Here is a 144,179-nt window from a genome sequence, read left to right as displayed (position 1 = left end):
TTTTTCCAAGTGGCAGGCAGTGACTAGTGGGGTACCGCAGGGATCGGTCCTTGGACCCCAGCTATTCACAATATATATTAATGATCTAGACAAGGAACTCGATGCAATATCTCCAAATTTGCAGACGACACAAAGCTGGGTGGGCGTGTGTGCTGTGAGGAGGATGCCGAGAAACTCCAGTATGATTTGGACAGGTTGGGTGATTGGGCAGAAGCATGGCAGATGCAATAATAACGTGGATAAATGTGAGGTTATCCACTTTGGTGTCAAAAACAGGAAGGCAGATTATTATCTGAATGGCAATAGATTGGGAGAAGGGGAAGTGCAACAAGACCTAGGTGTCCTTGTGCACCAGTCGCTGAAGGTAAGCATGCAGGTGCAGCAGGCGGTGATGAAGGCAAATGGTATGTTGGCCTTCGTAGCGAGAGGGTTTGAGTACAGGAACAAGGATGTCTTTCTGCAGTTGTACAGGGCCTTGGTGAGTCCACATCTTGAGTATTGTGTGCAGTTTTGGTCGCCTTATCTGAGGAAGGATTTTCTTGCCATGGAAGGAGCGCAGTGAAGATTCACCAGGCTAATACCTGGGATGGCAGGAATGATGTATGAGGAGAGATTGGGTCGACTGGGCTTGTACTCGCTGGAGTTTAGAAGAATGAGAGGGGATCTCATTGAAACTTATAAAATTCTAACAGGACTACACAGACTAGATGCAGGAAGGATGTTCCTGATGGTCACGGAGTCCAGAACCAGGGGTCACAGTCTAAGGATAAGGGGTAAGCCATTTAGGACAGAGATGAGGAGGAATTTCTTCACCCAGAGAGTGGTGAACCTGTGGAATTCTCTACCACAGAAGGCAGTTGAGGCCAATTCATTAAATATATTCAAGAAGTAGTTAGATATATTTCTTAAGGCTAAAGGGATCAAGGGATATGGGGAGAAGGCAGGGACAGGGTACTGAATTTGGATGATCAGCCATGATCTCGTTGAATGGCGGAGCAGGCTCGAGGGGCCGAATGGCCGACTCCTGCCCCTATCTTCTATGTTTCTATGTGTCCCCAGGTATTTAAAGGGGCAGTGCCTCTCTCTTTTTGTATCATGTAAGTGCAGGGAGGTTCTGCTTGAACTGTACAGAAACACCAGTTAGGCCACCGCGTGCAGTTCTGGTCGTCCCCATTGCAGGAAAGATGTGACTGCTCGAGACGGGAGATTTACGAGGATGTTGCCAGGACTAGAGAATTTCAGCTGCAAGGAAAGATTGAATACATAGAAACATAGAAGATAGGAGCAGGAGTCGGCCATTCGGCCCCTCGAGCCTGCTCCGCCATTCAATGTGATCATGGCTGATCATCCAAATTCAGTACCCTGTCCCTGCCTTCTCCCCATATCCCTTGATCCCTTTAGCCTTAAGAAGTATATCCAACTCCTTCTTGAATACATTTAATGAACTGGCCTCCACCGCCTTCTGTGGTAGAGAATTCCACAGGTTCACCACTCTCTGGGTGAAGAAATTCCTCCTCATCTCTGTCCTAAATGGCTTACCCCTTATCTTTAGGCTGTGACCCCTGGTTCTGGACTCCCCCACCATCGGGAACATCCTTCCTGCATCTAGTCTGTCTAGTCCTGTTAGAATTTTATACGTTTGAATGAGATCCCCTCTCATTCTTCTGAACTCCAGCGAGTATAAGCCCAATCGACCCAATCTCTCCTCATATGTCAGTGCCTCTCTATTTCTGTATCGTGTAAGAGCAGGGAGGTTCTGCTTGAACTGTACAAAACACCAGTTAGGCCACCGGCTAGAGTGCTGCGTGCAGTTCTGGTCGCCCCATTGCAGGAAAAATGTGACTGCTCGAGACGGGAGATTTACGAGGATGTTGCCAGGACTAGAGAATTTCAGCTACCAGGAAAGATTGGAGAGGCTGGGGTTGTTTTCTTTGGAACAGAGGAGGCTGAGGGGAGACCTGATTGAGGTGTATAACATTATGAGGGGCCGAGAGTGTGGATAGGAAGGACCTATTTCCCTTAGCAGACAGATCAATAACCAGGGGGCACAGATTTAAAGTAATTGGTCGGAAGTTTTGAGGAGAACTTTCTTCACCCAGAGGGTGGTGGGGGTCTGGAACTCACTGCCTGAAAGGGTGGTCGAGGCAGAGACCCTCATCACATTTAAAAAGTACTTGGATATGCACTTGAAGTGCTGTAACCTACAGGGCTACGGACCAAGAGCTGGAAAGTGGGATTAGGGTGAATAGCTCTTTGTCGGCCAGCACGGACACGATGGGCTGAATGGCCTCCTTCTGTGCTGTAAGTATCTGTGATTCTATGAATTGTAGTTAAAGGGACAGACACCCCACAAACTCCGTTCCCGAGCCACTGACTCCATCCCTCTCCCTAACATCTGTCTGAGGCTGAACCACACTGTTCACAACCTTGGTGTCATATTTGACCCTGAAATGAGCTTCTGACCGCACATCCGCAGCATAACAAAGACTGCCTACTTCCACCTCCGTAACATGGACCTCCCTCACCTCATCCGCTGCTGGAACCCTCACCCGGCCTTTGTTACCTCTAGACTCGACTATTCCAACGCACTCCTGGCTGGCCTCCCACATTCCAGCCCACGTCAACTTGAGGTCATCCAAAACTCGGCTGCCCGTGTCCTAACTCGCACCAAGTCCCGTTCACCCATCACCCCTGTGCTCGCTGACCTACATTGGCTCCCGGTTAAGCAACGCCTCGATTTCAAAATTCTCATCCTTGTTTTTAAATCCCTCAATGGCCTCGCCCCTCCCTATCTCTGTAATCTCCTCCAGCCCCACAACCCCCCTGAGATATCTGCACTCCTCAAATTCTGCCCTCTTGAGCATCCCTGATTATAATCGCTCAACCTTTGGTGGCCGTGCCTTCAGCCGCCTGGGCCCTAAGCTCTGGAATTCCCTCCCTAACCCTCTCCACCTCTCTATCTTTCCTCCTTTAAGATGCTCCTTAAAACCTGCCTCTTTCATCTCCCCTAATTTCTCCTTATGTGGCTCGGTGTCAAATCTTTTGTCTTCTCGTACTCCTGTGAAGCACCTTGTGACGTTTTACTATTTTAAAGGCGCTATATAAATACTTCTTGTTGGTGTAGATTTCTGTACTGTGAACCTGTCCATTTTTAGAGACTTCAGGCTTTCTTGAACAGTCTCTCTGTTTTCTGAAGATGAAGTTTAATTCCATTTTTTCCCCACAGTTTCCACATGTGCCTATATTTCCCAAGGAGGCTGAAGAGATGTAATCTGTCACCCCTGATCCCCTCTAACTTTTACCGCTGCACAATAGAGAGCATCCTGACGAACTGTATCACAGTATGGTATGGCAGCTGTAGCTATGACCGGAAAGCCCTGCAGCGGGTAGTCAAAACTGCCCAACGCATTACCGGCACCCGGCTACCGACCATAGAGCACATATATCAGAAACGCTGTTTACGGAGGTCACGGTCCATCATCAAATACCCTACCCACCCCAGCCACAGTCTGTTCGCCCTCCTGCCATCTGGGAGACGCTACAGATGCATTCGCACCCGTACGACCAGATTTTGGAACAGCTTCTTTCCCAGGGCTGTCATCCTACTGAACTCCACAAATAAACTCTAAAGCCTGCACATCTGCCAATGCACTTTATTATGGTTATGTTTATGTTAATGTATTACAAGCCAAATGTATGTTGAATGTTTAAATGTCTTAATCTAAATGTACACTCTCGGGAGCCGCAAGCCTACATTTCGTTGTACTGCACCTGTGCACTAACAATGACAATAAAAGTTGATTTGATTTGATTTGATGTACGCTGACGACACCCAGCTCTACCTCACTACCACTTCTCTCAACCCCTCCACTGTCTCTAAATGGTCAGACTGCTTGTCCGACATCCAGTTCTGGATTAGCAGAAATGTTCTCCAATTAAATATCGAAGACCGAAGCCATTGTTTTCGGTCCCTGCCACAAACTCCGTTCCCTAGCCACTGACCCCATCCCTCTCCCTAACATCTGTCTGAGGCTGAACCACACTATTCACAACCTTGGTGTCAAAATGAGCTTCCGACCACATATCCACAGTACAACAAAGACTGCCTACTACCACCTCGGTAACATCGCCCGTCTCCGCCCCTGCCTCAGCTCATCCGCTGCTGAAACCCTCATCCGGGCCTTTGTTACCTCTAGACTTGACTATTCCAATGCACTCCTGGCTGGTCTCCCACATTCCAGCCCACGTCAACTTGAGGTCATCCAAAACTCTGCTGCCCGTGTCTTAGCCCTCACCAAGTCCCGTTCACCCATCACCTCTGCGCTCACTGACCAACATTGACTCCCAGTTAAGCAACGCCTCGATTTCAAAATTCTCAACCTTGTTTTTAAATCCCTCCATGGCCTCGCCCCTCCCTATCTCTGTAATCTCCTCCAGCCCCACAACCATCCGAGATATCTCCACTCCTCAAATTCTGCCCTCTCGAATATCCCTGATTATAATCGCTCCACCATTGGTGGCCGTCCCTTCTGTTGCCTGGGCCCTAAGCTCTGGAATTCCCTCCCTAAACCTCGCCGCCTCGCTACCTCTCTATCCTCCTTTAAGATGCTCTTTAAAACCTCCCTCTTTGACCAGGCTTTTGGTCACCTGCCCTAATTTCTTGTTATGTGGCTCGGTGTCATTTTTTTTGTCTTATAATATTCCTGTGAAACGCCTTGGGATGTTTTACTACATTAAAGGCGCTATATAAATACAAGTTGTTGTTGTTGTTTCATTTTTAAACATTTAACCGTTCTTGCAGTGACCGATGGTGGCTTTGCCTGGCTGAAGTTCTGGAGTGTCCAGAACCAGGGGTCACAGTCTCAGGATAAGGGGTGGGCCATTTAAGACTGAGGTGAGGAGGAATTTCTTCACTCAGAGGGTGGTGAATCTTTGGAATTCTCGGCCCCAGAGGGCTGTGGAGGCTCAATCGATGAGTAGATTCAAGGCGGAGATCGAAAGGTGTTTGGGCTCTCGGGGAATCGAGGGATATGGGGATCGGGCGGGAAAGTGGAGTTGGGGTCGATGATCTTATTCAATGGCGGAGCAGGCTCGAGGGGCCGAATGGCCGACTCCTGCTCCTATAGAATCAGAATGGTTACAGCACAGAAGGAGACCATTTGGCCCGTCGAGCCCATGCTGACTCTCAGCTAGTCCCACTCCCCCGCCCTTTCCCCGTAACCCTGCACATTTCTTTACTTCAGGTACTTATCCAATTCCCTTTTGAAAGCGGTGATTGAATCTGCCTCCACCACCCTTTCAGGCAGTGCATTCCAGATCCTAACCACTCACTGCGTAAAAAAGTTTTTCCTCATGTCGCCTTTGGACCTTCTGCCAATCACCTTAAATCTGTGTCCTCTGGTTCTCGACCCTTCCGCCAATGGGAACAGTTTCTCTCTATCTGCTCTGTCCAGACCCCTCGTGATTTTGAACACCTCCATCAAATCTCCTCTCAACCTTCTCTGCTCTAAGGAGAACAACCCCAGCTTCTCCAGTCTCTCCACATCACTGAAGTCCCTCATCCCTGGAACCATTCTGGTCAATCTCCCCTTAACCTTCTCTGCTCCAAGGAGAACAAACCCAGCTTCTCCAGTCTATCCACGTCACTGAAGTCCCTCATCCCTGGAAACATTCTGGTAAATCTCCCCTTAACCTTCTCTGTTCTAAGGAGAACAATCCCAGCTTCTCCAGTCTATCCACGTAACTGAAGTCCCTCATCCCTGGAACCATTCTGGTCAATCTCCCCTTAACCTTCTCTGTTCTAAGGAGAACAACCCCAGCTTCTCCAGTCTATCCACGTCACCGAAGTCCCTCATCCCTGGTACCATTCTGCTCAATCTCCCCTTAACCTTCTCTGTTCTAAGGAGAACAACCCCAGCTTCTCCAGTCTCTCCACGTCACTGAAGTCCCTCATCCCTGGAACCATTCTGGTCAATCTCCCCTTAACCTTCTCTGCTCTAAGGAGAACAATCCCAGCTTCTCCAGTCTATCCACGTAACTGAAGTCCCTCATCCCTGGAACCATTCTGGTCAATCTCCTCTCAATCTTCTCTGCTCCAAGGAGAACAACACCAGCTTCTCCAGTCTCTCCACATCACTGAAGTCCTTCATCCCTGGAACCATTCTGGTCAATCTCCCCTTAACCTTCTCTGCTCCAAGGAGAACAATCCCAGCTTCTCCAGTCTCTCCACGTCACTGAAGTCCCTCATCCCCGGTACCATTCTGGTCAATCTCCCCTTAACCTTCTCTGCTCTAAGGAGAACAACCCCAGCTTCTCCAGTCTCTCCACATCACTGAAGTCCCTCATCCCTGGAACCATTCTGCTCAATCTCCCCTTAACCTTCTCTGTTCCAAGGAGAACAACCCCAGCTTCTCCAGTCTATCCACGTCACTGAAGTCCCTCATCCCTGGAACCATTCTGGTAAATCTCCCCTTAACCTTCTCTGCTCCAAGGAGAACAACCCCAGCTTCTCCAGTCTCTCCACATCACTGAAGTCCTTCATCCCTGGAACCATTCTGCTCAATCTCCCCTTAACCTTCTCTGTTCTAAGGAGAACAATCCCAGCTTCTCCAGTCTATCCACGTCACCGAAGTCCCTCATCCCGGGAACCATTCTGGTCAATCTCCCCTTAACCTTCTCTGTTCTAAGGAGAACAATCCCAGCTTCTCCAGTCTATCCACGTCACCGAAGTCCCTCATCCCTGGAACCATTCTGGTCAATCTCCCCTTAACCTTCTCTGCTCTAAGGAGAACAACCCCAGCTTCTCCAGTCTCTCCACATCACTGAAGTCCCTCATCCCTGGAACTATTCTTGTAAATCTTTTCTGCACCCTCTCTCAGGTCTTCACATCCTTCCTAAAGTGCGGTGCCCAGAATTGGACACAATACTCCAGTTGAGGCCGAACCAGTGTTTTATAAAGGTTCATCATCACCTCCTTGCTTTTGGACTCTATACCTCTATTCATGAAGCCCAGGACCCCATATACTTTTTTAACTGCTTTCTCAACCTGCCCTGCCACCTTCAACGATTTGTGCACATATACCCCCAGGTCTCTCTGTTCATGCACCCCCTTTAGGATTGTACCCTTTAGTTTATATTGCCTCTCCTTCCTACCAAAATGAATCACTTTGCACTTTTCTGCGTTAAATTTCATCTGTCACATGTCCACCCATTCCATTAAACATAGAAGATAGGAGCAGGAGTAGCCCATTCGGCCCCTCGAGCCTGCTCCGCCATTCAATGAGACCATGGCTGATCATCCAAATTCAGTACCCTGTCCCTGCCTTCTCCCCATATCCCTTGATCCCTTTAGCCTTAAGAAATATATGCAACTCCTTTTTGAATGTATTTAAAGAAGCTTGTATTGTGAAGCTTGTGCCCCTTTGCCAGGCCCGCTGCCTGCGGCCCCTCTCCCAGATTCCAGCCCCAGCTCTGTGCTGCCTGTGGCCCCTCTCCCAGATTCCAGCCCCAGCTCTGTGCTGCCTGCGGCCCCTCTCCCAGATTCCAGCCCCAGCTCTGTGCTGCCTGCGGCCCCTCTCCCAGATTCCAGCCCCAGCTCTGTGCTGCCTGCGGCCCCTCTCCCAGATTCCAGCCCCAGCTCTGTGCTGCCTGCGGCCCCTCTCCCAGATTCCAGCCCCGGCTCTGTGCTGCCTGCGGCCCCTCTCCCAGATTCCAGCCCCGGCTCTGTGCTGCCTGCGGCCCCTCTCCCAGATTCCAGCCCCAGCTCTGTGCTGACTGTGGCCCCTCTCCCAGATTCCAGCCCCAGCTCTGTGCTGCCTGCGGCCCCTCTCCCAGATTCCAGCCCCAGCTCTGTGCTGCCTGCGGCCCCTCTCCCAGATTCCAGCCCCAGCTCTGTGCTGCCTGCGGCCCCTCTCCCAGATTCCAGCTCCAGCTCTGTGCTGACTGAGCTGCTCTCACCTCGGGACAGCGCTTCACAATCGGCCCCAGCGCACCTGAGCTGGAGAGGCCCCGCCCCCTAGCCGTGCCGCCATTGATTGGAGGACCAGGCCGCGCAGTTTAGTCCTCCCACCTTAGCCCTCGTCCTATTGGTCAGAGCTCCCGTCAATCACAGGCCGGGTCGGGCCTCCATCCACCTGAATGGCCTCGTCCTCTGATGACGTCACAATCGGGCCCCAGCCCACCAGCGCCGGGGAGGAAGGTCCCGCCCCCTAGTCGCGCCGCCATTGGTTGGAGGACCAGGCCGCCCAGTTCAGTCCTCCCAGCTCAGCTCTCTTCCTATTGGTCCGCGCTCCCGTCAGTCAGAATCACATTGCTCCGGCTCACTCCGCCCCCCCCGCGCGGCTCAATCCGCTCCGTTCGGTGTCACACACAGAAATCACACAGAAACCCCACAGTGCAGATAGAGGCCATTTCAGCCCGTCGGGCCTGCACCGACACATATCCCACCCGATCCCCGTAACCCCTACACCAACACATATCCCACCCGATCCCCGTAACCCCTACACCAACACATATCCCACCCTATCCCCGTAACCCCACGTATTTAATCCCCCTAACACGAAGTGTCAATTTATCATAGCCAATCACCCTAACTCGCACATCTTTGGACTGTGGGAGGAAACCGGAGCACCCGGAGAAAACCCACGCAAACACGGGGAGAATGTGCAAACTCCACACAGACAGTCACCCGAGACCGGATTCGAACCCGGGTCTCTGGTGCTGTGAGGCAACAGTGCTAACCACTATGCCACCGTCTGCGGAGGTCCCGTCCGCCCGACTCTCAGGTTTGGTTTTTCTCGTCTTTTACTTTATAATCTCGCTCTCCGCTCCCCATTCACCTCGATTTAAATCGATTCCCCAACACTTTACCCCGGCCGCTGATTCCGCCTCTTCCCCGTGCCCGGCCTTCCGTCTGCTCCTCGGAGGCCTCGCACTGGCAGCCTCGTGTTGTGGTGGGGCCGAATGAGCATGCCTCTCCACATTTAAAGGGACACCCACCCCCTCCACATTTAAAGGGACACCCACCCCTCCACATTTAAAGGGACACCCACCCCCTCCACATTTAAAGGGACACCCACCCCTCCACATTAAAAGGGACACCCACACCCTCCCCATTTAAAGGGACACCCGCCCCTACACATATAAAGGGACACCCTCCCCCCCTCCACATTTAAAGGGACACCCACCCCCTCCACATTTAAAGGAACACCCACCCCCTCCACATTTAAAGGGACCCACACCCCCTCCATATTTAAAGGGTCACCCATCCACATTTAAAGGGACACCCACACCCTGCACATTTAAAGGAACACCCACCCCCTCCACATTTAAAGGGACACCCACCCCCTCCACATTTAAAGGGACACCCACCCCCTCCACGTTTAAAGGGACTCCCTCCCCCCTCTCATGTCCTCTACTGTGGAGGAGGAATTCCTGGAGCGGCAGAGCGGGGCTATAAAAGGCCCCAGAGACCAGGTAAGGCCTCACAGCGTCGGCGGGAATTTCAGCGGCAGCAGCGGGGCTATAAAAGTCCCCAGAGACCAGGTAAGGCCTACCAGCGTCGGCGGGAATCTCGAGCGGTAGAGCGGGGCTATAAAAGGCCCCAGAGACCAGGTATGGCCTCACAGCGTCGGCGGGAATCTCGAGCGGCAGAGCGGGGCTATAAAAGGCCCCAGAGACCAGGTAAGGCCTCAGAGCGTCGGTGGGAAATTCGAGCAGCAGAGCGGGGCTATAAAAGGCACCAGGGACCAGGTAAGGCCTCACAGTGTCGGCGGGAATCTCGAGCGGCAGAGCGGGGCTATAAAAGTCTCCAGAGACCAGGTAAGGCCTCACAGCATCGGCGGGAATCTCGAGCAGCAGAGCGGGGCTATAAAAGGCCCCAGAGACCAGGTAAGGCCTCACAGCATCGGCGGGAATCTCGAGCGGCAGAGCGGGGCTATAAAAGGACCCAGAGACCAGGTAAGGCCTCACAGCATCGGCGGGAATCTCGAGCGGCAGAGCGGGGCTATAAAAGGCCCCAGAGACCAGGTAAGGCCTCACAGCGTTGGCGGGAAACTCGAGCGGTAGAGCGGGGCTATAAAAGGCCCCAGAGACCAGGTAAGGCCTCACAGCGTTGGCGGGAAACTCGAGTGGCAGAGCGGGGCTATAAAAGGCCCCAGAGACCAGGTAAGGTTTACCAGTCTCCGAACTCGGAACTCGGAGAGAAGGAAAGAGGTAAAAAGTAATCCAAGTGTGACGTCACCAGAAAGCGGGTAAGTGATTGGTTGGTAAGTATTTCTCTCTTTTTTAAGCTTAAACTCTGTGGTTTATAGTTTCTAAGGTGCGATATTCATCATCTAGAATCGGGGCAGAGGGTATTTAAAAATAATATTAATAAATTTAATTAATTACATAGAATGGGAGATCAGGTGATGTGTTGCTGCTGCAATATGTGGGAGCTGGTGAACACCATTGATGCTCACGGTGATCACATTTGCAGTAAGTGTTGGCTGCTCGAGGAATTCTGGCTCCGTGTTGAAGAGCTGGAGTCCGAGCTTCAAACACTGAGACAAATCAGGGAGGGGGAGAGTTACCTGGACTCTGTGTATCAGGAGGTAGTCACACCAATTAGATTAATTAATTCAGATGTAGTCCGTGGCCAGGGTCAGGATGGTGTGACTAGAAGTGAGGCAGGTACGGGGATCCAGGAGGTAGTGTTGGAGGAGCCGCAGCCCTTGCTCTTGCCCAACAGGTTTGAGGCTCTTACTCCCTGTGGGGATGGGAACAGGGACTGCGGGGAGGATGAGCAACCTGGCCACAGCACCATGGAGCAGGGGGCCATTCAAGTGGGGGGAGTTAAAAGAAATGTTGTAGTGGTAGGGGATAGTATCGTTAGGGGGATAGATAGAGTTCTTTGCAGCTGAGAGCGAGAGTCCCGAAGGCTGTGTTGCCTGCCCGGTGCCAGGGTTAAGGACATCTCCTCTGGGCTGGAGAGAAACTTGGAGTGGGAGGGGGAGGATCCAGTTGTCGTCGTCCATGTTGGTACCAACGACATAGATAGGACAAGGAAGGAGGTTCTGCTGAGGGAGTTTGAGCAGCTTGGGGCCAAATTAAAAGGCAGAACCACAAGGGTAATAATCTCTGGATTACTACCTGAGCCACGTGCAAATTTGGCTAGGGTAAATAAAATTAGAGAGTTAAATGCGTGGCTCAAAGACTGGTGTGGGAGAAATGGGTTTTGCTTCTTGGGACACTGGCATCAGCACTGGGACAGGAGAGAGCTGTTCCGTTGGGACGGACTTCACTTGGCCAGTGCTGGGACTAGAATCCTGGCGAATCGAATAACTAGGGCTGTAGAGAGGGCTTTAAACTAATTAGTGGGGGGGAGGTTTTAAGAGAGCGAAAAATAAAAATGACAGTGGAGAAGGCAATAGGGCAAGGTAGCAGTGGAGGAATTAAAAACCAGAGCGTGTCAGGAAGGGACAGAATGAATAATGATAAAGGTAAAGTAGTAAAAGGGGTAAAAGCAGGAATAAATTGTCAGAAACATATTTGAAAGTTCTTTATCTGAATGCACGCAGCATTTGTAACAAAATTGACGAGTTGACGGTGCAAATAACTACACATGGGTATGATCTGGTGGGCATTACGGAAACATGGCTGCAAGATAATCATGACTGGGAACTAAACATACAAGGGTATTTGACAATTAGGAAGGACAGACAGGAAGGAAAGGGAGGTGGGGTTGCTATGTTAATCAAGGATGGAATCACTGCAATAGTCAGAAATGATATTGGGTCAAAGGATCAGGATAGTGAAACAGTTTGGGTGGAGATAAGGAATAATAAGGGGAAAAAGTCACTTGTGGGCGTAGTCTATAGGCCTCCTAACAGTTGCAACTCTGTTGGTCGGAGGATAAATCAGGAAATAGTTGGGGCTTGTAATAAGGGAACAGCTATAATCATGGGGGATTTTAACTTTCATATTGACTGGACTAATCAAATTGGGCAGGGCAGCATTGAGGAAGAGTTCCTAGAGTGTATTAGGGACGGGTTCCCTGAGCAGTATGTAACTGAACCAACCAGGGGGCAGGCAATCTTAGATCGGGTCCTGTGTAATGAGACAGGATTAATAAAAAATGTCCTAGTAAAGGATCCCCTTGGAATGAGTGACCATAATATGGTTGAATTCCAAATTCTGTTTGAGGGTGAGAGAGTTGGATCTCAAACCAGCGTACTAAGCTTAAATAAAGGAGACTATGAAGGTATGAGAGTAGAATTGACTAAAGTGGACTGGGAAAACAGATTCAACTGTAAGACGGTACAAGAGCAGTGGTCTACATTTAAGGAGACATTTCACATCTTTCAAGATAAATATATTCCACTGAGGAAAAAGGGGAGTAAAAGAAAAGACAGCCATCCGTGGCTTAGTAAAGTAATAAAGGATAGTATCCGACTGAAAACAAGGGCATATAAATTAGCCAAATCTAGTGGGAGGATAGAAGATTGGGAAACATTTAAAAGCCAGCAAACAATAACTAAAAGATTAATTAAGAAAGGGAAGATAGATTATGAAAGTAAACTAGCAAAAAATATAAAAACAGATAGCAAGAGTTTCTACAGCTATATAAAAAGAAAAAGGGTGGCTAAAGTGAACGTTGGTCCCTTCGAGGATGGGACCGGGAAAGTAGTGGTGGGGAACATGGAGATGGCAAAGATGCTGAACAAATATTTTGTATCAGTCTTTACAGTAGAGGACACTAAAAATATCCCAACACTGGACAAACAGGGGACAATGGGGGGGGGGGGCGGAGGAGCTAAACACGATTAAAATCACTAAGGAGATGGTACTCAGTAAAATAATGGGACTTAAGGCGGATAAATCCCCCGGACCTGATGGCCTACATCCTAGGGTCTTGAGATAAGTGGCGGTAGGGATTGTGGATGCATTGGTGATTATTTTCCAGAACTCCCTGGACTCAGGAAAGGTCCCAGCAGATTGGAAAACTTCTAATGTAACACCCTTATTTAAGAAGGGAAGTAGACAAAAAGCTGGAAACTATAGACCAGTTAGCCTAACATCTGTGGTTGGCAAAATGTTGGAGTCCACTATTAAGGAAACAGTATCAGAGCATTTGAATAAACATAATTTAATAGGACAGAGTGAGCATGGTTTTATGAAGGGGAAGTCATGTTTGACAAATTTGCTCGAATTCTTTGAGGATGTAGTATACAGGGTGGATAAAGGGGAACCAGTGGATGTAGTGTATTTGGACTTCCAAAAAGGCATTTGACAAGGTTCCACACAAAAAATTACTGATCAAGATAAAAAATCACGGGATTGGGGGTAATATACTGGCATGGGTGGAAGATTGGCTATCTAACAGAAAACAGAGAGTTGGGATAAATGGTTCGTTCTCGGGCTGGCAATCAGTAACTAGTGGTGTTCCGCAGGGGTCAGTGCTAGGACCCCAACTCTTTACAATCTATAATAACGATTTGGAGGAAGGGACCGAGTGCAACATATCCACGTTTGCCAACGATACAAAGATGGGAGGGAAAGCAGTGAGTGAGGAGGACATAAAAAACCTGCAAAAGGACATAGACAGGCTAAGTGAGTGGGCAGAGATTTGGCAGATGGAATATAATGTTGGAAAGTGTGAGGTTATGCACTTTGGCGGGAAAAATCAAAGAGCAAGTTATTATCTAAATGGAGAGAAACTGCAAAGTGCTACAGTACAAAGGGATCTGGGGGTCCTGGTACATGAAACACAAAAAGTTAGTATGCCGATGCAGCAGGTGATCAGGAAGGCCAAATGGAATCTTGGCTTTTATTGCAAGGGGGATGGAGTATAAAAACAGGGAAGTCTTGCTGCAGTTATACAGGGTATTGGTGAGGCCACACCTGGAATACTGCATGCAGTTTTGGTTTCCATATTTAAGAAAAGATATACTTGCTCTCGAGGTGGTTCAGAGAAGGTTCACTCGGTTGATTCCAGAGATGAGGGGGTTGACGTATGAGGAAAGGTTGAGTAGGTTGGGACTCTGCTCATTGGAGTTCAGAAGAATGAGAGGCGATCTTATCGAAACATATAAGATTGTGAGGGGGCTTGATCGGGTGGATACGGTGAGGATGTTTCCACTGATGGGTGAGACTAGAACTAGGGGGCATAATCTTAGAATAAGGGGCTGCCCTTTCAAAACTGAGATGAGGAGAAACTTCTTCACTCAGAGGGTAGTAAATCTATGGAATTTGCTACCCCAGAGAGCTGTGGAAGCTGCAACATTAAATAAATTTAAAATGGAGATAGACATTTTCCTAGCAGATAAGGGAATTAGGGGTTACGGGGAGAGGGCAGGGAAGTGGACGTGAGTCTAGATTCAGATCAGCCATGATCCTATTGAATGGCGGAGCAGGCCCGAGGGGCCGTATGGCCTACTCCTGCTCCTATTTCTTATGTCCTTATGTTCTTATGTTTACGGGATGGTTTCCTGGACCAATATGTCGAGGAACCAACCAGAGATCAGGCCATCTTAGACTGGGTATTATGTAACGAGAAAGGATTAATTAGCAATCTTGTTGTACGAGGCCCCTTGGGTCGGAGTGATCATAATATGATCGAATTCTTAATTAAGATGGAGAATGAAATTGTTGACTCACAGACTAGGGTCCTAAATTTAAATAAAGGAAACTACAATGGTCTGAGGAACGAGTTGGGTAGCATTGATTGGGGAATGTCACTCAAAGGGTTGACGGTGGATAGGCAATGGCAAACATTCAAAGACCGCATGGATGAACTACAGAATTTGTTCATCCCAGTTTGGCATAAAAATAAAACAAAAAAGGTGACTCAACCGTGGCTAACAAGGGAAATTAGGGATAGCATAAGATCCAAGGAGAGGACATATAAATTGGCCAGAAAAAGCAGTAAACCTGAGGATTGGGAGCAGCTTAGGATTCAACAAAGGAGTACAAAGGGATTAATTAAGAAGGGGAAAATAGAATATGAGAGTAAGCTTGCAAGGAACATAAAAACTGACTGTAAAAGCTTTTATAGATATGTGAAGAGAAAAAGAACATAAGAACATAAGAAGTAGGAGCAGAAGTAGACCATACGGCCCCTCGGGCCTGCTCCGCCATTCAATAGGATTGTGGCTGATCCGAACCTTAGCCCTGCCGAGGACGCCTGGCCGGCGAACTGGCAAGATTTGGAGGCCAAAGTCACCACTCGCTTAGGACGCTGGACAGGACTGCTCCGAGTGTTGTCCTACAGGGGTCGAGCGCTGGTCATAAACCAGCTGGTGGCCGCCATGTTGTGGTACCGGTTGGTCACTTTGATCCCTCCCCCTGCGTTTGTCACCAAGATGCAGAAGAAGCTCATCGACTTCTTCTGGGACAAAAGGAAGCACTGGGTCTCTGCCGCGGTTCTGAGTCTCCCGCTTAGGGAGGGCGGACAGGCACTGGTGTGCCTTCGCACCCAGGCTGCGACTTTCCATCTTCAGACGCTGCAGAGATACCTGTACGTCGAGAATCCTCCGAGATGGTGTGCGCTGGCGACGTCTTTTTTCCGCCAGCTGCACGGCCTCAATTACGACATGCAGCTCCTGTTTGTGAAAGTGGGCGGCACGCGTGCCAGCCTGCAGGAGCTGCCTGTCTTTTACCAGGAACTGCTATGGGTTTGGAACTATGTCGCTTCCAGGCGGAGCTCTCCCCTGTCAGGAATGGCGGCTGTCCTTCGGGAGCCGCTGCTCAGGAATCCGCACCTCCACGACCGCGGGTTCAGGCGGCTGGCGGAGGGCAGGGCTGTGCCTGGCAAGGTGACCAGAGTCGGGGACCTGCTCGATGGTGGAGGAGCGGGCTGGATGGCGCCGGAGGAGTTGGCGCGGCGCATGTCTTGGGCCAACGTCCAGCTCGCGGTCAAAGCCATCGAGTCGATGAAAGCGACATTGCGCCCCGGCGCCACAAGGTGTATCGAGGCGGCTCAAACACGTGGGGCAATCCCGTCCGAGCTTTCCCCCGTTCGGACGGAATTCCTCATCGGCGCCCGGCCCCGAAACTCCCCTCGGGAACCGGCGCCTCACAACTTGAGCCGTCTCGAGGAAATACCCTCCGTGCCTTTTCATTCCACACGGAGGTGTTTCCTGTACGGGCTGCTCCTGCACACTCTCCACTTTGCCATCTTCGCCTGCCATCCGGCGTGCCATCTTGCCTTCCGGCGGAGGCGGAGGTCCCCAATGGAGGGCTCTCTATGCGGGAGTCCTCCCTTGTTCTATTGGGGACTTGGCCTGGAGGGTGTTGCACGGAGCAGTCCCGTGCAATATATTTTTTAATAGGTTCACGGACTCCCAGGCCGCCTGTTTTTTCTGCGGCCTGGAGGAGTCCGTTTTTCATATATATACGGAGTGTGAGAGGTTGCAGCCCCTCTTCCATTACTTGAAGGGGCTGCTCCACGATTTTTGGTTGCACTTCAGTCCCACGCTCTTGATCTACGGTCACCCGGTGCGGAGGGGAGCGGGCAGGTTGGAGGACCTCCTCGTGGGTCTGCTCCTGGGCCTGGTTAAAAAAGCCATCAATTGGTCCAGGCAGCGGGCGGTCGAGGGGTTCGTCCAGCCGGATTGCCTGCCTCTCTTCCGCGGCCATGTTCGTGCCCGGGTGGCCCTGGAGATGGAGCACGCGGTGTCCGCCGGCACGCTCGAGTATTTCCGCGACCGGTGGGCGCCGCGGGGACTGGAGTGCATAATTGATTTGGCCAACCAAATTTTAATTTGATTTGTTAAGGTTTATTTAAAGTTTTATTAGTTACAGTCTATTTGTTTATGTTTGGTTCAACCAAAAGAGTGCCCCTCTGGATCCTTTGGATTGGTGGGAGTCTTACTTATAAGAGCTGGGTTTTACTCATAAGGGCTGGGTCGGTGATGAATGATGGTTGCCCTGTGTTAATATTATGTTCTGTTCTTACTTAATAAAAGTCTTGAGTTTTAAGCCTTAACCTCTTGGATTCAGACCATTGTTCGGCACTTCAATTTTATTAAGTAACAACTTTTGGAAGATGGATCGATTATTGAAACCAAAGCGTTTGGATATCGATCCCCATTCGGCAGATGCGTCGAAGAAATTTACGCATTGGCTTTGATGTTTTGAACACTTCATCGCATCATTCACTGATCCGACGGTTAACAAGTTGAGTCTTTTAACCAACTTGGTAAGTCATCAAACTTACTTCATAATTGAAGATATTACTACTTATGAAGAGGCCCTGGCAGCCCTTAAAGCCCAGTACCTTAAGTCGGTCAACGAAGTATACGCCAGGTATCTTTTGTCTACTCGCAGGCAATTACCCAAGGAATCTCTGGACGATTTCCTGCAGGACCTTAAGGCTTTGGCAAAGGATTGCAACTACAAGGCTGTCTCTGCCATAGTGTATCAGGAAGAAGCCATCCGTGATTTTTTCATATCTGGTCTCCGATCTAATTATATTAGACAGAGACTTCTCGAGAATGACTCGTTAGTTTTAAAAACGGTCATCGCTACTGCTCGATCATTCGAGGTAGCCCAGAAGAATTTAGAAGTGTATGCATCAGCCCATGCGTCTCTTTCAGCCTCGTGTGCTCCGAGTATGGAGGCATCCATAACACCAAAGGAGCCTCCACTTAATCCTATTGTTGCGGCTGTACCCCATGGGTCTAAGTGTTATTTTTGTGGCCAATCTAAACATCCCAGGCAAAGATGCCCAGCCAGAGAGGCTACCTGTTTTAAATGTAAGAAACAGGGACATTTCAGTAAAGTGTGTAAGGGTAATCCTGTACCCGATGTTTTCTCTGCTGTTGCCTCGGTTACGGTTGACCAGCCCATACCGAGTTCCTTGTTGAAATCTATGATGGACATCAAGATTAATGGTCGTCCTACTGGGTGTTTGATAGACTGTGGCAGTACTGAAAGTTTTATACACCCCAACCTTGTTAACTCCTGTTCATTGAAGGTGTATCCTACGCGAAGTGAAATCGTGATGGCGTCTAAGTCCCTTACTTCGGAGGTAACTGGATATTGTAAAGTCACATTGACCGTTAAGGATACGGAGTATAAGGACTTTAAACTCCTCATATTACCTCAGTTGTGTGTGAACTTAATTTTAGGCTTGGACTTCCAGTGTCAGCATGAGAGCATCACCCTTAAGTATGGTGGATCCCAGCCTCCGCTCACAGTCTGCGGCCTTTCTACTTTAAAAATAAGTCCGCCTTCTTTGTTCATGAACCTTGCTCCTAATTGTAGACCTATAGCGACTAAGAGTCAACGGTATAGTTCAGAAGATAAAAAATTTATAAAAGAGGAAGTGGAAAGGCTTCAACGGGAGGGAATCATCGAACACAGTAATAGCCCGTGGCATGCCCAGGTGGTGGTGGTGGTTAAAACTAATGAAAAGAAAAGACTTGTGGTCGATTATAGCCAGACTATAAACTTGTATACCCAATTAGACGCCTATCCTTTGCCTCGTATTTCTGAGATGGTGAACCAGATAGCTCAGTACCGCGTGTTCTCCACCATTGATTTAAAGTCTGCCTACCATCAACTCCCCATTAAAATAGAAGACTGACCTTATACGGCCTTTGAAGCTAATGGGCACCTGTACCAATTCCTTAGGGTGCCCTTTGGAGTGACGAATGGGGTATCCGTCTTCCAACGGGAAATGGATCATATGGTGGATGAATACGCATTGGAAGCAACATTCCCGTACCTGGACAATGTTACTATCTGTGGCCGCGACCAACGGGAGCATGATCAAAATCTCACGAAGTTCCTAGAGACTGCAAAGAGGTTAAACCTGACCTACAACGAAAACAAGTGTACCTTCAATACTACACGTTTGTGTATTCTTGGTTGCGTTGTGGAGAATGGGGTAATTGGGCCGGATCCTGAAAGATTACACTGTAGGAGTCTACGTACTCCTAGCAAAAAACACTGAACTCGGAGAGGTTCAACAGAAAAGGTTTAATTGTTGAGGTTGCATGTTGAACACAAAAATGGCGTCAGAGACTACACCAAGTCCGACTGTCTTTCATCAGTCCACAGCTTCGACTGCTCCTCCCCCGCTCTGGGCTTAACTATGTTGCAGATCGAGTTTCTTAAAGGTGTGATCCTTCTTAAAGGCATGACGCCTGATTTATAGTCTACGGACCAAAAAGCAGATTGTGTCCTTTCTGTGATCGGTACGCCACACAGCTCCCCCCAGAATCCGCTAGTAGGGAGTGTACGAACCGGCGTGGCGGCTTGATGGCACGGCTGGAACGGCTCTTGGCGGTTGGTGTCGGGAGCGGGGCGGTCGGACGCGTCGGGCTCTTAGGCAGTCTGCCCCGCGGTGGGGGTTGGCCCACTTGAACGGGTTCGTCGGGTTCTAGGTGCGCCAGCTTGAGCCGGTCGACCGACACCTTGTCAGTTCTGCCGCCCACTTCGAGGAGGAAGAACTTGTTCCCCGTCTGGAGTACCTTGTAGGGTCCGTCGTATGGGGGCCGTAGAGGTCCTCGGTGGGCGTCATGGCGCATGAAAACAAATTTGGCCATGTGCAGGCTAGGTGGTACGTGGGTTGCTGGTTCGTCGTGCCGGCCGGTGGGTACTGGAGCAAACTGTTGTGGTCGGTTGGCGAAAGCGCGGCGTTGCTGGTCAGCCGACCAGGGGGTCGTGGCGGTGGGCAGGAACTCTCCGGGTACGCGCAGCGGCTGGCCGTACACGAGTTCCGCCGCCGAGGCTTGCAGGTCTTCCTTGACCGCGGAGCATAGGCCAAGTAGCACCCACGGGAGGCGGTCGATCCAAGCCTCGTCCTCGAGGCTGGCGCGGAGGGACGCCTTCATGGACCTGTGGAATCGCTCACACAGTCCGTTGGCTTGGGGGTGGTAAGCCGTGGTGCGGTGAACGGCCACCCCGAGGTTTCGGGTGATGGCGGCCCACAGATCAGAGGTGAACTGCGGGCCTCTATCCGACGTCATGTCGGAGGGGACGCCGAACCGAGCGACCCAGGTACCGATGAACGCCCTCGCGATGTCGGCGGTGGTGGTGGACATCAGTGGAATGGCCTCGGGCCAGCGGGTGGTACGGTCCACGATTGTCAGCCGGTGCGTGTGACCTTGTGATGGCGGCAGGGGGCCGACGAGGTCGATGTGGACGTGGTCAAACCTTCTTTCTGGCACGGTGAACTCCTCGAGTGGGGCTTTGACGTGCTGGTGGATTTTGGCACGCTGGCAAGCTATGCAGGATCTGGACCAGACGCGCACATCTTTGCGCAGGCCGCGCCAGACAAATCAGTTGGCCACCAGCCTAATGGAAGCGCGGGTGCCGGGGTGTGAGAGGCCGTGGACGATGTCGAACACCCGTTTTCGCCAGGACGCCGGGGCTATGGGGCGGGGTTGCGCCAAGGAGGTGTCGCATTTGACTGTGACGGCGGACGGGCCGCAGGCGACGTCGGTCAGTCGCAGCCCTCGTCGGTCAGTCGCAGCCCTGGGAGGGTTGTGGGCGCGGAGAGCAGATCGGGGTCGGTGCGTTGCTCCACTGCCAGTTGAGCATAGTCCACTGCCAGGTGGGTGCCGTGGACGGCGGGGCAGGATAGGCTGTCGGCCACCATGTTGTCTCGACCGGAGACGTGCCGGATGTCCGTGGTGAATTCGGACACCGCGGCGAGCTGGCGTTGTTGCCTGGCTGACCACGGGTCCGCAGATTTTGCCATCGCGAATGTCAGGGGTTTGTGGGCAACAAACGCGGTGAAGGGGCGGCCCTCCAGAAGAAATCTAAAATGGCGGACTGCCAGGTACAGTGCGAGGAGCTCGCGGTCAAAGGCGCTGTATTTGGCCTCCGGGGGGCGCAGTTGGCGGCTGAAAAAGGCCAGCGGTTGCCAGGCCCCGTCGACCCACTGTTCGTACACGGCACCGACTGCGTGGTCGGAGGCGTCCGTGGTGAGGGCCACCCTGGCATTGGGCTGTGGGTGAGCAAGCATGGTGGCGTCGGCGAGCGCCTTTTTGGTCGAGTCGAAAGCAGTCAACATGTCCGCCGACCACTCGATCGCTATTCTGTCTTTCTTACCCCGGAGGGCTTCGTATAGGGGCCGCATGAGGGAGGCCGCTCCGGGAATGAAGCGGTTGTAAAAGTTGATCATCCCCAAGAACTCCTGTAGGCCTTTGATGGTGGTGGGCCGGGGGAACTGCTGGACGGCTTGCACCTTGGCGGGCAGGGGAATGGCTCTGTCCTGCGTGATGTGGTGGCCGAGGAATTCGATCCTGCTGAGGCCGAATTGGCACTTGGCTGGGCTGATGATGAGCCCGTGCTCACTGACCGCTGGAACAGGGTGCGGAGGTGCTCGATGTGTTCCTGCTTGGAGGAACTAGCTACCAGGATGTCATCCAGGTAGACAAAGAGGAACTTCAGGTCCCGGAGGACCGAGTCCATGAGCCGCTGGAAGGCCTGGGCCGCGTTTTTGAGGCCGAAGGGCATTTGGAGGAACTCTAATAACCCAAAGGGGTGATTATGGCTGTCTTGGGAACGTCCGTGGGGTGGACTTGCACCTGATGGTAACCGCGCACCAGGTCGACTTTGGAGAAGACTGAGCGGCCGGCCAGTCTAGCCAAGAAGTCTTGAATGTGCGGTATGGGGTACCGATCCGGCGTGGTGGCGTAGTTTAGGCGCTGGTAGTCCCCGCAGGGGCGCCATCCCCCATCGGGTTTGGTGACTATGTGGAGTGGGGAGGCCCAGGGGCTGTTGGAGCGGCGGATGATGCCGAGCGGTTCCATTGTGGCGAACTCGGCCCGCGCGATCTCCAGCTTGGCCGGGTCCAGCCTGCGGGCGTGGGCATACACCGGTGGGCCTGTGGTGGGGATGAAGTGTTCTACCCCGTGCTTAGCAACTTTCGCGGAGAAGGTCGGGTTGGTGAGGGCTGGGAACTCAGCCAGGAGTGCTGAGTAGTCGTCCGTTGAGCGGGCGCGGCACTGCCACGCCATTTCGGCGGGTTGGGAGGGGGCCATGGCGCCCGGTATAGGTGACATGGTGTTCATGTCCACGAAGCGGCGCCGAGGCATGTCGACCAACAGGCCGTGGGCGCACAGGAAATCCGCACCGAGGAGCGGGGAGAGCACCTTGGCGGTGATAAACTCCCAGTGGTAGCGGCGGCCTGCGAGGTCGATGGTGACAGTGCGGGTGCCGTACGTCCGGATGTCGGTGCCGTTGGCGGCAGCCAGCGCAGGGCCGTGGCCGCCTCGCTGGATCTCGAGGGCGGACGCGGGGATGATGCTGCGCTGCGTTCCCGTGTTGCATAGGAAACGGCGTCCGGAGGCGCTGTCCGTAACGTACAGCAGCACGCCTGCTTGCCCCACGGCCATCGTGTAGGCTGGTGTGGGGGTGGTTGGAAACGTGCAGGGATGGCTGCAGCGGCGTGCCCGTGCGCCGAACCGGGTATGGAAGTAGCAGTAGCCCTGGGTCGGAGGACGTGGGGGCCTCGTGGCCGAGCTGTGTGGCCGCGCGATAGAGAGTGGAGCGCGCGCCGACACTGCGGAGGCCAGGTCGGGGGTGACGGCGTGGTTGGAACCGGCGGACAGGAGCTTATCGACTTCGTCGGCCAGGGCCTCGAGGTCCGTGAGGCTGGACGCCACAATCGCCGGGCGGATGCTGGGAGGTAGTTGGCGGATAAAGAGCGTGTGGAAGAGGGAGCCGGGCGGTTTCTCGTCGGTCAGAGCAAGCATGTGTGAGAGCAAGTCTGACGGCGTGGAGTCACCGAGGCCCGGGAGGTCGAGGAGGTGGCAGTTGCGCAAAAATTGGGAGGCTGTGAATTTTTTAAGGAGCGCGGCCTTGAGATGTGCGTACTTGCCTTCCTCCGAAAGGTTTTGTAGTGTTGTCCAGACTTTCGTGATTGTGGAGCTGCCCAGGGAGGTGAGGAGGTAGTCGTACATCATTGCGTCGGCGGTGATGCTGCGGAGTCGGAATTGCGATTCGGCTTGAAGGAACCAGGTGGTGGCTAGGTTCTCCCAGAACTCCGGCAGCTTCACAGAAACTGCGTTTGTGTCAGCCATGGTTACGCTTAGGAGTCGTCCTGAGCATCGGGGTCACCAATGTAGGAGTCTACGTACTCCTAGCAAAAAATACTGAACTCGGAGAGGTTCAACAGAAAAGGTTTAATTGTTGAGATTGCATGTTGAACACAAAAATGGCGTCAGAGACTACACCAAGTCCGACTGCCTTTCATCAGTCCACAGCTTCGACTGCTCCTCCCCCGCTCTGGGCTTAACTATGTTGCAGATCGAGTTTCTTAAAGGTGTGATCCTTCTTGAAGGCATGACGCCTGATTTATAGTCTACGGACCGAAAAGCGGATTGTGTCCTTTCTGTGATCGGTACGCCACAACGCCCACTTAAGGAATTACCTTTACCTCACACTGTAAAAGCTTTAAGAAGGTGTCTGGGATTCTTCTCGTACTATGCCCAGTGGGTGGCTAACTACTCAGATAAAGTCCGACCTCTTATTAAGTCGACGTCTTTTCCGCTGTCGGTGGAAGCTCAGGAGGCTTTTTTTAATATCAAACGGGACATTGAGAAGGCAGTGGTATGTGCCGTGGATGAGAAGATCCCTTTTCAAGTGGAAAGTGATGCATCTGATTTTGCGTTGGCAGCAACTCTTAACCAAGCTGGTAGACCAGTAACTTTCTTCTCTCGTACATTGCAAGGACCAGAAGTTCGACATTCTTCAGTGGAAAAGGAGGCACAGGCAATTATTGAAGCAGTCAGGTATTGGAGGCATTATCTCGCTGGCTGACGTTTTACTCTCATTACTGACCAGCGATCTGTGGCCTTTATGTTCAATACTAAGCAGAGAGGCAAGATCAAAAATGATAAGATTTTAAGATGGCGAATAGAACTGTCAACATATGACTATGATATTCAGTACAGGCCTGGAGTATTTAATGAGCCATCGGATGCTTTGTCACGAGGAGTATGTGCTAGTCTGGGTATAGATAAGCTTCAAAGCCTCCACGACGCACTCTGCCACCCTGGGGTTACCAGAATGAACCACTTCATTAAGTCTCACAATCTACACTACTCTGTTGAGGAGGTCCGGACAATGACCAGAACCTGTCTTGTTTGTGCTGAATGCAAACCCCACTTCTATAAGCCGTCCGAGCCAGCCCATCTTATTAAAGCAACTCGACCATTTGAGCGTTTGAGTCTCGATTTTAAAGGTCCCCTTCCATCGAGTGACCGTAATGTCTATTTTCTTAATATTATAGACGAGTACTCTCGGTTCCCTTTTGTTATCCCCTGTCCGGATGTGACCAGTGCTGTTGTAATTAAATGCCTCTGCCAACTGTTTTCCTTGTTTGGCATGCCTAACTATATACATAGTGATAGGGGTTCTGCCTTTATGAGCAAAGAATTGCGACAGTTTTTGCTATCGAAAGGGATTGCAACGAGTAGAACTACCAGCTATAACCCTCGTGGTAATGGGTAGGTCGAGAAAGAAAATGCAACAGTGTGGAAGGCTATCGTACTGTCTCTGAAGTCGCGAGGCCTGCCGACCTCTCGCTGGCAGGATGTCCTGCCAGACATGCTGCATTCCATAAGGTCTCTTTTGTGCACAGCGACGAATGCCACTCCTCATGAAAGGATGTTTAGCTTTCCAAGAAAAGCTACTAATGGAGTATCGTTACCCACATGGTTGACGACCACGGGCCCTGTGCTGTTGCGCAGACATGTGAGAGGCCACAAGACTGATCCACTGGTGGAGGAAGTACAACTCCTCCATGCTAATCCCCAGTATGCGTACATTCAATATCTGGATGGGCGAGAGGATACGGTCTCTATTAAAGATCTTGCACCCGCTGGAGCTCAAAAAGAGTTTGACTCTGAGAGTAGAGTTTTTAATCATGGTATTGGACCTTTAGAGACACAAACTCTCAGTGTGGAAAACACTGATCATTCTGGGACTTTGAATGAACCGGAGTTAGTACCCTGGGAGGAGCCTCAGCAAGAGTTACGTCATTCCCAGAGGACTATTAGACCTCCTGACAGACTGAATCTATAGCAGGGGGTGAATGTGATGAAATAACTGTGTTCTGGCATTTGTGTTCTGGCATTTGTATTGGCTGTTGTGTTGTACTTGTTAATGTCTGGAATGTTTTACAGGTGTAATCACTAATGCTCTGCCCTAGCCCGGCCCCTCTGGATTGGTGGGAGTCTTACTTATAAGAGCTGGGTTGTACTCATAAGGGCTGGGTCGGTGATGAATGATGGTTGCCCTGTGTTAATATTATGTTATGTCCTTACTTAATAAAAGCCTTGAGTTATAAGCCTTAACCTCTTGGATTCAGACCGTTGTTCGGCACTTCAGTAAGGGTAAACCGGGAGAGCTTCTTCTCCCCTCTGATATAAAGGGTCGACGTCCGCCTTATTCCCTATCAATCACTCAGAGTCCTGCGAGGCCTCCCGCCTGATCCATTACACCAAACGCCAGACCATCTCCTCCCTGGAGATCCAGACCGCCGTCCGCCTCCTGCTGCCCGGGGGAACTGGCCAAGCACGCCGTCTCGGAGGGGACGAAAGCAGTCACCAAATACAGCAGCTGCAAATAAAGCCTCTCGTTCCTCCCACCTTAAAAACTCAACCCAAAGGCTCTTTTCAGAGCCACTCACAAGATCCAGAAGGGACTATTTATTTTCATTTGACTAATGACATTTGAAATATGGACAGCATAAAGAATGAAACTCGTTTAAAAAATGTTTTATCATCCTTTCTTTATTTGACCCTCACTTTCATTTTTTTGTCGTATGTTCAGATTTTGCTGGTGTGTTTTTGTAATACAGTATATCGTTAATTTAAAATAGATTGAAATTTAACAAATATATAACAAAATGATGCATTGTCACTGCCCTGTTTTGTACAAAGCACTCATTTATAAGCGGGTCGCTGAAAAGCTAAAATGAAATTAAATCTGTCAATTCAGGAACCAGTAATTTTAAAGGATCAATTTGCCATAATTCAAATTTAATAATGAATTATTCAGTCTCACAGATGCCATTTTAATGATTATTCAGTCCCACAGACGCTATAATTTTAATTAAAATGATTATTCAATCCCACAGATGACAATCTTTAGCAGTAATGATTATTATTTAGTCTCACAAATGCCATAGTTTTAATTATTCAGTCCCAGATACCATAATTTTAACGATTATTATTCAATCCCACAGATGCAATAATTTAAACAATAATGATTATTATTCAATCCACAGATGCAATAATTTAGACAATAATGATTATTATTCAATCCCACAGATGCAATAATTTAAACAATAATGATTATTCTTCAATCCCACAGATGCAATAATTTAAACAATAATGATTATTATTCAATCCCACAGATGCAATAATTTAAACAATAATGATTATTATTCAATCCCACAGATGCAATAATTTAAACAATAATGATTATTATTCAATCCCACAGATGCAATGATTTAAACAATAATGATTATTATTCAAATCCCACAGATGCAATAATTTAAACAATAATGATTATTATTCAATCCCACAGATGCAATAATTTAGACAATAATGATTATTATTCAATCCCACAGATGCAATAATTTAAACAATAATGATTATTCAATCCCACAGATGCAATAATTTTAACCATAATGATTATTATTCAATCCCACAGATGCAATGATTTGAACAATAATGATTATTATTCAGTCCCACAGATGCAATGATTTTAATAACTGGTTAATATTCAGTCCCACAGATGCAATGATTGTAATAACTGGTTAATATTCAGTCCCACAGATGCAATGATTTTAACAATAATGATTATTATTCAATCCCACAGATGCAATGATTTCAATAACTGGTTAATATTCAGTCCCACAGATGCAATGATTTTAATAACTGGTTAATATTCAGTCCCACAGATGCAATGATTTCAATAACTGGTTAATATTCAGTCCCACAGATGCAATGATTTCAATAACTGGTTAATATTCAGTCCCACAGATGCAATGATTTTAATAACTGGTTAATATTCAGTCCCACAGATGCAATGATTTCAATAACTGGTTAATATTCAGTCCCACAGATGCAATGATTTTAATAACTGGTTAATATTCAGTCCCACAGAGGGCCATCACTTTAACAATAACCAGTCTGATTCACAGACGAGCTCTTATTCCATAAGCCGCCTTTTCCGTTGGTGTCCGAGGTTGGAGCGGATTGAAAAACGCGCCAATCAGAGGCGGAGATTTGCCGGGTTTTCAGCCAATCAGAAGGCGCGGCTGGGCTGGGCTGGGCGGGGCCGGCGGCTGCTATAAAAGCCGCAGCCGGGAGCGGGGAGGAGCAGTTGGAGACCAGAGTTAGAGAGGAGTCCGCCCCCCCCCCCCCGGGGGAAGGACAGCCCGGAGTGGGGAGGAGTAGTTGGAGACCAGAGTTAGAGAGGAGTCCCCCCCCCGGGGGAAGGACAGCCCGGAGTGGGGAGGAGTAGTTGGAGACCAGAGTTAGAGAGGAGTCCCCCCCCCCCGGGGGAAGGACAGCCCGGAGCGGGGAGGAGTAGTTGGAGACCAGAGTTAGAGAGGAGCCCCCCCCCCGGGGGAAGGACAGCCCGGAGTGGGGAGGAGTAGTTGGAGACCAGAGTTAGAGAGGAGTCCGCCCCCCCCCGGGGGAAGGACAGCCCGGAGTGGGGAGGAGTAGTTGGAGACCAGAGTTAGAGAGGAGTCCCCCCCCCCCCCGGGGGAAGGACAGCCCGGAGTGGGGAGGAGTAGTTGGAGACCAGAGTTAGAGAGGAGTCCCCCCCCCCCCGGGGGAAGGACAGCCCGGAGTGGGGAGGAGTAGTTGGAGACCAGAGTTAGAGAGGAGTCCCCCCCCCCCGGGGGAAGGACAGCCCGGAGTGGGGAGGAGTAGTTGGAGACCAGAGTTAGAGAGGAGTCCGCCCCCCGGGGGAAGGACAGCCCGGAGTGGGGAGGAGTAGTTGGAGACCAGAGTTAGAGAGGAGTCCCCCCCCCCCCGGGGGAAGGACAGCCCGGAGCGGGGAGGAGTAGTTGGAGACCAGAGTTAGAGAGGAGTCCTCCCCCCGGGGGAAGGACAGCCCGGAGTGGGGAGGAGTAGTTGGAGACCAGAGTTAGAGAGGAGTCCCCCCCCCCCGGGGGAAGGACAGCCCGGAGTGGGGAGGAGTAGTTGGAGACCAGAGTTAGAGAGGAGTCCCCCCCCCCCCCCCGGGGGAAGGACAGCCCGGAGTGGGGAGGAGTAGTTGGAGACCAGAGTTAGAGAGGAGTCCCCCCCCCGGGGGAAGGACAGCCCGGAGTGGGGAGGAGTAGTTGGAGACCAGAGTTAGAGAGGAGTCCCCCCCCCCCCCCGGGGGAAGGACAGCCCGGAGTGGGGAGGAGTAGTTGGAGACCAGAGTTAGAGAGGAGTCCCCCCCCCCCCGGGGGAAGGACAGCCCGGAGTGGGGAGGAGTAGTTGGAGACCAGAGTTAGAGAGGAGTCCCCCCCCCCCCCCGGGGGAAGGACAGCCCGGAGTGGGGAGGAGTAGTTGGAGACCAGAGTTAGAGAGGAGTCCCCCCCCCCCGGGGGAAGGACAGCCCGGAGTGGGGAGGAGTAGTTGGAGACCAGAGTTAGAGAGGAGTCCCCCCCCCCCCCCCCCCGGGGGAAGGACAGCCCGGAGTGGGGAGGAGTAGTTGGAGACCAGAGTTAGAGAGGAGTCCGCCCCCCCCCGGGGGAAGGACAGCCCGGAGTGGGGAGGAGTAGTTGGAGACCAGAGTTAGAGAGGAGCCCCCCCCCCCGGGGGAAGGACAGCCCGGAGTGGGGAGGAGTAGTTGGAGACCAGAGTTAGAGAGGAGTCCCCCCCCCCCCGGGGGAAGGACAGCCCGGAGTGGGGAGGAGTAGTTGGAGACCAGAGTTAGAGAGGAGTCCGCCCCCCCGGGGGAAGGACAGCCCGGAGTGGGGAGGAGTAGTTGGAGACCAGAGTTAGAGAGGAGTCCCCCCCCCCGGGGGAAGGACAGCCCGGAGCGGGGAGGAGTAGTTGGAGACCAGAGTTAGAGAGGAGTCCGCCCCCCCGGGGGAAGGACAGCCCGGAGCGGGGAGGAGTAGTTGGAGACCAGAGTTAGAGAGGAGTCCCCCCCCCCCCCGGGGGAAGGACAGCCCGGAGTGGGGAGGAGTAGTTGGAGACCAGAGTTAGAGAGGAGCCCCCCCCCCCCGGGGGAAGGACAGCCCGGAGTGGGGAGGAGTAGTTGGAGACCAGAGTTAGAGAGGAGTCCCCCCCCCCCCGGGGGAAGGACAGCCCGGAGTGGGGAGGAGTAGTTGGAGACCAGAGTTAGAGAGGAGTCCCCCCCCCGGGGGAAGGACAGCCCGGAGTGGGGAGGAGTAGTTGGAGACCAGAGTTAGAGAGGAGTCCCCCCCCCGGGGGAAGGACAGCCCGGAGCGGGGAGGAGTAGTTGGAGACCAGAGTTAGAGAGGAGCCCCCCCCCCCGGGGGAAGGACAGCCCGGAGTGGGGAGGAGTAGTTGGAGACCAGAGTTAGAGAGGAGTCCGCCCCCCCCCGGGGGAAGGACAGCCCGGAGTGGGGAGGAGTAGTTGGAGACCAGAGTTAGAGAGGAGTCCCCCCCCCCCCGGGGGAAGGACAGCCCGGAGCGGGGAGGAGTAGTTGGAGACCAGAGTTAGAGAGGAGTCCCCCCCCCCGGGGGAAGGACAGCCCGGAGTGGGGAGGAGTAGTTGGAGACCAGAGTTAGAGAGGAGTCCCCCCCCCCCGGGGGAAGGACAGCCCGGAGTGGGGAGGAGTAGTTGGAGACCAGAGTTAGAGAGGAGTCCCCCCCCCGGGGGAAGGACAGCCCGGAGTGGGGAGGAGTAGTTGGAGACCAGAGTTAGAGAGGAGTCCCCCCCCCGGGGGAAGGACAGCCCGGAGTGGGGAGGAGTAGTTGGAGACCAGAGTTAGAGAGGAGTCCCCCCCCCCGGGGGAAGGACAGCCCGGAGCGGGGAGGAGTAGTTGGAGACCAGAGTTAGAGAGGAGTCCCCCCCCCCCCCGGGGGAAGGACAGCCCGGAGTGGGGAGGAGTAGTTGGAGACCAGAGTTAGAGAGGAGTCCCCCCCCCGGGGGAAGGACAGCCCGGAGTGGGGAGGAGTAGTTGGAGACCAGAGTTAGAGAGGAGTCCCCCCCCGGGGGAAGGACAGCCCGGAGTGGGGAGGAGTAGTTGGAGACCAGAGTTAGAGAGGAGTCCCCCCCCCGGGGGAAGGACAGCCCGGAGTGGGGAGGAGTAGTTGGAGACCAGAGTTAGAGAGGAGTCCGCCCCCCCCCCCCGGGGGAAGGACAGCCCGGAGTGGGGAGGAGTAGTTGGAGACCAGAGTTAGAGAGGAGTCCCCCCCCCGGGGGAAGGACAGCCCGGAGTGGGGAGGAGTAGTTGGAGACCAGAGTTAGAGAGGAGTCCCCCCCCCGGGGGAAGGACAGCCCGGAGTGGGGAGGAGTAGTTGGAGACCAGAGTTAGAGAGGAGTCCCCCCCCCCCCGGGGGAAGGACAGCCCGGAGCGGGGAGGAGTAGTTGGAGACCAGAGTTAGAGAGGAGTCCGCCCCCCGGGGGGAAGGACAGCCCGGAGTGGGGAGGAGTAGTTGGAGACCAGAGTTAGAGAGGAGTCCGTCCCCCCCCGGGGGAAGGACAGCCCGGAGTGGGGAGGAGTAGTTGGAGACCAGAGTTAGAGAGGAGTCCCCCCCCCGGGGGGAGGACAGCCCGGAGTGGGGAGGAGTAGTTGGAGACCAGAGTTAGAGAGGAGTCCCCCCCCCCGGGGGAAGGACAGCCCGGAGTGGGGAGGAGTAGTTGGAGACCAGAGTTAGAGAGGAGTCCCCCCCCCGGGGGAAGGACAGCCCGGAGCGGGGAGGAGTAGTTGGAGACCAGAGTTAGAGAGGAGTCCGCCCCCCGGGGGAAGGACAGCCCGGAGTGGGGAGGAGTAGTTGGAGACCAGAGTTAGAGAGGAGTCCCCCCCCCGGGGGAAGGACAGCCCGGAGTGGGGAGGAGTAGTTGGAGACCAGAGTTAGAGAGGAGTCCGTCCCCCCCCGGGGGAAGGACAGCCCGGAGTGGGGAGGAGTAGTTGGAGACCAGAGTTAGAGAGGAGTCCCCCCCCCGGGGGAAGGACAGCCCGGAGCGGGGAGGAGTAGTTGGAGACCAGAGTTAGAGAGGAGTCCCCCCCCCCGGGGGAAGGACAGCCCGGAGTGGGGAGGAGTAGTTGGAGACCAGAGTTAGAGAGGAGTCCCCCCCCCGGGGGAAGGACAGCCCGGAGTGGGGAGGAGTAGTTGGAGACCAGAGTTAGAGAGGAGTCCGCCCCCCGGGGGAAGGACAGCCCGGAGTGGGGAGGAGTAGTTGGAGAACAGAGTTAGAGAGGAGTCCCCCCCCCCCGGGGGAAGGACAGCCCGGAGTGGGGAGGAGTAGTTGGAGACCAGAGTTAGAGAGGAGTCCCCCCCCCGGGGGAAGGACAGCCCGGAGTGGGGAGGAGTAGTTGGAGACCAGAGTTAGAGAGGAGTCCGCCCGCCCGGGGAGAAGGGACAACCGCCGGGCGGCACCTTGGGCAACAAGGGCTCGCGGGTGGGCGGGGCTATGACCTCACCCGCGCGCTGAGGCGGTTGAACGGCCGATCAGGAGCCACGTGACCCCGGAGCTGGCGGCGGTCTTTCAACACAGTGGGCGGGGCCCCGAGGCGTTGCGGGCTGCGATTGGTGAGCGCAGCTGTCAATCTACGAGTCGCAGCCAATAGAAGAGACGGACTGAGTGAGGAACTTTAAGCGCGGGCTGCGTGCCCGCAGTGTGCATGCTCGGTGCTGCTCGCAGTCCCCGGATGAGGCTCCGGTTTGAGGCAGGAGATAAAATGGCGGCGGGACTGAGGAGTGGCGGATGGTGCGGTGAGTGTGGATCAGAGAATCTCCGGCATTTACAGCAGCGCCGGCCTCTCTCTCAGGCAATCTCTGGGAACCTGGGGGCGAAGCGGGCGCGGGGCCCGGGGGGAGGAAGCGGGCACCTGGCTGTGGGGGGCGAGTCTTTGGGTGAGGGGGTGGGGTGGAGCGGGCTGTGGGGGGAGCGGGGTGTTTGGGTTGACGTGCGCTCCTTGCACTGCCTGCGTTTGTCTTCCGATTGCTCCCGCGAGGAGACTCGGTGTTCGGCGCCTTCCCGGATGCTTCTCCTCCACTTTGTGCGGTCTTGGGCCAGGGATTCCCAGGTGTCGGTGGGGATGTTACACTTTTTCAATGAGTCTGAGGGTGTCCTTGAAGCGTTTCCTCTGCCCACCTGGGGCTCTCTTGCCGTGTCGGAGCTCCGAGTAGAGCGCTTGTTTTGGGAGTCTCGTATCGGGCATGTGGACAATGTGACCTGTCCATCGGAGCTGATCGAGCGTGGTCAAAGCTTCGATGCTGGGGATGTTGGCCTGAGCGAGAACACCGACGTTGGTGCGTCTATCCTGCCAATAGATTTGCAGGATCTTGCGGAGGCAGCGTTGGTGGTACCTCTCCAGTGCTTTGAGGTGCCTGCTGTACATGGTCCATGTCTCTGAGGCATACAGCAGGGCGGGTATCACTGCTGCTCTGTAGACCATGAGCTTAGTGCTGGGTTTGTGGTCCTGGTCTTCAAACACTCTCTTCCTCAGGCGACCGAAGGCTGTACTGGCACACTGATGGCGGTGTTGGACTTCGTCATCGACGTCTGTCCTTGTTGACAGTAGGCTCCCGAGGCTGGAAAGTGGTCCACGTTGTGAGACTATGCCCTGAGACTATGCCCCCTAGTTCTAGACACTCCAGCCTGGGGAAACAACCTCTTGGCATCTACCCTGTCAATCCCCTTCAGAATCTTGCATGTTTCAATGAGATCACCTCGCATTCTTCTAAACTCCAGAGAGTATCGTCCCATTCTACACAATCTCTCCTCATAGGACAGCCCTCTCATCCCAGGAATCAATCTAGTGAACCTTCGTTGCACCGCCTCCAAGGCAAGTATATCCTTCCTTAGATAAGGAGACTAAAACAATGCACAGAACTCCAGGTGTGGTCTCACCAAGGCCCTGTACAATTGGAGCAAGACTTCCTTACTCTTATACTCCAACCCCCTTGCAATAAACGCCAATATGTCACTTGCCTTCCTTATTGCTTGCTGTACCTGCACGCTAGCTTTCTGTGTTTCTTGCACGAGGACACCCAAATCTCTCTCAACACCAACATTTGAAAGTTTCTCACCATTTAAAAAATATTCTGTTTTTCTATTCTTCCTACCAAAGTGAATAACCTCACATTTCCCCACATTACACTCCATCTGGCACCTTACTGCCCACTCAGTCTTATCTATATCCCTTTGCAGAGTCTTTGTTCTCCTTACCGTCCCACCTAGATTTGTATCGTCAGCAAACTTGGATACATTACAGATTGTCCCTTCATCTAGGTCATTAATATAGATTGTAAATAGCTGAGGCCCCAACACTGATCCTTGTGGCACCCCAGTAGTTACAGCCTGCCAACCTGAAAAAGATCCGTTTATCCCTACTCTGTTTTCTGTCTGGTAACCAATCCTTGATCCATGCTACTGTATTACCCCAACCCCATGAGCCCTAATCTTGTGCAATAACCTTTTATGTGACACCTTATCGAATGCCTTTTGGAAATCTAAATATACTACATCCACTGGTTCCCCTTTATCTACCCTGCTAGTAACATCATCAAAAAACTCTAAATTTGTCAAACACTATTTCCCTTTCATAAAACCATGTTGACTTTGCCTAATCATGTTATGATTTTTCTAAGTGCCCTGATACCACTTCCTTAACAATGGATTCCAGTGTTTTCCGAATGACTTGTGTCGGGCTAACTGGCCTGTCGTTCCCTGTTTTTCCTCTCCCTCCTTTCTTGAATAGCGGTGTTACATTTGCGACCTTCCAATCCACTGGGACCATTCCAGAATCTTGGGAATTTTGGAAGATCAAAACCAATGCGTCCACTGTCTCTTCAGCCACCTCTTTTACAACCCTAGGATGTAGGCCGTCGGGTCCAGGGGATTTGTCGGTTTTCAGTCCTATTAGTTTCTCAAGTACTTTTTCGCTACTCATGAATTACGTTAAGTTCCTCACCCTCATTAGACCCTTGGTTCCCCACCATTTTTGATATGCTTTTTGTGTCTTCTACTGTGAAGACAGATACAAAATATTTGTTTAACGTTTCTGCCATTTCCTTATTCCCCATAATCATTTCTCCTGTCTCAGCCTCTAAGGGACCAATGTTTACTTTTGCTACTCTCTTCCTTCCTACATACTTGTAGACAATCTTACAATCTGCTTTTAGATTTCTTGCTCGTTTTCTGTCATTGCATTTTTTCCCTTTTTTATCAATTTTTGGTCACTCTTTGCTGGTTTCTGAAACTCTCTCAATCCTCAGGCTTACTATTATTCTTTGCAACATTATAAGCTTCTGTCAATCTAATGCTATCCTTACCTTTAGTTAGCCACGGTTGGATCACTTCCCGTGGAGTTTTTGTTTCTCAATGGAATGTATTTTAGTTGAGAATTATGAAATATTTCTTTAAATGCTAGCCACTGCTTATCTACCGCCATATCTTTTAATCTATTTTTCCAATCTACCTCAGCCAACTCGCCCCTCATACCTATGTAATTGGCTTTATTTAAGTTTAAGACACTAGTTTCGGACTTAGGCAAGTCACTCTCTCAAAATTAATGTGAAGTTCTAACATATTATGATCACTCTGCCCCACTGGATCCTTTACTATGAGGTTGCTAATTAACCCTGTCTTATTACACAATACAAGTTCTAACATTGTTGGTTCCATGACATTTTGTTCCAGGAAAATGTCCCGAATGGATTCCATGAACCCGTCCTGCAGACTCTTGCTCCACAGCCCTGTAGGTTACGGCTCTTCAAGTGTACACCCAAGTACTTTTTAAATGTGCTGAGGGTCTCTGCCTCTACCACCCTTTCAGGCAGTGAGTTCCAGACCCCTATCACCCTCTGGGTGAAAAAAATTACATCTGCTCTGCACCCTCTAGTGGATGGACTGGGGAGAAAGGTCTTTACTAGCCGAGGCATAGAATATAAGAGCTGGGAGGTAATGAGTGAACTGTATGGCTAGGCCGCAGTTAGAACACTGCGTGCAGTTCTGGTCACCACATTACAGGAAGGATGTGATTGCACCAGAGGGTGCAGAGGAGACTTGCGGGGATTTTGCCTGGGCTGGGGAATTTTTGCTATGTGGAAAGATTGGATAGGCTGGGGTTGTTTTCTCTGGAACAGAGAAGGCCAAGGGGAGACTCGATTGAGGTGTATCAAATTATTGGGGGCCTAGATAGAGTGGATAGGAAGGACCTATTTCCCTTAGTGGAGAGGTCAATAGCCAGGGGGCATAGATTTAAAGCAGATGGTCAAAGGATTAGAGGGGTTTTGAGGTGAGTTTTTTACACCCAGAGGGTGGTGAAGGTCTGGAACTCACTGCCTGAAAGGGTGGTCGAGGCAGAGAACCTCATCACGTTTAAAAACTGCTTGAAGTGCCGTAAGCTACACGGCTATGGACCAAGTGCTGGAAAGTGGGATTAGAGTGGATAGATCTTTGTCAGCCGGCTCGGACAAGATGGGCCGAATGTCCCCCTCCTGTGCAGTAAGTTTCTATGATTGTGTAACCCGGGGAGGATGGGCCCAGTGAGATCAGACAGTGTGTAACCCGGGGAGGATGGGTCCAGTGAGATCAGACAGTGTGTAACCCGGGGAGGATGGGCCCAGTGAGATCAGACAGTGTGTAACCCGGGGAGGATGGGCCCAGTGAGATCAGACAGTGTGTAACCCGGGGAGGATGGGCCCAGTGAGATCAGACAGTGTGTAACCCGGGGGGGATGGGTCCAGTGAGATCAGACAGTGTGTAACCCGGGGAGGATGGGCCCAGTGAGATCAGACAGTGTGTAACCCGGGGAGGATGGGCCCAGTGAGATCAGACAGTGTGTAACCCGGGGAGGATGGGCCCAGTGAGATCAGTCAGTGTGTAACCCGGGGAGGATGGGCCCAGTGAGATCAGACAGTGTGTAACCCGGGGAGGATGGGCCCAGTGAGATCAGACAGTGTGTAACCCGGGGTGGATGGGCCCAGTGAGATCAGACAGTGTGTAACCCGGGGAGGATGGGCCCAGTGAGATCAGACAGTGTGTAACCCGGGGTGGATGGGCCCAGTGAGATCAGACAGTGTGTAACCCGGGGAGGATGGGCCCAGTGAGATCAGACAGTGTGTAACCCGGGGAGGATGGGTCCAGTGAGATCAGACAGTGTGTAACCCGGGGTGGATGGACCCAGTGTGATCAGACAGTGTGTAACCCGGGGAGGATGGGCCCAGTGAGATCAGACAGCGTGTAACCCGGGGAGGATGGGCCCAGTGAGATCAGGCAGTGTGATTTGCTGGAAGCCATGGCGGGGATCTGAGAAAAGGGACAAAAATCAGACAGAAGCACTCGGACCCAAACTTTTATTTTTATTAAGCAGAAGAAAAGTCTACATTACATTACTTCATACTATTCATGTTGTTATTTTCAGTCCTGCCATAATTAGATCTCCCGGTGAAAGACTGAGTGATTGAGAAAGGTTCACAGCTGAGAGTAAACAGGGATTGTAGACTGAGGAACGACAGCAGGTGAACCAATACAGGATTGTGAGAGCACCAACCAGAGAGAACCCTTCTGATTCAAAGAGCTTCCAGAGATCGACTGGGGAAAAAGGTAAGAGGAAGTCCCATTGACTCAGATACACACTGGCCCTGGAGATGGACTGGGGAGAAAGGTCAGAGAGTCCCATTGACTCAGATACACACTGGTCCTGGAGATGGACTGGGGAGAAAGGTCAGAGAGAGTCCCATTGACTCAGATACACACTGGCCCTGGAGATGGAATGGGGAGAAAGGTCAGAGAGAGTCCCATTGACTCAGATGATGTCCCCACACTATTACTGCAGATTTGGTTTCCCCAATCTATACATAGCTTAAAATCCCCCATGATTACGAAATTACCCTTGCTACATGCACCTCTAGTTCCCTGAATTATACGCCGCCCTACATTACAACTACAGTTTGGGGGCCTATAAACACATCCAACCAATGTTTTCTGCCCCTTGCTGTTTCTTGGCTCCACCCAAACTGATTTATTTACTTTATTTTTGGAGCTAAGATCATTTCTCCCTACTGTCTTTATCCCATCCTTTATCGATGTGAGACCAGAACTGTGCACGGTACTCCGGTGTTGTTTCACCAAAGCCCTGTCCAATTGTAGCAAGACTTCCTCACTGTTGTATTCCAACCCCTTGTAATAAAGGCCAACATGCCATCCGCCTGCCCAATTGCTCGCGGTACCTGCATGCTAACTTTGTTTCCTGTACGAGAACACCTAAATCTCTCTGAACGCTAACATTTAATAATTTTCCACCATTTAAAAAAGGTTCTGTTTTTCTACTCTTCCTACTAAGGTGAATACGCACACATTTCCCCACATTATGTTCCATCTGTCGCCTTACTGCCCGCACACTTAGACTGCCCATATCCCTTTGCAGGCTCTGTGTCCCCATAGCTTACTGTCCCACCTAGCTTTGTATCAGCAGCAAACTTGGATCCATTACACTCGGTCCCTTCATCTAAGTCAGTAATATAGATTGTAAATAGCAGAGGCCCCAGCACTGATCCTTGTGGCACCCCACTAGCCTGCCAAGCTGAAAATGTCCTGTTTATCCCTACACTCTGTTTTCTGTCAGTTAACCAATCTTCCATCAATGCTAATAGTCATAACGGCACAGAAGGAGGCCATTCGGCCCATCGAGTCCGTGCCGGCTCTCTGTAGAGCAATCCAGTCAGTCCCATTCCCCCGCTCTATCCCCGTAGCCCTGCAAGTTTATTTCCATCAAGTGCCTATCCAGTCTCCCCTTGAAAACATTGAGTGTCTCCACTTCCGTCGGCAGCGAGTTCCCGGTCCTCACCACTCGCTGTGTAAAAAAGTTTTTACTCACATCCCCCCTGTATCTCTTGCCCAAAACCTTAAATCTGTGTCCCCTAGTCCTCGTACCATCCATTAGTGGGAACAGCCTTTCCCTGTCTAGCCTATCCAAACCCGTCATAATCTTGTTCGCCTCTATCAAATCACCCCTCAACCTCCTTTGCTCTAATGAAAACAAATCCAGCTTCTCCAACCTGTCCTTGTAGCTAATATATTCCCCTCAACCCCATGAGTCCTTATCTTGCACAGCAGCCTTTTATGTGGCACCTTATCAAATGCCTTTTGGCAATCCAAATATTTTACATCCACCAGTTCCCCATTATCTATCCAGCTAGTTGCATCCTCAAAGAACACTAATAGCATGATTTCTCTTTCATAAAACCATGTTGACTCCACCTGATCATATGATTTTCTAAGTGCCCTCTTACCCCTCCCTTAATAATGGATTCCAGCATTTTCCTGACGCCAGGCTCACTGGCCTGTAGTTCCCTGCTTTCTCTCTTCCCCCTTTCTAGAATAGCGGGGTTACTTTTTCTACCTTCTAATCTGCTGGGACTGTTCCAGAATCTAGGGAATTTTGGAAGATCACAACCAATGCATCCACTCTCTCTTCAGCCACCTCTTGTCGAACCCTAGGATGTCGGCCGTCAGGTCCTGGGGATTTGTCGGATTTTAGTCCCATTAGTTTCTCAAGTACTTTTTTTCTCGAAGGAACTGAAAGTAATTGATGTCAGTCCTTTCATTAGTCCCTTGGTTCCCTGCTATTTTTGGTACGCTATTTGTGTTTTCTACTGTGAAGACAGATACAAAATATTTGTTTAAAGTCTCTGCCATTTCCTCATTTCCCATTATAATTTCTCCTGTCTCAGCCTCTAAGGGACCAATGCTTACTTTTGCTACTCTCCATGTTTACTTACTTTCAGAAGCTCCTACAATTTTTAAATGTTTCTTGCTAGTATACTCATTTGATTTTCTCCCTTTTTTAATCAATTTTTGGTCATAGTTTGCTGGTTAACAGAATTAAACTTCCCAATGCAATTTCACACACTGAAGGTCTGCTTCTGTAAATAGCATTCAGGTACATTTATCGTTTATTACTCGCTCAGGAACAAAGAGTTCGAGGTTGATACCATAGAAACTTGGGACCAGACAGTACAAAATGAGGCCATTGGGCACAACGTGCCTGTACCGGCTCTTTGAAAGAGCAGACCAATGTGTCCCACTCCCCTGCTCTGTGCCCAGAGCACTGCTAATGTTCTCCCCTTCGTGTGTTTCACTAATTCAGGTTTAAAAGTTACTATTGTCTCTGCTCCCATCACTCATTCAGACATTGCATTCCAGATCATAACACGATGCCTAAAAACAATCTTATCTTACCTCCCCTCTGGCGTTTTGTCAATTACATTAAATCCGTCTCCTCTGTTTACCGACCCTTCTGTCAGTGGGTACAGTTGCTCCTTATTTACTCTATGGAAACACCTTCATGATTTTGAGCACCTCTATTAAATCTCCCAATTAACATTTTTCTGCTCTAAAGAGAACCTGCGAGGAGTCGGCAGCAGCAGCGAGGAGGCATAAATACAGCGGGAGGCCGAGGACAGCGCGGACCTGCGAGGAGGCATAAATACAGCGTGAGGCCGAGGACAGCGCGGACCTGCGAGGAGTCGGCAGCAGTGAGGAGGCATAAATACAGCGGGAGGCCGAGGACAGCGCGGACCTGCGAGGAGTCGGCAGCAGCAGCGAGGAGGCATAAATAGAGCGGGAGGCCGAGGACAGCGCGGACCTGTGAGGAGTCGGCAGCAGTGAGGAGGCAGATACAAGTCCGGCGAATTCCAAAAGTACAGCAAAATCGAGGAGAGACGTCACAGGACTGCAGGAAAGAGTCCGAGAGCGGGAGCAGTCAAACTACAACTGCAAAACCGCTAAAGTGACGTCGCAACCAGGGAAGGAGCTGATTGGGAAGTAGGACCTGGTGAGTATTTCTACAGTCCAGTCGTTAAAATAAAAGTAAGGTCTCTAGTTTAGCGTAAGTAGTGTTTTAAAGGGAAGTAAGGTCCCGAGTGTATTTAATATTCTTTAAAGGGAGTAAATTAAGGGTAGGACATGGCAGGGCAGCTCGGCAGTGTGGCGTGCTCCTCCTGTGCTATGTGGGAAGTCAGGGACACTTTCGGTGTCCAGGGCGAACATGTGTGCAGGAAGTGTCTCCAGCTGCAGCTACTCGAAATCCACGTTTCTGAGCTGGAGCTGCGGCTGGAGTCACTGTGGAGCATCCGCGAAGCTGAGATCTTCATAGATAGCTCGTCTAACGAGGTGGTCAGACAGAATGGGTGACCGCCAGACAGAGTAAAAGAACTAGGAAGGTAGTGCAGGGTCCATCTCCCTCGCCAACAGATTTTCCGTTTTGGATACTGCTGGGGAGATGGTTTCTTGGGAATGCAGCAAGAGCCAAGTCCGTGGCACTACGAGTGGCTCAGCTGCACAGGAGGGGAGGAAAAAGAGTGGGAGAGCAATAGTGATAGAGGATTCTATCGTAAGGGGAACAGATAGACGTTTCTGTGGCCGCAGACGTGACTCCAGGATGGTATGTTGCCTCCCTGGTGCCAGGGTCAGGGATGTCACTGAACGGCTGCAGGGAATTCTGAAGGGGGAGGGCGAACAGTCAGAGGTCGTGGTTCACATTGGTACCAAGGACATAGATAGAAAGCGGGATGAGGTCCTGCAACAAGAATTTAGGGAGCTAGGTAGCAGATTAAAAAGCAGGACCGCAAAGGTTGTAATCTCTGGATTACTCCTGGTGCCACGTGCTAGTGAGTATAGGAATAGGAGGATAGAGCAGATGAATGCGTGGCTAAAGAGTTGGTGCAGGAGGGAGGGCTTTAGTTTCTTTGATCACTGGCTCTGCTTCTGGGGAAGGTGGGACCTGTACAAGTCGGATGGGTTGCACATGAACCGGAACGGGACCAACATCCTTGCAGGGAGGTTTGTTAGTACTGTTGGGAGTTTAAACTAACTTGGCAGGGGGATGGGATACAGAGTGGAGCTACAGTAGAGGGTGATGCACAGCCAAATATAGAGGGAAAAAACAGGTCAGCCTGCAAGGCAGAGCAAATATGTAACCGCACAAGGGAGTATGGCAAGGCTGGATGGCATTTATTTTAATGCAAGGAGTCTTGCGAGTAAGGCAGATGAATTTAAGGTGTTGATGAACACATGGGAGTATGATATTGTTGCTATCACAGACATGGTTGCGGGAGGGGCAGGACTGGCAGCTCAGTATTCCAGGGTATAGAATCTTCAGGCAAGACAGGGGTGTAAAAGAGGAGTGGGTGTTGCAATATTAATCAAGGAGTCAATTACTGCTGTAAGGAGAGATGATATCTTAGCAGGTTCTCATTGATTTATCTCCAGAAGGTTCCTGAACACTGGCGCTAGACTGATTCGCCTGTCGTTCATTGGTTTACCACACGCCCCGTTTTTAAACAAGGGGGTAACATTTGCAAATCCCCAGTCCTGTGGCACCACTCCCCTATCCAAGGAGGATTCAAAGATTGTGGCCAGAGCCTTCCTTCTCTCAGTAACCCAGGATGCATCCCATCCAGACCATGACACTTCCACTTTGAGCGCTGTCAACTGTTTCACTACATCCTCTTGGTCTATTTATATCCTGTCCAATTTCACTACCACCCTCTCCTTCACTGTAACATTGGCAGCATCCTCTTCTTTAGTGAAGGCAGATGCAAAGTACTCATTCAGTACCTCAGCCATGCCCACTGCATCCACCAGAAGATTGCCCTTTTGCTCCTTAATCATCGCACCTTTCCATTGACTCTCCTTTTAGGCTTTACATGTTTAAGAAAGATTTTAATGTTCCCTATTCTATTCCCACTAATCTTTCCTCAGTTTTTCCGTGCCCCTCTTAGTTTGTTTTTGATTTCTCCTCTGTACTTTCTGTATTCAGCTTGATTCCCTACGGTGCTGCTGTTGTTGTCGTGTGTTTATTATACCAGAGTCTGCGTGTGTCAAACAGCAGAAAACTCCATCTTACAAGGTCTCAAATTGGGTTATAACTTAATGCCGGCGAATAACATCAACTTAAGTTTGGAGAAATTACTGATCCGGGACTGAATCGCTTTCACATTTCCACAGTGGGGAAAGGGAAGGACGCTGACTGAGTTTGTTAGACACAGCGGGACATGTGCACACGTGGAGAATTATAATTGTAAAACAGCAGTCAGATCAAACCAGTTATGTATTTAAGACGTTTGCAGATATTGTAAGACCCCTAAAGATATTGCATCACCAATCTGCTTAAAGTGACCCCACTGTTAATATTAGTGGAGCAGTGGTGAATGTCCTCGCCTCCGACAGTGCTCATTAGTCAAGTGCTGACACCATGAGCGATGTCCTCGGCTTTATTACAGGAGGAATAGCGAATAACAGCAAGGAAGTGATGTTCAACTGTAAGAACAGACTGGTTAGGCCTCAGCTGGAGTCTGGTTTTCAATTCTGAGGTGGTGAGGTAACATTGTGTTACACAGCGAGTTAGTGTGATCTGGAATGCATTGTCCGAAAGGGTGGTGAGGTAACATTGTGTTACACAGCGAGTTAGTGAGATCTGGAATGCATTGCCCGAAAGGGTGGTGAGGTAACATTGTGTTACACAGCGAGTTAGTGAGATCTGGAATGCATTGCCCGAAAGGGTGGAGGAAGCAGATTCTGTGGTAACATTGAAAAGGGAATTGGATAAATACTTGAAGGGAAAACATTTACAGGGCTATGGGGAAAGAGGGACAGTGGTAATAATGGGATCGCTCTTCCAAAGAGTCAGCACCGGTGTGACGGGCTGAATGACCTCCTGTGCTGTATCATATTATGAGTCTATGATTGAAATGAAGAATAGATTTGCCTTTCTAATCTAGGCTTTATTAACTTAAAAATCCTGTAGCACATCTTTCAACACCCAGTCCCAACTAAAGGCTGGAAAGAACTGAATTTAAGATGGCCACCACAAATCACATGACATCAACTACCAATGAGATTACAGCATATATCCCAAGGCAGGAAACAAACAACCAATCACAATACTTCTTACTAAACATGAAGAATAATCACCACATTCACCCCTCCTTTTTAAAATATACTCCAACCTAAATAACCTTTACAATTTATAATTAATTATTTACAACTAAAACTATGCACAGACAAAATAAAACTATTCAACATGACACAATACTAAGTGAGCAACAACAAATAGTAACATTGCACATAAGTATTAAGTATCTCTCAACTAAAACAATATAATATAATATTTCAACAATTTTAAAACATTACTATCAATTTAAAAGTCCATTTTCAATCGGTCGACCGGATATCTTGTTCGTGTCGACCTTCTTAACCTTGGTGAAATTCCTTGCCCTCCCACACCAGGAGACACGGAAGTATCTTCTGCAGGAAGGCTATCCATATCCCGATTTTAACGGTTTCCGGATTAGAAATCGCATCAGGAGGTAAACTGGGACGGTCATGAACATCCATCGAGGGCTGACTAATAGAAGTATAATTATCTGCAGTCGGATTGGAAATATTCGTAGTATCTGTAACGACATCCACATTATCTGAATCATGACTATTGTTAATATCCTCAGAAGAGGGCTGGCCACCACAAGGAGCCAAGTCTTTAATTGAAACGGTACTTTCTTTCCCATCTTGGAATCGAATATGAGCATATTGGGAATTTGCCTCCAACAGCTCCACCTCCTCCACTAAAGGATCATATTTTGACAATCTAACATGGCGTCGAAGCAGCACAGGTCCCTGCATAGTTAGCCATGAAGGTACCGAATATCCCGTAGTAGATCTCCGCAGATAGTTAAAGAGCCTTTCATGGGGGGTCACATTAGTAGCCGTTGAAAGCAATGATCTAATGGAATGCAGGGCATCAGGCAGTACCATTTCCCACTGTGTATTCTTAAGGTTCCGGGATGTCAAAGCCAACATAACTGCCTTCCAGATCACCCCATTGTATCGTTCGCACTGTCCATTACCCTGGGAATTATACGGGGTAGTTCTGCTAGTAGAAATTCCCCGACTCTGAAGGTATTCCTTCAACTGGGAAGACATAAAAGAACTTCCCTGATCCGAATGGATATACGCAGGCATCCCAAAGATGACAAAAAGTTGAGTCAGACATTTGATAACTGTAGCAGCTGATACATCTGCGCAAGGAAAAGCAAAAGGGAACCTTGAAAACTCATCCACAACAGTAAATATATATTGGTTTTGAGTAGTTGAAGGAAGAGGCCCCTTAAAATCGACGCTCAAACATTCAAAAGGAGAAGTAGCCTTTATAAGATGAGCTCGTTGAGGCTTAAAGAAATTCGGTTTACACCGAGCACAGATAGAACATGATGATGAAGTCATCCGCTTGACGTCTTCAACTGAAAAGGGCAAATTCTTACTGCGTACGAAGTGTATCATCCTCGTAACCCCAGGATGGCATAAGGCATTGTGAAGATTAATAAGCGTATCTCCGTGAATCACAGAACAATAAGCCCTCGACAGCGCATCAGCAGCAACATTATCCTTCCCCGGACGATAAACTATATCAAAATGGTAACATGCCAACTCAATCCTCCACCTCATTATTTTATCACTTTTAATCTTTCCAAAATGTTTGACATCAAACATGAAGGACACAGACTTTTGATCAGTTACCAACGTAAAATGTCGCCCCGATAAATAATGTCTCCATTTACGCAGTGCTTCTACTATTGCATACGCCTCTTTCTCTATTGAAGAATGCCTTTTTTCACTATTGTTCAAGGTACGTGAGAAAAAGGCCACAGGTCTTCCATTTTGGTTCAGAGTAGCCCCAATTGCAAAATCAGAAGCGTCCGTCTCAATCACAAAAGGAACCTGCTCATCAATAGAATGCACAACTGCTCCAAGGATATCCTTTTTAAAATTATCAAAACACGTCCTGGCCTCCCATGATAGAGGATATGTCGTAACCCGAATAAGAGGCCGGATCTTCTGTGAAAAATTTGCAATCCAATTAGAATAGTAAGAAAACAGTCCAACAACTCGTTGCAAAGCCTTAGAATTAGTAGGACAAGGTAAATCAATCAATGGTCGCAGACGTTCTGGGTCTGGTTTAATCTTGTTTCCCGAGATAATGTACCCCAGTAGATTTACCTCAGTGGTCGAAAAGGTACACTTCTCTTTATTGAAAGTTAAACCAACTTTTTCCGCAGCTTGAAGGAATCTTTCTAAATTAGAATCATGCTCCACCCTTGATTTGCCACACACCGTGATGTCATCTAAGTATGAAAAGGTGTCAGAGAGAGAGAGAGTTATCACTTATAAAAGCATCCATTGCCCGTTGAAAACAAGCAACACCATTAGTAACACCAAATGGTATTCGGCAAAACTGATATAGCTTTCCACCAGCCTCAAAGGCCGTATATGGTTGATCCTTCTTAACAATAGGAATCTGATGATAAGCGCTCTTTAGGTCAATAGTGCTAAAAACCTTATACTGAGATACTTTATTGATAAGCTCATCAATCTTAGGCAAAGGGTACGCATCTAATTGAGTATACCTATTAATAGTTTGGGAATAGTCTATCACCATTCGTTTCTTATGTCTCTCGTTAGTCGTGACAACTACCTGTGCCCGCCAAGGCGAACAACTAGGTTCAATGATTCCTTCCAATAAGAGACGTTGAACTTCAGAATTAATAAATTCTCTATCCTGACTGCTATACCTTCTTGACTTGGTAGCAATTGGCTTACAATCCGGCATCAAATTGGAAAAAAGTGATAATGGAGAAATGGATAAAGAGGTTAATCCACAAATAGATAAAGGTGGCTTAGTCCCTCCAACTGAAAGACTGAGACTCGTGCAACTGAAGCACATCATGACCAATCAAAATATCCGCACAGAGATTAGGCAAAACAGATAGGCGTATATCAGTATACGTATTACCTAGAAGAATCAATTTCACAAGGCAACAACCAGCTACTTGTGAAGTGAGAGTCGTCTGAGCCATACACACCTGATAGGAAACAGGCGAAATTTTCAAATGCTTCTCCTTTGCAAACTGAAGACTTAAAACTCTCGGTGCTGCCCGTATCTATAAGGGCCTTCACTTCCAACCCATTAACTTGGGCTGTAACTATAGCTTTGTTTAGGCCATGAGCAAATGCAGCAGAAATTGATGCAATAAACGCCCTATCTAAAGGCTGAATAGTCACAGAGGAGGTAATTGAACCTGATGATTTACACACACGTGCGTAATGACCTCTCTTGCCGCATTTACTACACACAGCCTCCCGAGCAGGACACTTCAGACGAGGGTGCCGGACGTTCCCACAAAAATAACACTTCTGAATCCTAGAGGCAACAGCCGCTGAAGTAGAAACTGTTTCAGAATCTAGTAAACCACTCCTATTAAGTCCACATAATTCCTTTTCATCCGGAACTGCCGAAACCACAGTCACAGGCCGATTAAAAAGAGCATAAGAATCCGAACTTCTCTGAGCCACATCCAATGTAGAAGCTTGCTCAAAAGCACTCTTAAGATCCAAAGTCTTATTTTCTAACAACCGCTGACGAATTGATCTAGACAGTAATCCACTAATAAAAGCATCCCGTACCGATTCTTCCTTATATTCTTCAGCCGTCACGGCCTTATAATTACAGTTGACACTAAGGCACCGAAGTGCTTGTAAATAAGTATCCAAAGATTCTCCCACCTGCTGCCTACGAGCAGATAGAAGGTGACGTGCAAATACCTCATTCTTTGGTTTAACAAAAATCTTTTCCAATGTAGAAATAGCCACTTCGTAAGTTTTACAGTCCAAAATATACTTATACACATCCGGAGCAATGTAGTTGATCAGCATATTCAGCTTATTTAGAGACTCTTGATACAACATGCCCAAAAAGTTTTTAAATGAACAATACCAGTGTTTCCATTTATCATCCACTCCTGCAGAATTAGGGTCAGCATTGAATCGTTCTGGTTGAAGATATCGCTCCATTCTGACAAAGTTAATAAATTGAAATGAAGAATAGATTTGCCTTTCTAATCTAGGCTTTATTAACTTAAAAATCCTGTAGCACATCTTTCAACACCCAGTCCCAACTAAAGTCTGGAAAGAACTGAATTTAAGATGGCCACCACAAATCACATGACATCAACTACCAATGAGATTACAGCATATATCCCAAGGCAGGAAACAAACAACCAATCACAATACTTCTTACTAAACATAAAGAATAATCACCACAATGATGCAGCCTCGCCCAGTCAATGGAGGTGCCTGATGGGCTGAATGACCTTCTGTGCTGTATCATATTATGGGTCTATGATGCAGCCTCGCCCAGTCAATGGAGGTGCCTGATGGGCTGAATGACCTCCTGTGCTGTATCATATTATGGGTCTATGATGCAGCCTCGCCCAGTCAATGGAGGTGCCTGATGGGCTGAATGACCTTCTGTGCTGTATCATATTATGGGTCTATGATGTAGCCTCGCCCAGTCAATGGAGGTGCCTGATGGGCTGAATGACCTCCTGTGCTGTATCATATTATGGGTCTATGATGCAGCCTCGACTAGTCAATGGAGGTGCCTGATGGGCTGAATGACCTCCTGTGCTGTATCATATTATGGGTCTATGATGCAGCCTCGCCCAGTCAATGAAGGTGCCTGATGGGCTGAATGACCTCCTGTGCTGTATCATATTATGGGTCTATGATGCAGCCTCGCCTAGTCAATGGAGGTGCCTGATGGGCTGAATGACCTCCTGTGCTGTATCATATTATGGGTCTATGATGCAGCCTCGCCCAGTCAATGGAGGTGCCTGATGGGCTGAATGACCTCCTGTGCTGTATCATATTATGGGTCTATGATGCAGCCTCGCCTAGTCAATGGAGGTGCCTGATGGGCTGAATGACCTTCTGTGCTGTATCATATTATGGGTCTATGATGTAGCCTCGCCCAGTCAATGGAGGTGCCTGATGGGCTGAATGACCTCCTGTGCTGTATCATATTATGGGTCTATGATGCAGCCTCGCCCAGTCAGTGGAGGTGCCTGACAGGCTGAATGACCTCCTGTGCTGTATCATATTATGGGTCTATGATGCAGCCTCGCCCAGTCAATGGAGGTGCCTGATGAGGCGATCTCGGCACCGCGATTTCAATCCACCAGCAAATCCCAAGAAGCAGATATTGAAACAATCCAATCTGCCTCCGGCGCTACAGTAATCAGTTACTATGCACCAGAAGCAGCATCATCGGTTCAATATTGGCCAACAATATAGGTGTGGATAGAAAGACAAAAGTTAACCCATTGCTGGAGATTTGCGATCTGCGATCAGGGAGCTAGGACAGGAAGCACACGAGGATCAGTTTTATGGGATGGACAGTGGAGGCCATGACATGGAAAAGAATGCCAGATGAGACTATATCGAATGCTGTGGGAAGGTGAATGATGGACAAGGAAGGGTTACACACCATGGTCACAGTCACAGAGATTGGAGTTTGTGACAGTTCGGGGCAGATTAGATTTACATCGAAACTGCAGCAGAGAAACAGTCCATTCGGCTCTAGTGGTCTATGCTGTGTTTATACTCCACGGGAGCCTCCTCCCACTCTCATTGCATCTTGACACCGTATCCACATAGACGTTCGAGAGCGTTAGACTCGCGACACCAATATTAAATAACATTCAGAACGCCGGAGAACCCACCCTCCTGGAGTGGATTGAGCGAGTTTGTCGCACTCCCCTCACTTCAGAAAGAAATGAGCTCATTCACGTTGGACCTAAAAAGGATCGATCAGAGAATGTTCTAAATGGTTAGAAGTTAGGAACTGTGGATGGGCAGAGAGAACGAGGGGTCCACGTAACCTTAACCGCAGAGCGAGGCCGTTCAGGGGTGATGTTAGAAGTTAGGAACTGTGGATGAGCAGAGAGAACGAGGGGTCCACGTAACCTTAACCGCAGAGCGAGGCCGTTCAGGGGTGATGTTAGAAGTTAGGAACTGTGGATGGGCAGAGAGAACGAGGGGTCCACGTAACCTTAACCGCAGAGCGAGGCCGTTCAGGGGTGATGTTAGAAGTTAGGAACTGTGGAAGGGCAGAGAGAACGAGGGGTCCACGTAACCTTAACCGCAGAGCGAGGCCGTTCAGGGGTGATGTTAGAAGTTAGGAACTGTGGATGGGCAGCGAGAACTAGGGGTCCACGTTACCTTAACCGCAGAGCGAGGCCGTTCAGGGGTGATGTTAGAAGTTAGGAACTGTGGATGGGCAGAGAGAACGAGGGGTCCACGTAACCTTAACCGCAGAGCGAGGCCATTCAGGGGTGATGTTAGAAGTTAGGAACTGTGGATGGGCAGAGAGAACGAGGGGTCCACGTAACCTTAACCGCAGAGCGAGGCCGTTCAGGGGTGATGTTAGAAGTTAGGAACTGTGGATGGGCAGAGAGAACAAGGGGTCCACGTAACCTTAACCGCAGAGCGAGGCCGTTCAGGGGTGATGTTAGAAGTTAGGAACTGTGGATGGGCAGAGAGAACGAGGGGTCCACGTAACCTTAACCGCAGAGCGAGGCCGTTCAGGGGTGATGTTAGAAGGTAGGAACTGTGGATGGGCAGAGAGAACGAGGGGTCCACGTAACCTTAACCGCAGAGCGAGGCCGTTCAGGGGTGATGTTAGAAGTTAGGAACTGTGGATGGGCAGAGAGAACTAGGGGTCCACGTAACCTTAACCGCAGAGCTCGGCCGTTCAGGGGTGATGTTACAAAGCATTTCTTCAGACACAGTGTAGTGGAAATCTAGAACACTCGCCCTCAAGAAGCTGTTGAGGTTCGGTCAATTGAAAATGACAAACTGTGATTGATAGATTTGTGTTAGGCAATGGTATTTAGGGATATGGAACCAAGGCGGGGAGATGGAGTTAAGATACAGCTCAGTCATGATCGAATTGAATGGAGGAACAAGCTGGAGTGAATGAGTGGCCTACTCCTGTTCCGATGTTCCTGTGCCTCTATTTATAAAGCCAATGCTCCCATATACGTTTCTAAAAGCCTTATCGTCCTGTCCTGCCACTGTCAAAGATTTCTGTATCTATACCCCCAAGTTTTTCTGTTCCTGCAACCCTTTTAAATTGTACCAGTTGGTTTAAATTGCATCGCCTCATTCTTCCTTCCAAAATGCAGCATTTCACACTTCTCTGCATTAAATTTCACCGGCCATGTGTCTGCCCATTTCACCAGTGTCTCTATTTCCTCCTGAAGTCTTCTGCTATCCTCCTCACGGTTTACGACTTTTCCGAGATTCGTGTCATCGACAAACTTTTAAACTATGCCCTGTATACCTAAGTCCATGTCACTGAAATAAATCAAAGAGCAGTGGTCCTAATCCCGCCCCCTGGGGACACTGTAAACTTCCCTCCAGTGTGAACAATATCGGTTCACAACTACTGTCTGTTTTCTGTCCCTTCACCAATTTAGTATCCACGCTGCCACTGCTCCTTTAATATCATTGGCTCCAATTTTGTTCACCAGTCTATTATGAGGTACTTTATCAAAGGCCTTCTGAAAGTCCAGAAACAGAACATCAACTGCACTACCTTCATCAACCCTCTCCTATTTCATCCATTGGCTCATTCAAGTCAGCCAGGTTAGATTTGCCTTTAAATAAAATCCATTTTGTCTGTCGCTAATAAACCCATGTTCTTCCAAGTGACGGTTAATTGTGTTTCGGAAATAACACCGATGTTAAGCTGAGTCGCCTGTAGTTATTTGGTTCATCGCACTCTCCTTTTTTGAACAGTGAAGCAACGTTTGCAGCCCTCCCGTCCTCTGGCACCTTTCCCATATCTAAGGATTGGAAGATTGTGGCAGAGTGGGTGACATTTCTACTTTGAGCCCTGCCAACCAATTTAGTACATCGTCCTAATCGATTTATATCCTGTCCAATTTCTCTACCACCTCCTCCTTTACTGTACGATTGGCAGCATCCTCTCCTTTAGTGAATACGGACACAAAGTGTTAATTTAGTACCTCAGCCATGTCCTCTGCTTCCACAAGATTGCCTTTTTGGTCAGTAATCGGCCCCACCTTTCCTTGGACTATTCTTTCACGCTTTATATGTTTATAAAAGGTGTTAGTGTTCCCTATTATGTCACCACTAATCATTTCTCATACATTCTCCCTGCCCCTCTGTTGCTTTTGTGTGTTTATTACACTAGTGGCAGCGTTAGTGAAACAGCAAAGTACTGAATTTTACAAAGACTCAAACTGGTACTGAATTAACAATCGCTTTTACATTTCCACAGTGGGGAAAGGAAAGGCTGCTGATTGATAGTTATAATGCACGGGCACACACACAAATGGAGAATTATGATTGTAAAACAGCAGTCAAATCCACCAGTTGTATATTCATGGTGTTTTCTGAGATCCCAGAGGTTGGGTGATTGGGCAGAAGCGTGGCAGATGCAATATAACGTGGATAAATGCGAGGTTATCCACTTTGGTGTCAAAAACAGAAAGGCAGACTGTTATCTGAATGGCAATAGATTGGGAGAAGGGGAAGTGCAACGAGATCAGGGTGTCCTTGTGCACCAGTCGCTGAAGGTAAGCATGCAGGTGCAGCAGGCGGTGAAGAAGGCAAATGGTATGTTGGCCTTCATAGCAAAAGGGTTTGAGTACAGGAGCAAGGATGTCCTGCTGCAGTTGTACAAGGCCTTGGTGAGACCACACCTTGAGTACTGTGTGCAGTTTTGGTCGCCTTATCTGAGGAAGGATGTTCTTGCCATGGAAGGAGTTCAGCGAAGATTCACAAGGCTGATCCCTGGGATGGCAGGAATGACGTATGAGGAGAGATTGGGTCGATTGGGCTTATACTTGCTGGAGTTTAGAAGAATGAGAGGGGATCTCATCGAAACTTATAAAATTCTGACAGGTCTGGACAAATTAGATGCAGGTAGAATGTTCCTGATGGTCGGAGAGTCCAGAACCAGGGGTCATAGTCTAAGGATAAGGGGTAAGCCATTTAGGACAGAGATGAGGAAGAATTTCTTCACCCAGAGAGTGGTGAACCTGTGGAATTCTCTACCACAGAAGGCGGTTGAGGCCAAGTCTTTAAATATATTCAAGAAGGAGTTAGATATATTTCTTAGAGCTAAAGGTATCAAGGGATATGGGGAGAAGGCAGGGACCGGGTACTGAATTTGGATGATCAGCCATGATCTCATTGAATGGCGGAGCAAGCTCGAGGGGCCGAATGGCCTACTCCTGCTCCTATCTTCTATGTTTCTATGTAAATGGAGCAAGTTTGGGGTTTGATGTGGTAGAAGGCGAACGAGATGAGAACGGAAATAATCTAGAGTAAGAAAAGGCCCAAAAATTAAACAGTCTGGAACAGAACATCAATTTGTCTTCTCTTATCATGGAGAAATCAAATATTTGACACTGTGTTTGAAACAAAGCTTATTTATTCACTGAAATAACAACAGAAAATGCTGGAAATGCTCAGCAGGCCAGGCAGGATCCGTGGAGAGAGAAACAGAGTTAACGTTTCAGGTCTGGGACCCTTCATCAGAACTGGAAAAAGCTGGAGATGTAACAGATATTACTAAGGTAAGAGGCAGGAAAGTTATCCTGGGTGGATCTGAAACAGGAAGGGTGGAAGTTCAGTTGGAATCCACGTGGAATAAGTTGGAACCGGAGACAGGTGCTGAGGAAAGAGATGTGGCTGTGAAACCGAGTCTTGGAAAATGTTGCAAATGGGGATGGCAAAATCATACAGCATGAAAAATGGGAGTAAGGGTTAAAGTCTGAAATTGTTGAACTCCATGTTGAGTCCAGAAGGCTGTAAAGTGCCAAATCGAAAGATGAGGTGCTGTTCCTCGAGCTTTATTTATTCACTATTTAAACAGAATATTAATCTCCAGCGCAGATACAGGGGTTATTAAGATCAGCAGAAACAAACCATGACTACTCGAATGAACATGGTTCAGTCCTCAATCTGATCACAGTAAATCATGTTCCATTCACTAATCTGGTCTTTTACCCAGCATTCCCCGCGGTGGACCACGTGCCGCACCCAGACTACAAGAGCGCAGGCGCGGGAGGGGCCGGTATATTGAGCATGCGCAGTGCGTTACTGGAGATGGAGAGGAGCTGAAGCCGGGAGGGCGATGGTGCAGCGGGTAAAACTCGCGACGGAGGGAGTAATAGACCGGTAGGTAGGTGGGGAGGCTTCATAAACAACTCGTGCAGGAGGCAAGCCCCCAATAATAAGCTGAAGATCCCGTGTTTGCAGTTGTGGGGATTCCTTCCCCTTACAGGTCCAGGTTAACGGCAGCCATCTTTGTAAAGGAGAGCGGAAAGTTTCAGTGCGACGTCGCCCTATGCCTGAGACAAAGAGCCTTGTGTCCAATGCGGGGAATAAAGGCCCACAGCCTCCCCGGGCCCCGACCAAGGGACTGGAGAAACTCTCCCTGCGGATCAGACAATCAGCCGGCGCTGGTCCCGCCCCTCGGGCTCTCCGATTGGTTGGAGGACCCGCCGCCCGCTCACTGCTCCAGCCCTGCCCCTCAGGCTCCCCGATTGGAGGACCTGCCGCCGGCTCGCTCCTCCAGCCCCGCCCCGCTCGCTCCCTATTGGTGGGAAGCTCCCGTCAATCAGGCCGCGGGCCCGGGTGACGTGTCCCCGAGGAGATCACGTGCACCATCCAAGTGCCGCTGCTTGGTCCGGGATCTCCCGATCCACCCCGCGCCATTCTCCACCCAATCGGAGCGGAGAAAACTCACTTCGCATCACCGATCGCGACTCTGGACCCGACACCAAGGCCTTTCCCCGGAATGGCCCTGCGCCGACTCCGTCCGGCAGGATCAGAGTGCGCAGGCGCAGCTCCGAGTGGGGGAGGGGGGTTGGTCTCCTCTGGGCATGCGCGGTCATTACCCTTTGTGACCGGGAGGGGTCGCTGTGCCGGACTCGGCCCAAACCGCCGCTCCGTGTGCGCATGCGCGGACTCTCGGCTGTCAATCAACCAACCACCAGAAGAGGTCGCTGGTGAGACCAGTGAAGAAAGAAAGACTTGCATTTATATAGCGCCTTTCACCACCACCGGACGTCCCAAAGTACTTTACAGCCAATGAAGTACTTTTGAAGTGTAGTCACTGTTGTAATGTAGGAAATGCGGCAGTCAGTTAGCGCACAGCAAGCACCCACAAACAGCAATGTGATAATGACCAGATAATCTATCATTTTTTATGTTGATTGAGGGATAAACATTGGCTCGGACACTGGGGATAATTCCCCTGCTCTTTCCCACATTACAACAGTGACTACTTCATTGGCTGTAAAGCACTTTAGGATATCTGGTGGCACTATATAAATGCAAGTCTTTCTTTCCTGAAATAATGCCATGGGATCTTTTACATCCACCTGAGAGAGCAAACAGGGCCTCAATTTAACATCTCATCCGAAAGACGGCACCTCTGACAGTGCCACACTCCCTCAGCACTGCACTGGAGTGTCAGCCTGGATTTTTGTGCTCAAGTCTCTGGAGTGGGACTATGAACCCACAACTTTCTGACTCAGAGGCGAGAGTGCTACCCACTGAGCCACTGGCTGACACTAAAGAGCAAGCAGTTCTGACAAATTGTCATCGACCTGAAACGTTAACTCTGTTTCTCGCTCCACAGATGCTGCCTGACCTGTTGAGTATTTCCAGCATTTTCTGTTTTTATTAAAGAAACGAGGGAGTGATTGCTGACAGGGAGAATGTTGGGTCGTCCTGCGCATGCGCACCTCCCTGGCGGCTGAGGCGAAACACCGACTCGCCCCCACCTGAGCCGCTCACGCGTACCAGATGTTGAGGCTCCGCATGCACGCCCGATGTTCCAACCGTGGGGTTTTGTGTGCTGAGCATGCGTGTTGCGGACCGATCGGGACGGGCGATTGTAGAGCAGGAGGGAGAGCGCGGGGGCCATGAGCACATGTGCGGGACTCAGAGTCAACAGAGCACTTTCTGCAGAGCCAGGGCCTTGTGGGTATTACAGCCACCATTACTGCTGATCCTTTCAACAACCTGTGCAACAGCTGGGGCCTGAAAATCAGCTTCACTGCCCCTAGGTTCAGAAAGGGGAAAATTAAACAACAGTTTGCCTCTGATCCTTTTCTGATCTCAATTTACAGGGTTATAGAAGTGGAGCAGTTACAGACGGGAAGCTCAGACCAAGCATCACGTCAAGATCTGACAGAGTCGCTGGATTCATCAGGACCTGAATATCATCGGCCTTTGCACATGGAAGGAGAGAGCAGGGATCGCAACGCAGACAAACCGCACACGTGTTCAGTGTGTGGACGCGGATTCAGCCGATCGCCTGACCTGGTGAGACACGTGCACCGTCACACCGGGGAGAAACCGGGTAAAGGTGGGGACAGGGGGAATGGATTCAGTTCCCCGTCTGCATTGGAAGTTCAGCGGCGCAGTCGCACCAGGGACAGTCTGTTCACCTGCTCCGTGTGTGGAAAGGGATTTGTTTGTTCATCCCACCTGCAAACACACCAGGGCGTTCACACTGATGGGAGACCATTTCAGTGTCCTGACTGTGGGAAAAGCCTTAAAAGCCCCGGGGAACTAAAGCAACACCAACTTGTCCACACTGATGAGAGCCCATTTCAATGTTCTGACTGTGGGAAGAGCTTTAAAAGCGCTCACTATCTGAAGGGACACCAGCTTGTTCACACTGATGAGAGACCATTTCAGTGTCCTAACTGTGGGAAGATCTTTAAAAGCCCCGGGGAACTAAAGCAACACCAACTTGTTCACACTGACGAGAGACCCTTTAAATGTTCTGACTGTGGGAAGAGCTTTAAAAGCTCTGGGGAGCTGAAGGGACACCAGCGACTTCACACTGGGGAGAGACTCATGCAATGTTCTGAGTGTGGGAATAGTTTTAAAAGCTCCGGGGCGCTCAAGAAACACCAACACCTACACACTGGGGAGAGGCTGTTCACCTGCTCCGTGTGTGGGAAGGGATTCACTGTGTCATCCAACCTGCTGGCACATCAACGAGTTCACACTGGGGAGAGACCGTTCACTTGCTCTGTGTGTGGGAAGGGATTCACTCGGTCATCCCACCTGCTGACACATCAGCAAGTTCACACTGACGCGAGGCCCTTTAAATGTTCTGACTGTGGGATGAGCTTTAAAAGCTCCAAGGAGCTGAAGAGACACCAGCGAGTTCACACTGGGGAGAGGCCGTTCACCTGCTTAGTGTGTGGGAAGGGATTCACTCGGTCATCCAACCTGCTGACACATCAGCGAGTTCACACTGACGAGAGGCCCTTTAAATGTTCTGACTGTGGGAAGAGCTTTAAAAGCTCCAGGGAGCTGAAGAGACACCGGCGAGTTCACACTGGGGAGAGGCCGTTCACCTGCTCAGTGTGTGGGAAGGGATTCACTCAGTTATCCAGCCTGCTGGTACACCGGCGAGTTCACACTGACGAGAGGCCCTTTAAATGTTCTGACTGTGGGAAGAGCTTTAAAAGCTCCGGGGATCTGAAGAGACACCAATACCTACACACTGGGGAGAGGCTGTTCACCTGCTCCGTGTGTGGGAAGGGATTCGCTCTGTCCTCGAACCTGCTGGTACACCAGCGAGTTCACACTGACGAGAGGCCCTTTAAATGTTCTGACTGTGGGAAGAGTTTTAAAAGCTCCCGGGAGCTCAAGAGTCACCAACACCTACACACTGGGGAGAGGCCGTTCACCTGCTCCGTGTGTGGTAAGGGATTCATTAATTCATCCTACCTGCTGTTACATCAGCGAGTTCACACTGGGGAGAGACCGTTCACCTGCTCCGTGTGTGGGAAGGGATTCACTCGGTCATCCAACCTGCTGACACACCAGCGACTTCACACTGATCATAGAATCTAACAGCACAGAAGGAGGTGATTCGGCCCATCGTGTCTTTGAAAGAGCTGTCCAATTTAGTCCCACACCCCAGCTTTATCCCCAGAACTCTGCAAACTAGTCCTCTTCAAGGACTCGTCCAATTACTGTTTGAAAGTTCCTGTGGAACCTGATTCCAGCATCCTTTCAGATGGTGCGTTCCAGATCTGAACAACCCTCTGTATGAAAACAATTCTCCTCATTTCACCTATAGTTCTTTTAGTAACTATCTGTGACCTTTGGTTACCGACCCACTTGCCAGAGTGAACAGTTTCTCCCTACTTGCTCGATCAAAACCCATCATTTTGAACACCTCTATTAGGTCTCCTCTTAACCTTCTCTGCTCTAAGGGGAACAATCCCAGCTTCTCCAGTCTCTCCACATAACTGAAGTCCCTCATCCCTGGTACCATCCTGGCCGACCTCCTCTGCACCCTCTCCAAGGCCTTGACATCCTTCCTAAAGTGTGGTGCCCAGAACTGTACACAAGACTCCAGCTGAGGCCAAAACCCTGCAGCTGTACAAAACCCTGGTTAGACCACAGCTGGAGCACTGTGAGCAGTTCTGGGCATCACACCTTAGGAAGGATATATTGGCCTTGGAGGGAGTGCAGCGTAGGTTTACCAGAATGATACCTGGACTTCAAGGGTTAAGTTACGAGGAGAGATTACACAAATTAGGGTTGTATTCCCTGGAATTTAGAAAGTTAAGGGGTGATCTGATCGAAGTTTTCAGGAAATTAAGGGGAACAGATAGGGTAGATAGAGAGAAACTATTTCCGCTGGTTGGGGATTCTAGGACTGGGGGCATAGTCTATAAATTAGAGCCAGACCTTTCAGGAGTGAAATTAGGAAACACTTCTACACACAAAGGGTGGTAGAAGTTTGGAACTCTTCCGCAAACAGCAATTGATGCTCGATCAATTGTTAATTTTAAATCTGAGATTGATAGGTTTTTGTTAACCAAAGGTATTAAGGGATATGGGCCAAAGGCGGGTGTATGGAGTTAGGTCGCAGATCAGCCATGATCTCATTGAATGGCGGAACAGGCTCGAGGGCCTGAATGGCCTCCTCCTGTCCTATGTTCCTAACTAGTGATTTGTAAAGGTTTAGTGTAACTTCCTTGTTTTTGTATTCAATGGTGTGGAGATGCCGGAGTTGGACTGGGGTGGACAAATGTAAGAAGTCACACAACACCAGGTTGTAGTCCAACAGTTTTATTTGAAATCACAAGCTTTCGGAGCGCTGCTCCTTCGTCAGGTGAAGTGGAGATGTGCTGCCTTCCTTTAGGAATTTATGTTAGTTTTCCAGTTAATTCAGGGGTTTGAGTAATTTGGGTCGATTTCCATTGTGTGCCGCCACCTAGTGGATATTTGGTACCTAGCAAGTGCAGTAAAGCGCAGTAAAGCACAGTAAAGTAAACTACTATATATCACAGACCTGCAGCCACACATGGTCTGGGAAGTTATAAGAACATAAGAAATAGGAGCAGGAGTAGGCCAATCGGCCCCTCGAGCCTGCTCCACCATTCAATAAGATCATGGCTGATCTGATCCTAACCTCAAATCTTCTATCACTCTCCATCCACCCGAACCCATGTGATCTCCCGGGAGAGGCGAAAAACCAGATAAAAAACCCAATGGCCAATTTGGGAGAAAAAAATCTGGGAAATTCCTCTCCGACCCATCTAGGCGATCGAAATTCGTCCAGGAGATCACTCTGTCCCTATATTTTCTACAGTACTTCCCTTCTGTAAAGGCCATCTCCACCCCAGCCAGGAACAGGAATAAAACCATCTCCTGAAATCTAACACAGAATTAGAACACAGTAGGAGCAGAACCAGGCTACACGGCCCCTGGGCCCACTCCACTACCCATAGGGCCATGACCATTCCGAACCTAGACTCATGTCCAATTTCCTGCCCGCTCCCCGTAACCCTTAATTCCCTTTACTTCTAGGAAACTATCTATTTCTGTTTTAAATTTATTTAATGATGTAGCTTCCACAGCTTTCTGGGGCAGTAAATTCCACAAACCTACCACCCTCTGAGTGAAGAAGTTTCTCCTCATCTCAGTTTTGAAAGAGCAGCCCCTTATTCTAAGATTATGCCCCCTAGTTCTAGTTTCACCCATCATTGGGAACATCCTCACCGCATCCACCCGATCAAGCCCCTTCACAATCTTATATGTTTCAATAAGATCGCCTCTCATTCTTCTGAACTGCAATGAGTAGAGTCCAAATCTACTCAACCTCTCCTCATATGACCACCCCCTCATCCCCGGGATTAACCGAGTGAACCTTCTTTGTACTGACTCGAGAGCAAGTATGTCTTTTCTTAAGTATGGACACCAAAACTGTATGCAGTATTCCAGGTGCGGTCTCACCAATACCTTGTACAACTGCAGCAATTCCTCCCTGTTTTTATATTCCATCCCCCAGCAATAAAAGCCAACATTCCATTGGCCTTCTTGACCACTTGCTGCACCTGCATACTAACTTTTTGAGTTTCGTGCACCAGGACCCCCAGATCCCTTTGTATTCTTGTCACGCTCCAGCCTTGGACACTATTTGTCTGTAAGGACTTGAGAATGTTATAGATGATTAGTGTACACTATATTTTGCAGAAAATGTTTAGTTTGTAACTTTTCTCTGTAAGCAAACTTACACAGCTAGCCGTGAAGTGCTCGCTCTCTGTCTAGCTGGTTAACTTGTAGCTGTATTTTGATGCACTATGTACAGGGCTAATTTAAAGAGAATGCCTTTCAGTTTGCTAAATGTATATTCACAGTAAGCTGTGTGTCCACGTGTTTTGGTAATTTACATGCCAAATGTACTGTGTTGCTCAGGCGTACCTAAATTTGTGTATGTATATCAGTTATGTGCTTGTATACTAATGTGTGCTTCCATTTCTGTATTGTATTTCAGTTTCACAATAAGAATCTTTCAGTAAAGTTTACAAGAAAAGTCAAGCCTTGTGATTTTTATGGGAAGATATCAAGTTGTTAGCTACCTGTCTAGCTCTGCATAGGAACACGCTGCAAGGGCAGAATAGGAGAGAGGCATAAAGACACAGCTTATATAGTCAGAGAATAATGTCAGATGATTACAGGTAATCTTTCTAACTGCCATTTATCACACCTCGGCAGAGAGATAATCACAGCGATCAAAGGTGTGAATGGTGTCCAAACAGGTTAGTCAAGAAAACATTACATCAAAGAACAATGAGGTGGGGTCACAAGGGGTCAAATGTTGCAGATGCTGGGGTCTGTATTAAAAACAAAAAAGACAAAAAAACATTTTTTTGCTGGAAATCACAGCAGGTCCGGCCACATCTGTGTAGAGAGAACAAGCCAACGACGACTCGACTCTGGGTGACCCTACGTCAGGTGGGGTTACATGTAGCGTGACATGAACCCAAGATCGCGGTCGAGGCCGTCCTCATGAGTGCGGAACTTGGCTATCAGTTTCTGCTCGACAATTTTACGTTGTGTGTCTCGAAGGCCGCCTTGGAGAATGCTTACCTGAAGATCGGAGGTTGAATGTCCTTGACTGCTGAAGTGTTCCCCGACTGGGAGGGAACACTCCTGCCTGGCGATTGTTGCGCGGTGTCCGTTCATCCGTTATCGCAGTGTCTGCATGGTCTCGCCGATGTACCATGCTCCGGGGCATCCTTTCTCCAGTCCCTTGTTCAGGGCCCGGGGCCCGGGGAGGCTGTGGGCCTTTATTCCCCGCATTGGACACAAGGCTCTTTGTCTCACAACACACTGGCTCAGGTTTTAATAGAGACTTTTTAAATTCATCAATAAAAGCAGATAAATCTCGTGGAACAAAATATTTAACATTTGGGAGTAAAAATACTGTTATTTTTCCTCTGTGGAATTTGTTAGTTTCAGACAATAACAACGATTTGTATTTATAGAACGTATTTAATGTAGTAAAATGTCCCAACATGCTTCACGGGAGCGTTACAAAACAAAATTTGACACCAGGTACAAACCAAGCATATTCCCATAAGGAGGAACGATGGGGCGTCCAAAGCTCAAGCTCCCTGGATGACAAAGGATGTAGACGTTAGAATAAAACAGAAAAAGGAGGTTTACGACAAATGTGAGGTACAGAATACAGTCAAAAACCAGGAGAATACAGAGAGTGGGGGGAAATTGAAAAAGGATATATGAAAGAAAGACTTGCATTTATATAGCGCCTTTCACAACCACCAAACATCTCAAAGCTCTTTACAGCCAATTAAATACTCTTGAAGTGGAGTCGTTGTTGTAATGTGGGAAACACGGCAGCCAATTTGTGCTCAGCAAGCTCCCACAAACAGCATTGTGATAATAACCAGGTAATCTGTTTTTGTTATGTTGGTTGAGGGATAAATATTGGCCAGGACACCGGGGATAACTCCCCTACTCTTCTTCAAAAGAGTGCCATGGGATCTTTTACATCCACCTGAGAGAGCAGACGGGGCCTCAATTTAAAGTCTCATCAGAAACAGTGCCGCACTCCCTCAGCACTGCACTGGAGTGTCAGCCTAGCTTTATGTGCTCAAGTCCCTGGAGTGCGGACTAGAACCCACAACCTTCTGACTCAGAGAGCAAGTGTGCTACCCACTGAGCCACAGCTGGCACAAGGGCGAGAATACAAGAAAAAATTAGTGGGTAATGTAAAAGGGAACCCAAAAATCTTTTATAAACGTATGAATAGTAAAAGGATAGTTAAAGGAATGGTGGGGCCGATTAGGGACCAAATAGGAGCTCATCATACGGAGGCAGAGGGCGTGGCTGAGGTACTGAATGAGTACTTAGCATCTGTCTTCACAAAAGAAGAGGATGAAGTTAATGTCACAGTAGAGGAGGGGGGGGAGTAGAGAAATTGGATAAAAATGGATAGAAAGGAGGTGCTAAATAGGTTGTCATCACTCAAAGTTAACAAGTCACCCAGTCCAGGTGGATGCATCCTAGATTGCAGAGGGAAGCTAGGGTGGAGATAGCAGAACCTCCGACCACAATTTTTCAATCTCCCTCAGATATATGGGAGTGGTGCCAGAGGACTGGAGGATTGCAAATGTTACACCCTGTTTAAAAAAAGGGAAGAGGGATAAACCTGGTAACTACAGGCCAATCAGTCTAATGTCAGTGGTGGGTGAACGACTCGAGACCATTGTCAAGGACAAAATTAATTCTCACTTGGAGAAGCATGGGTTAATAAGGGGCAGCCAGTATGGATTTGTTAAAGGTAAATCGTGTCTGACTAACCTGATTTGAGTTCTCGGATGAAGTAACAGGGTTGATGAAGGTAGTGCAGCAGATATTGTATATATGGACTTTCAAAAGGCATTTGATAAAATACCACATAAGAGACTTACTCTGACAATAGAAGCAGAGGGAATTAAAGGACTGATGGTAATTTGGGTATATAATTGGCTAAGGGAGAGGAGGCGGTGAGCAGTGCTGAGGGATGTTTTTCTGACTGGAGGGAAGTATGCAGTGGGCTCCCCCAGGGGTCGGGATTAGGACCATTGCTTTTCTTGTTATATATAACTGACCTGGACTTGGGTATAGGTGAACAATTTCAAAGTTTACGGATGATACTATTTACTAAGTTGCCAAGTTTTGTGAGTGTAGTAGTAGCAGACTTCAGAAGGACAGAGACAGACTGTGAAATGAGCAGACACAAGGCAGATGACATTAAATGAGGATAAGTGTGAAGTGATGCACTTTGGGTGAAAGATTGAAAGGCGATCTTATTGAAACATATAAGATTGTGAAGGGGTTGGATCGGGTGGATGCGGGATGTTCCCGATGATGGGTGAAACTAGAACGAGGGGGCATAGTCTTAGAATAAGGGGCTGCTCTTTCAAAACTGAGATGAGGAGGAACTACTTCACTCAGAGGGTGGTAGGTCCATGGAATATGCTGCCCCAAAAAGCTGTAGAAGCTGCATCATTACATAAATTTAAAACAGAAATAGACAGTTTCCTAGAAGTAAAGGGAATTAAGGGTTACGAGGAGCGGGCAGGAATTTGGACATGAGTCTAGGTTCGGATCGGTCATGGCCCTGTGGGTAGTGGAGCGGGCCCAGGGGCTGTGTAGCCTGATCCTGGTTCGTGTAGCCTGCTCCTGGTTCGTGTGTCTAATTCTGTTACATTCAGGAGATGGTTCTGTGATAGTAGATTGGCGGTTAGGATCAGATCAGCCATGATCTTATTGAATGGCGGAGTAGGCTCGAGGGGCCGATCGGCCTACTCCTGCTCCTATTTCTTCTGTTCTTATGACCTTCGTCTGAAGAATCGATCTCCTTGAGGTGCTGCCGAATTGCAGGTAAGTTCGTTTCTAACTCGTCGCCACTGTTGTATCCGTGTGTTAATGAAGACCCGGAAAGCAGGAGTTGATTTAACAAGTGTTTACTGAACAAAGTCTGGAGGTGAACTAAACTATACAAGACGCTATACAGCCTTATGTACCCGAGTGGTCACTACCGGTACTACAGTACACAGGGGCCTCAAAAAAACATCGTTCCTCTTAAAGGTACATACACCACAGGTACAATATTAGGAATCGACATTCTCGAACAATTGGGAGCGTTAATCGACAAACCAAAGATAAAGGGGGAATGGTAATCTTAGCTTGTTACCAGAAACAATGTAAGGAATTGAAACAGAAGGGAGAGATAAAGAAGGAAAAAGATCGAATTTGCAGGCGAACCAATCTGAAAACTCAGCAAAGGAGGGAAAAGGGATTTGGAAAGTCAGGAAAAGCTGCTGAGTCACCGATTTAAAAAGAAAAAAAGAGAAACTTAAAGCTTTACCAACATGGAAGTTATCATCTGTGCCCAGACAAATAAAACACAAGATTTGCTGAGTGAAAGGAACCTTAAAAATATGCTGGAATTTCAGTTTGTATGAGAGTGTGTGTTAAAGTGTGAAACTTTTCCTGACTATGAATGTTTAAGAATTACAGTATTTCTTTTGTCTGAAAGTCTGTCTTTAAAAGAAAGATTCTATCATGTTTGTTTTAGCTCCACTCACTTCTCTGTGTTAAAAAAACATTTAACCCTTTTGTCGTCTTGGATTTTGGAAGTTTTAAGAATGTGCGAATAAGATTGTGCCCCCAGAATTGATAAAAAATACTTTGAACTAATTTAAGTTAAGCTGGTGAGTAAAAACTGAGAAGACCAACAGAAATACTGCATACAGTTTTGGTGTCCATACTTAAGAAAAGACATACTTGCTTTCGAGGCAGTACAAAGAAGCTTCACTCGGTTAATCCCGGGGATGAGGGGGGGGGACATATGAGGAGAGGTTGAGTAGATTGGGACTCTTCTCATTGGAGTTCAGAAGAATGAGAGGCGATCTTATTGAAACATATAAGATTGTGAAGGGGCTTGATCGGGTGGATGCAGTGAGGATGTTCCCAATGATGGGTGAAACTAGAACTAGGGGGCATAATCTTAGAATAAGGGGCTGCTCTTTCAAAACTGAGATGAGGAGAAACTTCTTCACTCAGAGGGTGGTAGGTCTGTGGAATTTGCTGCCCCAGAGAGCTGTGGAAGCTACGTCATTAAATAAATTTAAAGCAGAAATAGAGAGTTTCCTAGAAGGGAATTAGGGGTTACGTGGAGTGGGCAGGAAATTGGACATGAGTCTAGGTTCGGAACGGTCATGGCCCTGTGGGTGGCGGAGCGGGCCCAGGGGCCGTGTAGCCTGGTCCTGCTCCTACTTCTTGTGTTCTAATTCTGTGTTAGATTTCAGGAGATGGTTCTATTCACAGGGATTAGTGGAGACCTCGGGAACAGGCTGCCAGCTAGGAGTCCTTCAAGAGTAAATTGGGCCTGTTCCTGGCTGGGGTGGAGATCACCTTTTACAGAAGGTAAGTACTGCAGGAAATACAGGGACAGAGTGATCTCCTGGACGAGTTTCAATCGCCTAGATGGGTCGGAGAGGAATTTCCCAGATTTTTTCTCCCAAATTGGCCATTGGGTTTTTTATCTGGTTTTTCGCCTCTCCCGGGAGATCACATGGGTTCGGGTGGGATGGAGAGCGGAAGTAGATTTGAGGTTAGGATCAGATCAGCCATGATCTTATTGAATGGCGGAGCAGGCTCGAGGGGCCGATTGGCCTACTCCTGCTCCTATTTCTTATGTTCTTAAAGTTTGTTTAACAAAAGATTAAGTTTCAGTCTAAGATTTAACCTTGGAGTCGCGGTTGCTATGGTGAAATCTTCCAAAGCAGTTTGATTTGATTTGTTTAAATGTGAAAAACTAATTTTTCTCCAGTTATATTCAATGTTTTTACAGTATTTTGGAAAGATATCTGAAGAAAGGACAATAAGAAATACGACGTAATTTACTGTTTTCTGCAAGAATGTGCTATTTTGTTTTGTTTTATCTGTTCACTGTTTTACAAAAGATAAGCTTCAGCCTTGAAGTTACAGTTGCCAATGTGCTTGGAAGAAAATTGTTTCTTTGTTAATGTGGCTTCTTGCTTTGTTTTCCAAGTTAGTTTAAAAGAAATTGATCTGGATTAAATTGGAGTTATGAGGTTAATTAATCTACTAAAACCAGACTTCCATTGTGGCCACGGTGAAATTCTGGTTGGTGTAAATTGGTGTAGTCCGAATTGAATAAGATAACTCTGCTCCGCAAGAACATCCGATAGTGACAGGTCCCTCTACAATATTTAATTGACTACGGTACTGGGAGCCCTACAGAATGCGGGACTAATGGTAAACCCTAGAAAGGTACAGGTAGGGAAGGACGAAGTAATCTACCTAGGATACATAATAACACAAGGGAAGAGACAAATGCCCGAAGACAGATGGGAGGGGCACTAGGACCAAGAGGAAAGCTAGAAGGAAGGGACCACGCCAGAGAGGGGAGGGGGTCAAGCAGGTACTAGGGCTATTTAATTATTGCCAGAACTTTATCCCAGAATATGCAGAAATGGCCCAGCCTATACAAGATCTGATCAAAGGGGGGAAACCATCCCAGGAGCTGGTGGACTGGGGCCCCGACCATGAAACAGCTATTGATCAGTGGTGATACGTGTGCATGTGTGGATATGAATGGTGTGGGACGATGGAAACACTGGTCCCAACTGAAACGAATCTAACACACCCCATTCGGGGGCCTATATCGAATTAACAGAATGAAGGAACTATGCAGAAGACTTGTGATCCTAATACTTTGCAGAGCAACCCCCATGAATAAAAAAACAGAAGCGACGCATCTCAACAGGGGGGCGAGTAAAGTTCAAACCCAGCATGGCCGTGGAAGGACACTACCGAGTCCAAAGATCTGAATACCGGGATGACATCCTCTCCCCGATACACGACCAATGGGGTCAGGAGGAGAAGACAGACATGGGGAAATGGATAATCTGTACGGGCGGACATTCTTAGAGACACAGTCAGAAAGCTGCTGCAGGGGCAGGCAGACACAAAGGAGCTGTGCGGGAAGGTGATGGGGCAGCAGGGAGCTTAGCCAAAGGGATTATAGTCCTGGAGGGCCATGCTGCCACCATTAATCACCTAATCGATCGAGAATTTGATTCTGAAAGAACGGAGGTCCAAAGGGATCTTTGCCATGCTTACGGGGGATGGATGGTTGAACCTTGACCAAATACACCGAGGCGAAGTCCCAGATTGGATAAACAGTACCCACCTGTTCCACCTAGCACAACACCCAGGGTCGCTAGACGCGTGCACCTTGAAGGGAATGACTCGGGTCTTTCCCGTGACAGGTGCGTGCACAGACTCACATTCGGCCCTGGTGAGAATGGTCCTAATGATTCCGGTGATGGCAAGGGGAGAATCGGGACCATATCTCCAGGTTGAGGTAGAGAACTTGGGACTCATCCGGGGCGAGGACTACATGCGGTACTACCCTATGGGATCAAACGGAACGGAACCATGAGAGGGGTCTCATAAACAGGGTGCCGCAGGGTAGGAAGCCTAACTATATGTCCACATCCAGTAGGCTGGGGAAGTGAGGATGGGTGCGGATTCAACCAAACAATCAGTTGTGCCCTTGAAATAAGCCCATCAGAGTGCGAACGCACACACTCAGCCTACCGCGGAAAGGGGGAATACTGCGTAATCACAAATCAGTGAACATATGGCGATGATGGTCTGGAATGTAACATTACTAATCCTAATTTCTGTTTTACCCCGAGGCTACCGGTCACGATCGGACAAGCGCGAATGACATACATATATGTGCAGCAAACCACTATCCTGACTGTAACAGATGATTTGAAATACGATTTGTACCAGTATGAGAGTGAATTGGCTGCACCAATACCCCAGCTGCCCAAGAATAAGAGATACCACGTTCTCAAGAAGGAGCTGCGCCAGCTGGGCAAGGACATTGAGACAGACCTTCGCTACATTCCGTGGTATATGAAGGCGTGGAATTGGGGACTAAATGTTAATATCCACCCGTGGATACGTATCATATCACACATATTGGTGGCAGCACAATTAGTCTTAGTTCTTGGTTATGCTTTCATGTTTTGCTCATCCTGCAGAAGACGCCACGCCCAGCAGATAGTAAAGGTACTTGAGGAAAGGAAGCATCTGATGAGTAGTGGAATTTAACCGCTGACATCACGCACATATTCCTCCCTAACCCATCGGCTGATCACCAAACAGGGGGCGGGACAAATTGGCATAACTTAGTTTAGTGTGGTCTCATGGGCTGGGGTAGCCAAGGACCAAAGGGGGGGTTCGAAGTGGATTTTTAGTGAAGGGTAACATAGGTGCCCTGCAGCTTGCACACAGGATGACAGCGGAGACAGAAGCACCAGCCACGAACTAGGGAGGTAAAACCATGTGGGGAACAACAGATAAGATCGTAAAGATCATGTGACAATCAACAATTGTGCATGCGTGCTTCAAGCCAATTAAAACAATTTAACGAATTGTGCATGTGGGCTTTAAGCCAATTAGAACAATGTGCACGAGGTATCCACAGCTTTTGTACACTTAAATAATAGAAATTGAAGTCACTCGAGACAGCGAGGAATGAGCGAAAGGAGCTCTAGCTGTACTCCCTGATCAGCCTTTAGTTACCTCCGCGGACTGTTTGTATTGTACTGTTGAATAGTTTTGTGTTTTAAATAAACTGCTTGGCTCTTTACCATTTACAGACTAGTGTGCAGACTTAATTATTTAATTTCGCCACAACAGAGTGGTTTTGATCGAGCAAGTAGGGAGAAACTGTTCACTCTGGCAAGTGGGTCGGTAACCAAAGGTCACAGATTTAAAATAGTGGCTAAAAGAACTAGAAGGGAAATGAGGAGAATTGTTTTCACACAGAGGGTTGTTAAGATCTGGAATGCACCATCTGAAAGGATGCTGGAATCAGGTTCCACAGGAACTTTCAAACGGTAATTGGACGAGTCCTTGAAGAGGACTAGTTTGCAGAGTTCTGGGGATAAAGTTGGGGTTTGGGACTAAATTGGACAGCTCTTTCAAAGAGCCGGCACAGACACGATGGGCCGAATCACCTCCTTCTGTGCTGTTAGATTCTATGATCAGTGTGAAGACGCTGGTGTCCCTTAAGGCTCTTCGAGCTTTTAAAGCTCTTCCCACAGTCAGAACATTCAAAGGGTCTCTCATCAGTGTGAGCTCGCTGGTGTCCCTTCAGATCCTGGGGGCTTTTAAAGCTCTTCTCACAGTTAGGACACTGAAATGGTCTCTCATCAGTGTGAACTCGCTGGTGTCCCTTCAGTTCCTGGGGGCTTTTAAAGCTCTTCTCACAGTTAGGACACTGAAATGGTCTCTCATCAGTGTGAACTCGCTGGTGTCCCTTCAGTTCTTCGGAGCTTTTAAAGCTCTTCTCACAGTTAGGACACTGAAATGGTCTCTCATCAGTGTGAACTCGCTGGTGTCCCTTCAGATCCTCGGAGCTTTTAAAGCTCTTCCCACACTCAGAACATTGAAATGGTCTCTCATCAGTGTGAACTCGCTGATGTACCAGCAGGTTGGAGGGCTGAGCGAATCCCTTCCCACACACGGAGCAGGTGAACGGTCTCTCCCCAGTGTGAACTCGCTGATGTACCAGCAGGTTGGAGGGCTGAGCGAATCCCTTCCCACACAATGAGCAGGTGAATGGTCTCTCCCCAGTGTGTAAGTTTTGGTGTCTCTTCAGCTCCCAAGAGCTTTTAAAGCTCTTCCCACAGTCAGAACATTGAAATGGTCTCTCATCAGTGTGAACTCGCTGGTGTCCCTTCAGCTTCCTGGAGCTTTTAAAGCTCTTCCCACAGTCAGAACATTGAAATGGTCTCTCATCAGTGTGAACTCGCTGGTGTGTTTGCAGGTGGGATGAACAAACAAATCCCTTTCCACACAATGAGCAGGTGAACGGACTGTCCCTGGTGCGACTGCGCCGTTGAACTTCCAATGCAGACGGGGAACTGCAGCCCTTCCCGCCGTCCCCACCTTTACCCGGTTTCTCCCTGGTGTGACGGTGCGCGTGTCTCGCCAGGTCAGGCGATCGGCTGAATCCGCGTCCACACACCGAACACATGTTCGGTTCGTCATCGCTGCGATCGCTGCTCTCTGCTTCCATGTGCAAAGGCCGATGATATTCAGGTCCTGATGAATCGAGTGACTCTGTCAGAGCTTGACGTGATGTTTGGTTATGAGCTTCCCGCCTATAACTGCTCCACTTCTATAACCCTGTAAATTGAGTTCAGAAAAGGATCAGAGGCAAACTGTTGTTTAATTTTCCCCTTTCCGAACCTAGGGGCAGTGAAGCTGATTTTCAGGCCCCAGCTGCTGCACAGGTTGGTTGAAAGGATCAGCAGTAATGGCGGCTGTAATACCCACAAGCCCCGACGCTCCAGAAAGCGCTCTGCTGACGCTGAGTCCCGCGCATGTGCTCATGGCCCCCGCGCTCCCCCCTCTGCTCTACAATCGCCCGTCCCGATCGGTCCGCAACACGCATGCTCAGCGCACAAAACCCCGCGGTTGGAACATCGGGCGCGCATGCGGAGCCACAACATCTGGTACGCGTGCGCGGCTCAGGTGGGGGCGAGTTGGTGTTTCGCCTCAGCCGCCAGGGAGGTGCGCATGCACAGGATGACCCAACATTCATCCTGTCAGCAAACACTCCCTCATTTCTTTAATAAAAACAGAAACTGCTGGAAATACTCAGCAGGTCAGGCAGCATCTGTGGAGACAGAAACAGAGTTAATTTTTCAGGTCGATCACCCTTCGTCATAAACATAGAAACATAGAAGATAGGAGCAGGAGTAGGCCATTCGGCCCCTCGAGCCTTCTCCGCCATTCAATGTGATCATGGCTGATCATCCAAATTAAGTACCCTGTCCCTGCTTTCTCTCCATATCCCTTGATCCCTTTAGCCTTAAGAAATATATCTAACTTCTTCTTGAATATATTTAATGAATTGGCCTCTACTGCCTTCTGTGCTAGAGAATTCCACAGGTTCACCACTCTCTGGGTGAAGAAATTCCTCCTCATCTCTGTCCTAAATGGCTTACCCCTTATCCTTAGACTGTGACCCCTGGCTCTGGACTCCCCCACCATCGGGAACATCCTTCCTGCATCTAGTCTGTCTAGTCCTGTTAGAATTTTATAAGTTTCAATGAGATCCCCTCTCATTCTTCTAAACTCCAGCAAGTATAAGCCCAATCGACCCAATCTCTCCTCATACGTCATTCCTGCCATCCCAAGTGTCAAGTTGGTGAATCTTCGCTGCACTCCCTCCATGGCAAGAACATCCTTCCTCAGATAAGGCGACCAAAACTGCACACAATGCTCAAGATGTGGTCTCACCAAGGCCCTGTACAATTGCAGCAAGATATCCTTGTTCCTATCCTCGAACCCTCTCGCTACGAAGGCCAACATACCATTTGCCTTAACCACCTGCTGCACCTGCATGCTTACCTTCAGCGACTGGTGCACAAGGACACCCAGGTCTCGTTGCACTTCCCCTTCTCCCAATCTATTGCCATTCAGATAATAATCTGCCTTCCTGTTTTTGACACCAAAGTGGATAACCTCGCATTTATCCACATTATATTGCATCTGCCATGCTTCTGTCCAATCACCCAACCTGTCCAAATCATACTGGAGTTTCTCGGCATCCTCCTCACAGCACACACGCCCACCCAGCTTTGTGTCGTCTGCAAACCTGCAGATATTACATTTAGTTCCCTCATCTAGATCATTAATATATATTGTGAATAGCTGGGGTCCTAGGACCGATCCCTGCGGTACCCCACGAGTCACTGCCTGCCACTCGGAAAAAGACCCGTTTATTCCAACTCTTTGCTTTCTATCTGCCAACCAGTTCTCTATCCAAGTCAATACCTTGCCCCCAATCCCATGTGCCTTAACTTTACGCGCTAATCTCTTATGCGGGACCTTATCGAAAGCCTTCTGAAAATCCAGATACACCACATCCACTGGTTCTCCCTTATCTATTTTACCAGTTACATCCTCAAAAAATTCCAGTAGATTAGTCAAGCACGTTTTACCTTTTGTAAATCCATGTTGACTTTGTCCGATCCTGTCACTGTTTTCCAAGTGCTTTGCTATTACATCTTTTATAATGGACTCTAGCATTTTCCCCACTACCGATGTCAGGTGCACCAGTCTATAATTCCCCGTTTCCTATCTATCACCTTTTTTGAATAGTGGGGTAACATTAGCTACCCTCCAATCCATGGGTACTGTTCCAGAGTCTATTGAATTTTGGAAGATGACCAGCAATGCATCTACTATTTCTAGGGCCACTTCCTTAAGTACCCTGTATGTAGATTATCAGGCCCTGGGGATTTATTGGCCTTCAATCCCGTCAATTTCCCTAACACCATTTCCCTACAAATACTGATTTCATTCAGTTCCTCCCTCTCATTAGACCCTATGTTCCCCGACCTCTCTGGGAAGTTGTTTGTGTCCTCCTTTGTGAAGACAGAACCAAAGTATGTATTTAATTGGTCTGCCATTTCTTTGTTCCCCATTATAAATTCCCCTGATTCTGACTGCAAGGGACCTACGCTTGACTTCACCAATCTTTTTCTCTTCATATATCTATAAAAGCTTTTACAGTCAGTTTTTATGTTCCCTGAAAGCTTACTCTCATACTCTATTTTCCCCCTCTTAATTAATCCCTTTGTCCTCCTTTGCTGAATCTTAAACTGCTCCCAATCCTCAGGTTTACTGCTTTTTCTGGCCAATTTATATGTCCTCTACTTGGATCTTATGCTTTTTAAAAATTCGTTGATGGGATTGGGTGTCACTGGCTAGGCCTGCATTTAGTGCCCATCCCTAATTGCCCTTGAGAAGATGGTGGTGAGCCACCTTCTTGAACCGCTGCAGTCCATATGGTGTAGGTACACCCACAATGCTGTTAGGAAGGGAGTTCCAGGATTTTGGCCCAGCGACAGTGAAGGAACGGCGATACAGGTCCAAGTCAGGATGGTGTGTGGCTTGGAGGGGAACTTGTAGGTGGTGATGTTCCCATGCATCTGCTGCCCTTGTCCTTCTAAGTGGTAGAGGTCGTGGGTTTGGAAGGTGCTGTTGAAGGAGCTTTGGCGAGTTGCTGCAGTGCATCTTGTAGATGGTACACACTGCAGCCACAGTGCGCCAGTGGTGGAGGGAGTGAATGTTGAATGTGGATGGAGTGCCAATCAAGCGGGCTGCTTTATCCTGAATGGTGTCGAGCTTCTTGAGTGTTGTTGGCGCTGCACTCATCCAGGCAAGTGGAGAGTATTCCATCACACTCCTGACTTGTGCCTTGTAGATGGTGGAAAGGCTTTGGGGAGTCAGGTGAGACACTCGCCGCAGAATTCCCAGCCTCTGGCCTGCTCTTGTAGCCACAGTATTTATATGGCTGGTCCAGTTCAGTTTCTGATCAATGGTAACCCCCAGGATGTTGATAGTGGGGGATTCAGCGATGGTAATGCCATTGAATGTCAAGGGGAGATGGTTAGAGTCTCGCTTGTTGGAGATGGTCATTGCCTGGCACTTGTGTGGTGCGAATGTTACTTGCCACTTGTCAGCCCAAGTCTGAATGTTGTCCAGGTCTTGCTGCATATGGACACGGACTGCGTCAGTATCTGACGAGTCTCGAATGGTGCTGAACAGTGTGCAATCATCAGCGAACATCCCCACTTCTGACATTATGATGGAGGGAAGGTCATTGATGAAACAGCTGAAGATGGTTGGGCCTAGGACACTGCCCTGAGGAACTCCTGCAGTGATGTCATGTGATTGAGATGAATGACCTCCAACAACCACAGCCAATTTCCTTTGTGCTAGGTATGATTCCAACCAATGGAGGGTTTTCCCCTTGATTCCCATTGACTTCAGTTTTGCTAGGGCTCCTTGATGCCACACTCGATCAAATGCTGCCTTGATGTCAAGGGCAGTCACTCTCACCTCACCTCTTGAGTTCAGCTCTTTTGTCCATGTTTGGACCAAGGCTGTAATGAGGTCAGGAGCTGAGTGGCCCTGGCGGAACCCAAACTGGGCATCAGTTAGCAGGTTATTGCTGAGTAAGTGCTGCTTGATAGCACTGTCGACGACACCTTCCATCACTTTGCTGATGTTTGAGAGTAGACTGATGGGACAGTAATTGGCCGGGTCGGATTTGTCCTGCTTTTTGTAGACAGGACATACTTGGGCAATTTTCCACATTGCCAGGTAGATGCCAGTGTTGTAGCTGTACTGGAACAGCTTGGCTCGGGGCGCAGCTAGTTCTGGAGCACAAGTCTTCAGTACTATTGCCGGAATGTTGTCAGGGCTATCCCTAATTTCCCTTGTTAGCCACAGTTGAGTCACCTTCTTTGTTTTATTTTTATGCCAAACAGGGATGAACAAATTCGATAGTTCATCCATGCAATCTTTGAATGTTTGCCATTGCCTATCCACCATCAACCCTTTGAGTGACATTCCCCAATCAATCCTACCCAACTCGCGCCTCATACCATCGTAGTTTCCTTTATTTAAATTCAGGACCCTAGTCTCTGAGTCAACTACTTCATTCTCCATCTTAATGAAGAATTCGATCATATTATGATCGCTCTGACCCGTCAGAACTGCTTGTTCTTTAGTGTCAGCCAGTGGCTCAGTTGGTAGCACTCTTGCCTCGGAGTCAGAAAGTTGTGGGTTCAAGTCCCACTCCAGAGACTTGAGCACAAAAATCTAGGCTGACACTCCAGTGCAGTGCTGAGGGAGTGCTGCACTGTTGGAGGTGCCGATTTTTGGAGTAGACGTTAAACCGAGGCCCCGTCTGCTCTCTCAGGTGGACATCAAAGATCCTATGGCACTATTTGAAAGAGGAAAAGCAAAGAGAGGGCATGAAAAATATTGGCAAGGAAAACAAGTGGAGCCTATTAGGGACTATAAAGGTAACCTGTGTGTGGAAGCGGAAGACATGAATATGGTTCTTAATGAAGACTTTGCGTCTGTTTTCACAAAAGAGAGGGACGATGTAGACATTGCAATCAAGGAGGAGGAGTGTTGCAGTGGGGAAAGAGTTAAACGGACATCGCTGGCAGTTTCACTGAATGGTGTAATAAAGACCATACTTTGCAGTAATAAGCTTTTTCTAAGTTGCTGAATTGGCAGTGGAGATAACATAGCCAGACATGGAACCAACAGAGGTCAGAGGTGCAACAACAGCTTGACATATACTTTTCCGATAATAAGGCGGTACTTTAATGTAACGCGGCATAGGCAACCAATCAGTGAAGATGCATGCGGGCCACGGTCCAATCGGGTGGCAGGAATGAATTGTGCATGAGATGGCCATGTGTATTGTAATGTATAAAAATGTAGTGTTTGCTGTGGCAATTTGGAAAGGTCTGGCTAAGACAGAGCAGACTGTCTCCCCACCGGGGCAATAAAGACAACTTGACTATCGATCTAAAACCGTGTGTCGAGTGTTGGTTTAAAATACTCCACAACAATTGGCATCACAAACAGGATTCGAACCTGTGTGGGCATTGCTAGCCACCCTCCAGACACTTAAGAAAGCTGGCTTTAAACTGAACCCCCCAAAAAAAGGCAAAGGTTGGACTGTCCAAAGTAAAGTATCTAGGGCACGAGATTAGCCAGGGGTATAAGGCACTCCCGCAGGAACAAAAGGCAGCCATAAAAGACATGCCAAGGCCAGTGACCGTCCGGGGAGTGAGGAAAGTGTTGGGACTGTTTAACTACTGCAGGAATTTTATATCAGACTTTGCAGGGAAAGCAGAGCCGATTTAACGGTTAGTTAAAGGGGGAGACCCGCCACTGATAAGATAGGATGGGAATCGGAGCATGACAAGGCTTATGTAAAATTAAAAGCAGCCCTGACATCCGCACCCGCACTAGGATTGCCAAATATAGTCAAACCATTCCATATATATTATAGTATAGACGGGAACTTCTATAATGCTGTAGTCACCCAAGAGTACGGGGGAGATATGAGGCCAATTGCCTATTACTCCACCCAACAAACCCCCGTGGCTAAAGGAATGGCGCGATGTGTGGCGGCCCTCGACTGCGCCGCATGGGCGGTGCGGATATGCGAGCCTGTCACTATGTCAGGACAGCTGATATTACACACACAACACAGTGTGGACCTGCTAAACACAGGCAAAATGAAGGCTGTATCAGACAGAAGGAGGGCAGCTTGGGAAGCAGTATTGATACCCAAGGACAGATTAGTCCAGATCATAAGGGAACACAGAGTCAACCCCGCAGAGGGAATGCTAACAGAGGGTGAGGCACACAAGTGTCAGTTAGTACTCGAAGAAGAGGTCAGAGGAACCGTATCAGAATCGCCCCTTGAAAATCCCCAAAACACCTTTTATGTAGACGGATCGCGCCGAGATATAAATGGGGAGCCACACACGGTTGGGCAGTAGTATCCAAGAACGGAGAAACAGTCGCTAAGGGAGGGCTTGAAGGGGGAACCTCAGCTCAAGTAGCAGAACCAGTGGCTCTCACAGAAACATTGACATTGGCAAAAGGAAAACGAGTAAATATATACACCGATAGTGGGTATGCGTTTGGGGTAGTGCATGTTTATATGATAGCGTGGAATAGGAGAGGATATGTAACCTCCGGAGGAGGACCAATACAGCATGAGGAGGTAGTGAGAGACCTAGTAGAAGTGGTAAAAGGAGAAGAGGTAGCAGTGATTAAAATAAAGGCACACCGCAAGATAGTGAGCGAGCAACAAACAGGAAATATGCTAGCTGATCAGGCAGCAAGAGCAGCAGGTAGAATAACAGCAGAGGAAGTGAACATTAAAAGAATCCAAGAGGAGACTGAAATGGAGGAGCAGGAGCAGTGGACAAAGAGAGGCGCAGCTAAAGGTAGAGATGGAATATGGAAAAAGGATCACGGGGTGACCGGACTGACACCATCTGAACTCAGGACTGGACGAGCAATGTGTCTGCCGGAAGGAGTAGCATCTGGTAGCGAGGGACTAGGACCCTTAAAAGATAAAATTAGGAAATACGTACAAACATTGGATAATCAATTGAAGGAGCTCAAACAAGAAGTTCAAGAACAACAAGACATCAGAGATAAAAATATACAAAAGCAGGGGGCCTCGGAGTCCCTACCCAAGGTGGGCGAGCAGGTATTTGTTAAAATATTGCCAGAGAGATCGGGATTCTCACCTAGCTGGACCAGACCATTTGAGGTTATCATGACCAGCAATACGTGCGCATGTATAGATATGAGGGGAAAGGGTAGATGGAAACATTGGACCCAATTAAAACGATAAAGCAATAACCCATCTGATCTTAAATCCCACAGGAACAATGGAATAAACACCGGAGATAAACTAACCTCTGGTGACGACCAGGCTTCTGCTTAATTTACAGGGAAACTTCACCATGAAGGTGGGATTACTGCTGGGACACGAAATAAGCAAAGGGACATCCCACATTACACGACAAGTACATGATGAAGAAGCACCATGTTTTAATGGAACAATCACATTCAGAGTCTCATCCACGGCTCCCAATACACAGAAAGAAGAGACAAGCGAACCGAGGATGCTACAATGTCCAGATATGAAACCTGGACCCATGAATGGACTAGTATTATTTACCGAGGGAGAACAATTGTGTCGTAACGGGAGACACAAAATTGTACCGGTACTAATGAACTTAACCATGTTACAATGGCCAGGATATTGTGAAAGGTTTACTAAAACTAGAGAATTGTAAGCATATACGATGAAGAATGTCATTAACCAAGCTGATGATCCGACAGGGGCCACTAGTTTCAGGGGACATGCTGCATTCCACCAAAGGATTAAGAGGAGCTTAGGAACCGATATACTCACGGGAATAAACACGGGGACATCATTCATTAATGCCCTAGATATACAAGGAGTCCAGAGCCATGTGGAACGACTACAAAGGGTAATACAACAGATTTTAGAGAAGGAAACTGGTTTGGTTCGACAAGGATCAGAGTTGGGAGGACATACGATAAGGAAATTACTCGAGGGAATCAAGGTTATAGAGGACCATGCTAGCATTATCAACAAACTAAACCATAGAGATGAGGAACAGGCAAAAGACGGGGTAGGGAGAGGCTTGTGTCATGCCTATGGCCAATGGATCACCGGACAGTTAAAACATAATCTGGCACAGATAGAGCGAGGCGAGGTACCAGACTGGATTAACAGCACACAGCTCTATGGCCTGAGCCATAATCCAGGCCCTCGGAGTGCTTGTACCCTCAAAGGGATGACCAGAGTATATCCAGTGATACAAAAATGTAAAGCAGAAGTGACAGCAATGATAGGCATGGTACTCCTGATACCAGTGGTGGGACTAGACATGACTCCATACCCACAGTACCAGGTAACAAACATAGGCATAGTGAGGGGCGAGACATATCTCCAATACTATCCAATTGATACCTATGCCATCAGGAAGAATGGTACTATGAGAGGAGTCTCCCTAAACGGATGCCACGGGAAAGGCACGCTTACGATATGCCCACATCCGGTAGGAGAAGGCCGTAAGGATGAGTGCGGCTATAATAAGACAGAGGGATGTGTGTTGGAATTATCACGTTGATCACCATCACACCCGCTCGAGATATAGAGGCGAAGGGGAGTATTGTATAGCCACCACAGAGACCGAGTACCAATATAGTAACCTTGTATGTGCAATCACAATGCCTAACTTTTGCTTTACGCCAAAGGTCCCTGTGACAATTGGACACACCAGATTGGTGTATGTACATTCAAGGGAGGAGATAAAACTAAATGTGCCAGATAGTCTAAAGGATGAGTTGGTTAATTATGAAGATCCAGTCAGGGCCCCAATACCCCGCCTGCAAGAGGATCTGCAAGAAATGAAAGAGGATTTAAGTAAGATGGTGAAACAGTACATAGTGCTGCAAAGGGATCTTGGGGAGTTAGAAAGGGTGGAAATGTACCTTTTAAAGCTGAATATAGTTACATGTGCCCCTTTTTGACAAACAAAATGGAGTCCCGGTTGTTGTGTATGTAATATGTGTGCTACTTTGAACCTATGGACAGGACTGCACTACTTGTTGGGCGTAGTGATACGCAGTACCACTCCTGGCCATAGGGGTATAAATAGTACTGTGGGTACTGATCTCCCCTCAGTTCCCGCCTGTGGGCATGAAGTAAAGACCTATGTATAGTCCCTACCTCCAACCAGTAAAGACCTGTTTGAGTTATACGTTTAAGTCTTTGTGTTAATTGTTCAATACAATACACATACTTAACACTGGCGACGAGTCAGGTTCTTACCCTGCGGCAGTTGAAGAGAGGTTTCAAACATCACCACCCCACTAGAAGCGACAGGCTTTAGGACTCTGAAGCCTCCATCAGCGACTGAGCACTGGAGTGCAGCAAACATCCTGACAGCTTCCAGCGACTGACAGAAGTCTTTCTGCAGTTTCCTTGTTCAACCTAGGTGGTGGGGTAAGCCGTGCAGTGTTGGCTGCAAAGACAGGGCTGGGGAAGTTGGAGAAGATAAGGGCGATCGCAATCCCTGATAAGAGCCGCGGTGAAAAGCGCGAGCGGGTAAGCCAGAGGCCGGGAGCCGCTTCAAGTGCGAGGCGCAGCGCGGGCCAGCGATCGGAACCAAAGATAAGGGCCGCACTCGGGGGCTGAAGGGAGACGGCGTCGGGGGGACGGGTGAAGACCGCCAAGCGCGGGAAAACCGCCATTTTGTGGGCGGAGGACGACGGCAAGAGCGGGAAGCCGCCATCTTTGATAACAAGTAAACAAAATAAAATCTGAGAAATTGCAAATCTACAATGCCTAAACACGGGAATATTAGCACCTTTGATAGTGACCTCGAAGATTGGGCCATATATGTTGAAAGAGTAAAAAATTATTGTAAGGCCAATAAAATTCGTGACCAAGATAAAGCTCTAACATTATTAAATTTAATGGGTGCGAAGACATACGGGCAATTGAAACACCTGTTATCACCAGATGAACCGGCGGATAAGACGTTCGATGAGATTGTTACTGTCCTGAAAGATCATCTAAACCCCACGCCGCTGATGCTAGCGGAACGATTTAAATTTTACGACAGAAGGCAGCTACAGCATGAAAGCAATGCTGATTATTTGCTGGAATTGCGTAAATTAGCGAAATATTGCCAGTTTGGAACGGGACTGACAGAGGCACTTCGAGACAAATTTGTGTGTGGTTTATTTAAACAGGATACACAAAAGCGACTGCTCGAGGAGAATGAGCTGACGCTTGAGAAGGCGGTCACTATGGCAGCAGCACACGAAGCCGCAGCGAGAGGCACGGCAGTAATGCAGCTACGGTCACCGGAGCTCAGTGCACACAAATTGGGTGTGAGTTCTGGCAAATGTTATCGTTGTGGAAAGACAACGCATGATCAGAACCAGTGTTGGTTTAAAAACCAAGAATGTAGAACTTGTGGTAGGCTTGGACATATAGCTAGAGTATGCAGGTCAGGGAAGAAGACCAGCAACAAGAAGTCACCGCAAGGAAAATACGCAAAGGTACACAAGGTGACCGAACAGGAGTCCGATTCAGACGCTAGCAGTAATGAACTGGCTAGCTTAAGCTGTAATGAACTGGCTAGCTTAAGAGTACTCAACGCTGGTAAGGGTGCAGACCTCCAGACAATTTGGGTCACTCTTCAGATAGAAGGAGTCCAAGTAAAACTGGAATTGGACACTGGATCGGCATTGACGGTCATAAATAAGAAAGATTACGGAAAGTTATTCCAACATATTCCCCTACAGGATACGGGGATTATATTGAAAACATACACGGGGCAAAGAGTGTACCCCATCGGGAAAATAGAGGTTGCAGTGGTCCACAAGGGCGAAGACAGTCAAATAATGGACTTATATGTGATATCTGAAGGAGGTTCTCCACTACTAGGACGGGAGTGGATTAGGAAAATGAATATGGACTAGCATTTCCTACAAACAATAACGAGTGAGAACTCGGTGAAGATAGTCGGCCCAGACTCTGGAACGGATGATGGTAAGCCCAACTCAGGTGCAAAAGACAAAGGGCTAGATTTTCAGTATAGACAGTTTTGGGGCGCTAACCTTAGCGCCCGCCCGAAGTTAGCGCCCGCCCCAAAGTAGCGCCCCGTTGCCGGGAATTCAGTGGCTTCGCCCTAAGAGGTTGGTGGAGCGCTAAAAGAGGCGTTCCACTACTCTCTTTAGGCGCTAAGCCGGCGGTCCAGAGGGATAGCGCCCAGGCGGGGCGCAGCACGGGTGCGGTCATTTTTGCACTGACAGCAGACCCCGTGGTGCCGACCAGCTCTTAAAGGGGGAAGGGACGAATTAGTCTGCTGCCACGCCCTGCACACTGCAGCCTTGCAAAGAGGCCTCAACACTACTGCTCAGCCCCAGGGAGTCATGGCAACGCCAGAGAAGGCCCGTCAGCGTGCCCTGCGCTTCTCAGAGGGTGATCTGGACATCATGCTCACAGCTCTGGAGGTGAGGCGCAAGATCTTGTTTCCAGACAGTGGGAGGAATCCAACCCACCACGACTACACCAAAGCCTGGAAGCAGATCGCCCAGAGGGTGACATTCACCGGCGAGGCCCCCAGGACCCACACACAATGCCGTAAGAAGTACAACGATCTGACCAGGATTGTGAGGGTGAGTAGCCTTTCCAGTCTCCTCCTCATTCTTGCATGTACACCTGACATGATGGGCAAAGGGACCTGAAAGTCCTTTTGGCCAGCCCTCAGCCAGCAGCATTGGGACAGTCATGAGCATCAAATGGCCATTCGGCACTCTACACTTTGGCCAAGCTATTCCACCATGGGAGGCAGTGCACACTACATCAGGGCTTCACTCTGTCCAAGCTATTCCACCATGGGAGGCAGTGCACACTACATCAGGGCTTCACTCTGGCCAAGCTATTCCACCATGGGAGGCAGTGCACACTACATCAGGGCTTCACTCTGTCCAAGCTATTCCACCATGGGAGGCAGTGCACACTACATCAGGGCTTCACTCTGGCCAAGCTATTCCACCATGGGAGGCAGTGCACACTACATCAGGGCTTCACTCTGTCCAAGCTATTCCACCATGGGAGGCAGTGCACACTACATCAGGGCTTCACTCTGTCCAAGCTATTCCACCATGGGAGGCAGTGCACACTACATCAGGGCTTCACTCTGGCCAAGCTATTCCACCATGGGAGGCAGTGCACACTACATCAGGGCTTCACTGCGCCCTTACAGCCCGTCCTTTCTCTTGCAGGCTAAAGTAGCGTTTAATCGCCAGGCCCGTGCCAGGGGTGGCCGCGCCAAGCTGCAGAAGCTCACTCGGCTGGAGGAGCGCGTGTGTGTGCTCATGGGAGCACGTGTGATTGTCCCCACAGCGTGCGGTGTATCCGACCCTCCACTGCCCGGCAATGGTAAGGACCTCGCCTTTTGGCCCTCTCGCGTCGCACTGGCCCATCCGAGCTACCTCCTTTGCCACTGTCCCACCAATGCGCTGAATCCCACCAGTCCTAACTCCCTCGCTGACGCCGTCTCCTCACTCTGAAGCTACTCTTGTGCATTCCTGCTTTCAGCTGGTGACGACCAGGACCCTGAGGCTGCCAGTGACAGCACCTCCAACCAGGAGGAGGAGGAGGAGCAAGCCGGACCTTCGGGGGAACAGTCACGTCCCGCAGGAGAGGAGGAAATGCTCGACACCTCCTCACTGGACGAGTGCCTGGAGGAACTGTCGCAGGGCAATGCAGCTTCTGGGACCAGTGGCGTCCAGCCACCCAGCAGCCGTGCGCGTGGCCCGCGGCCTTCCCCCCAAAGGGGGGAAGGATCAGAGGGGAGTGCTGCTGCTCGGCAAACTCGCCGTCACCAACGCGGCAAGGGTCCCCTAGTTCGGCCCCCTCCTCCCCAGCGGGAGAGTCGCGACTCCAGTCCGGACACCTTCACTTCGGAGGAGGTGCGGAAGCTCGATCAGATGGCCGACGACTCGGACCGGCGCCACACGGAGCTCATGAGCGTGGTGGGGCGCATGCCTGAGGCCATCGAGTCGCTGGCGACCAGTGTGCGCGAGTTCGGGGCAGCAACTGCCGCGACTGGCCGCATGCTAACTGATGCCGTCAAGACCCTGGCGGATGTGATGCGCGCGCACACCAGGACCAGAGGGCCACTCACTGCTGCCACACGCGCTGTCTCAGGCAGGCATCGCCAGGGCAGGCGCCGCGCTGGACCATCCCAGCAAGCCGGCCGTCGGCTGATTGCTGCGGATCCTGCAGTGCGGGCCCGGCCGAGTGCCACCGCGCCACAGCACCAGCCAGCGCATCCCAGACGCCAGCTGGCCCACATTGCACCATCCGTCGCCGCCATTCCCCCTCTGGGGCGTCAAGGGCAAGCGGCTGCAGCTGATGGTGGCCAGGCTCAGGCGCGCCACTCAGGAGACGGCCCCTCGAGGCCCAAACGCCGTGTAGGCCGCCCCCCAGTGGCATCTGGCGGAAGGGCATCTGAGCCTCAGGCGCCTTCCCCCAGCCTCGCAGCAGCCACTGGGCAGAGCTTGCGAAGGAGCAGCAGGCAGGGCAGGGGAGGCAAAATGCTGGCCAAGGTCTCGCCCTCGCGGGCCACTCAGTAGAGGGTGTGGCCAGCTTTCCTTTAATATGGCGGTGGCCATCTTTATTTTGCCCATGGTTGTGCTTTTGGAGGGCTTTTTTTTTGCGTTAGGCCGACGTTGAGGCCCGGTTTCAATAAAGGTGGAGTGGCTCCTCCCCAGTTTGTGGGAGTGAGTCGTTTGTTGGGCTTTTTGTGGGGCCCGTTTATTGTTTTTGGGGATTCATGTGGGAAGGGCTTTTCATTTTTGTTTAATAAAAAATTATCTTTATTCATGCAGTCTCCATGGTTGTTCTTCTTAGTGTTTGTTGGCTTCGCCGGCTGAGGGCTTGCGGAGCGGCTGCATTCATCTTCCCTCATGGCCCCTGGCCATTCCCTGACAGGGGGCTTAGAAGTACCGTGTAATAAGGTGGCGTCGTGCGGCCCTTGGCCCTGGTCGCTCCCTCCTGGGAACGTACTCCTGCTCCTCCTCCTCCTCCTCCTCCTCCTCCTCATGCTCCTCCTGCTCCTCCTCCTGAGGTGCTGGTCCAACGTCAGGTGGCAGTGCCTGAGTCCTGCGGATAGCCAGGTTGTGTAGCATGCAGCAAACCACCACAAATTGGGAGACCCGGTCCGGCGAATACTGGAGAGCTCCTCCGGAGCGATCAAGGCAGCGGAACCGCTGCTTGAGGACCCCAATAGTTAGCTCGATGATGTTGCGGGTGGTTTGATGGCTCTCGTTGTAGGCCTCTTCAGCAGCGGTCCTGGGCGCGCGGAGCGGGGTCATGAGCCAGGTGCACAAAGGATAGCCTTTGTCCCCGAGTAGCCATCCTCTTGGGGGAGGCTGTGCCTGGAACATGTCATGCACAGTACTCTGCCGCAGGATAAAGGCATCGTGGCTGCTGCCTGGGAAGCTGGCATTGACTGCCATGATGCGCTGCTTGTGGTCACAGACCAGCTGCACATTCAGAGAATGGTAGCCCTTCCTGTTGCGATACTGCTCGCCATGCTCCAGAGGGGCCCGCAAAGCCACATGCGTACAGTCAATGGCGCCCTGCACCAAGGGGAATTCCCCGAGTCTGGAAAATCCCAATGCGCGCTGATGCTGGCTCTCCAGGGCCATGGGGAAGGAGATGAATTGGCTTCTCCTTCTGAACAGTGCTTCGGTCACCTGGCGGATGCAGCGATGCGCGCCGTACTGGGAGATGTTTGCTATGTCCCCAGCAGCGTATTGGAAGGAGCCGGTGGCATAGAAGTTCAATGCCACTGTCACCTTCACTTCCACCGACAGAGACGTCCTGCACCTGAGCTTTGGCCGCAGATCTCGGCGAAGCAGGTGGCAGATCTCTGCAATCACCCCCTTCCGGAATCGGAGCCTTTTAACACATCGCGCGGCACTCATGTTTAGGTAGGAGCGCTGCTGGCGGTATAGCCTGACTGGGTAAGGCCTACGTGGCCGACGCCTGTAGCCCCCTCTGCCTCTAGCCAGGGCTGCCCCTCTCACAATACGTCTGCGAGCCCTACGGACATGGAGCTGCAGCTCCGCGTTGGCACCCCATGCAACCCCCATCAAATCCTGGCAAACACTCTAATTTCCAAATGGCCACTTGCAGCGCTGTTGCCTGAGTCCAAAAATACCTGGCTCTTGCTGCTTGAAACCAGTTAGCTATCCTCCTTGTTGTGTCTCCAGGAATGCGTTGCACAAGACTGTTTTCTGAAATAATGGATGGCCTTTATACTGGAGAGGACGTTCCCTTTAATTAGCGCCCCCCGGGGCCCGCGCTGGTTGTGTTGCGTTCCTTTTTCCAAACGCTCCGGCCGCCCGCCGCACAATGGGGCGGTCCGACTGAAGTTTGCAATCGGGGCGGCCAAAGGGCGTTGCACGAGGATGTGACGTCATTTTCTGCGCGCGCATCCGGGCGGGCGCTAAACTTTGCGCCGGCGCTAACGGGCAACTTAATTTGGGGCGGGGCGCAAACTGCGCTGCGCCCGGGCGCTACACGCATAGCGCCCGGAAATCACTTCTCTTAAGGCGCTAACTGCTGGCGCAAGCAACTGAAAATCTAGCCCAAAGTTTCAGCACAGAATTCCACTGAGCAACAACAACATAGTTTAACTGTGGATTCTGAGTCTGGCAAGTCTACTGATGTGCCCATTTCTGAGGGACACCGGGCTCGAACTCAACTCCATTTCAAACTACAACAGCAATTAGAACAAATGCTTCGCCGTTGTGAGCAAGAGTTGAATGCAACGAAAGAGTTCTTTGATATAGAGTTGGAGAATCTGGAAAGACAACAGAAGCAGCTGATGGAGAAAATGGAGCAGGAGCACACAAAACGTCTGATGTCAGAGGAGTTAACGGTCAGCCAACTCCTGCATATGCTGAAGGACAGGACTCTGAAATGGGAAAAACTTGAACACGAACTTCAATATTCAAACGAAAGGGGTTCGGAGCTCTCAAAGGTTATTGGAAGAGCTGAGGTGGCAACACAGACTGAGATGACTGCAACAGAGCAGCCCTTGGATGCCAAAAGTACGCTGACTCACGTCAACGTAGAACAACAGACCGCTGAAACAGCTGCTCCGGTAGAGGGATTGAATAGTCCGATCAATCAATCTCCAAAAGAAGTTGAAGTAGTAAAATCTCAAATGAGGTCATTAGTAAACGACTTGCTGAAAGCCCAGAAAAAGCTGGATGAAGAGGTACGCATGAAGAAGTCTCTTCAGGAAAGATGTCTGGACTTGGAACAAAAGCTGGCTAACGCCCAGCTGGGTATGGAGGAAATAGAAGACCCTCTCGCTGGCCTAGATCAGGACGACACCGAATATTACTATGTCCTGTCCTGCCCAACTTGTAACTTCGACTCCCACCATACAGAAATCATGGAGGAGCACCGAAAGTCTACGGAACATCGGGAGAAGGTGGCTCTACTACGGAAAAAGGAGAGAAGGAGGAACTGCGCATGCAGCTGGCAGCTGACAGTGGAGCCCAGAGAGTCTCCAAGAAGCAGAAAAGGAAAAGTCGAAACAGAAGATGACCCATCTGAACCATTATTACCTCTACCAGATCACACACGTGGTCCCTCCGAACGGAGCCAATTCAGTTCGGAAGTTCAAACTGTTAAATCCATGGAAGGACTATTGAATGAGTCACTCCAGCAACGTGAACCGACTCCACCACAGAGATTGAATCTGTGAACTGTTTTCCGCAGAGACTGAATCTGTGATCTGTTTTGACATGAAGTTATCTATGTATCTATGTTATTCTGTTATGTAAACCTGAAGTTATATATGTATATATGTTATTACGTTATGTTAAATGGGGAGATGACTGTAAAGCTAGGAAGGGAGGAATGTTGTGTATGTAATATGTGTGCTACTTTGAACCTATGGACAGGACTGCACTACTTGTTGGGCGTAGTGATACGCAGTACCACTCCTGGCCATAGGGGTATAAATAGTACTGTGGGTACTGATCTCCCCTCAGTTCCCGCCTGTGGGCATGAAGTAAAGACCTATGTATAGTCCCTACCTCCAACCAGTAAAGACCTGTTTGAGTTATACGTTTAAGTCTTTGTGTTAATTGTTCAATACAATACACATACTTAACACCGGTCCTCCCAGAAGCCTCTGCAGAAATGTCCTCTATTCCTTCCTTAAACATATTAACCTTGACTAAGCACTGTAAACTGTTGCTTATCTGCATTGCAAACAAAGACCATTTACATGAGTAAAGGGAACCTTACGCAAGCCACCTGGCCAGAGGCTTGGCCACCAGATAACAGAAGAAACATACTGTATGAAGTATCTACATTCCATTCAATACTGATGGGCTTAATTAAATAGTCTAGAATAAATAACTACCCATTGTATTATCAATAGTCTTTCGCTACGCCAGACTTTAGAAATATGTAGAAACTTAGTTAAAGATTGAAGAATTCTTTGTCCCTTTGTCTGACTTGAAAGACACATGAAGAAACCATAACCTGTTTACTTTACTGTATAAATGTGTTGTTAATCTGTAATTCTGGAGAGTCTCTGCTAGCCTTTGACTGAGCGGGACGCTCTCCTTGCGACAAGTAAAAATTTATTAAAAAAGAACATCTACCGGAGCTGATCGTTTCAGAGTCCCATTGAGAGTCGAGATTTCGACAAAAGGGACATTGAGGTAGAGCTACAGGACGTCCCGTGGTATGAGAAGCTGTGGGATTGGGGAGTGAATGTCAACATACACCCATGGATCCGCATCATTTCTCATACATTAGTGATAGTACAGTTAGTCATGGCTATAGGATGGGAAATAGCAGCATGCACCGCTTGTAAAAAGAAACGGACCAAACAAAGAGCTAAAGCGAGTCGGAAAACACAAGATTGCTCTAAACATGATGGGTATGCAGGGCCTCCCGAACCAGCGCCCGATCACCGCATGGGGCAGGAGGCACAGCGATGCTTCTACATGTGGCTTAACTTGGGCAAGGGCCAAGTACCAAAAGGGGGGCTTGCAGTGGGGAAAGAGTTAAACTGACATCGCTGGCAGTTTCACTGAATGGTGTAATAAAGACAATAATCTAATGGGCCTTTTGCAGTAGTAAGCTTTTTCTAAGTTGATAACATAGTCGGATGTGGAAACCATAAGAGACCTAAGAGGATGTAAGTTCTGTTCTGACAGGGAAGTAAACCAATGAAAGAGGCCGAGAGAGGCAGGAAAGGAGGACAATGAGTCAGAAGTACAATGTTGATGAGACCCATCTGGCATAAACAAAGGTCATGGGTGCAACAACAGCTTGTGGGATAACGGCCGATAATAAAGGTGGTGCTTTAATGTAACGCAGCATAGGCAACCAATCAGTGAAGGTGCATGTGGGCCAAGGTCCAATCGGGTGGCAGGAATGAATTTTGACATGTGTATTGTAATGTATAAAAATGCAGTGTTTGCTGTACCAATTTGGAAAGGTCTGGCTAAGACAGAGCAGACTGTTTCCCCACCATTGCAATAAAGACAACTTGACTATCGATCTAAAACCTCGTGTCGAGTGTTGGTTTAAAATACTCCACAACAGTGTCGTCACGGACAAATTATTCTAAAGAGCTTTTAAAATCTACAAGATACGGGACTGAAGACGTTCCTCAAACGGAGGGGGGACAAATCCCAGGGACATGATGGTTTCCATCCGAGGATTCTGAGGGAAGCCAGGGGAAGGAATAACGGAGGGTCCCCGAGTATTAATTGGCTGGCACCTTTCCCCACATTACAACAGCGACAGCAATTCAAAATCAATGAATTGGCCCTGAAGTGTTATGGGCATCCTGGGGTCGTGAAGGGCGGCGAGTAAATGCACCCTCGCCTCTGAGTCAGAGGTTGTGGGTTCAAGTCCCACTCCAGAGACTTGAGCCCAAAAATCCAGGCTGACACTCCAGTGCAGTGCTGAGGGAGTGCGGCACTGTCGGAGGTGCTGCCGTCTTTCAGATCAGACGTTAAACCGAGGCCTCGGCTGCTCTCTCGGGTGGACGTAAATGATCCCAGGGCACTATTTCGAAGAAGATTAGGGGAATTATCCCCCGTGTCCTGGCCAATATCAACATCACTAAAAAAAACACAGATTATCTAGTCATTATTACGTTGCATAGAAACATAGAAAAATAGGAGCAGGAGTAGGCCATTCGGCCCTTCGAGCCTGCTCCACCATTCAATATGATCATGGCTGATCCTCTATCTCAATACCATATTCCCGCTCTCTCCCCATACCCCTTGATGCCTTTTGTGTCTAGAAATCTATCTATCTACCTTCTTAAATATATTCAGTGACTTGGCCTCCACAGCCTGCTGTGGTAGAGAATTCCACAGGTTCACCACCCTCTGAGTGAAGAAATTTCTCCTCATCTCAGTCCTAAATAGCCGACCCCATATCCTGAGACTGTGACCCCTCGTTCTAAACCCCCAGCCAGGGGAAACATCCTCCCTGCACCCAGACTAGCCCTGTCAGAATTTTATACGTTTCAATGAGATCCCCTCTCATTCTTCTAAACTCCAGTGAATACAGGCCTAGTCGACCCAATCTCTCCTCATACGACAGTCCTGCCATCCCAGGAATCAGGCTGGTGAACCTTCGCTGCACTCCCTCTATGGCAAGTATATCCTTTCTTAGGTAAGGAGACCAAAACTGCACCCAGTACTCCAGGTGTGGTCTCACCAAGGCCCTGTATAACTGCAGTAAGACATCCTTGCTCCTGTACTCAAATCCTCTTGCAATGAAGGCCAGCATACCATTTGCCTTCCTAACTGCTTGCTGCACCTGCATGTGTGCTTTCAGTGACTGGTGCACAAGGACACCTAGGTCCCTTTGTACATCAACATTTCCCAATCTATCACCATTTAAATAATACTCTGCCTTTCTGTTTTTTCTACCGAAGTGGATAACTTCACATTTATCCACGTTATACTGCATCTGCCATGTATTTGCCCGCTCACTCAACTTGTCTAAATCGCCTTGAAGCCTCTTTGCATCCTCCTCACAACTCACAATCCCACCTAGTTTCGTGTCGTCAGCAAACTTGGAAATATTACATTTGGTTCTCTCATCCAAATCATTGATCTATATTGTGAATAGCTGGGGCCCAAGCACTGATCCCTGCGGTACCCCACTAGTCCCCACCTGCCACCCAGAAAAAGACCCATTTATTCCTGTTCTCTGTTTCCTGTCTGTTAACCAATTTTTAATCCATGCCAGTATATTACCCCCAATCCCATGAGCTTTAATTTTGCACACTAACCTCTGATGTGGGACTTTAATCAAAGGCCTTCTGAAAATCCAAATACACCACATCCACTGGTTCTCCCTTATCTATTCTACCAGTTACATCCTCAAAAAACTCCAGTCGGTTTGTCAAACTCGATTTCCCTTTCATCAATCCATGTTGACTCGGTCTAATCCCGTTGATATTTTCTAAGTGTCGTGTTATCACATCCTTTATACTCGAGTCTAGCACTTTCCCTACTACTGATGTTAGGCTAATAGTGGGGTTACATTTGCCACCCTCCAATCTGCAGGAACTGTTCCATAATCTATAGAATTTTGGAATTGCTGTTTGTGGGATATTGCTGTGCGCTAATTGGCTGCCACTTTTGCGACATTACAACAGTGACTCCACTTCATTGGCTGTAAAGCGCTTTGGGACGTGCGATGGACGTGAAAGGCGCTATATAAATGCAAGTCTTTCTTTTCTTTCTTTAAGTTCTTTGTTTTTCTTTTTCACTCCATTTTGACCCAGACTGTCGAGCAATGGAGGGGTTATCATAGAATCACAGAAATTTAGGACACAGAAGGAGGCCATTCGGCCCATTGTGCCTGAGCCGGCCAAAAAACAGCTTTCCAGCCTAATCTCACTTTCCAGCTCTTGGCCCGTAGCCCTGCAGGTGACAGCACTTCATGTGCATATCCAAGTACTTTTTAACTGAGATGAGGGTTTCTGCCTCTACCACCCTTTCAGGCAGAAAGTTCCAGACCCCGACCACGCTCTGAGTGAAAAAAGTTCTCCTCAACCCCCCTGTAATCCTTCTACCAATTACTTTAAATCTATGGCCCCTGGTTATTGACCTCGCTGCTAAGGAAAATAGGTCCTTCCTACCCACTCTATCCAGGCCCCTCATAACTTTATACACCTCAATCAAGTCTCCCTCAGTCTCCTCAGTTCCAAAGAGCAGTTAGTAACAGAGATTGGAGAAGTTTGCGGCTTTTCTTTGCACTGAAGCAGCGAAGGATGAGGGCCAGCCTGATGGAGGTCCTCAAGAATATGAGAGTTATTGATCAAAGGCAAATGACAGATTCCTCTCTGGGCACCTCAATGTCAGCATGCTTGTTGGGGTTTAGAACGCACATGCTCAGGGGCAGCGGAGTCCCAGGACCAGCTGCTAGTGCACATGCTCAGGGGCCCAGAGTCCCAGGACCGGCTGCTAGTGGGCATGCTCAGGGGCAGAGTCCCAGGACCAGCTGCTAGTGGGCATGCTCAGGGGCAGAGTCCCAGGACCAGCTGCTAGTGCGCATGCTCAGGGGCAGCGGAGTCCCAGGACCAGCTGCTAGTGGGCATGCTCAGGGGCCCAGAGTCCCAGGACCAGCTGCTAGTGGGCATGCTCAGGGGCAGAGTCCCAGGACCAGCTGCTAGTGCGCATGCTCAGGGGCCCAGAGTCCCAGAACCAGCTGCTAGTGGGCATGCTCAGGGGCAGAGTCCCAGGACCAGCTGCTAGTGGGCATGCTCAGGGGCAGAGTCCCAGGACCAGCTGCTAGTGGGCATGCTCAGGGGCAGTGTCCCAGGACCAGCTGCTAGTGGGCAAGCTCAGGGGCAGCGGAGTCCCAGGACCAGCTGCGAGTGCGCATGCTCAGGGGCCTAGTCCCAGGACCAGCTGCTAGTGGGCATGCTCAGGGGCAGAGTCCCAGGACCAGCTGCTAGTGGGCATGCTCAGGGGCAGTGTCCCAGGACCAGCTGCTAATGGGCATGCTCAGGGGCAGCGGAGCCCCAGGACCAGCTGCGAGTGCGCATGCTCAGGGGCCTAGTCCCAGGACCAGCTGCTAGTGGGCATGCTCAGGGGCAGAGTCCCAGAACCAGCTGCTAGTGGGCATGCACAGGGACAGCAGAGTCCCAGGACCAGCTGCTAGTGCGCATGCTCAGGGGCAGCGGAGTCCCAGGACCAGCTGCAAGTGCACATGCTCAGGAGCCCAGAGTCCCAGGACCAGCTGCTAGTGGGCATGCTCAGGGGCCCAGAGTCCCAGGACCAGCTGCTAGTGCACATGCTCAGGGGCCCAGAGTCCCAGGACCAGCTGCTAGTGGGCATGCTCAGGGGCAGAGTCCCAGGACCAGCTGCTAGTGCGCATGCTCAGGGGCCCAGAGTCCCAGAACCAGCTGCTAGTGGGCATGCTCAGGGGCAGAGTCCCAGGACCAGCTGCTCGTGGGCATGCTCAGGGGCAGAGTCCCAGGACCAGCTGCTAGTGGGCATGCTCAGGGGCAGTGTCCCAGGACCAGCTGCTAGTGGGCAAGCTCAGGGGCAGCGGAGTCCCAGGACCAGCTGCGAGTGCGCATGCTCAGGGGCCTAGTCCCAGGACCAGCTGCTAGTGGGCATGCTCAGGGGCAGAGTCCCAGGACCAGCTGCTAGTGGGCATGCTCAGGGGCAGTGTCCCAGGACCAGCTGCTAATGGGCATGCTCAGGGGCAGCGGAGCCCCAGGACCAGCTGCGAGTGCGCATGCTCAGGGGCCTCGTCCCAGGACCAGCTGCTAGTGGGCATGCTCAGGGGCAGAGTCCCAGGACCAGCTGCTAGTGGGCATGCTCAGGGGCAGTGTCCCAGGACCAGCTGCTAATGGGCATGCTCAGGGGCAGCGGAGCCCCAGGACCAGCTGCGAGTGCGCATGCTCAGGGGCCTAGTCCCAGGACCAGCTGCTAGTGGGCATGCTCAGGGGCAGAGTCCCAGAACCAGCTGCAAGTGGGCATGCACAGGGACAGCAGAGTCCCAGGACCAGCTGCTAGTGCGCATGCTCAGGGGCAGAGTCCCAGGACCAGCTGCTAGTGGGCATGCTCAGGGGCAGAGTCCCAGGACCAGCTGCTAGTGCGCATGTTCAGGGGCAGCGGAGTCCCAGGACCAGCTGCTAGTGGGCATGCTCAGGGGCCCAGAGTCCCAGAACCAGCTGCTAGTGGGCATGCTCAGGGGCAGAGTCCCAGGACCAGCTGCTAGTGGGCATGCTCAGGAGCAGAGTCCCAGGACCAGCTGCTAGTGGGCATGCTCAGGGGCAGTGTCCCAGGACCAGCTGCTAGTGGGCATGCTCAGGGGCAGAGTCCCAGGACCAGCTGCTAGTGGGCATGCTCAGGGGCAGAGTCCCAGGACCAGCTGCTAGTGGGCATGCTCAGGGGCAGTGTCCCAGGACCAGCTGCTAGTGGGCAAGCTCAGGGGCAGCGGAGTCCCAGGACCAGCTGCGAGTGCGCATGCTCAGGGGCCTAGTCCCAGGACCAGCTGCTAGTGGGCATGCTCAGGGGCAGAGTCCCAGGACCAGCTGCTAGTGGGCATGCTCAGGGGCAGTGTCCCAGGACCAGCTGCTAATGGGCATGCTCAGGGGCAGCGGAGCCCCAGGACCAGCTGCGAGTGCGCATGCTCAGGGGCCTAGTCCCAGGACCAGCTGCTAGTGGGCATGCTCAGGGGCAGAGTCCCAGAACCAGCTGCTAGTGGGCATGCACAGGGACAGCAGAGTCCCAGGACCAGCTGCTAGTGCGCATGCTCAGGGGCAGCGGAGTCCCAGGACCAGCTGCAAGTGCACATGCTCAGGAGCCCAGAGTCCCAGGACCAGCTGCTTGTGGGCATGCTCAGGGGCAGAGTCCCAGGACCAGCTGCTAGTGGGCATGCTCAGGGGCAGAGTCCCAGGACCAGCTGCTAGTGCGCATGCTCAGGGGCAGCAGAGTCCCAGGACCAGCTGCTAGTGGGCATGCTCAGGGGCCCAGAGTCCCAGGACCAGCTGCTAGTGCACATGCTCAGGGGCCCAGAGTCCCAGGACCAGCTGCTAGTGGGCATGCTCAGGGGCAGAGTCCCAGGACCAGCTGCTAGTGCGCATGCTCAGGGGCCCAGAGTCCCAGAACCAGCTGCTAGTGGGCATGCTCAGGGGCAGAGTCCCAGGACCAGCTGCTAGTGGGCATGCTCAGGGGCAGAGTCCCAGGACCAGCTGCTAGTGGGCATGCTCAGGGGCAGTGTCCCAGGACCAGCTGCTAGTGGGCAAGCTCAGGGGCAGCGGAGTCCCAGGACCAGCTGCGAGTGCGCATGCTCAGGGGCCTAGTCCCAGGACCAGCTGCTAGTGGGCATGCTCAGGGGCAGAGTCCCAGGACCAGCTGCTAGTGGGCATGCTCAGGGGCAGTGTCCCAGGACCAGCTGCTAATGGGCATGCTCAGGGGCAGCGGAGCCCCAGGACCAGCTGCGAGTGCGCATGCTCAGGGGCCTCGTCCCAGGACCAGCTGCTAGTGGGCATGCTCAGGGGCAGAGTCCCAGGACCAGCTGCTAGTGGGCATGCTCAGGGGCAGTGTCCCAGGACCAGCTGCTAATGGGCATGCTCAGGGGCAGCGGAGCCCCAGGACCAGCTGCGAGTGCGCATGCTCAGGGGCCTAGTCCCAGGACCAGCTGCTAGTGGGCATGCTCAGGGGCAGAGTCCCAGAACCAGCTGCAAGTGGGCATGCACAGGGACAGCAGAGTCCCAGGACCAGCTGCTAGTGGGCATGCTCAGGAGCAGAGTCCCAGGACCAGCTGCTAGTGGGCATACTCAGGGGCAGTGTCCCAGGACCAGCTGCTAGTGGGCAAGCTCAGGGGCAGCGGAGTCCCAGGACCAGCTGCGAGTGCGCATGCTCAGGGGCCTAGTCCCAGGACCAGCTGCTAGTGGGCATGCTCAGGGGCAGAGTCCCAGGACCAGCTGCTAGTGCGCATGCTCAGGGGCCCAGAGTCCCAGACCAGCTGCTAGTGGGCATGCTCAGGGGCAGAGTCCCAGGACCAGCTGCTAGTGGGCATGCTCAGGGGCAGTGTCCCAGGACCAGCTGCTAATGGGCATGCTCAGGGGCAGCGGAGCCCCAGGACCAGCTGCGAGTGCGCATGCTCAGGGGCCTAGTCCCAGGACCAGCTGCTAGTGGGCATGCTCAGGGGCAGAGTCCCAGAACCAGCTGCTAGTGGGCATGCTCAGGGGCAGAGTCCCAGGACCAGCTGCTAGTGGGCATGCTCAGGGGCAGTGTCCCAGGACCAGCTGCTAGTGCGCATGCTCAGGGGTAGAGTCCCAGGACCAGCTGCTAGTGCGCATGCTCAGGGGCAGAGTCCCAGGACCAGCTGCTAGTGGGCATGCTCAGGGGCCCAGAGTCCCAGGACCAGCTGCTAGTGCGCATGCTCAGGGGCAGAGTCCCAGGACCAGCTGCTAGTGGGCATGCTCAGGGGCAGAGTCCCAGGACCAGCTGCTAGTGCACATGCTCAGGGGCCCAGAGTCCCAGGACCAGCTACTAGTGGGCATGCTCAGGGGCAGAGTCCCAGGACCAGCTGCTAGTGCGCATGCTCAGGGGCAGAGTCCCAGGACCAGCTGCTAGTGCGCATGCTCAGGGGCAGAGTCCCAGGACCAGCTGCTAGTGCGCATGCTCAGGGTCAGAGTCCCAGGGCCAGCTGCTAGTGCGCATGCTCAGGGGCAGAGTCCCAGGACCAGCTGGTAGTGCGCATGCTCAGGGGCAGAGTCCCAGGACCAGCTGCTAGTGGGCATGCTCAGGGGCAGAGTCCCAGGACCAGCTGCTAGTGGGCATGCTCAGGGGCAGAGTCCCAGGACCAGCTGCTAGTGGGCATGCTCAGGGGCAGAGTCCCAGGACCAGCTGCTAGTGCGCATGTTCAGGGGCAGCGGAGTCCCAGGACCAGCTGCTAGTGGGCATGCTCAGGGGCCCAGAGTCCCAGAACCAGCTGCTAGTGGGCAAGCTCAGGGGCAGCGGAGTCCCAGGACCAGCTGCGAGTGCGCATGCTCAGGGGCCTAGTCCCAGGACCAGCTGCTAGTGGGCATGCTCAGGGGCAGAGTCCCAGGACCAGCTGCTAGTGGGCATGCTCAGGGGCAGTGTCCCAGGACCAGCTGCTAATGGGCATGCTCAGGGGCAGCGGAGCCCCAGGACCAGCTGCGAGTGCGCATGCTCAGGGGCCTAGTCCCAGGACCAGCTGCTAGTGGGCATGCTCAGGGGCAGAGTCCCAGAACCAGCTGCTAGTGGGCATGCACAGGGACAGCAGAGTCCCAGGACCAGCTGCTAGTGCGCATGCTCAGGGGCAGCGGAGTCCCAGGACCAGCTGCAAGTGCACATGCTCAGGAGCCCAGAGTCCCAGGACCAGCTGCTTGTGGGCATGCTCAGGGGCAGAGTCCCAGGACCAGCTGCTAGTGGGCATGCTCAGGGGCAGAGTCCCAGGACCAGCTGCTAGTGCGCATGCTCAGGGGCAGCAGAGTCCCAGGACCAGCTGCTAGTGGGCATGCTCAGGGGCCCAGAGTCCCAGGACCAGCTGCTAGTGCACATGCTCAGGGGCCCAGAGTCCCAGGACCAGCTGCTAGTGGGCATGCTCAGGGGCAGAGTCCCAGGACCAGCTGCTAGTGCGCATGCTCAGGGGCCCAGAGTCCCAGAACCAGCTGCTAGTGGGCATGCTCAGGGGCAGAGTCCCAGGACCAGCTGCTAGTGGGCATGCTCAGGGGCAGAGTCCCAGGACCAGCTGCTAGTGGGCATGCTCAGGGGCAGTGTCCCAGGACCAGCTGCTAGTGGGCAAGCTCAGGGGCAGCGGAGTCCCAGGACCAGCTGCGAGTGCGCATGCTCAGGGGCCTAGTCCCAGGACCAGCTGCTAGTGGGCATGCTCAGGGGCAGAGTCCCAGGACCAGCTGCTAGTGGGCATGCTCAGGGGCAGTGTCCCAGGACCAGCTGCTAATGGGCATGCTCAGGGGCAGCGGAGCCCCAGGACCAGCTGCGAGTGCGCATGCTCAGGGGCCTCGTCCCAGGACCAGCTGCTAGTGGGCATGCTCAGGGGCAGAGTCCCAGGACCAGCTGCTAGTGGGCATGCTCAGGGGCAGTGTCCCAGGACCAGCTGCTAATGGGCATGCTCAGGGGCAGCGGAGCCCCAGGACCAGCTGCGAGTGCGCATGCTCAGGGGCCTAGTCCCAGGACCAGCTGCTAGTGGGCATGCTCAGGGGCAGAGTCCCAGAACCAGCTGCAAGTGGGCATGCACAGGGACAGCAGAGTCCCAGGACCAGCTGCTAGTGGGCATGCTCAGGAGCAGAGTCCCAGGACCAGCTGCTAGTGGGCATACTCAGGGGCAGTGTCCCAGGACCAGCTGCTAGTGGGCAAGCTCAGGGGCAGCGGAGTCCCAGGACCAGCTGCGAGTGCGCATGCTCAGGGGCCTAGTCCCAGGACCAGCTGCTAGTGGGCATGCTCAGGGGCAGAGTCCCAGGACCAGCTGCTAGTGCGCATGCTCAGGGGCCCAGAGTCCCAGACCAGCTGCTAGTGGGCATGCTCAGGGGCAGAGTCCCAGGACCAGCTGCTAGTGGGCATGCTCAGGGGCAGTGTCCCAGGACCAGCTGCTAATGGGCATGCTCAGGGGCAGCGGAGCCCCAGGACCAGCTGCGAGTGCGCATGCTCAGGGGCCTAGTCCCAGGACCAGCTGCTAGTGGGCATGCTCAGGGGCAGAGTCCCAGAACCAGCTGCTAGTGGGCATGCTCAGGGGCAGAGTCCCAGGACCAGCTGCTAGTGGGCATGCTCAGGGGCAGTGTCCCAGGACCAGCTGCTAGTGCGCATGCTCAGGGGTAGAGTCCCAGGACCAGCTGCTAGTGCGCATGCTCAGGGGCAGAGTCCCAGGACCAGCTGCTAGTGGGCATGCTCAGGGGCCCAGAGTCCCAGGACCAGCTGCTAGTGCGCATGCTCAGGGGCAGAGTCCCAGGACCAGCTGCTAGTGGGCATGCTCAGGGGCAGAGTCCCAGGACCAGCTGCTAGTGCACATGCTCAGGGGCCCAGAGTCCCAGGACCAGCTACTAGTGGGCATGCTCAGGGGCAGAGTCCCAGGACCAGCTGCTAGTGCGCATGCTCAGGGGCAGAGTCCCAGGACCAGCTGCTAGTGCGCATGCTCAGGGGCAGAGTCCCAGGACCAGCTGCTAGTGCGCATGCTCAGGGTCAGAGTCCCAGGGCCAGCTGCTAGTGCGCATGCTCAGGGGCAGAGTCCCAGGACCAGCTGGTAGTGCGCATGCTCAGGGGCAGAGTCCCAGGACCAGCTGCTAGTGGGCATGCTCAGGGGCAGAGTCCCAGGACCAGCTGCTAGTGGGCATGCTCAGGGGCAGAGTCCCAGGACCAGCTGCTAGTGGGCATGCTCAGGGGCAGAGTCCCAGGACCAGCTGCTAGTGGGCATGCTCAGGGGCAGAGTCCCAGGACCAGCTGCTAGTGCGCATGCTCAGGGGCAGAGTCCCAGGACCAGCTGCTAGTGCGCATGCTCAGGGGCAGAGTCCCAGGACCAGCTGCTAGTGGGCATGCTCAGGGGCAGAGTCCCAGGACCAGCTGCTAGTGGGCATGCTCAGCGGCCCAGAGTCCCAGGACCAGCTGCTAGTGCGCATGCTCAGGGGCAGAGTCCCAGGACCAGCTGCTGGTGCACATGCTCAGAGGCAGAGTCCCAGGACCAGCTGCTAGTGGGCATGCTCAGGGGCCCAGAGTCCCAGGACCAGCTGCTAGTGGGCATGCTCAGGGGCAGTGTCCCAGGACCAGCTGCTAGTGCGCATGCTCAGGGGCAGAGTCCCAGGACCAGCTGCTAGTGCACATGCTCAGGGGCAGAGTCCCAGGACCAGCTGCTAGTGCGCATGCTCAGGGGCAGAGTCCCAGGACCAGCTGCTAGTGCACATGCTCAGGGGCAGAGTCCCAGGACCAGCTGCTAGTGGGCATGCTCAGGGGGCAGAGTCCCAGGACCAGCTGCTAGTGGGCATGCTCAGGGGCAGAGTCCCAGGACCAGCTGCTAGTGGGCATGCTCAGGGGCAGTGTCCCAGGACCAGCTGCTAGTGGGCATGCTCAGGGGCAGTGTCGCAGGACCAGCTGCTAGTGCGCATGCTCAGGGGCAGAGTCCCAGGACCAGCTGCTAGTGGGCATGCTCAGGGGCAGAGTCCCAGGACCAGCTGCTAGTGCACATGCTCAGGGGCGGAGTCCCAGGACCAGCTGCTAGTGCGCATGCTCAGGGGCCCAGAGTCCCAGGACCAGCTGCTAGTGCGCATGCTCAGGGGCAGAGTCCCAGGACCAGCTGCTAGTGCGCATGCTCAGGGGCAGAGTCCCAGGACCAGCTGCTAGTGCGCATGCTCGGGGACGAAACTCTGGGTGACGGTCGTTAACGGTTGAAGAGTCGGAATGACGGGCCGAAAGCGAGTTTTCTCAGTTAGACGGACGAGTGGAGAGGGACGGGGAAATAAATGACGGTAAACACAAACCTGGTAGTTTTAGGGTCCCGGAAAGCGAACGGAGCGGATTCAGACTCGCGGACTCTCAGACACGTGACCGGGGCCGGCGGCCCCACTGACGTCATCGTCTCATAAACATGTGACGCGGGTCCTCGGCCTGATTGACGGGTGCTTCCGACCAATAGGGAGCGAGCCGGCGGCGGGTCCTCCAACCAGTCGGGGAGCCCGAGGGGCGGGGCTAGCGGCACCCAGTGAGCGGGGCTGGAAGGGCGAGCCCGCGGCGGGTCCTCCAACCAATCGGGGAGCCCGAGGGCGGGGCTAGCGGCACCCAGTGAGCGGGGCTGGAAGGGCGAGCCCGCGGCGGATCCTCCAACCAATTGGGGAGCCCGAGGGGCGGGACTAGCGCCGGCTGATTGTCTGATCCGCAGGGCAGCGAGTTTCTCCAGTCCCGTGTTCAGGGCCCGGGGAGGCTGTGGGCTTTTATTCCCCGCATTGGACACAAGGCTCTTTGCCTCAGGCATATGGTGACGTCGCACTGAAGCTTTCCTCCCTCCTTTACAAAGATGGCTGCCGTTAACCTGGGCCTGTATATGTTCCGATGTAGTCCTCCTACCACTGGGAGCGACATTGATGCGTTCGTGCGACACAGCTCTACCGCGCAGGCGCAGTGCCGCTCCCTTTCCTCTCCCGCGCAGGCGCAGTAACGCTCCCCTGCCCTCCGGCGCAGGCGCATTGTCGCTCCCTTTCTCCCTCTCCGGCGCAGGCGCAGTGCCGCTCCCCTGCCCTCCGGCGCAGGCGCAGTGCCGCTCCCCTGCCCTCCGGCGCAGGCGCAGTGCCGCTCCCCTGCCCTCCGGCGCAGGCGCAGTGCCTCTCCCCTGCTGTGTGCTGGGCCGGGCGGCGCGGGTTGATCGGTGAGTGAGGGTCAGACACAGGCTGGTTGCCCGGGTTACAGGGCCCGCTCTGTGATTGAGGGAACTCGGTCCGACAGCGGCTGCTCAGCCCCGAGTTTAGATCACAGCGAGGGAGGGAGGGTCACAGCGCTGGTTCTAGGCTGGCGCTCTGTGACTGAGGGAACTCCGCTCCATTCAGCACCCGCCCGACAGCGGCTGCTCAGCCCCGAGTTTCACAGGGTCACCGCTCCGGGCAGTAACTCCGCACAGAAAATGGCGCATTTCCGCCCAGAGCAGTGAGAATGGGGGAGTCTCAGGAGGCCGGAAATTTACTGTGAGTAAAATCTCCCCGCAACTGGGGATCTGAGGAAAATCTCCAAACTAAACACACAGCCCCGCAACTGGGGATCTGAGGAAAATCTCCAAACTAAACACACAGCCCCGCAACTGGGGATCTGAGGAAAATCCCCAAACTAAACACACAGCCCCGCAACTGGGGATCTGAGGAAAATCTCCAAACTAAACACACAGCCCCGCAACTGGGGATCTGAGGAAAATCTCCAAACTAAACACACAGCCCCGCAACTGGGGATCTGAGGAAAATCCCCAAACTAAACACACAGCCCCGCAACTGGGGATCTGAGGAAAATCCCCCAAACTAAACACACAGCCCTGCAACTGGGGATCTGAGGAAAATCTCCAAACTAAACACACAGCCCCGCAACTGGGGATCTGAGGAAAATCTCCAAACTAAACACACAGCCCCGCAACTGGGGTTCTGAGGAAAATCCCCAAATTAAACACACAGCCCCGCAACTGGGGATCTGAGCAAAGGCACAAAATCAAACAAATACTCCGCCTTCACATTGGATTATTAGTAAGCAGATTAAATGTCTACATTACATTATTTCACGCTTTCAATGTTGTTCTTATTTTCTGCTTTGCCACGGTTAGATCTCCCGGTGAATGATGGTGTGATTGACGAAGGTGCTCAGCTCGAAGTAAACAGGGATTGTCGACAGAGGAACAACAGCCGGTTAACCAGCACAGGATTGTGAGCACCAACCGGAGAGAACCCTTCCGATTCAAAGAGCTTCCAGAGACCGACTGGGGAGCAAGGTAAGAGAAAGTCCCATTGACTCAGATACACACTGGTCTTGGAGATGGACTGGGGAGAAAGGTCAGAGAGAGTCTCATTGACCCAGATACACACTGGTCCTGGAGATGGACTGGGAAGAAAGGTCAGAGAGTCCCATTGACTCAGATACGCACTGGCCCTGGAGATGGACTGGGGAGAAAGGTCAGAGAGAGTCTCATTGACTCAGATACACACTGGTCCTGGAGATGGACTGGGGAGAAAGGTCAGAGAGAGTCCTATTAAGAACATAAGAAGCAGGAGTAGGCCATATGGCCCCTCGGGCCTGCTCCGCCATTCAATAGGATCATGGCTGATCCGAACCTAGACTCACTTCCCTGCCCTCTCCCCGTAACCTCTAATTCCCTTATCTGCTAGGAAAATGTCTATCTCCGTTTGAAATTTATTTAATGTCGCAGCTTCCACAGCTCTCTGAGGTAGCAAATTCCATAGATTTACTACCCTCTCAGTGAAGAAGTTTCTCCTCATCTCAGTTTTGAAAGGGCAGCCCCTTATTCTAAGATTATGCCCCCTAGGTCTAGTCTCACCCATCAGTGGAAACATCCTCACTGCATCCACGCGATCAAGGCCCCTCACAATCTTATATGTTTCGATAAGATCGCCTCTCATTCTTCTGAACTCCAATGAGTAGAGTCCCAATCTACTCAACCTTTCCTCATAAGTCAACCCCCTCATCTCCGGAATCAACCGAGTGAACCTTCTCTGAACCGCCTCAAGAGCAAGTATATCTTTTCTTAAATATGGAAACCAAAACTGCACGCAGTATTCCAGGTGTGGCCTCACCAATACCCTGTATAACTGCAGCAAGACTTCCCTGTTTTTATACTCCATCCCCCTTACAATAAAAGCCAAGATTCCATTGGCCTTCCTGATCACCTGCTGCACCTGCATACTAACTTTTTGTGTTTCATGCACCAGGACCCCCAGATCCCTTTGTACTGTAGTACTTTGCAGTTTCTCTCCATTTAGATAATAACTTGCTCTTTGATTTTTTCTGCCAAAGTGCATAACCTCACACTTTCCAACATTATATTGCATCTGCCAAATCTCTGCCCACTCACTTAGCCTGTCTATGTCCTTTTGCAGGTTTTTTATGTCCGCCTCACTCACTGCTTTCCCTCCCATCTTTGTATAGTCGGCAAACTTGGATATGTTGCACTCGGTCCCTTCCTCCAAATCGTTAATATAGATTGTAAAGAGTTGGGGTCCCAGCACTGACCCCTGCAGAACACCACTCGTTACTGATTGCCAGCCCGAGAACGAACCATTTATCCCAACTCTTTGTTTTCTGTTAGATAGCCAATCTTCCACCCATGCCAATATATTACCCCCAATCCCATGATTTTTTATCTTGATCAGTAATCTTTTGTGTGGAACCTTGTCAAATGCCTTTTGGAAGTCCAAATACACTACATCCACTGGTTCCCCTTTATCCACCCTGTATGTTACATCCTCAAAGAATTTGAGCAAATTTGTCAAACATGACTTCCCCTTCGTAAAACCATGCTGACTCTGTCCTATTAAATTATGTTTATCCAAATGCTCTGTTACTGTTTCCTTAATAATGGACTCCAACATTTTGCCAACCACAGATGTTAGGCTAACTGGTCTATAGTTTCCAGCTTTTTGTCTACTTCCCTTCTTAAATAAGGGTGTTACATTAGCAGTTTTCCAATCTGCCGGGACCTTTCCTGAGTCCAGGGAGTTCTGGAAAATGATCACCAATGCATCCACAATCCCTACCGCCACTTCTCTCAAGACCCTAGGATGTAGGCCATCAGGTCCGGGGGATTTATCCGCCTTAAGTCCCATTATTTTACTGAGTACCATCTCCTTAGTGATTTTAATCGTCTTTAGCTCCTCCCCCCCCATTGCCCCCTGTTTGTCCAGCGTTGGGATATTTTTAGTGTCCTCTACTGTAAAGACTGATACAAAATATTTGTTTAGCGTCTTTGCCATCTCCATGTTCCCCACCAGTAGTTTCCCGGTCCCATCCTCTAAGGGACCAACGTTCACTTTAGCCACCCTTTTTCTTTTTATATAGCTGTAGAAACTCTTGCTATCTGTTTTTATATTTTTTGCTAGTTTACTTTCATAATCTATCTTCCCTTTCTTAATTAATCTTTTAGTTATTGTTTGCTGGCTTTTAAATGCTTCCCAATCTTCTATCCTCCCACTAGATTTGGCTACTTTATATGCCCTTGTTTTCAGTCGGATACTATCCTTTATTACTTTACTAAGCCACGGATGGCTGTCTTTTCTTTTACTCCCCTTTTTCCTCAGTGGAATATATTTATCTTGAAAGATGTGAAATGTCTCCTTGAATGTAGACCACTGCTCTTGTACCGTCTTACACTTTAATCTGTTTTCCCAGTCCACTTTAGTCAATTCTACTCTCATACCTTCATAGTCTCCTTTATTTAAGCTTAGTACGCTGGTTTGAGTTCCAGCTCTCTCACCCTCAAACTGAATTTGGAATTCAACCATATTATGGTCACTCATTCCAAGGGGATCCTTTACTAGGACATTTTTTATTAATCCTGTCTCATTACACAGGACCAGATCTAAGATTGCCTGCCCCCTGGTTGGTTCAGTTACATACTGCTCAAGGAACCCGTCCCTAATACACTCTAGGAACTCTTCCTCAAAGCTGCCATGCCCAATTTGATTAGTCCAGTCAATATGAAAGTTAAAATCCCCCATGATTATAGCTGTTCCCTTATTACAAGCCCCAACTATTTCCTGATTTATACTCCGACCAACAGAGTTGCAACTGTTAGGAGGCCTATAGACTACGCCCACTAGTGACTTTTTCCCCTTATTATTCCTTATCTCCACCCAAACTGTTTCACTATCCTGATCCTTTGACCCAATATAATTTCTGACTATTGCAGTGATTCCATCCTTGATTAACATAGCAACCCCACCTCCCTTTCCTTCCTGTCTGTCCTTCCTAATTGTCAAATACCCTTGTATGTTTAGTTCCCAGTCATGATTATCTTGCAGCCATGTTTCCGTAATGGCCACCAGATCATACCCATGTGTAGTTATTTGCACCGTCAACTCGTCAATTTTGTTACGAATGCTGCATGCATTCAGATAAAGAACTTTCAAATATGTTTTCTGACAATTTATTCCTGCTTTTACCCCTTTTACTACTTTACCTTTATCATTATTCATTCTGTCCCTTCCTGACACGCTCTGGTTTTTAATTCCCCCACTGCTACCTTGCTCTATTGCCTTCTCCACTGTCATTTTTATTTTTCGCTCTCTTAAAACCTCCCCCCCACTAATTAGTTTAAAGCCCTCTCTACAGCCCTAGTTATTCGATTCGCCAGGATTCTAGTCCCAGCACTGGCCAAGTGAAGTCCGTCCCAACGGAACAGCTCTCTCCTGTCCCAGTACTGATGCCAGTGTCCCAGGAAGCAAAACCCATTTCTCCCACACCAGTCTTTGAGCCACGCATTTAACTCTCTAATTTTATTTACCCTAGCCAAATTTGCACGTGGCTCAGGTAGTAATCCAGAGATTATTACACTTGTGGTTCTGCTTTTTAATTTGGCCCCTAGCTGCTCAAACTCCCTAAGCAGAACCTCCTTCCTTGTCCTATCTATGTCGTTGGTACCAACATGGACCACGGCAACTGGATCCTCCCCCTCCCACTCCAAGTTTCTCTCCAGCCCAGAGGAGATGTCCTTAACCCTGGCACCGGGCAGGCAACACAGCCTTCGGGACTCTCGCTCTCGGCTGCAAAGAACTCTATCTATCCCCCTAACAATACTATCCCCTACCACTACAACATTTCTTTTAACTCCCCCCACTTGAATGGCCCCCCGCTCCACGGTGCTGTGGCCAGGTTGCTCATCCTCCCCGCAGTCCCTGTTCCCATCCTCACAGGGAGTAAGAGCCTCAAACCTGTTGGACAAGAGCAAGGGCTGCGGCTCCTCCAACACTACCTCCTGGATCCCCATACCTGCCTCACTTCTAGTCCCTGGCCACGGACTACATCTGAATTAATTAATCTAATTGGTGTGACTACCTCCTGATACAGAGTCCAGGTAACTCCCCCCCTCCCTGATGTGTCTCAGTGTTTGAAGCTCGGACTCCAGCTCTTCAACACGGAGCCGGAATTCCTCGAGCAGCCAACACTTACTGCAAATGTGATCACCGTGAGCATCAATGGTGTCCACCAGCTCCCACATATTGCAGCAGCAACACATCACCTGATCTCCCATTCTATGTAATTAATTACATTTATTAATATTATTTTTAAATACCCTCTGCTCTGATTCTAGATGATGAATATCGCACCTTAGAAACTATAAACCAGAGTTTAAGCTTAAAAAAAAAGAGAAATACTTAGCAACCAATCACTTACCCGCTTTCTGGTGACGTCACACTTGGATTAATTTTTACCTCTCCTTCCCTCCGAGTTCCCAGACTGGAGCTTGGTATGCCTTACCTGGTCTCTGGGGCCTTTTATAGCCCCGCTCTGCCGCTCGAGTTTCCCGCCGACGCTCTGAGGCCTTACCTGGTCTCTGGGGCCTTTTATAGCCCCGCTCTGCCGCTCGAGTTTCCCGCCGACGCTCTGAGGCCTTACCTGGTCTCTGGGGCCTTTTATAGCCCCGCTCTGCCGCTCGAGTTTCCCGCCGACGCTCTGAGGCCTTACCTGGTCTCTGGGGCCTTTTATAGCCCCGCTCTGCCACTCGAGATTCCCGCCAACGCTCTGATATACACTGGTCCTGGAGATGGACTGGGGAGAAAGGTCAGAGAGAGTCCCATTGACTCAGATACACACTGGTCCTGGAGATGGACTGGGGAGAAAGGTCAGAGAGAGTCCCATTGACTCAGATACTCACTGGTCCTGGAGATGGACGGGTGAGAAAGGTCAGAGAGAGTCCCAGTGACTCAGATACACACTGGTCCTGGAGATGGACTGGGGAGAAAGGTCAGAGAGAGTCTCATTGACTCAGATACACACTGGTCCTGGAGATGGACTGGGGAGAAAGGTCAGAGAGAGTCCCATTGACTCAGATACACACTGGTCCTGGAGATAGACTGGGGAGAAAGGTCAGAGAGCGTCCCATTGACTCAGATACACATTGGTCCTGGAGATAGACTGGGGAGAAAGGTCAGAGAGAGTCCCATTGACTCCGATACACACTGGTCCTGGAGATGGACTGGGGAGAAAGGTCAGAGAGAGTCCCATTGACTCAGATACACACTGGTCCTGGAGATGGACTGGGGAGAAAGGTCAGAGAGTCCCATTGACTCAGATACACACTGGTCCTGGAGATAGACTGGGGAGAAAGGTCAGAGAGTCCCATTGACTCAGATACACACTGGTCCTGGAGATAGACTGGGGAGAAAGGTCAGAGAGTCCCATTGACTCAGATACACACTGGTCCTGGAGATAGACTGGGGAGAAAGGTCAGAGAGAGTCCCATTGACTCAGATACACACTGGTCCTGGAGATGGACTGGGGAGAAAGGTCAGAGAGAATCCCATTGACTCAGATACACACTGGTCCTGGAGATAGACTGGGGAGAAAGGTCAGAGAGAGTCCCATTGACTCAGATACACACTGGTCCTGGAGATGGACTGGGGAGAAAGGTCAGAGAGAGTCCCATTGACTCAGATACACACTGGTCCTGGAGATGGACTGGGGAGAAAGGTCAGAGAGTCCCAGTGACTCAGATACCCACTGGTCCTGGAGATGGACTGGGGAGAAAGGTCAGAGAGAGTCTCATTGACTCAGATACACACTGGTCCTGGAGATGGACTGGGGAGAAAGGTCAGAGAGTCCCATTGACTCAGATACACACTGGTCCTGGAGATGGACTGGGGAGAAAGGTCAGAGAGTCCCATTGAACCAGATACACACTGGTCCTGGAGATGGACTGGGGAGAAAGGTCAGAGAGAGTCCCATTGACTCAGATACACACTGGTCCTGGAGATGGACTGGGGAGAAAGGTCAGAGTCCCATTGACTCAGATACACACTGGTCCTGGAGATGGACTGGGGAGAAAGGTCAGAGAGAGTCCCATTGACTCAGATACACACTGGTCCTGGAAATGGACCGGGGAGAAAGGTCAGAGAGAGTCCCATTGACTCAGATACACACTGGTCCTGGAGGTAGACTGGGGAGAAAGGTCAGAGAGAGTCCCATTGACTCAGATACACACTGGTCCTGGAGATGGACTGGGGAGAAAGGTCAGAGAGAGTCCCATTGACTCAGATACACACTGGTCCTGGAGATGGACTGGGGAGAAAGGTCAGAGAGAGTCCCATTGACTCAGATACACACTGGTCCTGGAGATGGACTGGGGAGAAAGGTCAGAGAGAGTCCCATTGACTCAGACACACACTGGTCCTGGAGATGGACTGGGGAGAAAGGTCAGAGAGAGTCCCATTGACTCAGATACACACTGGTCCTGGAGATAGACTGTGGAGAAAGGTCAGAGAGAGTCCCATTGACTCAGATACACACTGGTCCTGGAGATGGACTGGGGAGAAAGGTCAGAGAGAGTCCCATTGACTCAGATACACACTGGTCCTGGAGATGGACTGGGGAGAAAGGTCAGAGAGAGTCACATTGACTCAGATACACACTGGTCCTGGAGATGGACTGGGGAGAAGGGTCAGAGTGAATCCCATTGACTCAGATACACACTGGTCCTGGAGATAGACTGGGGAGAAAGGTCAGAGAGAGTCCCATTGACTCAGATACACACTGGTCCTGGAGATGGACTGGGGAGAAAGGTCAGAGAGAGTCCCATTGACTCAGATACACACTGGTCCTGGAGATGGACTGGGGAGAAAGGTCAGAGTGAGTCACATTGACTCAGATACACACTGGTCCTGGAGATGGACTGGGGAGAAAGGTCAGAGAGAGTCCCATTGACTCAGATACACACTGGTCCTGGAGATGGACTGGGGAGAAAGGTCAGAGTGAGTCCCATTGACTCAGATACACACTGGTCCTGGAGATGGACTGGGGAGAAAGGTCAGAGAGAGTCCCATTGACTCAGATACACACTGGTCCTGGAGATGGACTGGGGAGAAAGGTCAGAGAGAGTCCCATTGACTCAGATACACACTGGTCCTGGAGATAGACCGGGGAGAAAGGTCAGAGGGAGTCCCATTGACTCAGATACACACTGGTCCTGGAGATGGACCGGGGAGAAAGGTCAGAGAGAGTCCCAGTGACTCAGATACACACTGGTCCTGGAGATGGACTGGGGAGAAAGGTCAGAGAGAATCCCATTGACTCAGATACACACTGGTCCTGGAGATGGACCGGGGAGAAAGGTCAGAGAGTCCCATTGACTCAGATACACACTGGTCCTGGAGATGGACTGGGGAGAAAGGTCAGAGAGAGTCCCATTGACTCAGATACACACTGGTCCTGGAGATGGACTGGGGAGAAAGGTCAGAGAGAGTCCCATTGACTCAGATACACACTGGTCCTGGAGATGGACTGGGGAGAAAGGTCAGAGAGAGTCCCATTGACTCAGATACACACTGGTCCTGGAGATGGACTGGGGAGAAAGGTCAGAGAGAGTCCCATTGACTCGGATACACACTGGTCATGGAGATGGACTGGGGAGAAAGGTCAGAGAGAGTCCCATTGACTCAGATACACACTGGTCCTGGAGATGGACTGGGGAGAAAGGTCAGAGAGTCCTATTGACTCAGATACACACTGGTCCTGGAGATGGACTGGGGAGAAAGGTCAGAGAGAGTCCCATTGACTCAGATACACACTGGTCCTGGAGATGGACTGGGGAGAAAGGTCAGAGAGAGTCCCATTGACTCAGATACACACTGGTCCTGGAGATGGACTGGGGAGAAAGGTCAGAGAGAGTCCCATTGACTCAGATACACACTGGTCCTGGAGATGGACTGGGGAGAAAGGTCAGAGAGAGTCCCATTGACTCGGATACACACTGGTCATGGACATGGACTGGGGAGAAAGGTCAGAGAGAGTCCCATTGACTCAGGTACACACTGGTCCTGGAGATGGACTGGGGAGAAAGGTCAGAGAGAGTCCCATTGACTCAGAGACACACTGGTCCTGGAAATGGACTGGGGAGAAAGGTCAGAGAGTCCCATTGACTCAGATACACACTGGTCCTGGAGATGGACTGGGGAGAAAGGTCAGAGAGTCCCATTGACTCAGATACACACTGGTCCTGGAGATGGACTGGGGAGAAAGGTCAGAGAGAGTCCCATTGACTCAGATACACACTGGTCCTGGAGATGGACTGGGGAGAAAGGTCAGAGAGTCCCATTGACTCAGATACACACTGGTCCTGGAGATAGAGTGGGGAGAAAGGTCAGAGAGAGTCCCATTGACTCAGATACACACTGGTCCTGGAGATAGACTGGGGAGAAAGGTCAGAGAGAGTCCCATTGACTCAGATACACACTGGTCCTGGAGATGGACTGGGGAGAAAGGTCAGAGAGAGTCCCATTGACTCCGATACACACTGGTCCTGGAGATGGACTGGAGAGAAAGGTCAGAGAGAGTCCCATTGACTCAGATACACACTGGTCCTGGAGATGGACTGGGGAGAAAGGTCAGAGAGAGTCCCATTGACTCCGATACACACTGGTCCTGGAGATGGACTGGAGAGAAAGGTCAGAGAGAGTCCCATTGACTCAGATACACACTGGTCCTGGAGATGGACTGGGGAGAAAGGTCAGAGAGAGTCCCATTGACTCAGATACACACTGGTCCTGGAAATGGACCGGGGAGAAAGGTCAGAGAGAGTCCCATTGACTCCGATACACACTGGTCTTGGAGATGGACTGTGGAGAAAGGTCAGAGAGAGTCCCATTGACTCAGATACACACTGGTCCTGGAGATGGACTGGGGAGAAAGGTCAGAGAGTCCTATTGACTCAGATACACACTGGTCCTGGAGATGGACTGGGGAGAAAGGTCAGAGAGAGTCCCATTGACTCAGATACACACTGGTCCTGGAGATGGACTGGGGAGAAAGGTCAGAGAGAGTCCCATTGACTCAGATACACACTGGTCCTGGAGATGGACCGGGGAGAAAGATCAGAGATTTCCATTGACTCAGATACTCACTGGCCCTGGAGATGGACTGGGGAGAAAGGTCAGAGAGTCACATTGACTCAGATACTCACTGGTCCTGGAGATGGACTGGGGAGAAAGGTCAGAGAGAGTCCCATTGACTCAGATACACACTGGTCCTGGAGATGGACTGGGGAGAAAGGTCAGAGAGAGTCCCATTGACTCAGATACTCACTGGTCCTGGAGATGGACTGGGGAGAAAGGTCAGAGAGAGTCCCATTGACTCAGATACACACTGGTCCTGGAGATAGACTGGGGAGAAAGGTCAGAGAGAGTCCCATTGACTCACAGACACACTGGTCCTGGAAATGGACTGGGGAGAAAGGTCAGAGAGTCCCATTGACTCAGATACACACTGGTCCTGGAGATGGACTGGGGAGAAAGGTCAGAGAGTCCCATTGACTCAGATACACACTGGTCCTGGAGATGGACTGGGGAGAAAGGTCAGAGAGAGTCCCATTGACTCAGATACACACTGGTCCTGGAGATAGACTGGGGAGAAAGGTCAGAGAGAGTCCCATTGACTCAGATACACACTGGTCCTGGAGATGGACTGGGGAGAAAGGTCAGAGAGTCCCATTGACTCAGATACACACTGGTCCTGGAGATAGACTGGGGAGAAAGGTCAGAGAGAGTCCCATTGACTCAGATACACACTGGCCCTGGAGATGGACTGGGGAGAAAGGTCAGAGAGAGTCCCATTGACTCCGATACACACTGGTCCTGGAGATGGACTGGAGAGAAACGTCAGAGAGAGTCCCATTGACTCAGATACACACTGGTCCTGGAGATGGACCGGGGAGAAAGATCAGAGATTTCCATTGACTCAGATACACACTGGTCCTGGAGATGGACTGGGGAGAAAGGTCAGAGAGAGTCCCATTGACTCAGATACTCACTGGTCCTGGAGATGGACTGGGGAGAAAGGTCAGAGAGAGTCCCATTGACTCAGATACTCACTGGTCCTGGAGATGGACTGGGGAGAAAGGTCAGAGAGTCCCATTGACTCAGATACACACTGGTCCTGGAGATGGACTGGGGAGAAAGGTCAGAGAGAGTCCCATTGACTCAGATACACACTGGTCCTGGAGATGGACTGGGGAGAATGGTCAGAGAGTCCCATTGACTCAGATACACACTGGTCCTGGAGATGGACTGGGGAGAAAGGTCAGAGAGAGTCCCATTGACTCAGATACACACTGGTCCTGGAGATGGACTGGGGAGAAAGGTCAGAGAGTCCCATTGACTCAGATACACACTGGTCCTGGAGATGGACTGGGGAGAATGGTCAGAGAGTCCCATTGACTCAGATACACACTGGTCCTGGAGATGGACTGGGGAGAAAGGTCAGAGAGAGTCCCATTGACTCAGATACACACTGGTCCTGGAGATGGACTGGGGAGAAAGGTCAGAGAGTCCCATTGACTCAGGTACACACTGGTCCTGGAGATGGACTGGGGAGAAAGGTCAGAGAGAGTCCCATTGACTCAGATGATGTCCCCACACTATTACTGCAGATTTGGTTTCCCCAATCTATACATAGCTTAAAATCCCCCATGATTAATATATTACCCTTGCTACATGCACCTCTCGTTCCCTGAATTATACGCCGCCCTACATTACAACTACAGTTGGGGGCCTTTTAACATCTCCAACCAATGTTTTCTGCCCCTTGCTGTATTTTGGCTCCACCCAAACTGATTTATTTACTTTATTTTTGGAGCTAAGATCATTTCTCCCTCCTGTCTTTATCCCATCCTTTATCGATATGAGACCAGAACTGTGCCCGGTACTCCGGTGTTGTCTCACCAAAGCCCTGTCCAATTGTAGCAAGACTTCCTCACTGTTGTATTCCAACCCCTTGTAATAAAGGCCAACATGCCATCCGCCTGCCCAATTGCTCGCGATACCTGCATGCTAACTTTGTTTCCTGTACGAGAACACCTAAATCTCTCTGAACACCAACATTTAATAATTTTTCACCATTTAAAAAAGGTTCTGTTTTTCTGTTCTTCCTACTAAAGTGAATACGCACACATTTCCCCACATTATGTTCCATCTGTCACCTTACTGCCCGCACACTTAGACTGCCCATATCCCTTTGCAGGCTCTGTGTCCCCATAGCTTACTGTCCCACCTAGCTTTGTATCAGCAGCAAACTTGGATACATTACACTCGGTCCCTTCATCTAAGTCAGTAATATAGATTGTAAATAGCAGAGGCCCCAGCACTGATCCTTGTGGCACCCCACTAGCCTGCCAAGCTGAAAATGTCCTGTTTATCCCTACTCTCTGTTTTCTGTCAGTTCACCAATCCTCTATTAATGCTGATAGTCATAACGGCACAGAAGGAGGCCATTCGGCCCATCCAGTCTGTGCCGGCTCTCTGTAGAGCAATCCAGTCAGTCCCATTCCCCCGCTCTATCCCCATAACCCTGTAAGTTAATTTCCCTCAAGTGCCTATCCAGTCTCCCCTTGAAAACATCGAGTGACTCCGCTTCCACCACTTCCGTCGGCAGCGAGTTCCAGGTCCTCACCACTCGCTGCGTAAAAAGGTTTTTACTCACATTCGCCCCCTGTACCTCTTGCCCAAAACCTTAAATCTGTGTCCCCTAGTCCTCGTACCATCCATTAGTGGGAACAGCCTTTCCCCGTCTAGCCTATCCAAACCCGTCATAATCTTGTACACCGCTATCAAATCACCCCTCAACTTCCTTTGCTCTAATGAAAACAAATCCAGCTTCTCCAACCTGTCCTTGTAGCTAATATATTACCCTCAACCCCATGAGTCCTTATCTTGCATAGCAGCCTTTTATGTGGCACCTTATCAAATGCCTTTTAGAAACATAGAAGATAGGAGCAGGAGTAGGCCATTCGGCCCCTCGAGCCTGCTCCGCCATTCAATGAGATCATGGCTGATCATCCAAATTCAGTACCCTGTCCCTGCCTTCTCCCCATATCCCTTGATCCCTTTAGCCTTAAGAAATATATCCAACTCCTTCTTGAATATATTTAATGAATTGGCCTCTACTGCCTTCTGTGGTAGAGAATTCCACAGGTTCACCACTCTCGGTGAAGAAATTCCTCCTCACCTCTGTCCTAAATGGCTTACCCCTTATCCTTAGACTGTGACCCCTGGTTCTGGACTCCCCGACCATCGGGAACATCCTTCCTGCATCTAGTCTGTCTAATCCTGTTAGAATTTTATAAGTTTCAATGAGATCCCCTCTCATTCTTCTAAACTCCAGCGAGTATAAGCCCAATCGACCCAATCTCTCCTCATACGTCATTCCTGCCATCCCAGGTATCAGTCTGGTGAATCTTCGCTGCTCTCTCTCCATGGCAAGAACATCCTTCCTCAGATAAGGTGACCAGAACTGCACACGATACGGTTTGGTCTCACCCAAGGCCCTGTACAACTGCAGCAGGACATCCTTGTTCTTGTACTCAAACCCTCTCGCTACGAAGGCCAACATACCATTTGCCTTCTTAACCGTCTGCTGCACCTGCATGCGACTGGTGCACAAGGACACCCAGGTCTCGTTGCACTTCCCCTTCTCCCAATCTATTGCCATTCAGATAATCTGCTTTCCTGTTTTTGCCACCAAAGTGGATAACCTCACATTTATCCACATTATACTGCATCTGCCATGCTTCTGCCCAATCGCCCAAACTGTCCAAATCATACTGGAGTTTCTTGGCATCCTCCTCACAGCACACACGCCCACCCAGCTTTGTGTCATCTGCAAACTTGGAGATATTATATCTAGTTCCCACGTCTAGATCATTTATGCTGGGGGGGCCCGGCGTTGCCAGGGCAATTTTGGGGCGCGCGGTTTACGGCTGAACACTGCCGCTACCCCGCTCTGTGTCACACTTTCCCTCCAGGACCCCCCCCCCCCGCCAACTAGTTGCATCCTCAAAAAACACTAATAAATTGGTTAAGCATGATTTCTCTTTCATAAAACCATGTTGACTCCGCCTGATCATATGATTTTCTAAGTGCCCTCTTACCCCTCCCTTAATAATGGATTCCAGCATTTTCCTGACGCCAGGCTCACTGGCCTGTAGTTCCCTGCTTTCTCTCTTCCCCCTTTCTAGAATAGCGGGGTTACTTTTTCTACCTTCTAATCCGCTGGGACTGTTCCAGAATCTAGGGGATTTTGGAAGATCACGACCAATGCATCCACTCTCTCTTCAGCCACCTCTTGTAGAACCCTAGGATGTCGGCTGTCAGGTCCTGGGGATTTGTCGGATTTTAGTCCCATTAGTTTCTCAAGTACTTTTTTTCTCGAAGGAACTTAAAGTAATTGATGTCAGTCCTTTCATTAGTCCCTTGGTTCCCTGCTATTTTTGGTGTGTTATTTGTGTTTTCTACTGTGAAGACAGATACAAAATATTTGTTTAAAATCTGCCATTTCCTCATTTCCCATTATAATTTCTCCTGTCTCAGCCTCTAAGGGACCAATGCTTACTTTTGCTACTCTTCATGTTTACTTACTTTCAGAAGTTCCTACAATTTTTAAATGTTTCTTGCTGGTATACTCATTCGATTTTCTCCCTTTTTATCAATTTTTGGTCATAGTTTGCTGGTTAACAGAATTAAACTTCCCAATGCAATTTCACATGCTAAAGTTCTGCTTCTGTAAATAGCATTCAAGTACATTTATCATTTATTATATGCTTAGGAACAGTTAGAGGTTGATACCATAGAAACTTGGGACCAGACAGCACAGAATGAGGCCATTGGGCACAGCGGGCCTGTACCGGCTCTTTGAAAGAGCAGACCAATGTGCCCCCCTCCCCTGCTCTGTGCCCAGAGCACTGCTAATGTTCTCCCCTTCGTGTATTTCACTAATTCGGGTTTAAAAGTTACTATTGCCTCTGCTCCCATCACTCATTCAGACATTGCATTCCAGGTCATCATAACACGATGCCTAAAAACAATCTCCTCATCTCACTTCTGGCTCTTTTGTCAATTACATTAAATCCGTCTCCTCTGTTTACCGACCCTTCTGTCAGTGGGTACAGTTGCTCCTTATTTACTCTATGGAAACACCTTCATGATTTTGAACACCTCTATTAAATCTCCCAATTAACATTTTCTGCTCTAAAGAGAACCTACGAGGAATTGGCAGCAGCAGCGAGGAGGCATAAATACAGCGGGAGGCCGAGGACAGGAAGGACCTGCGAGGAGTTGGCAGCAGCGAGGAGGCATAAATACAGCGGGAGACCGAGGACAGCGCAGACCTGCGAGGAGTCGGCAGCAGCAGCGAGGAGGCATAAATGCAGCGGGAGGCCGAGAACAGCGCGGACATGCGAGGAGTCGGCAGCAGCAGCGAGGAGGCATAAATACAGCGGGAGGCCGAGGACAGGAAGGACCTGCAAGGAGTCGGCAGCAGCGAGGAGACATAAATACAGTGCAGATCTGCGAGGAGTCGGCAGCAGCAGCGAGGAGGCCGATACAAGTCCGGCGAATTCCAAAAGTGCAGCAAAATCAAGGAGAGACGTCACAGGGCTGCAGGAAAGAGTCAGAGTGGGAGCAGTCAAACGACAACTGCGAAACCGCTAATGACGTCACAACCAGGGAAGGAGCTGATTGCTAAGTAGGACCTGGTAAGTATTTCTACAGTCCAGTCGTTAAAGTAAAAGTAAGGTCTCTAGTTTAGAGTAAGTAGTGTTTAAAGTGAAGTAAGGTACTTTGTGAGTTTAATATTCTTTAATTTAAAGGAAGTAAAGGGAGTAAATTAAGGGTAGGACATGGCAGGGCAGCTCGGCAGCATGGAGTGCTCCTCCTCTGCTATGTGGGAAGTCAGGGACACTTTCGGTGTCCAGGGCGAACACGTATGCAGGATGTGGCTGCAGCTACTCGAAATCCGCATTTCGGAGCTGGAGCTGCAGCTGCGGTCACTGTGGAGCATCCGCGAAGCTGAGATCTTCATGGCTGGCACGTTTAACAAGGTCGTCGCACAGCAGGTAAACAGTGCACAGGCAAACAGGAAATGGGTGACCGCCAGACAGAGTAAAAGAACTAGGAAGTTAGTGCAGGAGTCCACTGGGTCCGTCTCCCTCTCCAACAGATTTTCCGTTTTGGATACTGCTGGGGGAGATGGTTTCTGAGGGGAATGCAGCAAGAGCCCAGTCCGTGGCACTACGAGTGGCTCAGCTGCACAGGAGGGGAGGAAAAAGAGTGGGAGAGCAATAGTGATAGGGGATTCTATCGTAAGGGGAACAGATAGACATTTCTGTGGCCGCAGACATGACTCCAGGATGGTATGTTGCCTCCCTGGTGCTAGAGTCAAGGTTGTCACTGAACAGCTGCAGGGAATTCTGAAGGGGGAGGGCGAACAGTCAGAGGTCGTGGTTCACATTGGTGCCAACAACATAGGTAGAAAGAGGGATGAGGTCCTGCAACAAGAATTTAGGGAGCTAGGTAGCAGATTAAAGAGCAGGACCTCAAAGGTTGTAATCTCTGGATTACTCCCGGTGCCATGTGCGAGTGAGTATAGAAGTAGGAGGATAGAGCAGATGAATGAGTGGCTAAAGAGTTGGTGCAGGAGGGATGGTTTTAGTTTCCTGGATCACTGGATCTGCTTCTGGGGAAGGTGGGACTTGTACAAGTCGGATGGGATGCACCTGAACCAGAACGGGACCAACATCCATGCGGGGAGGTTTCCTAGTACTGTTGGGGTGTGTTTAAACTAACTTGGCAGGGGGATGGGATACAGAGTGGAGCTATAGTAGGGGGTGATGCACAGCCAAATATAGAGGAAAAAACAGGTCAGCCTGAAAGGCAGAGCAAATATGTAATGGCACAAGGGAGTAGGGCAAGGCTGGATGGCATTTATTTTAATGCAAGGAGTCTTGCGAGTAAGGCAGATGAATTGAAGGTGTTAATGAACATTGGGAATACGATATTGTTGCTATCACAGACATGGTTGAGAAAGGGGCAGGACTGGCAGCTCAATATTCCAGGGTATAGAATCTTCAGGCGAGGCAGAGCGGGGTGTAAAAGAGGAGGGGGTGTCGCAATATTAATCAAGGAGTCAATTACAGCTGTAAGGAGGGATGATATCTCAGCAAGTTCCTCTAAGGAGGCCATATGGGTAGAACTTAAAAACAAAAAGGGGGCAAGCACTTTGGGAGTGTACTATAGGCCCCCAAACAGTCAGGGGAAGATGGATGAAGGAACTGATATGTAGGCAAATCTCAAGTGCAGTAATAATAGTGGATTTCAACTTCACCAATATTAACTGGGATAGTCAGTGTGTGAAAGGCTTAGAGGGTGTGGAATTCTTAAAGTGCATCCAGGAGAGCTTTTTGAGCCAGCATGTAGAAAGTCCTACAAGAGAGGGGGTGGTACTGGATCTAATTCTGGAGAATGTAGCTGGGCAAGTGGTAGAAGTGTCAGTGGGAGAGCATTTTGGTGACCGTGATCATAATTCGGTGAGATTTAAGGTAGTCATTGAAAAGGACAAAGATGGACCGGAAATAAATGTTCTAAATTGGGGAAGGCCGATTTTAATATGATGAGGCAGGATCTGGCCAAAGTGGACTGGGATCAGCTACTTTAGGAAAATCCACATCAGAGCAGTGGGAGTCTTTCAGAAAGGAAATAGTGAGTACAACGCCAATATGTTCCTGTAAAGATCAAGGGTGTGACCAACAAGCCAAGGGAACCCTGGATGTCAAGGGATATACAAGAATGGATTCGGGGAAAAAAAGGGATGCTTTTGGCAGATACAATGGACTAAGTAGTGGAAGCCCTAGAGGAGTATAGAAAGTGCAGGGGATACTTAAAAAAGAAATTAGGAGAGCGAAGAGGGGGCATGAAAAAACACTGGCGGGCAAAATAAAAGAAAATCCCAAGGTGTTTTATAAGTATATTAAGGGCAAGAGGATAACTAGGGAAAGAGTAGGGCCCATTAGGGACCTATGTGGCAATCTGTATGTAGAGCCTGAATATGCAGGTGAGGTTTTAAATGAATATTTTGTATCTGTTCACTATGGAGAAGGACGATGTAGGCATAGAAATCGGGCAGGGGGATTGTGATATACTTCAACAAATTAGTATTGAGAGGGAGGAGGTACTAGCAGGTTTAGCGGGCTTAAAAGTGGATACAGGCCCAGGCGAGATGTATCGCAGGCTGCTTTGTGTGAGGCAAGGGAGGAGATTGCAGGGGCTCTGACACAAATTTTCAGAACCTCTCTAGCCACAGGGGATGTGCCAGAGGACTGGAGGACAGTCAATGTAGTACCATTGTTCAAGAAGGGTAGTAGGGATTGTTAGATCCGTGATTCTGAGAGTATGATGTTTTTCAATAACCACACGGATGCTGTAACTGAACAATAAACAGGTATTTACTGGAGGAGGGTAGTCTCAAGACTGGGGGTACAGAGGCATGCGCAAGGCTTATATACAGGTGTGGTCACTGCCGGTACTACAGTATACAGGAGCTGTAAAAGTAGTTCTGTCTTAAAGGTACATACACTACAATTCCTCCCCTTTTAGATTAGTAGTACCCCTAATATTCAAATAACAATTAACACTAACATGTACATTAAACAACAATAGTCCATTTATAGATTCAGTCTTTGGGGCGGCTTCCTGACCCTTTCGGGATAGCGCCTTTCCTGAGGTTCTCGTTCTTGGTGCAGAGGCGATTCTGGCCCCTTTTCATCGGGTAGTTCATCGGTTTCCACTGCTACTGGTTGAGGTAGATGCTACCAGTATGTCGGGTTCATCCCCAGGTACTCGAGACATGGGGTTGACTCGTTCCTGTGACGCTAAGATCTGATCGACGTGGCGTCTCACAATGTTCTCCCCGACATCCACTGTGTACATTAATGGCCCCTGCCTTGTGCATATCGTTCCGGATTGCCATTTCTCTATTTTAATCGTTGCTGTTATGCCTTTTAGTGTTCCGAGTCCCTCCTGGAACACTTCTTTTGCGTCAGTTAGCATTTTTGACAGTCGTCCAGGTGTGACGTCGTCATCCTTTTTGGCCTCAACCTTCAGTGCCTGTATGGAATGCCAATCTAATTGTATCTCCCAGATCCATTCACGTCCTAGCAGTGGTGGTCCTCCATCTGGCAATACATATATATCCATTTTAGGTATTTCCTGGCCTTTATATATCACTTTCACCCTTATTTTTCCTTTGGGGTAGACTTTTTGCCTCGTGTACGTCTTCAAGACAATCTCTGTAGCTTTCAAGGGTATATGTGAAAATAGCCGCTTGTAGTCCTTTTGGTTTATGACTGTTAGGGCTGATCCTGTGTCCAATTCCATTTTCACTTGGACACCGTCTATCTTGAGTGTAACCCAGATAGTCTGGTGATCCTCCATTTTGGTTACCTTATGTAGTTTCAGACAACCCAGCTCCTTGCTTCCGGAGTCTGTGTCACTTTTCTGTTCGTCTGAACTACTGTCCATCACCTGGTGTACCTTTTTGTACTTCTCCTGTGGAGATTTCTTACTGTTGGTTTTCTTCCCAGACCTGCAGACTCTTGCTATGTGTCCTGCTTTTCCACACTGTCTGCACACTTGGTCCTTGAACCAACAATCCTTCTGGTCATGTGTTGTTCTGCCGCAGCGATAGCACTTCCCTGTTCCATAGGACATTTCATTGGTGCCATATTCTTGCGGTCTCCGTTGTATCTCTGCAGTGCCCCTTGCGGCTGCTTCGTGTGATACTGCCATACTGAAAGCCTTGTCCAGCGTAAGGTCCTTTTCTGATAGAAGCTGTTTCTGGGTTCCTTCACTTTGTAGCCCACACACAAACTTGTCCCTTAACGTCTCTGCTAGTCCCGCTCCAAACTGGCAGTGTTTCGATAGCTTGCGCAGTTCCGTTAGGTACTCAGCATTGCTTTCGTCTTTGTGTTGGTTCCTTTTATGGAACTTAAATCGTTCTGCTATCAGCAGCGGTGTGGGGTTTAAGTGGTCCTGTAGGATTTCTACTATGCTTTCGAAATTCTTGTTCACCGGCTTCTCTGGGGTTATTAGATTTCGCAGTAACCCATACGTTTTTGCACCCATGGAATTTAACAAAACCAGTGCTTTCCTAGCATCTGGCACTTCATTCGCCCTGCAGTACACCTCAATATGTTCCATATATGTCGCCCAATCTTCGACTTTATTGTCGAATGTAGAGATACTGCCACTCTTTGGCATCCCTGGGTGTGATTTAACTGTCAAAAATGGTGTCTCCCGCGCTTCCCCTTCTCCGCTGGCACAAAATGGCGTCTCCCGCGCTTTCCTTCCTTCCCGCACTCGCCCTTCTTCTCCGCTGCGGCTTCTAAAAATGGCGTCTCCCGTGCTCTTCCTTCTCCGCGGCTCAATGGCGTCTCCCGCGCTCTCCCTTCTCCCCGCGGACACTGTTCAGCCCTTGAGCCCTGGCTGTGCTCTGCGCGTTCTTTTTTTTCGACGCCGCTCCGTCCTGAAGCCGGCTGTTGCTTTACCCTCCGTTTTTTTTTTCTCTTCTCGACGCCGCTCGGTTTTCAACCCCCAGCTGCGCCCTGTGCGCTTCACCCTCTATCTTACCCCGTCGACGCTGCTCAGCTTTCTCTCTGCCGTCGGTCGGCTCCAGCCGCCACTGTCTGGGAAGGTTCTGCGCTGGACCTGTCGTCAGTCTCTTGCTGATCGTCATGGCTGGGAAACCAAGCCCGGCTCTCCACAGCCTCCCCTGCGATGTTCACTCTCTGCCGGACGACTGGGCGGTTGCTCGTGGTCGACGCCCGTGTTCCTGGCCTCGACTTTCTTACACCGCCCTCCCGGAGCGAATCCTCGAAGGGAAATGCAGAGTTGCAGGTAGATTCGAATCGACACTCGTCGCCACTGTTAGACCCGTGATTCTGAGAGTATGATGTTTTTCAATAACCACACGGATGCTGTAACTGAACAATAAACAGGTATTTACTGGAGGAGGGTAGTCTCAAGACTGGGGGTACAGAGGCATGCGCAAGGCTTATATACAGGTGTGGTCACTGCCGGTACTACAGTATACAGGAGCTGTAAAAGTAGTTCTGTCTTAAAGGTACATAAACTACAGGGATAAACCAGGGAATTACAGGCCAGTGAGCCTAACATCAGTGGTAGGGAAATTATTGGAAAAAATTCTGAGGGACAGAATTAGTCTCCACTTGGAGAGGCAAGGATTAATCAGGGATAGTCAGCATGGCTTTATCAGGAGGACATCATGGCTGACCAATTTGATTGAATTTTTCAAGGGGGTGACTAGGTGTGTGGATGAGGGTAGTGCAGTTGATGTAGTCTACATGGACTTCAGTAAGGCTTTTGACAAAGTCCTGCGTGGGAGACTGGTCAAGAAGGTAAGAGCCCATGGGATCCAGGGCAACTTGGCACATTGGATCCAAAATTGGCTTAGTGGCAGGAGGCAGAGGGTGATGGTTGAAGGTTGTTTTTGTGACTGGAAGCCTGTGTCCAGTGGTGTACCGCAGGTATCGGTGCTGGGTCCTTTGCTGTTTGTAGTTTACATTAATGATTTAGATATGAATGTAAGGTATGATCAGTAAGTTCGCAGATGACATGAAAATTGGTGGAGTGGTAAATAGTGAGGAGGGAAGCCTCAGGCTACAGGACGATATAGACGGGTTGGTCAGATGGGCAGAACAGAGGCAAATTGAATTTAACCCTGAAAAGTGTGAGGTGAGGTGATGCATTTTGGGAGGATTAACAAGGCAAGGGAATAAACAAGGAATGGTAGGACCCTAGGAAGGACAGAGAATCAGAGGGATTGTGGTGTGCATGTACATAGATCACTGAAGGCAGCAGGACAGCTAGATGAGGTGGTTAAAAAAGCATAATGGGATACTTGCCTTCATTAACCGAGGCATAGAATATAAGAGCAGGGAGGTTATGATGGAGCTGTACAAAACGCTAGTTAGGCCACAGCTGGAATACTGTGTGCAGTTCTGGTCGCCACACTATAGGAAGGATGTGATTGCATTGGAGAGGGTGCAGAGGAGATTCACCAGGATGTTACCTGGGCTGGAGCGCTTCAGCTATGAAGAGAGACTGGACAGGTTGGGGTTGTTTTCCTTAGAGCAGAGAAGGCCGAGGGGGGACATGATTGAGGTATACAAAATTATGATGGGGGTAGATAGGGTGGATAGAAAGGAACTTTTCCCCTTTTAATAGAGGGGTCAATAACCAGGGGGCATAGTTTCAAGGTAAGGGGCAGGAGGTTTAGAGGGGATTTGAGGAAAAGCTTTTTCACCCAGAGGGTGGTTGGAATGTGGAACTCACTGCCTGAAAGGGTGGTAGAGGCAGGAACCCTCACAACATTCAAGAAACATTTGGATGAGCACTTGAAAGTGTACAAAATGATGAGGGGCATAGATAGGGTAGATAAAGAGGAACTTTTCCCCTTAGTAGGGGGGGTCAATAACAAGGGGGCATAGATTCAGGGTAAGGGGCAGGAGATTTAGAGGGGATTTGAGGAGGAACCTTTTCACCCAGAGGGTGGTTGGAAGCTGGAACTCACTGCCTGAAAGGGTGGTAGAGGCAGGAACCCTCACAACATTCAAGAAGCATTTGGATGGGCACTTGAAATGCCATTGCATACAAGGCTATGGACCAAATGCTGGAAAATGGGATTAGATTAGACAGGGCTTGATGGCCGGCGCGGACACGATGGGCCGAAGGGCGTTTTTCTCTGCTGAATAACTTTATGACTCTAATTCCAGCTCCTCTAGTGTCTCCATGTAGCTGAAGGCCCTCATCTCTGTTACCATTCTTTTGAATCTCCTCTCCGCCCTCTCCAATGCCTTGAAAACCTTCCTAAAGTGCGGTGCCCAGAATTGGACACACTGCTCCAGCTGAGACCTAACCAGGGTTTGATGATGGCTGAGCATAATATCGTTGGCCAAAACTGTGGCAGATGGAGTTCAATGTGGGAAAGTGAGGTAATTCGCTTTGGATCTTAAAGTGAGATCAGAGTAGTTTCTAAATAGTGAGAAGCTAGAAACTGTGGATGAGCAGAGAATTAGAGGTCCAAGTATAGATATTACCAGAAGCTAGTGGAATAAGATCAAAGGCTAATGAAATGTTAGGCTTTATCTCGGAACGGCTGGAATACAGAAGTTATGGTACAGCTGTACAGAGCTCTGGTTAGAACTGATTTCGAGTATTGTTACATTCTGGGCACCGCACCTCAGGAAGGATATCTTGGCTTTGGTGTTGGTGCAGCTCAGAATTAAGAGTTAAATTATGAGGACTGATTGCATAGACGAAGCTTGTATTCCCTTGAATATCAAGTGTTAAGGGGTGATCTAATTGAGGTGTTTTAGATGATTAAAGGAATTGATAAGATAAAGAGAGAAACTGTTTCTTCTGATGGTGGAGTCCAGTACAAGGGGGCATAACCTTAAAAGCAGAGCTAGGTCGTTCAGTGGTGATGTTGGAAAGCATTTCTTCACACACAGGGTAGTGGAAATCTAGAACACTCGCACTCAGCAGCTGTTGAGGCTGGGGGGAAATTGAAAATGTCATAACTGTGATTGATAGATTTGTGTTAGGCAATGGTATTTAGGCTTGTGGAACCAAGGCGGGTAAATGGAGTTAAGATAAAGATCAGCCGTGATTGAATTGAATGGCTCGAGCCTGTTCTGCCAATGAATAGCCTACTGTTCCTACGTTCCTATATTCCGATGTCTCTATTTATAAAACCAGTGATCCCATATGCTTTTCTAAAAGCTCTATGAACTTGTCCTGCCACCTTCAATGATTTCTGGATGTAAGCCCCCATGTTTGTCTGTTCTTGCACCCCCTTTACTCTTGTGCTATTTATTTTATATTGCATCTCCTCATTCTTTCTTCCAAAATGCATCACTTCACACTTCTCTGCATTAAATTTCACCTGCCATATGTCTGTGCATTTCACCAGACGGTTTATGTCCTCCTGACTTCTTCCATTATCCTCCTCAGGGTTTACGACTTTTCCGAGTTTTGTTAATCTGCAAACTATGAAATGATGCCTTGTGTGCCCAAGTCCAGGACATTAATCTATATTAAAAGAGCAATGCTCGTAATCCCGACCCCTGGGGATACCACTAACTTCTCCAGTCTGGAAAACCCTCACTTCACCACAACCCTCTGCTTTCTGTCCCTTCCCTAATTTAGCATTCACTCTAACATTGCAGCTTTAATGTCATTGGCTTCAATTTTGCAAACCAGTCTATTATGAGGTACTTTGTAGAAATTCTTCTAAAGATCTATATACACAACATCAACTGTACAACCTTCAACAGTCCGCTCCCTTATTTCATCGAAGAAATGAAACAAGTCCGACTCGATTTGCTTTTAAACAATCCGTTCTGGATGTCGTTTATTAACCCATGTTCTTCCAAGTGACAATTCATTTTGTCTCTGACTATTGTCTCAATGATTTATCTCAAGAAGGTTCCTGAACACCGGCACTAGACTGATTCACCTGTAGATCATTGGTTTAGCACACACACCATTTTTAAACAAGGGGGTAACATTTGCAAATCTCCAGTCCTGTGGCACCACTCCCCTATCCAAGGAGGATTCAAAGATTGTGGCCAGAACCCTGCTTCTCTCAGTAACCCAGGATGTATCTGTGGTGATTATTCTTTATGTTTAGTAAGAAGTATTGTAATTGGTTGTTTGTTTCCTGCCTTGAGATATATGCTGTAAACTCATTGGTAGTTGATGTCATGTGATTTGTGGTGGCCATCTTAAATTCAGTTCTTTACAGCCTTGGTTGGGACTGGGTGTTGAAAGATGTGCTACTGGATTTTTAAAGTTAATAAAGCCTAGATTTAGAAAGGCAAATCTCTTTATTTCAATTTATTAACTTTAAATCAGAATGGAGCGATATCTTCAACCGGAACGATTCAATGCTGACCCTAATTCTGCAGGAGTGGATGATAAATGGAAACACTGGTATCGTACATTTAAAATCTTTTTGGGTGTGTTGGATCAAGAGTCTCTAAATAAGCTGAATATGCTGATCAACTACATTGCTCCGGATGTGTATAAGTATATTTTGGACTGTGAAACTTACGAATTGGCTATTTCTACATTGGAAAAGATTTTTGTTAAACCAAAGAATGAGGTATTTGCACGTCACCTTCTATCTGCCCGTAGGCAGCAGGTGGGAGAATCTTTGGATACTTACTTACAAGCACTTCGGCGCCTTAGTGCTAACTGTAATTATAAGGCCGTGACGGCTGAAGAATATAAGGAAGAATCGGTACGGGATGCTTTTATTAATGGATTACTGTCTAGATCAATTCGTCAGCGGTTGTTAGAAAATAAGACTTTGGATCTTAAGAGTGCTTTTGAGCAAGCCTCTACATTGGATGTGGCTCAGAGAAGTTTGGATTCTTATGCTCTTTTTAATCGGCCTGCGACTGTGGTTTCGGCAGTTCCGGATGAAAAGGAATTATGTGGACTTAATGGGAGTGGTTTACTAGATTCTGAAACAGTTTCTACTTCAGCGGCTGTTGCCTCTAGGATTCAGAAGTATTATTTTTGTGGGAACGTCCGGCACCCTCGTCTGAAGTGTCCTGCTCGGGAGGCTGTGTGTAGTAAATGCGGCAAGAGAGGTCATTATGCACGTGTTTGTAAATCATCAGGTTCAATTACCTCCTCTGCGACTATTCAGCCTTTAGATAGGGCGTTTATTGCATCAATTTCTGCTGCATTTGCTCATGGCCTAAACAAAGCTATAGTTACGGCCCAAGTTAATGGGTTAGAAGTGAAGGCCCTTATAGATACGGGCAGTACCGAGAGTTTTATAAGTCTTCAGTTTGCGAAGGAAAAGCGTTTGAAAATTTCGCCTGTTACTTATCAGGTGTGTATGGCTCAGACAACTCTCACTTCACAAGTAGCTGGTTGTTGCCTTGTGAAATTGATTCTTCTAGGTAATACGTATACTGATCTACGCCTATCTGTTTTGCCTAATCTCTGTGCGGATATTTTGATTGGTCATGATGTGCTTCAATTACACGAGTCTCTCAGTCTTTCGTTTGGAGGGACTAAGCCACCTTTATCTATTTGTGGATTAACCTCTTTATCCACTTCTCCATTATCACTTTTTTCCAATTTGATGCTGGATTGTAAGCCAATTGCTACCAAGTCAAGAAGGTATAGCAGTCAGGATAGAGAATTTATTAATTCTGAAGTTCAACGTCTTTTATTGGAAGGAATCATTGAACCTAGTTGTTCGCCTTGGCGGGCACAGGTAGTTGTCACCACTAACGAGAGACATAAGAAACGAATGGTGATAGACTACTCCCAAACTATTAATAGGTATAATCAATTAGATGTGTACCCTTTGCCTAAGATTGATGAGCTTATCAACAAAGTATCTCAGTATAAGGTTTTTAGCACTATTGATTTAAAGAGTGCTTATCATCAGATTCCTAGGGATCAACCATATACGGCCTTTGAGGCTGGCGGAAAGCTGTATCAGTTTTGCCGAATACCATTTGGTGTTACTAATGGTGTTGCTTGTTTTCAACGGGCAATGGATGCTTTTATAAGTGATAACTCTCTCTCTGACACCTTTTCAGACTTAGATGACATCACGGTGTGTGGCAAATCAAGGGTGGAGCATGATTCTAATTTAGAAAGATTCCTTCAAGCTGCGGAAAAAGTTGGTTTAACTTTCAATAAAGAGAAGTGTATCTTTTCGACCACTGAAGTAAATCTACTGGGGTATATTATCTCGGGAAACAAGATTAAACCAGATCCAGAACGTCTGCGACCATTGATTGATTTACCTTGTCCTACTAATTCTAAGGCTTTGCAACGAGTTGTTGGACTGTTTTCTTACTATTCTAATTGGATTGCAAACTTTTCACAGAAGATCCGGCCCCTTATTCGGGTTACGACATATCCTTTATCATGGGAGGCCAGGACGTGTTTTGATAATTTTAAAAAGGATATCCTTGGAGCAGTTGTGCATTCTATTGATGAGCAGGTTCCCTTTGTGATTGAGACGGACGCTTCTGATTTTGCAATTGGGGCTACTCTGAACCAAAATGGAAGACCTGTGGCCTTTTTCTCACGTACCTTGAACAATAGTGAAAAAAGACATTCTTCAATAGAGAAAGAGGCGTATGCAATAGTAGAAGCACTGCGTAAATGGAGACATTATTTATCGGGGCGACATTTTACGTTGGTAACTGACCAAAAGTCTGTGTCCTTTTATGTTTGATGTCAAACATTTTGGAAAGATCAAGAATGATAAAATAATGAGGTGGAGGATTGAGTTGGCATGCTACCATTTTGATGTAGTTTATCGTCCGGGGAAGGATAATGTTGCTGCTGATGCGCTGTTTCTGTGATTCACGGAGATACGCTTATTAATCTTCACAATGCCTTATGCCATCCTGGGGTTACGAGGATGATACACTTCGTGCGCAGTAAGAATTTGCCCTTTTCAGTTGAAGACGTCAAGCGGATGACTTCATCATGTTTTATCTGTGCTCGGTGTAAACCGAATTTCTTTAAGCCTCAACGAGCTCATCTTATAAAGGCTAATTCTCCTTTTGAACGTTTGAGCGTTGATTTTAAGGGGCCTCTTCCTTCAACGACTCAAAATTGATATATATTTACTGTTGTGGATGAGTTTTCAAGGTTCCCATTTGCTTTTCCTTGCGCAGATGTATCAGCTACTACAGTTATCAAATGTCTGACTCAACTTTTTGTCATTTTTGGGATGCCTGCGTATATCCATTCGGATCAGGGAAGTTCTTTTATGTCTTCCCAGTTGAAGGAATACCTTCAGAGTCGGGGAATCTCTACTAGTAGAACTACCCCGTATAATCCCCAGGGTAATGGACAGTGCGAACGATACAATGGGGTGATCTGGAAGGCAGTTATGTTGGCTTTGACATCCCGGAACCTTAAGAATACACAGTGGGAAATGGTATTGCCTGATGCCCTGCATTCCATTAGATCATTGCTTTCAACGGCTACTAATGTGACCCCCCCATAAAAGGCTCTTTAACTATCCGCGGAGATCTACTACGGGATATTCGGTACCTTCATGGCTTACTATGCAGGGACCTGTGCTGCTTCGACGCCATGTTAGATTGTCAAAATATGATCCTTTAGTGGAGGAGGTGGAGCTGTTGGAGGCAAATTCCCAATATGCTCATTCGATTCCAAGATGGGAAAGAAAGTACTGTTTCAATTAAAGACTTGGCTCCTTGTGGTGGCCAGCCCTCTTCTGAGGATATTAACAATAGTCATGATTCAGATAATGTGGATGTCGTTACAGATACTACGAATATTTCCAATCCTATTGCAGATAATTATACTTCTATTAGTCAGCCTTCGATGGATGTTCATGACCGTCCCAGTTTACCTCTTGATGGGATTTCCAATCCGGAAACCGTTGATAATCGGGATATGGATAACCTTCCTGCAGAAGATACTTCTGTGTCTCCTGGTGTGGGAGGGCAAGGAATTTCACCAGGGTTAAGAAGGTCGACACGAACAAGATATCCGGTCGACAGACTGAAAATGGACTTTTAAATTGATAGTAATGTTTTAAAATTGTTGAAATATATTTGTATTGTTTTAGTTGTAAATAATTAATTGTAAAGGTTATTTAGGTTGGAGTATATTTTAAAAGGAGGGGTGAATGTGGTGATTATTCTTTATGTTTAGTAAGAAGTATTGTAATTGGTTGTTTGTTTCCTGCCTTGAGATATATGCTGTAAACTCATTGGTAGTTGATGTCATGTGATTTGTGGTGGCCATCTTAAATTCAGTTCTTTACAGCCTTGGTTGGGACTGGGTGTTGAAAGATGTGCTACTGGATTTTTAAAGTTAATAAAGCCTAGATTTAGAAAGGCAAATCTACTCTTTATTTCAGTATCCCATCCAGACCATGACTTTTCCACTTTGAGCGCTGTCCACTGTTTCACTACATCCTCTTGGTCTATTTATATCCTGTCCAATTTCACTACCACCCTCTCCTTCACTGTAACATTGGCAGCATCCTCTTCTTTAGTGAAGGCAGATGCAAAGTACTCATTCAGTACCTCAGCCATGCCCACTGCATCCACCAGAAGATTGCCCTTTTGCTCCTTAATCATCGCACCTTTCCATTGACTCTCCTTTTAGGCTTTACATGTTTAAGAAAGATTTTAATGTTCCCCATTATATTCCCACTAATCTTTCCTCAGTTTTTCCGTGCCCCTCTTAGTTTGTTTTTGATTTCTCCTCTGTACTTTCTGTATTCAGCTTGATTCCCTACGGTGCTGCTGTTGTCGTGTGTTTATTATACCAGAGTCTGCGTGTGTCAAACAGCAGAAAACTCCATCTTACAAGGTCTCAAATTGGGTTATAACTTAATGCCGGCGAATAACATCAACTTAAGTTTGGAGAAATTACTGATCCGGGACCGAATCGCTTTCACATTTCCCCAGTGGGGAAAGGGAAGGACGCTGACTGAGAGTTTGTTAGACGGATGTGCGTGGACCGGGACACGCGCACACGTGGAGAATTATAATTGTAAAACAGCAATCCGATCAAACCAGTTATGTATTTAAGACGTTTCCAGACATTGTAAGGCCCCTAAAGATATTCCAAACAAACAAGTTGGGTGTCACCAATCTGCTAAAATTTACACAACTGTGTTAATGTTAGTGGAGCAGTGGTGAATGTCCTCACCTCTGACAGTGCTCATTAGTCACGTGCTGATACCATGAGCGAATAGCGAATAACAGCAAGGAAGTTATGTTAAACTGTTATAAAAGACTGGTTAGGCCTCAGCTGGAGTATGGTTTTCAATTCTGGGCACCACACTTTAGGGAGGATATCGAGGCCTTGGAGACGGTGCAGAAGAGATTTGAGACAATTGTACGAAGGATCAGGGACTTCAGTTCTGGGGAGAGACTGGTTTGTTCTCTTTAGAGCAGAGTTGGTTAAATGAAGATTTTATAGAGCTGTTGAAACTCATGATTGGTTTTGATGAGTAAATAAGGAGGAACTGTTTCCATTGGCAGAAGGGTCGGTAACCAGCCGATGCAGATTTAAAGAGAGTGGAAAAAGAACCACAGGCGAGGTGAGGTAACATTCTGTTACACAGCGAGTTAGTGAGATCTGGAATGCATTGCCCGAAAGGGTGGAGGAAGCAGATTCTGTTAACATTCAAAAGAGAATTGGATAAATACTTGAAGGGAAAACGTTTACAGGGCTATGGGGAAAGAGGGGGGCAGTGGTAATAATGGGATAGCTCTTCCAAAGAGTCAGCACCGGTGTGATGGGCTGAATGACCTCCTTCTGTGCTGTATCATATTATGGGTCTATGATGCAGCCTCGCCTCGTCAATGGAGGTGCCTGATGGGCTGAATGATCTCCTGTGCTGTATCATATTATGGGTCTATGATGCAGCCTCGCCCAGTCAGTGGAGGTGCCTGATGGGCTGAATGACCTTCTGTGCTGTATCATATTATGGGTCTATGATGTAGCCTCGCCTAGTCAATGGAGGTGCCTGATGAGGCGATCTCAGCACAGAGATTTCAATGCCCCAGCAAATCCCAAGAAGCAGACATTGAAACAATCCAATCTGCCTCCGGCGCTACAGTAATCGGTTACTATGCACCAGAAGCAGCATCATCGGTTCAATATTGGCCAACAATATAGGTGTGGATAGAAAGACAAAAGTTAACCCATTGCTGGAGATTTGCGATCTGCGATCAGGGAGCTAGGACAGGAAGCACATGATCAGTTTTATGGGATGGACAGTGGAGGCCATGACATGGAAAAGAATGCCAGATGAGACTATATCGAATGCTGTGGGAAGGTGAATGATGGACAAGGAAGGGTTACACACCATGGTCACAGTCACAGAGATTGGAGTTTGTGACAGTTCGGGGCAGATTAGATTTACATCGAAACTGCAGCAGAGAAACAGTCCATTCGGCTCAAGTGGTCTATGCTGTGTTTATACTCCACGGGAGCCTCCTCCCATTCTCATTACATCTTGACACCGTATCCACATATACGTTCGAGGGCGTTAGACTCGCGACACCAACACTAAATAACATTCAGAACGCCGGAGAACCCACCCTCCTGGAGTGGATTGAGCGAGTTTGTCGCACTCCTCACTTCAGAAAGAAATGAGCTCATTCACGTTGGACCTAAAAAGGATCGATCAGAGAATGTTCTAAATGGTTAGAAGTTAGGAACTGTGGATGGGCAGAGAGAACTAGGGGTCCACGTAACCTTAACCGCAGAGCGAGGCCGTTCAGGGGTGATGTTAGAAGTTAGGAACTGTGGATGGGCAGAGAGAACGAGGGGTCCACGTAACCTTAACCGCAGAGCGAGGCCGTTCAGGGGTGATGTTAGAAGTTAGGAACTGTGGCTGGGCAGAGAGAACGAGGGGTCCACGTAACCTTAACCGCAGAGCGAGGCCGTTCAGGGGTGATGTTACAAAGCATTTCTTCAGACACAGTGAAGTGGAAATCTAGAACACTCGCCCTCAAGAAGCTGTTGAGTTTCGGTCAATTGAAAATGACAAACTGTGATTGATAGATTTGTGTTAGGCAATGGTATTTAGGGATATGGAACCAAGGCGGGGAGATGGAGTTAAGATACAGCTCAGCCATGATCGAATTGAATGGAGGAACAAGCTGGAGTGAATGAGCGGCCTACTCCTGTTCTGATGTTCCTGTGCCTCTATTTATAAAGCCAATGCTCCCATATACGTTTCTAAAAGCCTTATCGTCCTGTCCTGCCACCGTCAAAGATTTCTGTATCTATACCCCAAGTTTTACTGTTCCTGCAACCCCTTTAAATTGTACCAGTTGGTTTAAATTGCATCGCCTCATTCTTCCTTCCAAAATGCAGCATTTCACACTTCTCTGCATTAAACTTCACCGGCCATGTGTCTGCCCATTTCACCAGTGTCTCTATTTCCTCCTGAAGTCTTCTGCTGTCCTCCTCACGGTTTACGACTTTTCCGAGATTCGTGTCATCGACAAACTTTTAAACTATGCCCTGTATACCCAAGTCCATGTCACTGAAATAAATCAAAGAGCAGTGGTCCTAATCCCGCCTCCTGGGGACACTGTAAACTTCCCTCCAGTGTGAACAATATCGGTTCACAACTACTGTCTGTTTTCTGTCCCTTCACCAATTTAGTATCCACGCTGCCACTGCTCCTTTAATATCATTGGCTCCAATTTTGTTCACCAGTCTATTATGAGGTACTTTATCAAAGGCCTTCTGAAAGTCCAGAAACAGAACATCAACTGCACTACCTTCATCAACCCTCTCCTATTTCATCCATTGGCTCATTCAAGTCAGCCAGGTTAGATTTGCCTTTAAATAAAATCCATTTTGTCTGTCGCTAATAAACCCATGTTCTTCCAAGTGACGGTTAATTGTGTTTCGGAAATAACACCGATGTTAAGCTGAGTCGCCTGTAGTTATTTGGTTCATCGTGCTCTCCTTTTTTGAACAGGGAAGTAACGTTTGCAGCCCTCCCGTCCTCTGGCACCTTTCCCATATCCAAGGATTGGAAGATTGTGGCAGAGCGGGTGACATTTCTACTTTGAGCCCTGCCAACCAATTTAGTACATCGTCCTAATCGATTTATATCCTATCCAATTTCTCTACCACCTCCTCCTTTACTGTACGATTGGCAGCATCCTCTCCTTTAGTGAATACAGAGCCAAAGTGTTAATTTAGTACCTCAGCCATGTCCTCTGCTTCCACAAGATGATTGCCTTTTTGGTCAGTAATCGGCCCCACCTTTCCTTGGACTATTCTTTCACGCTTTATATGTTTATAAAAGGTGTTAGTGTTCCCTATTATGTTACCACTAATCATTTCTCATACATTCTCCTTGCCCCTCTGTTGCTGTTGTGTGTTTATTACAGTAGTGGCAGCGTTAGTGAAACAGCAACATGCTGAAATTTACAAAGACTCAAACTGGTACTGAATTAACAATCGCTTTTACATTTCCACAGTGGGGAAAGGAAAGGCTGCTGATTGATAGTTATAATGCACGGGCACACACACAAATGGAGAATTATGATTGTAAAACAGCAGTCAAATCCACCAGTTGTATATTCATGGTGTTTTCTGAGATCCCAGAGGTTGGGTGATTGGGCAGAAGCGTGGCAGATGCAATATAACGTGGATAAATGCGAGGTTATCCACTTTGGTGTCAAAAACAGAAAGGCAGACTGTTATCTGAATGGCAATAGATTGGGAGAAGGGGAAGTGCAACGAGACCTGGGTGTCCTTGTGCACCAGTCGCTGAAGGTAAGCATGCAGGTGTAGCAGGCGGTGAAGAAGGCAAATGGTATGTTGGCCTTCATAGCAAAAGGGTTTGAGTACAGGAGCAAGGATGTCCTGCTGCAGTTGTACAGGGCCTTGGTGAGACCACACCTTGAGTACTGTGTGCAGTTTTGGTCGCCTTATCTGAGGAAGGATGTTCTTGCCATGGAAGGAGTTCAGTGAAGATTCACAAGGCTGATCCCTGGGATGGCAGGAATGACGTATGAGGAGAGATTGGGTCGATTGGGCTTATACTCGCTGGAGTTTAGAAGAATGAGAGGGGATCTCATCGAAACTTATAAAATTCTGACAGGTCTGGACAAATTAGATGCAGGTAGAATGTTCCTGATGGTCGGAGAGTCCAGAACCAGGGGTCATAGTCTAAGGATAAGGGGTAAGCCATTTAGGACAGAGATGAGGAAGAATTTCTTCACCCAGAGAGTGGTGAACCTGTGGAATTCTCTACCACAGAAGGCGGTTGAGGCCAAGTCTTTAAATATATTCAAGAAGGAGTTAGATATATTTCTTAGAGCTAAAGGTATCAAGGGATATGGGGAGAAGGCAGGGACCGGGTACTGAATTTGGATGATCAGCCATGATCTCATTGAATGGCGGAGCAGGCTCGAGGGGCCGAATGGCCTACTCCTGCTCCTATCTTCTATGTTTCTATGTAAACGGAGCAAGCTTGGGGTTTGATGTGGTAGAAGGCGAACGAGATGAGAACGGAAATAATCTAGAGTAAGAAAAGGCCCAAAAATTAAACAGTCTGGAGCAGAACATCAATTCGTCTTCTCTTATCATGGAGAAATCAAATATTTGACACACTGTGTGTTTGAAACAAAGCTTATTTATTCACTGAAATAACAACAGAAAATGCTGGAAATACTCAGCAGGCCAGGCAGCATCCGTGGAGAGAGAAACAGGGTTAACGTTTCAGGTCTGGGACCCTTCATCAGAACTGGAAAAAGCTGGAGATGTAACAGATATTACTAAGGTAAGAGGCAGGAAAGTTATCCTGGGTGGATCGGAAACACGAAGGGTGGAAGTTCAGTTGGAATCCACATGGAATAAGTTGGAACCGGAGACAGGTGCTGAGGAAAGAGATGTGGCTGTGAAACCGAGTCTTGGAAAATGTTGCAAATGGGGATGGCAAAATCATACAGCATGAAAAATGGGAGTAAGGGTTAAAGTCTGAAATTGTTGAACTTAATGTTGAGCCCAGAAGGCTGTAAAGTGCCTAATTGAAAGATGAGGTGCTGTTCCTCGAGCTTTATTTATTCACTATTTAAACAGAATATTAATCTCCAGCGCAGATACAGGAGTTATTAAGATCAGCAGAAACAAACCATGACTACAAGAATGAACATGGTTCAGTCCTCAATCTGATCACAGTAAATCATGTTCCATTCACTAATCTGGTCTTTTACCCAGCATTCCCCGCGGTGGACCACGTGCCGCACCCAGACTACAAGAGCCCAGCGTGCAGGCGCGGGAGGGGTCGGTATATTGAGCATGCGCAGTGCGTTACTGGAGATGGAGAGGGGCTGAAGCCGGGAGCGCGATGGTGCAGTGGGTAAAAATCGCGACGGAGTGGAGTAATGGACCGGTAGGTCATAGAGTCATAGAGTTATACAGCACCCCATCGCGTCCGTGCCGGCCATCAAGCCCTGTCTAACCTAATCCCATTTTCCAGCGTTTGGTCCGTAGCCTTGTATGCTCTGGCATTTCAAGTGCTCATCCAAATGCTTCTTGAATGTTGCAAGGGTTTCTGCCTCCACCACCCTTTCAGACAGTGAGTTCCAGATTCCAACCACCCTCTGGGTGAAAAAGTTCTTCCTCAAATCCCCTCTAAACCTCCTGCCCCTTACCTTGAATCTATGCCCCCTTGTTATTGACCCCTCTACTAAGGGAAAAAGCTCCTTTCTATCTACCCTATCTATGCCCCTCATAATTTTGTACACCTCAATCAGGTCCCCCCTCAGCCTTCTCTGCTCCAAGGAAAACAAACCCAGCCTGTCCAGTCTCTCTTCATAGCTGAAGCGCTCCAGCCCAGGTAACATCCTGGTGAATCTCCTCTGCACCCTCTCCAAAGCAATCACATCCTTCCTATAGTGTGGCGACCAGAACTGCACACAGTATTCCAGCTGTGGCCTAACCAGCGTTTTGTACAGCTCCATCATAACCTCCCTGCTCTTATATTCTATGCCTCGGCTAATGAAGGCAAGTATCCCATATGCCTTTTTAACCACCTTATCCACCTGTTCTGCTGCCTTCAGGGATCTATGTACATGCACACCAAGGCCTTACCTCGGGTCTTAACATTCATTGTGTATTCCCTTGCCTTGTTAGTCCCTCCAAAATGCATCACCTCACACTTTTCAGGGTTAAATTCCATTTGCCACTGTTCCGCCCATCTGACCAACCCATCTATATCGTCCTGCAGACTGAGGCTACCCTCCTCGCTATTTACCACCCCACCAATTTTCGTGTCATCTGCGAACTTACTGATCATACCTTTTACATTCACATCCAAATCATTAATGTAGACCACAAACAGCAAGGGACCCAGCACCGATCCCTGCGGTACCCCACTGGACACAGGCTTCCAGTCACAAAAACAACCTTCCACCATCACCTTCTGCCACTAAGCCACATCCACTGCACTACCCTCATCCACACACCTAGTCACCCCCTCAAAAAATTCAATCAAATTAGTCAGACATGATCTTCCGTTGACAAAGCCATGCTGACTATCCCTGATTAATTCTTGCCTCTCCAAGTGGAGACTAATTTTGTCCCTCAGAATTTTTTCCAATAATTTCCCTACCACTGTTGTTAGGCTCACTGGCCTGTAGTTCACTGGTTTATCCCTACTACCCTTCTTGAATAATGGTACTAGATTAGCTGTTCTCCAGTCCTCCGGCACATCCCCTGTGGCCAGAGAGGTTCTGAAAATTTGTGTTAGAGCCCCTGCAATCTCCTCTTTTGCCTCACACAGCAGCCTGGGATACATCTCGTCCGGGCCTGGGGATTTATCCACTTTTAAGCCTGCTAGAACCGCCAATACCTCCTCCCTCCCGATGCTAATATGGTGGGGAGGCTTCATAAACAACTCGTGCAGGAGGCAAGCCCCCGAATAATAAGCTGAAGATCCCGTGTTTGCAATTGTGGGGATTTCTTCCCCTTACAGGCCCAGGTTAACGGCAGCCATCTTTGTAAAGGAGAGCGGAAAGTTTCAGTGTGACGTCACCCTGTGCCTGAGATAAAGAGCCATCTTTGTAAAGGAGGGCGGAACGTTTCAGTGCGACGTCACCCTATGCCTGAGACAAAGAGCCATCTTTGTAAAGGAGGGCGGAACGTTTCAGTGCGACGTCACCCTATGCCGGAGATAAAGAGCCATCTTTGTAAAGGAGGGCGGAAAGTTTCAGTGCGACGTCACCCTATGCCTGAGACAAAGAGCCATCTTTGTAAAGGACAGCGGAAAGTTTCAGTGCGACGTCACCCTATCCTGAGATAAAGAGCCTTGTGTCCAATGCGGGGAATAAAGGCCCACAGCCTCCCCTGGCCCCGGGCCCTGAACAAGGGACTGGAGAAACTCGCTGCCCTGCGGATCAGACAATCAGCCGGTGCTAGTCCCGCCCCTCGGGCTCCCCGATTGGTTGGAGGACCCGCCGCCGGCTTGCTCGCTCCCTATTGGTCGGAAGCTGCCGTCAATCAGGCCGCGGGCCCGGGTGACGTGTCCCCGAGGAGATCACGTGCACCGTCCAAGTGCCTCCGCTCGGTCCGGGGCCTCGCGGACTCTCAGGTTTTTCTATTTCTTTCGATTCTCTCCCGATCCACCCCGCGCCATTCTCCACCCAATCGGAGCGGAGAAAACTCACTTTGCGTCACCGATCGCGACTCTGGACCCGACACCAAGGCCTTTCCCCGGAATGGCCCCGCGCCGACTCCGTCCGGCAGGATCCGAGTGCGCAGGCGCAGCTCCGAGTGGGGGAGGGGGGAGTTGGTCTCCTCTGGGCATGCGCGGTCATTGCCCTTTGTGACCAGGAGGGGTCACTCTGCCGGAGTCGGCCCAAACCGCCGCTCCGAGTGCGCATGCGCGGGCTCTCGTCTGTCAATCAACCAACCGCCAGAAGAGGTCGCTGGTGAGACCAGTGAAGAAAGAAAGACTTGCATTTATATAGCGCCTTTCACCACCACCGGATGTCCCAAAGTACTTTACAGCCAATGAAGTACTTTTGAAGTGTAGTCACTGTTGTAATGTAGGAAATGCGGCAGTCAGTTAGCGCACAGCAAGCTCCCACAGACAGCAATGTGACAATGACCAGATAATCTATCATTTTTTTATGTTGATTGAGGGATAAACATTGGCTCGGACACTGGGGATAATTCCCCTGCTCTTTCCCACATTGCAACAGTGACTACTTCATTGTAGTACTTCATTGGCTGTAAAGCACTTTAGGATATCTGGTGGCACTATATAAATGCAAGTCTTTCTTTCCTGAAATAATGCCATGGGATCTTTTACATCCACCTGAGAGAGCAAACAGGGCCTCAATTTAACATCCCATCCGAAAGACGGCACCTCCGACAGTGCCGCACTCCCTCAGCACTGCACTGCAGTGTCAGCCTGGATTTTTGTGCTTAAGTCTCTGGAGTGGGACTATGAACCCACAACTTGCTGACTCAGAGGCGAGAGTGCTACCCACTGAGCCACTGGCTGACACTAAAGAGCAAGCAGTTCTGACGAATGGTCATCGACCTGAAACGTTAACTCTGTTTCTCTCTCCACAGATGCTGCCTGACCTGCTGAGTATTTCCAGCATTTTCTGTTTTTATTAAAGAAACGAGGGAGTGATTGCTGACGGGAAGAATGTTGGGTCATCCTGCGCATGCGCACCTCCCTGGCGGCTGAGGCGAAACACCGACTCGCCACCACCTGAGCCGCTCACGCGTACCAGATGTTGCGGCTCCACATGCACGCCCGATGTTCCAACCGCAGGGTTTTGTGTGCTGAGCATGCGTGTTGTGGACCGATCGGGACGGGCGATTGTAGAGCAGGAGGGAGAGCGCGGGGGCCATGAGCACATGCGCGGGACTCAGAGTCAACAGAGTGGTTTCTGGAGAGCCGGGGCCTTGTGGGTATTACAGCCGCCATTACTGCTGATCCTTTCAACCAACCTGTGCAGCAGCTGGGGCCTGAAAATCAGCTTCACTGCCCCTAGGTTCGGAAAGGGGAAAATTAAACAACAGTTTGCCTCTGATCCTTTTCTGATCTCAATTTACAGGGTTATAGAAGTGGAGCAGTTACAGGCGAGAAGCTCAGACCAAACATCACGTCAAGATCTGACAGAGTCGCTGGATTCATCAGGACCTGAATATCATCGGCCTTTGCACATGGAAGGAGAGAGCAGGGATCGCAACGCAGACAAACCGCACACGTGTTCAGTGTGTGGATGCGGATTCAGCCGATCGCCTGACCTGGTGAGACACGTGCACCGTCACACCAGGGAGAAACCGGGTAAAGGTGGGGACGGCGGGAAGGGCTTCAGTTCCCTGTCTGCATTGGAAGTTCAACGGGGCAGTCACACCAGGGACAGTCTGTTCACCTGCTCCGTGTGTGGAAAGGGATTTGTTTGTTCATCCCACCTGCAAACACACCAGCGAGTTCACACTGAGGAGAGACCATTTCAATGTTCTGACTGTGGGAAGAGCTTTAAAAGCCCTCAGGATCAGAAGAGACACCAGCTTGTTCACACTGATGAGCGACCATTTCATTGTTCTGACTGTGGGAAGAGCTTTAAAAGCCCCAAGGAATTAAAGCTACACCAACTTGTCCACACTGATGAGAGACCATTTCAATGTCCTGACTGTGGGAAGAGCTTTAAAAGCCCCGCGGAACTAAAGCAACACCAACTTGTCCACACTGATGAGAGACCATTTCAATGTTCTGACTGTGGGAAGAGCTTTAAAAGCGCTCGGTATCTGAAGGGACACCAGCTTGTTCACACGCATGAGAGACCATTTCAATGTTCTGACTGTGGGAAGAGCTTTAAAAGCCCCAGGGAACTGAAGGGACACCAGGGAGTTCACACTGATGGGAGACCATTTCAGTGTCCTAACTGTGGGAAGAGCTTTAAAAGCCCCGGGGAACTAAAGCAACACCAACTTATTCACACTGACGAGAGACCCTTTAAATGTTCTGACTGTGGGAAGAGCTTTAAAAGCCCCCAGCAGCTGAAGGGACACTGGCTCCTACACACTGGGGAGAGGCCGTTCACCTGCTCCGTGTGTGGTAAGGGATTCACTAATTCATCCCACCTGCTGGTACATCAGCGAGTTCACACTGGGGAGACGCCGTTCACCTGCTCCGTGTGTGCGAAGGGATTCACTGATTCATCCCAACTGCTGGTGCATCAGCGAGTTCACAGTGACGAGAGACCCTTTAAATGTTCTGACTGTGGGAAGAGCTTTAAAAGCTCCGGGGAGCTGAAGGGGCACCAGCGAGTTCACACTAACGAGAGACCCTTTAAATGTTCTGAGTGTGGGAAGAGTTTTAAAAGGTCCGGGGACCTCAAGCTACACCAACACCTACACACTGGGGAGAGGCTGTTCAGCTGCTCTGTGTGTGGGAAGGGATTCACTGATTCATCCAACCTGCTGGCACATCGGCGAGTTCACACTGGGGAGAGACCGTTCACTTGCTCCGTGTGTGGGAAGGGATTCAGTCACTCATCCAACCTGCTGACACATCAGCGAGTTCACACTGACGAGAGGCCATTTAAATGTTCTGACTGTGGGAAGAGCTTTAAAAGCTCCGGGGAGTTGAAGAGACACCAGCGACTTCACACTGACCATAGAATCTAACAGCACAGAAGGAGGTGATTCGGCCCATCGTGTCTTTGAAAGAGCTGTCCAATTTAGTCCCACACCCCAGCTTTATCCCCAGAACCCTGCAAACTAGTCCTCTTCAAGGACTCGTCCAATTACTGTTTGAAAGTTCCTGTGGAACCTGATTCCAGCATCCTTTCAGATGGTGCGTTCCAGATCTTAACAACCCTCTGTATGAAAACAATTCTCCTCATTTCCCCTCTAGTTCTTTTAGCAACTATTTTAAATCTGTGATCTTTGGTTACCGACCCACTTGCCAGAGTGAACAGTTTCTCTCTACTTGCTCGATCAAAACCCCTCATCATTTTGAACACCTCTATTAGGTCTCCTCTTAACCTTCTCTGCTCTAAGGGGAACAATCCCAGCTTCTCCAATCTCTCCACATAACTGAAGTCCCTCATCCCTGGTACCATCCTGGTCAACCTCCTCTGCACCCTCTCCAAGGCCTTGACATCCTTCCTAAAGTGTGGTGCCCAGAACTGTCCACAAGACTCCAGCTGAGGCCAAAACCCTGCAGCTGTACAAAACCCTGGTTAGACCACACCTGGAGCACTGTGAGCAGTTCTAGGCATCACACCTTAGGAAGGATATATTGGCCTTGGAGGGAGTGCAGCGTAGGTTTACCAGAATGATACCTGGACTTCAAGGGTTAAGTTACGAGGAGAGACTACACAAACTAGGGTTGTATTCCCTGGAATTTAGAAAGTTAAGGGGTGATCTGATCGAAGTTTTCAGGATATTAAGGGGAACAGATAGGGTAGATAGAGAGAAACTATTTCCGCTGGTTGGGGATTCTAGGACTAGGGGCATAGTCTAAAAATAGAGCCAGACCTTTCAGGAGTGAAATTAGGAAACACTTCTACACACAAAGGGTGGTAGAAGTTTGGAACTCTCTTCCGCAAACAGCAATTGATGCTCGATCAATTGTTAATTTTCAATCTGAGATTGATAGGTTTTTGTTAACCAAAGGTATTAAGGGATATGGGCCAAAGGCGGGTGTATGGAGTTAGGTCGCAGATCAGCCATGATCTCATTGAATGGCGGAACAGGCTCGAGGGGCTGAATGGCCTCCTCCTGTCCTATGTTCCTAACTAGTGATTAGTAAAGGTTTAGTGTAACTTCCTTGTTTTTGTATTCAATGGCACTATTTACAAAGCCAAGTATCCCATACGCTTCCTGAACCGCCTCACCAAGTTGCCGTGGCACTTTCAAAGACTTGTGAATATGGACCCCCAGGTCCCTCTGTTCTTGCACCCCCTCAAAATAGTCCCATTTAGATTATACGGCCTCTCCCTGTTGTTTCTCCCAAAGTGCATCACTTCACACTTATCCTCATTTAATTTCATCTGCCTTGTGTCTGCTCATTTCACAGTCTGTCTCTGTCCTTCTGAAGTCTGCTACTACTACACTCACAAAACTTGGCATCATCATAAATAGTATCATCCGTAAACTTTGAAATTGTTCACCTATACCCAAGTCCAGGTCATTTATATCTAACAAGAAAAGCAATGGTCCTAATTCTGACCCCTGGGGGAGCCCACTGCATACCTCCCTCCAGTCAGAAAAGCATCCCTCAGCACTGCTCACTGCCTCCTCTCCCTTAGCCAATTATATACCCAAATTACCATCAGCCCTTTAATTCCCTCTGCTTCTATTTTCAGAGTAAGTCTGTTATGTGGTATTTTATCAAATGCCTTTTGAAAGTCCATATATACAACATCTGCTGCACTACCTTCATCAACCCTCTGTTACTTCATCAGAGAACTCAATCAGGTTAATCAGACACGATTTACCTTTAACAAATCCATACTGGCTGCCCCTTATTAATCCATGCTTCTTCAAGTGAGAATTAATTTTGTCCTTGACAATGGTCTCCAGTCGTTCACCCACCACTGTAGGGGTCGCAAAATCCCCTCAGCCCCCGAAGATCGGGAAATATTAATCCACATCATGGATGAAGACTTGTGTGATTTAAATTGTCTCTGGGTTGGACAATGTTTTAAAACATACCCAGAACCGCAAAAGGCTGCGTTAAAAAGCTCGTAAGCTAGGCAGCACTTGGACACTGGAATCAAAGAACTTTGTGAAAATCGCACACTTGAAGATTGTACATTTTATTAAAAGATGTACTCTTGAGTTTTGGACTGTTTAAATTGCCCAGGGCATAAAAATGGCTGAACAGACCTCATGGAAACAGAATTTTAAAAGGCAGCGGAAAAGGACAGACAGGCTGTTAGCATATGAAAAGCTCAGCGCTGCCCTGTAGTAAGTTTAAAAGGAGCCCGAGCTGTCAGTCACTCTGTGGTATTGGGTGGGTCCGGTAACCTATAAGCTGCTTGTTTACACTGGGGAGTAGCCCGTTTGAATCAACCAATCATCGGACGGCAAGCACAATGGGTTGTTAACACACATCCATTCACTGAAATTGACTCTACTACGTGATGTCTCCATGTATGAATGGAGGAAGTTAAAAGCCCTTCTCTTGTGTATTCGGACTTTTCGGTGCAAAATTACGCACGGACCTTTTCGGTGCGAAAACAGCAGGGACTCTCAGGGTATAAAGATTAAGCCCAGGAAGTTCTCTGCCCCTTTTTTGTCTCTTTTACTCTTTGGACTGCAGGTGAGCAAGGCTTTGACCCACTAGCAAGACAATCTAGTGAGAAGTAAAGGGGTGGTAATTTAAGGGAAATGTTGCTAAGATTGTAAGATTAACATTGTAGCCATTTATCCCTCGTTTTTGCCATCTGCCTTCCCCTGTTAAGCAATTTTACCGTGATTACTTTGATGGTGTGGTGTAGTTTCTTTAGTTTTAATAAAATTTGACTATCTTGCATCCAGACCATTTGTCCGTTTTTAATATATCATTAATTATAAGTTCCTCCAGTCAGAACTGGAGGGGGGGGGGTTTAGCAATTCGAAACCGCTGATTGGAATTGGTCACAGTGCAGTGGCAAAGGTAAATTGCCGTAAACCAGGTAAAGGATGCCCACCTACACCACTGACATTAGACTGATTGGCCTGTCGTTACCAGGTTTATCCCTCTTCCCTTTTTTTAAACAGGGTGTAACATTTGCAATTCTCCAGTCATCTGGCACCACTCCCATATATCTGAGGGAGATTGAAAGATTGTGGTCGGAGCTTCTGCTATCTCCACCCTAGCTTCCCTCTGCAATCTAGGATGCATCCACCTGGACTGGGTGACTTGTTAACTTTGAGTGATGACAACCTATTTAGCACCTCCTTTCTATCCATTTTTATCCAATTTCTCTACTCCCCCCTCCTCTACTGCGACATTAACTTCATCCTCTTCTTTTGTGAAGACAGATGCTAAGTACTCATTCAGTACCTCAGTCATGCCCTCTGCCTCCGTATGATGAGCTCCTATTTGGTCCCTAATCGGCCCCACCATTCCTTTAACTATCCTTTTACTTTTCAGATGTTTATAAAAGATTTTTGGGTTCCCTTTTACATTACCCACTAATCTTTTCTTGTCTTCTCTCCCTTGTGCCAGCTGGGGCTCAGTGGGCAGCACTCTCTAGGTGGGAGGGGCTAGGAGTGAGCCAGGTGTGACTGGTGCCTAATTGCAGCTGGGTGTTGGAGGAACTTTTGTAAAAAGTTGGTGGAGGGTTTTGGGGTGTTGTTTTCAGGTTTTAGGGCCTTTTTGGCCCACAAAAAGCAGCCAGATGGCTGCTGAGGGGTCTGGAGGGCCGGGCCCCTCAGAGGACAATATTCCCGAGAGGAATTTTATTAGGGAAGAAACTGTGGTGGGAAGGGGGAAAAAAGACCCAAAGATTTGGGCCGGGACCTCAGGAGGTTTGGTAAAGAAAATACGGTGGTGGTGCAATGTGAAGATAAGAAGATTCGAGCCTGGGATATAATCCAGGCGGTTCATGAGGACTGTGGTGAGGGAAGCTGTTTTGCCTGCCGACCAAA

General features: G+C 49.5%; 2 protein-coding genes across 2 annotated transcripts; one reads left to right on the top strand and one right to left on the bottom strand.

Annotated features, from left to right (window-relative positions):
• Nucleotides 1-32,036: 32,036 nt before the first annotated feature.
• LOC147082080 (uncharacterized) lies at nucleotides 32,037-140,722 on the top strand. The gene is made up of 6 exons (XM_085980472.1): nucleotides 32,037-35,601; nucleotides 36,521-36,702; nucleotides 39,500-39,934; nucleotides 55,170-56,913; nucleotides 100,794-100,918; nucleotides 138,644-140,722. Exons 4-6 carry the CDS (start codon nucleotides 55,279-55,281, stop codon nucleotides 140,220-140,222), a joined length of 3,339 nt encoding a protein of 1,112 aa, XP_085836598.1. The 5' UTR covers nucleotides 32,037-35,601; nucleotides 36,521-36,702; nucleotides 39,500-39,934; nucleotides 55,170-55,278; the 3' UTR covers nucleotides 140,223-140,722.
• Nucleotides 67,849-99,980, bottom strand: LOC147082081 (uncharacterized). The gene is made up of 2 exons (XM_085980462.1): nucleotides 98,940-99,980; nucleotides 67,849-69,612 (listed from the first exon to the last, which is right to left on the bottom strand). Exon 2 carries the CDS (start codon nucleotides 69,500-69,502, stop codon nucleotides 68,453-68,455), a length of 1,050 nt encoding a protein of 349 aa, XP_085836588.1. The 5' UTR covers nucleotides 69,503-69,612; nucleotides 98,940-99,980; the 3' UTR covers nucleotides 67,849-68,452.
• Nucleotides 140,723-144,179: the final 3,457 nt, after the last annotated feature.

The sequence above is a fragment of the Somniosus microcephalus genome, unplaced genomic scaffold (assembly GCF_052327205.1).
Source record: "Somniosus microcephalus isolate GS21.2 unplaced genomic scaffold, FLI_Smic_1.0 scaffold185, whole genome shotgun sequence".
Classification (NCBI taxonomy): domain Eukaryota; kingdom Metazoa; phylum Chordata; class Chondrichthyes; order Squaliformes; family Somniosidae; genus Somniosus; species Somniosus microcephalus.
The sequence above is the reverse complement of the archived record's forward strand: the minus strand, read 5'-3'. Positions and strand labels throughout refer to the sequence as shown.

Excerpts from the sequence above, each read along its gene's own strand:
- LOC147082081 (XM_085980462.1), bottom strand. The coding sequence starts at position 69,502 with ATGGAAGCAGAGAGCAGCGATCGCAGCGATGACGAACCGAACATGTGT.
- LOC147082080 (XM_085980472.1), top strand. The coding sequence starts at position 55,279 with ATGGAAGGAGAGAGCAGGGATCGCAACGCAGACAAACCGCACACGTGT. Across the intron at positions 56,914-100,793 it reads TTCACACTGATCATAGAATC|GCTCGAAGTAAACAGGGATT; the intron begins TAACAGCACAGA and ends CGAAGGTGCTCA. Across the intron at positions 100,919-138,643 it reads GAGACCGACTGGGGAGCAAG|GGTTATAGAAGTGGAGCAGT; the intron begins GTAAGAGAAAGT and ends CTCAATTTACAG.